Source organism: Lissotriton helveticus, chromosome 1_1, assembly GCF_964261635.1.
Source record: "Lissotriton helveticus chromosome 1_1, aLisHel1.1, whole genome shotgun sequence".
In the NCBI taxonomy this organism is placed as follows: Eukaryota; Metazoa; Chordata; class Amphibia; order Caudata; family Salamandridae; genus Lissotriton; species Lissotriton helveticus.
The window spans coordinates 50,050,468-50,194,646 of NC_136057.1; the positions used below are offsets into that span (position 1 = coordinate 50,050,468).

General features: G+C 46.2%; 1 protein-coding gene and 1 pseudogene across 1 annotated transcript; one reads left to right on the top strand and one right to left on the bottom strand.

Annotated features, from left to right (window-relative positions):
- Positions 1–2,454: 2,454 nt before the first annotated feature.
- Positions 2,455–2,911, bottom strand: LOC144767351 (mediator of RNA polymerase II transcription subunit 21 pseudogene; annotated as a pseudogene).
- Positions 2,912–15,436: 12,525 nt separating this feature from the next.
- Positions 15,437–98,159, top strand: LOC144758091 (uncharacterized). Its single transcript, XM_078646411.1, has 4 exons — positions 15,437–17,059; positions 80,787–80,875; positions 95,994–96,061; positions 96,727–98,159. Exons 1-4 carry the CDS (start codon positions 15,437–15,439, stop codon positions 98,157–98,159), a joined length of 3,213 nt encoding a protein of 1,070 aa, XP_078502537.1.
- The last annotated feature ends 46,020 nt before the right edge of the window (positions 98,160–144,179 follow it).

Consider the following 144,179-nt stretch of genomic DNA (forward strand, 5'->3'; position numbering starts at 1 on the left):
CTTGGCCCTTTTGGCAGGTTCCCCCCTAAAGTATTTGCCTTATGCTCTGACATGGTGGTATTGATTTTAGACCTCTGGGCACTTTAGCACTGTGGCCCAGTGTAGAGTGCCTGCGCTCTCTGAGTGCGTGTGGAGAGATTGGACTGTCCTCCCACAGGAATGCATGAGGGTTATGTGTGTCCATTGTAATTCCTGGTATGAGAGGAGTGCAGGGACGAGTTTAGCATGTGCGAACTCGTGAGAATAAATGCTGCGCAATGGTGTGCACAGATTTATGATGACTAGTGGAGAAATGGCACTTTTAGAATTTGGCTTTTCTGTGTACTGTGAGTCTGCCTGCCTGATGTGAATTGCTGTCTGGCTTGTGATTGAGAGATGCTTGAAGATGTGGGTGGCTCCAGGAGCCAGGATGGGTCTGCCCAGTGGTGGATAGGGAGATCTGCATGTAGATGGGAGGGAGGAGTTGCACCTGGGACCTGAAAAGGACTGTGCCTTACCTCCACAATGCAGGCTCCGCCCACTGTGATGTGTCTGTTGTCCCTTGCCTGTCCTGTGAAAAGAAGGAAGGAGTCATGTACACAAACTGCTCCTGAACCAGTTGTATCTGGTTCTCCCATGCCCTGCAGTATTAGACATAAGTAAATGTATAAATATAGGGGCTGTGACCCCATGTAAATGTTCACTCTTGGTGTGCTGTTCCTGCGGGGTGTGCTGCTGCTGGGGCCCGGGGGGAGGGCTGCCACGAGTGCTTGCCTCCCTGGGCCCTGCCTTGCCCCTGGACCTGGAAGACCTTCTTGGGACTCTTTTCCTCCCTTGTTTCTCCTCCAGGATCTTCAAGACTTTATACAGCCTTTCTGCGCACTGAGGCGCGCTTTGATTTACCTTCCACAGGAGAGGGAGAGCTTGGGGGCTGCGCAGCGCTGAGTTGCAGCCCCTTTGGGAGGGAACCCCCACCTTGGGGATTCCCCATGATGCCTGCAACGGCGGAGTCCCACCCCACATTTATTGTTATCTCGCGGGTGCCAACCCCACTTTTATGCTGCTTATTTTCTTTATTTTAATGCGGGTGCCACCCCGCTTATTTCCTTATTCACTGTGGGTGCCCACCCAGCGGTATTTGCCTCTTAGCGCGTGCCCACCCCGCTTTATATTTTTGAAGAAGAGGCAGCTTACCCCTCATTGTGCCCGGAGTGAAGTTGCTGCCGCGGCTTCCCAGCGGCGGCCGCCCGGAAGACAGGCAAGTCTGGCGGCCTACGCGAGGCTCCCATGAGCTGTGGGGAGCCCCGGCGCCGGACGAGGAATCTACCTGGAGCCCCGTGGGTTCCATATGTACAGCCCCGGTCTGGAGACGGGGGATCGGGTCAAGCTTGGCACCTGGTGAAACGGGGCTCCCATGAATAGAGAGAGCCCTGCAAGAGCCGCAGCATGTTTTCCACGCAGGGGGCGTGAGGCACATTGCCGGTGCCTGCCCTCGCTGCATCCAAAGAGAGGAGCCCCCCGCATAGCCCGGTGAGTGAGGGCTGAGAGAGGGACATGGCCGCATTTCGTTCCCGCTCTACGAGGGAGCAAATCCTGTTTTCAGTGCCAGTGCGAGGCACCAAGTCAGCTTGGCCCCGTCTGTCAGCAGGCCGCACCAACGTTTGGCATAGTTAATCCTAGAGCCTAGGTGGCTCCAACGATAAGGGGGCATAAATATTTTAGAGCCCCTTGCGCTCCACCAAGTGCCCTGTAGTTTAGGGGCCCCTGAGGGCCACAATGCTTGGGGGCATGTTTATTCTTAAAAACCTAGGTGGCTCCAACTACGGGGCATAAATGTTTTTAGAGCCTAGTTGGCTCAAACTTTTGGCTATTTGATTTCAGAGCCCCGTGTGGCTCCAACGAAGGGGCACGTTTGTTTTAAGGGCCACTGAGAGCCCATGCCTCATTTTTAGGTCTCGTAGAGAGACCTTTTGCCATCCATCCACAAAGCTGACTTTTTACGATGAGGATTTTCAACAGTTCACGTGAATCCCAATCACGTGACTTGCTCTCATGCACGAGCCTTCCCCCTGCCAGCAGCCTTTCTCCCTTCACAGCCATCTGTTCCTCTCACCCCGCCCCCCGCCGTCACTTATTCACGGCCGTAGGCCGTCCTAATTGCTTTTTTTTTTTAGCCTGGCTACTTCAAAGGGTCCGGTTTCGGCTACCCCGCCCCCTGCAATGCCGAGAGCTTCACACTCGAGCACAGAAGTATTCGTTCCCGTTCTACAGAATATACAAAACGTAGATCAAACCTGACCAAATGCAAGATGTACCAGTACACCGTACGCATTAGCTTGGATGAGTGACAATTGTCGATGTGGCACACCATTACTTTCTGCTGCAGGTACTTGAGTTTGTTTGACCTACAACCTAGAACGGTAAACAATTATCAGCGTTAGGTTGACTTGTATAGTCCGGTGCTGCCCCCTGCTGCTAGGACTCGGGAACAGGCTGAGTTTGTAGTCCACTTCGAGTTTTCAACTGTGACTGTGCTTATGTCGGCCAGGGCGCTCTGTTTCATTTCCAGCAGCATGTCACCGCGATAAACCACCTCTCCTCCTCGAGCTGGTACAAGCTTGCGGCCTGCAAAGCAGCTGTTGATTCTTCACTTGGCAGAGAATCGATCAAAACATTAATATCCTTGGCTGTTCGGGCAATCAGTGCTGCAAAAAGCTGTGCATACTCTTCCGTTAAATTAGGGGGTTGGTCTTTATTTATCGCTGTCTGAATGTTGGTGAATGAAGCAGGTGGTGCGCACTGCTGTAGCACTCCAATTGCATTACAAAACTGATCTGCAAGCGAGTTCACTGCATCCTGCAGCTGTGTCAGCCGGTCCGCCATGACCCGAGCTTCGCACTGTAATAATATTCACAATCGCAACCCGACTAGTGGCGCTCGCACCTTTCTCATTCCCACTTCAATTCTTTATCTTCCTCTCATTCGCTCTCTTTCCTTCTGTGTTTACATTCTCCAGTTCCCCTCACTGTGCTTGATTGTTTGTGTGCTGTATCTCGCGCTGCCTTATTTTGCGCCCATGTTTCTCTCCCTCTTTCCCTGATTCCTGGGTGTGCCTTCTCTCCTTTCTGTAGCCCATTACTTCTATCATGGTTTTGCTATGAGTTGTGTTACGTTGACAGCGTTTGTTTAGCATCCTCTTCTTGGGATTTGTATTCTTAGCGCTTCCTTGGTCTTGCGCCTTTTCACTAAATTACGGGATGACCGTTGATGGGTTATGAACAGTTGCTTGGGTCATAGAGATTGGATGAATTCCTAGTTTTCTAGTGGTTCATAATGGCCCATGTGAGCTGTGAAATCCATCCAATGGCGTTCCTTATTTTGTAGTGCGCTGTGTGTTTGTCTGGCTGTGCTGAAGACGTTTCCTCTCAGCGGAGTGGGTGGGTGTCCATCACCGGTCTGTATAGATGCATCACTTGGGGGGAATAGTTGTAGTGCAGTGATGTGCACGCGTGATGTGCACGCGTGTGGTGTGCTTGGGGTCACCTGTAACTTTATCAGAAGGCTTTCAAGATGTATGTCGATGTGGTGAGGGGAGAGTGCAGCTGCATTGGCCGTGCTGTGACAACTGGAGGGCTCTGGTGACGTGTGCACAAGAGTGCAGTGGGCCTTACGTGCAAAGCGCTCGATGGTTCTCTGTCTCTCTCTGACTCTCTCTCGCCCACATTCCCATACACACACATTCACTCTCTATCGCACCCGACATCTGTCACGTTGCTCTCTGCCTCTTGCTGTCCCTCTCACCCGTCTCCTTATCCTGTGTCTCTTTCCATCTGCCTGTCACTCCTCTAACAATCACACCATCTCCCTGTCTCTGTGCTCCTTGTCCCCTTCTTCCTCCACCTTCTCCCGCTCTCTCTTTCTTTTTTTTCCGATCACCTCCATTCTCTCTCTACCCGCTGTATTGCCCCTCTTTCCCTCCTCCCCCTCTCACACTCTGTCTCCTCATTTCAACCCACCACCCCACATGGGAGTTTCTCCCTCTTTGCTTTTATTCATCCACATTTTCGTCCGTGCATGTTTCTATCCCCCTTTTCAGTCATTGTCTCTTTCCTTCTCGGTCTGTGTCTCTCTCGGCCTCTCTCCTCCTCTCCATCTGTTCATCTGCCTGGTCGTGTACTCATTCTTGCCATCTCTCTCTCCTGCATGCATCTGTATGTGCACTGCTGTCCCACCCCCTCGCTCCTCCTATCTCTGCACCTCCTCTCTCTGCTCTTCTTCCCCCCTGTGTCTTTGCGTCACTTCAGCACATCTCTCTGCCTGTTTACTGCTTCATCTCTTCATCGCTCTTTCTCTGTCTTTACATGTCTCTGTTTCATGCGCGTGTGTGTGTTTTGTCTCTGTCCTTTTCTTCTCCCTCTGTGTTTGTTGGTCCATTCCCGATTTCCAGTCTGGCTGTTGCTGTCTCTCTTCAGTTACTGTGCCTTCCTTCACCTCACCCATTGGTCTCTCTGTCCCACATATGTCTGTGTTGTCTTGTATGCATTTATGTACCTCGTTCGACTTCCTCTGGGTGTCGCTGTCCTCCTTCTGATAGACCAGCCATCCTTCTCATATATTTCTGTCTTTGAAAATTAATTCCTCTCTAACCCTCTCGCAAACATAACTATGTGTGTCCATCTCTCTCACAAATGTGTGTGTGAAATGCTGCCTGCATTCCGCTCATTTATTTGTGTGTGTGTGTGTGTGTGTGTGCATATCTCTTATGTTGTGGGTATACGCAAAGAAGGGAAGTTCAACCCCGCCGAGACATGGTTCCAACTAAAGTCTTCGTTATTGTTTTAATAACTGCATATTCATTCATGATTTTCTAAAATCTGCATTTGGCTTCCTGAAGAGCAGGTGGGACAAGGTGGGACACAAAGGCATTCTTCTCCATCCTCTCCTGAAAGTTAAACACCCAAAACTAACTAGCTAGGTTTTATGCAGGCCTACGGCAGACAGCTCACTGGGTTGATGTGCTGGCTGTAGAGATCTGTATGTCAGTGTAGATCACGTATAGGACAACTCGGCAACAGGTGTGTGCGCTTGTGTGTAATCCACAGGTTACAGGTTACAAATCCAATGATAGCTCAGTGAATTTGCGCACCTGATGCACTTTGTGTGTTTGTGATAGTAATTATAGCTCATTTAGTTTGGCGCACCTTCTAAAAACATAACATTTGTTTCTTTCTGTACCTGTGCTATTGGCGCTTTTTCACTTTTATATTATCGGATGTATTAATGCTTATTAATAGCTCCATCAACAAATGCTAAATGGACTGCCTTATCAGAATTCGAACATGTAGGCAAAAGGTCATCCACTGATCCCTTCAAGTCATGGAGTTCATTCAGAAGTGAGCGAACCGTTAATGTTCATCTTATAGCGCCTGATATGGTGCACCAACACTAAGGCGCTTATATCACCTTTTTGGTAGGTCTCCCTAACTACTACCACCCTCACCACTGCCACCCTTTCAGTCAAAAGGCCTCTCTATTGCTCTTTTCAAATCCTTACTCTTTTGTTTTCATTGAAGTTTGTTTATTCTTGAGTAGCTTCCCCTTACATGAAACAAAGCATCTATGTATCCAGTAGACTTGTCTATAGCTATGTATTGACCCGTCGGCCTATTTCATGGAAATCCACATGTGAATGTTGAGAAGGATGCAGCTGTGAGAGCTCACTGGGAAGATTCATATTAGCATAACATTCATTTGTCTACAGATTGATTGCTGTGCAGTGGGAATATGAAAACGTAGTGTTCATTGCAGTACATGGTATGCTTTTAATGGAGCGACTGATGAAGAGTGTCAACCCTGCTCCGAAGACTGGTTGTGTGTCGTTTACTTCCTCTTCTTGTGTATCTCCCTCCTGAAGGCTGGCCTCTTTACGTGCGTCTTTCCAATGCTTACTTTTCAGGCAGTCTTTTTTTTTTAGGTTAAGTACTCCATGAGTGCATATACCTTCCTCGCCTCTCCTTCATGTACTTCACTCCGCCTCTCCACTGTGATCCAAGTTGCTCTTATGTGTGTGCTTCTCTCTTAACCAGGGACGTCTTAACAGCATTATAGGCCCCCAGGCAAAGTAGGGCACTGGGCCCTGCCTAAACAACCACACACACAGCAAAATGAGTGCATGGTGCCCTTATGCTCACCAGCCCCCCGGCCAACTGCCCAGAGTGCCCATGCGTTAAGATGGCACTGTCTCCACCCCTTCGGTGTTGTGCTTGTCCTTGTGTGTCTTTTCTATCCCCTACATTGCTTTCTTGCCGGTTTGCTTCTCCCCATTCCACGTTGTGCGCTCTCTTTTGTCCATGTGCGTGTTCACCCACAATCAATGTTGCTCCCTCACTCTATCTATCTATCGCCCTCCCTCCCTCTATCTATCTATCGCCCTCTATCTATCTATCGCCCTCCCTCTATCTATCTATCGCCCTCACTGTACTGCCCTCACCCTACCACTCTACCGCCCTCACTCACTCTACCACCCTCACTCACTCTACCGCCCTCACTCTACCGCCCTCACTCACTCTACCGCCCTCACTCACTCTACCGCCCTAACTCACTCTACCGCCATCACTCACTCTACCGCCCTCACTCTACTGCCCTGACTCACTCTACCGCCCTGACTCACTCTACCGCCCTGACTCACTCTACCGCCCTGACTCACTCTACCACCCTGACTCACTCTACCGCCCTGACTCGCTCTACCACCCTCACTCTACCGCCCTCACTCTACCGCCCTCACTCACTCTACCGCCCTCACTCACTCTACCGCCATTACTCACTCTACCACCCTCACTCACTCTACCACCCTCACTCACTCGACCGCCCTCACTCACTCTACCGCCCTCACTCACTCTACCACTCTACCACCCTCACTCACTCTACCGCCCTCACTCACTCTATCTATCGCCCTCCCTCCCTCTATCTTTCGCCCTCCCTCCCTCCCTCTATCTATCACCCTCCCTCACTCTATCTATCTATCGCCCTCCCTCTATCTATCACCCTCTATCTATCACCCTCCCTCTATCTATCGCCCTCTATCTATCACCCTCCCTCTATCTATCGCTATCTATCTATCTATCTATCTATCTATCTATCTATCTATCTATCTATCTATCTATCTATCTATCGCCCTCACTCTATCGCCCTCCCTCTATCTATCGCCCTCCCTCTATCACCCTCCCTCCCTCTATCTATTGGCCTCCTTCTCTTCCACCCACCTCCTTCTCAAACTCCCTGTTCTCTTCTCTTCTCCTGTGCTGATCTGCTGCTCTCTTCCACCCTGCTTCCTTTCTAACTCCCTGTTCTCTTCTCTTCTCCTGTGCTGATCTGCTGCTCTCTTCCACCCTGCTTCCTTTCTAACTCCCTGTTCTCTTCTCTTCTCCTGTGCTGATCTGCTGTTCTCTTCCAACCGCCTCCTTCTTGAACTCCCTGTTCTCTTCCCTTCTCCTGTGCTGATCTGCTGCTCTCTTCCAACCCGCCTCCTTCTTTCACTCCCTGTTTTCTTCTCCTGCGCTAATCTGCTGTTCTCTTCCTCTCACCTCTTTCTCTAACTCCCTGTTCTCTTCTCTTCTCCTGTGCTGGTCTGCTGCTCTCTTCCACCCGCCTCCTTCTTTAACTCCATGTTCTCTTCTGCTGTGCTGTTATGCTTCTCTCTTCCACCGCCTTCTTCTCTAACTCCCTGTTCACTTCTCTTCTCCCGAGCTGATCTGCTGCTCTCTTCCACCCGCCTTCTTCTCTAGCTCCCTGTTCTCTTCTCTTCTCCTGTGCTGATCTGCTTCTCTCTTCCACCGCCTCCTTCTTTAACTCCCTGTTCTCTTTTGCTGTGCTGCTCTGCTGCTCTCTTCCACGCTGCCTCCTTCTTTAACTCTCTGTTCTCTTCTCCTGTGCTAATCTGCTGCTCTCTTCCACCCGCCTCCTTCTTTAACTCCCTGTTCTCTTTTGCTGTACTGATCTGCTGCTCTCATCCACCCCACCTCCTTGTTTAACTCCCTGCTCTCTTCTCTTCTCTTGTGCTGAACTGCTGTTCTCTTCCACCCGCCTCCTTCTTTAACTCCATGTTCTCTTCTGCTGTGCTGTTATGCTGCTCTCTTCCACCCACTTCCTTCCTTAACTCCATGTTCTCTTCACCTGTGCTGATCTGCAGTTGACTTCCTCCCGCCTCATTCTCTAACTCCCAGGTTCTCTTCTCCTGTGATGATCTTTCTGCTATCTTCCATCCACCTCCTTCTCTAACTCCCTGTTCTCTTCTCCTGTGCTGATCTGCTGATCTCTTCCACCCCACCTCCTTCTTTAACTCCATGTTCTCTTCTCCTACGCTAATCTGCTGTTCTCTTCGATCCGCCTCTTTCTCTAACTCCCTGTTCTCTTCTCCTGCGCCAATCTGCTGCTCTCTTCCACCCCGCCTCCTTCTTTAACTCCATGTTCTCTTCTCCTATGCTAATCTGCTGTTCTCTTCGATCCGCCTCTTTCTCTAACTCCCTGTTCTCTTCTCCTGCGCCGATCTGCTGCTCTCTTCCACCCCGCCTCCTTCTTTAACTCCATGTTCTTTTCTCGTGTGCTGATCTGCTGCTCTCTTCCACCACCTTCTTCTTTAACTCCCTTGTCTCTTTCCTGTGCTGATCTGCTGCTCTCTTCCACCACACCACCTTCTTTAACTCCCTGTTCTCTTCTCTTATCCTGTGCTGATCTGCTGCTCTCTTCCACCCGCCTCCTTCTTTAACTCCCTGTTCTGTTCTCCCATGCTGATCTGCTGCTCTCTTCCACGCCGCCCCCTTCTCCAACTCCCTGTTCTCTTCTCCCGTGCTGATCCGCTGTTCCCTTCCACCGCCTCCTTCTCTAACTCCCTGTTCTCTTCTCCTGTGCTGATGTACTGCTCTCGTCCACATACATCCTTCTGTAACCGCACACACACAAACACACACACACAACCACACACATACAACCACACACATACAACCACACGCATACAACCACACGCATACAACCACACACACAACCACACAAACACACAGACAAACACACACACACAACCACAGACACAACCACACACACAACCCCACACACACAACCACACACACACACACATACAACCACACACACACAACCACACACACAACCGCACACAACTACACACTCAACCACACACTCAACCACAAACACAACCAAACACACACCCAACCACACCCAACCACACCCAACCACACATATACAACCACACATACAACCTCACACACAACCACACACACAACCACACACACAACTACACACACACATCTATCTATCGCCCTCACTTTATCTATCGCCCTCACTCTATCGCCCTCACGTTATCTATCGCCCTCACTCTATCTATCGCCCTCACTCTATCTATCTATCGCCCTCACTCTATTTATCGCCCTCACTCTATCTATCGCCCTCACTCTATCTATCGCCCTCACTCTATCTATCTATCGCCCTCACTCTATCTATCTATCGCCCTCACTCTATCTATCTATCGCCCTCACTCTATCTATCGCCCTCACTCTATCTATCTATCGCCCTCACTCTATCTATGGCACCACCACAGCATCACTCAGGGGCACACCACATCACTATGCGCTACCACAGCATCACTGAATGCCACAACATCACACCACAACATCACTCAGCGCTACCACAGTATCAATCTGTGAAACCATTCAACAACAACTGGTTCAAATATGTTCTCTCAATGTTTCAAGCTTTATTACAAATGTCACAAAAAGATGTTAATATTTCACTTCTGTTCTTGGATTTTCGTCACAATAAAATACACTGAACATAATCTTCACAAAAGTTATTGACAAAAGTTTAAGCTATTGCCATTATAAATTACGATAACTTTTCTTTAAGTATTAATTATTTTAAAAAATTAAAAGCCATTGTTATTTGTAATATCAATACATCTAAGTCACGTAAATACAAAACATGTTGCATTACAAATGCTATAGGCGTCACATTTGCAAAAGATAAAAGTATTGGCATTGTAAATGACAAAGCTATTCATTTTGCTATTTTCAAAACCAACACATAAATAAAAAAATGTGTCATTTACAAGACCAATAGCTCAAACTTTCCTGATGCAGTGTATGCTGGAGTGGTGATTAGTGCTATTTAAAAATACCTAGTTAGTGAGCTCAATTATTTATTCCTGCTTCTAGTTGGTATGTTAAAAAAGGGGGTTAGACAAAGGAAGTATAACTTATATGGTCATGGTCCCTAATGTCCTGTCGCTGTGTTTCAAGGTGTCCCCTACACCTCTTCTTCAGGACAACATGGGGGCCAGCCCTTTGTATGCCACTCCTGTAAATGAACCAAAAATTACTTTAAATAAGTACAAAACACACCTAGTGTGTGTGTCTATTAATTATACATACGGTTAACGTTGTACCCGCAGTATCTGTGATAGGGAGAGAAAAATAGTTTGTAGGTTAATACATTTTGCCTGCCCTACAGGGCAGGCCACGTTATTTTCGACAATAGTGAGGTTAGTGCCTATATAATATAAACAAAGCAATAGTGTGTGTTCCTTCTTGTGCTCCTAAAATAAAGAAAATATAATCGCAAACCGTGGATTGCATTCCGTCTGTGTCTGTTCCTGGTGTTCCTGTTCAAAGGATTCTGTTAAAAGCATATCTTCCATGCACTTGTTTTGACTGTACACTTACATTGACTGACATAACATGCAACATATAACATTTATTTTTATTCCCGGTTATTTTGGGAAAGAGACATACTTTTTTGTTAGCAATGATATGCCCCATGGTCCGCCAGGGTGGAGGGGCCAGTAGACTCTGTTGGAAACGACGACAGAGTTTGAACTATCACTCAAAGATACAAAATATCAAAAATAAAAAAAAGATGGGAAAAACTTCAGTCACGAGAAGGCCTACGCATACACCAGAGATGACTACCAGCTCACAGGGAGGAACCCAGGATATAACACGGACACAGATGGTTTAGAAACCAGCTCCAACGATTCGGATAACAGCACAGGGGGACGGAAGAACCCAAGGGGTCGCCCAAACTTCAGAGGTAGAATGCAGAATAGAGGCCATGGAGGATATGGCTGGCCAGCCTACCAACCCCCTTTTCATAACCCACCCTTCTTCTATGGACCTCCACCGTATCCTCAACAACAATACCCTGGGTGAGTGAGGGGACTCAAGAAAATACATTTTCTTTTCTGTTAAGGGAAACCCAAAGTTTGGGGATAACCTGTAATTTTTCTCACTGGCTAGGTTCCCACGATCCACCATATGTGGATTTCTGTACTATACTTTAAAACTTAGGAGGTTGAACCTAGATGTACCCTTCTTCTCCCCCCTTTTTTGGATAAGTTAGTGGAAAGATCAGTCAATCACATGCCTCCATATCTTCCAACAATGACTACCTATTTGACAGGGCAAGGGCATCAAAAGCCATCTGCGCAGGCTTATGACCAGTTCTCATTAAAGAAAGGCCCTGATTGAGTAAGGTCGAGCTATGTTCTGGTGCGGACCTATAAAAAAAGCCCAACAAGACTGCATACATCTGAGAATGGAGTGAAGGGGCAACAGGTAAACTCCCTGATAGGTCTCTCACAAGCTATTCATTATCAAAGTTTAAAACAACCAGCCATTATTGGTTAGTTTTACACCAGATCAAATTCACTGAATTCTTGTGGCCATTATCAAATGATTTTGGATGAGATGACCTTGATTAGAGTTTTGAGTCATCCAGTGTCGAGCCTTGGCCATCAGCTGAAGTGAAGATTTTCTAAGATTGGGACGCAGTAAAGGCACGTTAACTAAAACTTGAACATAGTGACAAGCTGCCGGACGGAAGTCCATGTATTGTTGATTTGGTCTGCTGTGGGCCTGAGTAGACAGGGGATTCACCTTAACCTGTGGTCTTGATAAGTCGTGTGATTGCCCCTTACCCATAGAGTCTTATATGGGCACCTGCGGTGGGCAACACCTAGGGACCAAATCTACATGGTCTGGACCTCTATGATCCCTGCTGGGGGCCACTGATTTTAAACACAAGGATGACCAATAGAAGTAGAGGGCGATTTAGCTAACTCACGACCAAGGATCATGTTTTCACAATTAAAACACAAATTATGACTTTCAGACATCAGAGGGGATGACCGTAGGTGCTATCTGTAGAATCGAAATGGGCAAAGATTGGTTGCAAAAGTTGTCTAAAGTTATCAGAAGATCACACCAATATGAGGGAAATGTAGTCTCTGAAAGTTGCTGGCTATTCATACATGTGGAACTCGCTGGCATAGAAACCTTTCTGATCTTCTTTGGCAGGACACTTGGAGGGCAGTGTCGCATGGCCTCGTTTTCATTTACCATTTAAGAAGGAAGCGTCAGTTGGTTTCCCAGTAAATGTAGAGGCAGGCTGGGAATGTTCGGGGGTTGGTACAGGGACTGCCGGTAATTCTGGAAGAAAAACCCCATACAGTTTTGTTACACCCTCCTTAGTTGGAGAAACAACTAGATTAGATGACTGCCCTGTCCCTAACCCTAACGTTAAGGTAGTTAATTCCATTGGAATCTCACCCGTGTTGGATGCAGATGACACTCAGCTAATTATTTCCCTGTCAGCGAGTTGACCAGCGGTTGTTTCAAATATAGAAACTGTCTAACCGCGGTGGCGGCGTGGATGCACAACAACTGTTTAAAACCTAACTCCTGCTGGGCAGACATACCCATCTTTGGAGTGATCAATGATGTCCAGAAATACTATGTACCCGTCGAACAGTGGTGGTAGAAAACCTTGGGGTACGGATGGATAGCTCTTCATCCTTTGAAACCGAAGTCAAGATTCTAGCAGGGGAACTGTTTTGGCACCCTAAGGAACCTCAAACCAATTATAGGATACTTTTCCTGGCAATCCCGCCAACTGATTGTACAGTGCCTTGTCATTTTGCTCCTGGACTATTGCAAATATCTCTATTTGGGCTCAAAGAAATCTGTTCTGAACCGATTCAGCTCTGCTTCCCAACTTTTGAGCAAGTTCTATTGGCTGCCTATTGGAAAGCTTTCAAAGTTCAAAGCCCTATCCATCTCCCACAAAATCCATGCAAGCAAGGAGAACCCAGCCTAGCTGCCTGGATGCAATTTTACATGCCCTCCAGAACACTACGCTCTGCCAATCTAAACAAGGCCCTCATCCCTCGTCACAGCAGAGTCAGAACTGGAGGTTGCTCCTTCCATGTCTTAGCTCCGACCCGATGGAATATTATGCCTCCTAACCTTTAAAAGAGTCAACATCACTTACTGATTCGGAAACAGTGGAAGACCCGGCTCTTCTCTATCTAGCCTGACGATTTCGCCTCTCTGCGGCTGTGTTTCATTGGATCCATTTATGTCCCTTGCTGATATTGTTCACACCGGACCCTCACCGTCCCCTCAAGGCAGGCAGTCTCCAGGTGTTGCGCTATCTAAGGCTCTGCTCTCTTCTTGGAAAGGGTCAAAGTGGTAACACCCATGCAGTAAGTGCCTCTATCAGCCGCAGGAATAAGATATAGTGCACACCAATACCCAGCCCAGTAAAGGTCTGAAACAGACCCAAAAAGGAGCATGTACCTACATGTTCACCTCCTCTGTTTGTACCTCATTAGTAGCTACCTGTGCACTTCCTCCGTTTGTATGTCCCTGGCGAGCCTCTTTAATGACGCTTGGGATCCTGGTACTGCCAAGCATGGCCGTTTGTCTATCAGATCATTACCTGATGTCTGCAGTGTGCATCGAGTCTCTCCTCTGCTTTAGCTGTGAGTGAACCCTGTGGAGCGAGTACGCAGACGTAAGAGAGTATGGAAGGTGATAAACAGGGAGTAAGGTGACGCTGATTTCAAGAAATGCCCAAAGGTGTAAATGCTGCACACACCTGGAACTGACATCTTATACCACTCTGCCAACGCTCCATCCACCCACAGAGTAGCATGCTGGCACCAAACAGAAGACATTAAGTCAGATGCCATGGTAAGGTAGAAAAAGACAAAAAGCAGACACGTATTGGCAGCAGAGATATCGCAGGTATATTACAGGTTGTGATGGAATCTCTATAATCAATGCTGCAATCTTCTCACAAATGCTTGAACAATCCCTAGGAATGTGGCAAAGATCACTTAACAAACAGAAAAGAAAATACAGGAGTTGGAACTTCAGCTGCTCCAGTCTAAACTGGAAAGTACTGTCAAGAAGAGTGTGAATGGAGCTGCATTTGTTATATACTTCCTGGAGCGTTACCTTTATTATATACTTCCTGAAGAGTTTTGTTTGTGATATGGTTCAAGAAAGGGTTACCGTTGTTATACACTTCCTGAGACTGAAGTGACAGCAGCACATCCTGATCCATCTCTTTTTCCACAATCCCTTCTTGTTTAAATAAAATCTTGCCCATGTTGCATCTTCCTAAAGCTGTACCTCTAGCGAGTGGGCACTCCATGTGTGCTCTTTCTGTACTAAGTTACTCTGTGAACACTGGAAAATCACCTACTTTTCTGTAGTAAGTAAGAGTGACATGTTCAATGAAAGATTTAGTTAAATATCTGTGTATGGTGAAATATCTCTTGGTAACTTTCATAAATGGTACAGAAGAGATATCGTATACAACTAGTTAAATATTGTGTATTCACATTCTCTTACATTTCCATTTAGTGATTTTAAATCTCTTTACATCCAATAGGAAACCAGCCTTGAATGCCCAAAGGATCGTGAATAATGACAGTAATCGTGCAATTCTGAAAAAAGTGGTAAAAAAAATGGGCTCCAATATTCAGGAAAAGATCTGCACAGTCCGAGACTGAGGACCCTGAACATAACCTGGTGGATCCTGGAAGAAGCAGTCAAGAGCATATCAGTGGATGCAAGAGTCTGAGCTGTGCACCTCCACGCAACAGGACTAAGAAATGACCTCTAGAAAATTAAGGCAACAACACTGACAAACCACCTCCTGTATAAACAGGCCTGCACCACCAGCTTTGATCATGTGTTTGGTATGAGGTGGATACAGCATTGCTCTGCTTCCTGTAATGATGGCAGACCACCATTCAGCGTGCTAAGAGTATTATAAACTCTTTCTGGCCAAACCACATGAGCACGAGAAAAGCACAAGGGAGTGGAGCCAGACAACTGAAGGGTAATAGAAAGAGAGGGTCTTTGATCTACAACAGACTGTGCTAATTTGCATCGACCAGAAGGAAGACTAATCTTTACCCGTAAACACACAAAACTATTTTGCAATCTAAAGACATAACAACCTACAAAGAAGCTTTACTTGCCAAGAAAATCATATATGTAGCTGGCAAGTCTTGTATTTTATTGTGAAATCGGAAATCAACCATCCCAAAATACCACACTCACACCGGGAATGTTAGAATAACACAAGTGCTTTATCAACCATGTTAGCTCCTCAGGAAACGCAGTCATGGGATACAGACAATTATAAACCCGACCCAGAGACACGAACCAAGAAAGAAAAATCATACACATGCAGCAAGAGCTTTAGTTTGTCATCGCTACTAAAGAACCATCAGCAGACACACACAGGAGAAGTAACATGCAATTGCAATGAATGTGTGAAGAACTTTAGTCCATTAGCACTCCTAAAAGATAATCAGCGAACACACACAGGGGAAAAATCATACCATTGCAATGAATGTGTGAAGAACTTCAGTCAGTTATTAGACCTCCAAGTACATAAACGAACACACACAGGGGAAAAACCATTCAAGTGCAGTGAATGTGGAAGTAGTTTTAGTGATTCTTCAACACTCAGGAGTCATCAGCGAACACACACAGGAGAAAAGCCATTCCAGTGCAGTGAATGTATAAAGAGATTCAGTCGGTTATCACACCTCAAATCACATCAGCGAACACACACTGGGGAAAAGCCATTCCAGTGCAGTGACTGTATAAAGAGATTCAGACTGTTATCACATCTCCAATCACATCAGCGAACACACACTGGGGAAAAGCCATTCCAGTGCAGTGAATGTATAAAGAGATTCAGTCTGTTATCACATCTCCAATCACATCAGCGAACACACACTGGGGAAAAGCCATTCCAGTGCAGTGAATGTGGAAGTAGTTTTAGTCATTCCTCAACTCTCAGGAGTCATCAGCGAACACACACAGGAGAAAAGCCATTCCAGTGCAGTGAATGTATAAAGAGATTCAGTCTGTTATCACATCTCCAATCACATCAGCGAACACACACTGGGGAAAAGCCATTCCAGTGCAGTGAATGTGGAAGTAGTTTTAGTAATTCCTCAAATCTAAGGAGTCATCAGCAAACACACATGGAGGAAAAACAATTCAAGTGCAGTGAATGTGGAAGTAGTTTTAGTGATTCCTCAACACTCAGGAGTCATCAGCGAACACACACAGGAGAAAAGCCATTCCAGTGCAGTGAATGTATAAAGAGATTCATTCGGTTATCACACCTCAAATCACATCAGCGAACACACACTGGGGAAAAGCCATTCCAGTGCAGTGAATGTATAAAGAGATTCAGACTGTTATCACATCTCCAATCACATCAGCGAACACACACTGGGGAAAAGCCATTCCAGTGCAGTGAATGTATAAAGAGATTCAGTCTGTTATCACATCTCCAATCACATCAGCGAACACACACTGGGGAAAAGCCATTCCAGTGCAGTGAATGTGGAAGTAGTTTTAGTCATTCCTCAAATCTAAGGAGTCATCAGCGAACACACACTGGGGAAAAGCCATTCCAGTGCAATGAATGTGTAAAGAGCTTTAGTCAGTTATCAACTCTCCAATCACATCAGCGAACACACACAGCGGAAAAACCATTCCAGTGCAGTGAATGTGTGAAGAGCTTCAGTCTGTTATCACATCTCCAATCACATCAGCGAACACACACAGGGGAAAAACCATTCCAGTGCAATAAATGTGGAAGTAATTTTAGTCATTCCGCAACCCTCCAGAGCCACCAGCAAACACACACGGGGGAAAAACCCTCACCCCCCAGCCAGGGAGGAACATCAAACAAGACTGCTCTTCAGCACACCCATCCTTATACATAACACACTACAGGGGTTTGCTCCAGGGTCAAACTCGCTTTAGTTTCACGTTAACAGCAACAAGTTCTAAACTGGAGAATTTATATTTAGGAACAAGGGGTTTATACTTCCATTAGTCGCATAATACATTTGAAACCCAATAATTTATAGATCTGTATTAATGATACATATCCAAACACCACCCATGTATGGACATCCAAGAGCCTTTAAAAACCACACTACAGAGGTGTGTACCAGGATTTACTTTAACATTAACATGAACTAAATTATGATACAGCAAGAACAATCATGATGCTATGAAATGTACACAATGATGACTAAATTTAACATGTTAATAAGACATTTATGTTTTTAGACGTAATAAAACAACAAATTTATTTGAATTCATTGTATTTGACTGCTGAGTGTATATAAGGCGATCTTAGATGTGATTTTATTCCCTAAACTATAAAGATAATTTGTGATGTCAGCAAGAAGCCTAGTTTATTTGGTAATAGAGGGGTCAAATCTTGATAGCATGACTGCTTTCAGCAGGGAGTCTGTCGCAGGTGGTATCAGAGGGGACTATTCTCACCAGTGTGCCTTCTCTCAGAGTGAGAAGCGGTTCTTTGCTTGAGATGGTAATTCGTCTCCTTCTTTGTTAATGAAGAGAGAAGTGCTACCTGTAATACTGAAATCTGGGATTCACAGCTGTTTTGGGAACTTAACACCATCATTGCTGCAGTAATTCCCCTCCTGTGCTGACATTTGATTTTCCCCATTATTCATGACAAGCTCAGCTCGTCACGAGCGTACAAGAGGTGTACCTCATGACGAGCTGAGCTCGTCATGAGCATCGAAGGGGTTAATTCAGTCTTTTTTACCCAATCAATACCTGATTTATTTAGGAAAGCTAAAATATGTCTGTATCTTGGCAGTCCTCTTGTTAATAATCCATAAAAATACCACAGGGATTTAAACATGAATTTGGCAAATACAAAATTGTCTTTTTTTTAAGGTTGTTATATAACACTGCTTTATCTAATAATGTCTGATGGGTTTTCTTCGAGCCCTTTCTTCATCGGAAGAAGTTTTCCATCGACAGACTCAATGGGATTTCCGATGAAAGGCTGACAATCTGTCCAACTCTAAACAAGGATGGTGGGTGGGCCGTTGGTTTGGCTGGTGTAACGCTTTCTTGCATTTTTGATAGAGTGCCCTAAATCCAACCCGCCTTTCTTTAGTGATTTTTCAATTTTGAGTTACATTTGAAGAATGTCCCGCTCATTTATAGTTTGACAGGGGTCCACGGTCTGCCAGAGGAACAGGCGTAACAACCTCCACTACCCCGTTGGCGTACCATGCACCATATTTAGCGATCTCCACCAACCTGGCTATCCCTGTGTCTTCATAGGAGCAACAGGAGCTCCTCTAAAAGCACCTAAAGTTTGGTGAGTGGCTGCCATTTTTCACACGGTTGCACAACAAACTTTTTGGTTTTACTCCTAAAGTGAGAGTTTTCTTTTTGTAAAACCAAAAAATCATGTACTTGATACACTGAGAGCTTTCTACAAGGGAGTCTAGGTCAATTCAATTCAAAAAGTCTTTATTTCGATTATTCATCATAAAAGACAGAAAATTAGATACAATAGTGTACAAGAGTCAAAACTCATCTTAAGACTGTCAGTTAAAAAACGATTAAAAATATAAATAGCAAAGATACTTTAAAACCACAGTAAGAATGGATTAAATCTGATATAATCACAAGATTTTTTATATAAGAACTAGAAAGGCAACGCCTATAAAAATACTCAGTCAAGCCAATTAATACAATAATGCATTTAGCTCAAGGAACCCACTCTTTTTTCCCGAATAGCCCAAGCCCAACTCAAGAATTAAGATACCCCAATAACAGTAGTCTCATTACAACCTGTTTTTAATAGCCTTTTAGCGGCCATTGCGAGACAGGTACCCAAGGATCAACATATAGGTTTTGAGCCACGTACTTCGGGGGAGCTGGTAGGTTGGGCAGACATAAAGAAGGTGGTTAATGTCTTCAGTATGCTCGGGACAAAACGGGCACGCAGCACTTGCTCCGGGGGACCATTTACTGGTAAATTTCCTTGTAGGAAGAGTCTCGACTCGGAACTGGTGGTAAAGCTTGCAATATCTAGGTTTAGTTATTAGATCCCAATAGCTTTCCATCGAAGATTCATCTTTAAAATCACAAAAAGCTTTGGTTAAAGATGAACCAGTCAGAGACGAGAACCTCTCAGTTTTAATGAGGTTCCAATATGCAGCTTTAAAGGCAGATTTGGTTGGAAATGACGCAGTTTCAGGGCAGTCCCATAAATCTCTCATCCCCATCCTGCTAAGCAGGGATTTGATACTGCTTAGCCATACAATTTTGTTTGCCTTGTCGAACCCCCTAACTTCGATCAAACCCCTGGCAAATAAGCAAAGTTCAGGAGTGATCCATAGCCTCCTCCAAAACGCCAACATCCTAAACCGGGCAATATCCTCAATTGGCTGGAAACCCAAGTCTAGCAAAAGGGGGATCCGAGGGGTTGATTTGGGGAGGCCTACAATCGATCTCAGGAATTTATTCTGGGCCTGTGCTAACTGGAACAAATTACACGCGCCCCATATCTCTGCCCCGTACAAAATGGCGGGAATGATTTTAGTGGTGTACATCTTGACAACAGGAACAATAGGTTTGGTAATTGATAAACTGTGTTCCTTAAGCAGGACACCGGCTAGTTGGGAGTGCTTCTTTATTTAGAAAAGACAAGGGGACCCGATAATTGGCTAGGGACCACGGGCAACAATTCTATTAAGAGGAACAATGGTCCTTAGCAGACTGAAGAATGAAAAACGAAAATACAATATAGGCCACAATAGGTTACTATATGAATCCACTGTCCAACCGGACGTGGAGTTTTATTCAACAATAGTTAAGAATATAGTCAACAATTTCTGAAACAACGGTTTCTATGATAGGGCACAAGCGTGTACCCTATATAGGGAAAGAAGTGTGTAGAACAATAAAGATTGATCAAACAAAATAAATAAACAAAAATACAGGCAAAAACTTTGAGCTGTAGCCCCTGCATGTATTATATTATGCAGCGAGTTTAACCAGAAATAGAAACCACAAAAGTTAGGCACAATGGAAAACTGTGGTGCTATTTACAAGTGTCGACGTTTCGATCCCATTGCTCATTAATTCTCGGATCATCATCAGGACCAAATCAATACATTTGCCTGGGAAAAGTAATAATGGCCCGAATTAATTGTGGGCACTTGTTACAGCCATGGGAAACGGCGCCGTAGCCGCAGGATAATTGCCGCTTTTTAGACCCAACCCCTAGTTCAGCAGGGGGGTAAATAAACTTCAGGTGGAGGGGATTGAATCTCCCGTGTTATCCAGGTAGTTGGGAGCTCCCGGGGATCAGGATTGCTGGTCTCTAAGTAGAGCCAGGTCAATTTTTGATTACCAAGCTGGAACTTAAGATCAGGTCTTAGACAATCGTGCTCAGCGCCACCTGCTTCCCTTTGTCTCAAATAGTTGTTCTGTTTGGAGGAAGGAAATTCGGGCCAATTCCGTGGGAGCAGAGGTATCCCTGTGGTAGATCGAGGATAGAAATAACTCAGGTGGAGCTTTTTAATCGTACCCTCCCTACAGTGTTCCCTTCCATCACAGATAAACCGCACAGCTCTGGGGTCTTTAACATTGACAATTATGCAGTCCCCTGCCTGATCCTTACGTCCACTACCCAGCCAGCTCACCCTCCTTACAAACAGTATTTCACCATTAACATGGGGAGGAAGAGGTCTAAAGTTACTAAGCCAGAAAATAACTTTATTCTTCAGCTCTCTGTGGCTTTCCATCTTATCATGTGGAATCTCGGGTATCCCTGTCAGAACCACAGTATAATAAGCTGATTCGGGGGGGAGATCAATACTAGGGTGTTTCTTCGTCCCCCATCTCCCTCTCTTTAGCGGGGTCCTCTTCCACCACTATGGATCTTTCCGCTACCTTCTTGTATTTTCCCCCCAGAACTTCACCTCTGTTGGCAGTTGGGAGGTTTAACTTGCTGGACTCAGCATTACCCCGGTTAACAAATTGGGGGGTGGGCAGGGGAGGAATAGGGGGCTTAGGATTTGAACTAAATGCAGGGGTTTCACCTGGAAGTTTCACTGGCCCTCCCTGAGCTGAATGATTGGGGCTATCCAACAGTCCAAACTTTTTTGTATAGCAACGGAGTTAGCCTCCACAATATTTTCTAATTTCCCCAAATTTTTGAGGACTAGTTTGATTCTTTCAAACAGGGGGAGCATTAATGACTTCATCAAGTGCTCAATCTGGCCAAATAAGTTTTCAGGGAGCTGTGCCATTGGCGGCAGATGCTGGGCCATTTCGGGGGGCTGAGTCTTTCGAACCTCGCTAGAGTGAAGCATGCCAGCTGTAGCGGGCTGGACAGATGTAGCAGCCGCCCTACTAGAGTTGGAGGTTTTAATTACTTTCGGACACCTGCCCCTTTGTACTCCCCGCTTCCTTTTTGCACGCTTGCTGGGGGCGGTGTAGATTTTTCTAGTACTAGCCTCATGTACAGTACTCATAGTTGGAGGAGCCACTGTGGAACAATCATCAGACAGGTCTATGGCCTCCACTGATCTACTGGAATCCATCCTTCTAGTACTAGCCCCATGTACAGGACTCATAGTCGGAGTAGCCACTGTGGAACAATCATCAGACAGGTCTATGGCCTCCACTGATCTGCTGGAATCCATCCTTCTAGTACTAGCCTCCTGTACAGGACTCATAGTCGGAGTAGCCACTGTGGAACAATCATCAGACAGGTCTATGGCCTCCACTGATCTACTGGAATCCATCCTTCTAGTACTAGCCCCATGTACAGGACTCATAGTCGGAGTAGCCACTGTGGAACAATCATCAGACAGGTCTATGGCCTCCACTGATCTACTGGAATCCATCCTTCTAGTACTAGCCTCATGTGCAGGACTCATAGTTGGAGTAGCCACTGTGGAACAATCATCAGACAGGTCTATGGCCTCCACTGATCTGCTGGAATCCATCCTTCTAGTACTAGCCTCCTGTACAGGACTCATAGTCGGAGAAGCCACTGTGGAACAATCATCAGACAGGTCTATGGCCTCCACTGATCTACTGGAATCCATCCTTCTAGTACTAGCCCCATGTACAGGACTCATAGTCGGAGTAGCCACTGTGGAACAATCATCAGACAGGTCTATGGCCTCCACTGATCTACTGGAATCCATCCTTCTAGTACTAGCCTCATGTGCAGGACTCATAGTTGGAGTAGCCACTGTGGAACAATCATCAGACAGGTCTATGGCCTCCACTGATCTGCTGGAATCCATCCTTCTAGTACTAGCCTCATGTGCAGGACTCATAGTTGGAGTAGCCACTGTGGAACAATCATCAGACAGGTCTATGGCCTCCACTGATCTACTGGAATCTCTCCTTCTAGTACTAGCCCCATGTACAGGACTCATAGTCGGAGGAGCCACTGTGGAACAATCATCAGACAGGTCTATGGCCTCCACTGATCTGCTGGAATCCATCCTTCTAGTACTAGCCTCATGTACAGGACTCATAGTCTGAGGAGCCACTGTGGAACAATCATCAGACAGGTCTATGGCCTCCACTGATCTACTGGAATCCATCCTTCTAGTACTAGCCTCATGTACAGGACTCATAGTTGGAGTAGCCACTGTGGAACAATCATCAGACAGGTCTATGGCCTCCACTGATCTACGGAAATCCATCCTTCTAGTACTAGCCTCCTGTACAGGACTCATAGTTGGAGTAGCCACTGTGGAACAATCATCAGACAGGTCTATGGCCTCCACTGATCTGCTGGAATCCATCCTTCTAGTACTAGCCTCATGTACAGGACTCATAGTTGGAGTAGCCACTGTGGAACAATCATCAGACAGGTCTATGGCCTCCACTGATCTACTGGAATCCATCCTTCTAGTACTAGCCTCCTGTACAGGACTCATAGTCTGAGGAGCCACTGTGGAACAATCATCAGACAGGTCTATGGCCTCCACTGATCTACTGGAATCCATCCTTCTAGTACTAGCCTCATGTACAGGACTCCTAGTTGGAGTAGCCACTGTGGAACAATCATCAGACAGGTCTATGGCCTCCACTGATCTGCTGGAGTCCATCCTTCTAGTACTAGCCTCCTGTACAGGACTCATAGTTGGAGTAGCCACTGTGGAACAATCATCAGACAGGTCTATGGCCTCCACTGATCTACGGGAATCCATCCTTCTAGTACTAGCCTCATGTACAGGACTCATAGTTGGAGTAGCCACTGTGGAACAATCATCAGACAGGTCTATGGCCTCCACTGATCTGCTGGAATCCATCCTTTGTTCTACCAGAAGGGTATTGGAGCGTGGCTGTTCGGGTGTGACTACATCCCTGATGGTGCCGAGAGAGGATCGCTTATAAAAAGAGGGATCGGTCGACAATCTCTTCTCAGTGTAAGCTATCTCGCGTTCCAACACATTTGCAGCCCTGATTATAAATTCGTCCATGGTCCTAGTCATAGACCCACCTGTGCAGCTTGTTGCACTTTTTTTCCCTTTCTCTACAGGCAACATCTTGGCAGTTACAACACAGTTATACCAGTCACAACGGACAAGGGATGTAGACAGAACAATATGTTACTCTTAGCGCTGGAAACTATGAACTATAGTCCACAACATACAATATTCATCACCGGCCCCTCCTAACTGTGTTCCAAGTCTTACGGGGGTGGCCCAGCCCGGCCCCCTCCGGCCTGTGACGACCTTGGACGGTCCCGCCCTTATCTCGGGCTTCTCCTGGGCTGCTCCAGCGCAGCGGCGGCCTAGATCCACAATATAGAGCGTATGACATCCTGTGGGCGGGGCAGACAGGGAGCGCGGACCAGGTGTTGACGGTCAGGTAGGGACTCCTGGGTGATTGAGTCCCTGCAACGCCGCTCTCCGACCTGTCAGGATGTTTGCTGGCCTCACAACGTCCACGGCACCTCCAGCCCCGGTAGGTTGCTGATCCCGCTGGTGAAAGACGACGAAGCGGCACCCGCGCAGCGGGTGCGGCGAGTTGCGTTGCAAATATACTACTCCCAGGCAAGGGCTCCACTCGGACAATGAGAGGCAGTGTCCCGCAGGTAGAGGACAAGCAGGGAGTTTTAAACCATGTAGCGTCCTGTGGGCGGGGCAGACAGGGAGCGCTGACCAGGTGTTGACGGTCAGGCAGGGACTCCTGGGTGATTGAGTCCCTGCAACGCCACTCTCCGACCTGTCAGGATGTTTGCTGGCCTCACAACGTCCACGGCACCTCCAGCCCCGGTAGGTTGCTGATCCCGCTGGTGAAAGACGACGAAGCGGCACCCGCGCAGCGGGTGCGGCGAGTTGTGTTGCAAATATACTACTCCCAGGCAAGGGCTCCACTCGGGCAATCAGAGGCAGTGTCCCGCAGGTCATTTTTCATAGATTTTTTCTGTTTGAGACAACCAGTCTTTTCATAGTGTTCCTGAAGAGAAACAAGTAGGTCAGAATGCCTACCATAAGTAGGGCGGACGGTCTGATGTACTTACACCAACGGCCCCAGGTATGTCAGTCATTGTTGTGAGGGTTCCTGAGGTTCAGACCTCTGCTCAAACAGAGGGGAACATTCATAGCTTCTTCTCACCAACCTCCAAAATTCTCCAATTTATTTTTATAATCCGTTTAATACAATTTGCTAATGGATTGTACATGAGAACCACGGCCATGCTTTCATCTCTTCTCATGCATACGGCTGCAGGAGGTTGTCTCTATGATTCTTGGCCTCCTCTTCGCCTGCTTTAGTCCTTCTGGGATAACCTCTTCCACCAATTTATCCTTCAAGGATTCCTGTTGTTTCATTAAAGAGCCTTATTTTAACAGTTTCTCCAAATTTGTAAAACAGTTGAAAGTGGAGATTCTTCCTTAGAGACCTTGGTTGGAAGTTTGAAACATTGTGTCTGGTGTTGTGTAAAACCAGTGTGACGTTCTCAAAGGCTGTGCTGTTGAACCAAATGATGTGTAAAAGAAGTGTGCAGCTCTCTTAGGTTGCAAAAGGACTTATGTAAAGCATTGCGTCTCCATACACTTGCTGCTTAAAGCGACATCATAGTGTCCACCTTCTACCTGGGATCCTATCTGTGTGTCGCCGTCATTATGAGACGCAGGAGCTGCAGAAAGAAGGGCCTGAGGATTCACCTATAATGTGTCGGTATTAAAATGTTACAGATCACAATGCCCATTCACAATTAGTCGAATTGACCCACTCGGTTAAATGGTGCGGCTCTGTCTGTTTTGGCAAATATCTTAAGCTACCTTTCGTCTTCATCGAAGTCTTTCAGAATGATGAACACACTTGGATCGACCATTGTGGACACCACACTTTATTGATGGGAAACCTGTGTGGGAGCATCCATTAATTTGACTATTTAAAGTGGAATAAGGATAAGCAGACCTCCTTTACTGACATATCAGATGTTATGATGTGGTAAGGTAGTCTTTATTGTGTTAAATGCCTGGCCTATCTCTCTCTGATAGGTCTATCAAGTCTAATTGACCATGCTTTTGCGTTTCAGACAGCAATCCTTTGGCTGTGTTGGCTTGGCAGTGTTCTCCTGGAATTCTGTTCTCAATTTCCAGCTGTACAAAACATTTTTAACACCAGTGAATTATCCTGCCTTTCCTGAGCGACCAAATATCTGTGTAGCTACATGTCTTTAAGACTACGAAGCTTGAACATCTGGTCTCAAAATGCTTATTAATGTTTAGGAAACTGCATTGTCCTATATCCTAAAGCACATATATTTCATTAGAATAATCTTCAATCACAAAAATACAAATACATATATTACCTAAACATTGTTTACATGATTATATGGTTATCACAGCAATATTATTTTCCCAAATAGATAACTAGACACACAACCGTTGTAAACTCCCAACACGTTATCCTGTCTGTGTTTGGCCGATATGCAGCATGTCATTATCTTTCTGAGAACTCATGAATGTTTCAATTTATCCAAACAATAACTTTGCCACCACAGAAGGCGACACAAGTCTGCTACCAGCTCCATGATATCTGCCTTACAAGGTCTGACAGTGAATGTGAAAAATATACATGTAGTCTCGCTTGACATATTTTTATCATGCTAGTTCGTAGCAGTTATGTCTCGGATTAATGGGAAGTCCCCCAATGTAGAGTAAAAGTCAGTTGTTAACACTATATGTACCTCATGAATTGACCACTGAATTAGAGAGGTCTTCATCCCAATTTATCACAAGAGCTCCTGCCAGGCGGCTGCCGCATCCATTCCTATGCTGAGAGTCGATCAGAGGGGAGCAGATCTAAGCGCAACTGCTGTGTGTTTTCCTTCCAAAGGAACACTCTTTCTTAACTTAAGTCTGATAGTCACAGCTTCACCGATGTGAGCAGGTATGCAGTGTACGAAGTCCCAAGAAACTCTATAGGCAAGTTAGCTACTCCAAACTCTCATAGTGTAGCACATAGCACTCTCAGTTGCTAAGCTCCACGGAACATTCCACTCTTGTTACAAATTTTAATATTATTCTTGCTGCTAGTAACATACGCGAGTGCTGTTCTAAATGTATTCTGTGTGGTTATTAATCAAGTACTAAGCAACAGGATTAGACGGTTGAAATAAACACTTTTAAACATATATAGTGTCTTTTCCTAGCACAGTGCATGTGAGTGCTAGGCTAAAGAACAACGTTGGGTTTGAATTACCACTGCCTCCCTGACCCCTTTACAGAACTGTTAGTAACCCAGAAAGCTTGGACACCACACCTGCACGTATGCCAGTTGGGTTGTGTGGGAGGAGGGTACATTAACTTTGAATTCTGTTTGAGAGATGGAGCACTGAACTTCGGCCAGGCACCCGTGGGTGGGAAAGCCAAAGCCGATTGAGCTTGGCCAGAACCCTAGTTAATGCAACACAACAATATTGTTTACAAGATTATTGGGTTATCATAAACAATATCTTCAAACTAAAACATTTTATAATCAAAACGTCAATTATCACTGATATTCTTTTAAACCTGTGCACATTTAATTTAATATTTTCTTAGTAAAATATGATACTAACAGTTATGTCACAGGATTTGTCTCTGTTAAATATATAGCCATTCATATTTAATATTTTTCCATGAAGCAATTGACTTAAAAAATAATATATTTTGCACTATCCCTAAATATCTTATAGATTAATTTAATTGACAATACTTGTGCTGAATCAATGTATGAGTCTCAAACATTTATTGTATATCAGTAATTATTGCATTATGTCTCAGCCTACGATTGGTGTAGATAAGTATACCTTTATTTAATGTACGCATTTATTGTCAGGATAACGTCCGCCGTCTTTTGACGAACACAGAATTATTATCAAGTCTTTTTTCTGAACAACAAGGACAGCATTATGACTATAAGTCAAGTTGGTGGAGGAGTAATGCTGTCTTTAATAAGATTGAGGCTTTCAGTGTCTGAAAAGACACTTGGTAGGGTATTGTTAGAAATGGGATCCCTGGTTGGCTAAGGCTTGCACCAAAGCCAGGCAGAGACCACCACTCTAGTCAGGGCAAGGGAGTTACACACCAAAGATAACCCCTGCTCACCCCCTTGGTAGCTTGGCACGAGCAGTCAGGCTTATCCCGGTGGCAATGTGTAAAGCATTTGTGCAACACACACAGCAACAACATACTAGGTACACCACAAAAGGAACTCCACACAAGGTTATATATAAAAATAGCCTCTGTATTAACATAAAACACATTAGGTGGTAATCAAACACGATATACACTGTGCCAACTGGCACTGGGCAATATTTACAGGGGATTATTTACACATGACCGGGCCATGTGGGCCACTGTCAGAATCATCACTTGATAAAAATAGTAAAAGTAAGAACATATCATAAACATAGACCACAACCAGTAAATACTGGTAAACACTATGCTCAGCATCATCCTGTAACATAAATCATATCATGTACAGTATCACAGTAGGCGCGAAATATATTCTGCGCCAACCTCATTAGCCTAAACATAGTAGACCATAACCTCCTAAACATAACTCGCATTAGGAAATAAACTTACTAACATAAACCGCACTAGGGAATCACTCACACCTAAACCACAGTAGGGAATAAAACAAAACATAACACAGTAGCTAAAACCTCATAATCATAAAATCACATCTAGAAGCATAAACCAGGGTGCATAAAACATACCGAATACATTACATTTCCTAGCACCTATAAATCACATCAAGGCCTGGCGCCCTATAAACCTAATAGTCCCCCTGGCCAACTGGCCATCTCTAAGGGGCTCAAATGCCCTCTGTCCAAAAGTCAGGGCGCTGCCAATGCAGCAAGAGTCGGGGGTACGCAATTGCGCAGACCTAAACGTGGCAGCTGGCACTAAGTGCTGCACAGCTGGGAATAGATGGGGGCGAAGGAGTGCGTCTCACTCCTAACTTAAACATATCCCCTTAAAGCAAAGAAAGACCTAAACGGTGCAGCTGCCCACTACTTACTGGGCAGCTGGAAATATAAAATGAGGCATGGGCTCTCAGTGGCCCTTAAAACAAATGTGCCGCCTTCTTTGGAGCCACACGGGGCTCTGAAATCAAATAGCCATACATTTGAGCCAATTAGGCTCTAAAAACAATTATGCCCTGTGGTTGGAGCCACCTAGGCTCTAAGAATAAACATGCCCCCAAGCATTGTGGCCCTCAGGGGCCCCTAAACTACGGGGCCCTCGGTGGAGAGCACGGGGCTCTAAAATATTTATGCCCCCTTATCGTTGGAGCCACCTAGGCTCTAGGATTAACTATGGCAAACGTTAGAGCGGCCTGCTGACAGACGGGCCGCGGTGACTCGGTGCCTCGCACTGGCACTGAAAACAAGATATTCTCCCTTATAGAATGGGAGCAAAATGCGGCCATGTCCCCCTCTCAGCCCTCACTCACCGAGCTATTCATGGGAGCCCTGTTTCACCAGGTGCCAAGCTTCACCCCATCCCCCATCTCCAGACCGGGATTTTACATATGGAACCCACGGGGCAGCAGGCTTATTCCTCGTCCAGCGCTAGGGCTCCCCACAGCTCATGGGAGCCCCGCGTAGGCCACCAGACTTGCCTGTCTTCCGGGCGGCCTCCGCTGGGAAGCCGCTGCAGCAACTTCACTCTGGGCACAATGAGGGGCATGCTCCCTCTTCTTTAAAAATATAAAGCAGGTGGGCACATGCTAAGAGGCAAATACCGCGGGGTGGGCACCCACAGTAAATAAGGAAATAAGCGGGGTGGCACCCGCATTAAAATAAAGAAAATAAGCAGGATAAAAGTGGGGTGGGCACCCGCAAGATAACAATAAATGTAGGGTGGGCATCCGCCGTTGCAGGCATCACGGGGAATCCCCAAGGTGGGGGTTACCTCCCAAAGGGACTGCCGCTCAGCGCTGCGCAGCCCCCAGGCTCTCCCTCTCCTGTGGAAGGTAAATCAAAGCGCGCCTCAGTGCGCAGAAAGGCTGTATAAAGTCTTGAAGATCCTGGAGGAGAAATAAGGGAGAAAAAGGGTTCCAAGAAGGTCTTCCAGGTCCAGGGGCAAAGCAGTGCCCAGGGAGGCGAGCCCTCGTGGCAGCCCCGCCCTGGGCCCCAGCAGCAGCACACCCCGCAGGAACAGCACACCAAGAGTGAACATTTACATGGGGTCACAGCCCCTATATTTATACATTTACCTATGTTTAAGACTGCAGGGCATGGGAGAACCAGATACAACTGGTTCAGGAGCAGTTTGTGTACATGACTCCTTCCTTCTTTTCACAGGACAGGCCAGGGACATCAGACGCACCACAGTGGGCGGAGCCGGCATTGTGGAGGTAAGGCACAGTCCTATTCAGGTCCCAGGTGCAACTCCTCCCTCCCATCTACATGCAGATCTCCCTATCCACCACTGGGCAGACCCATCCTGGCTCCTGGAGCCACCCACATCTTCAAGCATCTCTCAATCACAAGCCAGACAGCAATTCACATCAGGCAGGCAGACTCACAGTACACAGAAAAGCCAAATTCTAAAAGTGCCATTTCTCCACTAGTCATCATAAATCTGCGCACACCATTGCGCAGCATTTATTCTCACGAGTTCGCACATGCTAAACTCGTCCCTGCACTCCTCTCATACCAGGAATTACAATGGACACACATAACCCTCATGCATTCCTGTGGGAGGACAGTCCAATCTCTCCACACGCACTCAGAGAGCGCAGGCACTCTACACTGGGCCACAGTGCTAAAGTGCCCAGAGGTCTAAAATCAATACCACCATGTCAGAGCATAAGGCAAATACTTTAGGGGGGAACCTGCCAAAAGGGCCAAGTTCAACAGGTAGTATATATACCAACTCTGTATCCTTTGTTGTAGGTAGAGAGAGAACCAGCATGACAGGAAGGAGGCCTGGAGGCAGCTGTAGTACTAAAGGTGCTGGAAAAGGCAACTGAGTTTGATAGAGTGGACTGATAGCAAAGGAACCCTTGGACCCGTTGTGGGAACGCCCCCTGAAGCAAAGTGTTTCTTAGTAGCCATGTATGTCCTGTGCTTGACACCTTAGTGGTGTGGCTCACTGGTCAGAGGCGGCAGACCCGGAAGCAGAGAACGGCCCGGGACCAGGGTTCAATTTCCAACGCAACAGGGTCGTGGACCAGGGTCAGCGGACTCGATAATTCTCGCCTCGGTGCCTACTCTAACCAGGGATCACACCGGCAACTCTGGGCATTAGCTTGCCTCATCTCTACAACGGCCCCCCACATTCGCCGGGGATGCCTGGTTTCCCCTTGGAGATACCCAGTAGGGACCATCTCACAGGGATAGCCAGGACGGGTTCCCCAGCGGTCTACAGCGCCACGACGCCTCAGGGCAGCAGTGCGCTTTACAAGACACATACATACATTTACTTAGTCTGGCTATCGCCCTTAGGGATGGGCAGTCTCTAGGAACTATGCTTTCGGTGGCTCTGCTCTCCTATGGTAAAAGGCCAAAGTAGTAACAACCCAGTCAGTACATGTACATGCAAGAGTACGGAATCAGAGGAGACAGGAAAGCACAGGATCGGAGCTATGACTGACCACCCAAAAAGCCCCATTCGGACTGGTCTGGAGAGCACCCCATTGTGCCAAGCTTTAATTATCAACAAAGAGCTATGCGAACTGTCAACAGACTTACGCAAACAAATGATGGAAGGAATGCTGACAATGCAACCATTCTCCCCCAGTCAAAAGATCTGGGTTAAATGCATCGTTCTTTTGCCCACTACGCCACCTCAGTTTGGACCCAGTCAACAGGCTGGCTGCTACAGGGACTATTAGTACCAGGATAACTGTTTGTCTGCCGTTGGAGGAGGAGGGGCAACATCTTCTACGCGCTATATAGTGCCGGACTATCAAATGCAGCGCTGGATAACACACCACTGCAGCTGCCTGGTTAAGGGACTACAAATCTCATGAGACCTGTTGTCTGCTGGGGTAGGAGGAGGGACTGCATCTTCAGCCTGCTTTGTAGCCCATACTGTCTCCTGCAGCACAGGATGCCAGGCGCACGTCTTCATTCAGCCTGAAACTGTTAGTTTAGCTGAGAGGCTGCTCTGCATTTCCCTGTATGCAGGCAGCTGCACAAAGTAACTTCACAGCTGGGAGCCCCTAAAGCAATTGTGAAAGTGACACAGCTCGGAGCTCTGCAGTCATGGACTGTCTGCACAACAATTTGAGTTCTGGTCAGTTTCGTAAAGCTGGCTCAGGCCTGCTCACCGCACGGGCCTCTCACGAGTGCCCTTACTTATATTTCAGGTTCCTTGCAGCAGTAAGGTCAGTTAAGATAATGAAATGAAAAGAACAGATTGCAACACTTAGTGAGCTTTTGAAAATATATTTAGTTTATCAAATAAAAGTAAGTTAGCGTATAGCAGACAAAGAAACCGTATAGGTACAGTTAGGAAAAAAGTGAACTGACATGGCCAGCACTGGCTGCGTCACAGCTCTTTGTTTTCTCACGGCAGGTTGGTAGTACAGGTGCTAGGGTAAGATGTTGCTTTATAAGTCTAGGTAGCTGTGTAAGTACATATATTTAAAAATAGGTTAACCTGTTGCAATTCAAGTCTGTAAAAAAATATAATCAGGAAATTGGCTTTAAATGGTTGAAAGAAACATATGTATCCAGGATGTACATCTGTCAATTACATACAGTCAAAAGGAGAGCTGACCTCGCGGTACCTCTGCCAGTAGGTGTTCGAGGCCTCTGTCTGCCTCTCTGCTTGTGTCCGTTTTTGTGCTTTCCTTGTCTGTGTCTGTTATTACTGCGCCTTGTTATTGTGCTTTTTTGATTGGTGCCTCTTTGCCTGTTTTATTTTTTTTCTTTATCTGTCTTTCCTGTTGTTCTGTTGTGTCCTCTGTCCACGGTTTTTCCTGCCGCTGCTGCCCCTGTTGCCTTTCCCCCCTGCTGGTTTCCTGCTCCCACCTCCCAGCTGCGCTTCCATTCCGTACTTAATGATGGCCACTGCGAGGGAGCGTGATCAAGACCCCTGACCTCCTGACCAGGGACCTGCTCTCTCCCCCAGCAGTTCCGCTGTTGTGCTGCCACCGCTGACCCCAAGTCACCTCTGCCAGTAGGTGATCGAGGCCTCTGTCTGCCTCTCTGCTTGTGTCCGTTTTTTGTGCTTCCCTTGTCTGTGTCTGGTATTACTGTGCCCTGATGTCTTTTTATTGTGGTTTTTCTGATTTGTCCTCTTTGCCTGATTTTTCTTTTTCTTCATCTGTCTTTCTTGTTGTTCTGTTGTGTCCTCTGTGCCCGGTTTTTCCCACCGCTGCTGTCTCATGGCCCCTCCCCCCTGCTGGTTTCTTGCTCCCTCCTCCCAGCTGTGCTTCCCTCCCCCATCCCTATTTAATGGCATTCGCTGCATGCCAAAGGCATGCCCGCATGCACCCGTCCGCGACCCATCAGTATCCAGCGCCAGGGACCCTGGATCTCCGGCCACCCACCGCTACGACAGAACTGCCCTCCTTGCACTTGACCCTGGCAGGAACAACTGCCAGCTGTCCACACCAAACACCACCCACGGCCAGTTCTCCTGCCATCACTGCCGCCAGACCTTCACCTCCATCCGCACCACTATGGCCACCGCACCCACATCGGTCGCCAATACCTCTGAAGTCCTGAGATGCATCCTCCTTAGCATGCGCTCCATGTACAGCCACGCCATAGAGTTCTGGGACTTCATCGACACCCTCTCAACAGACATCACCTTCTTCACGAAACCTGGAACGCCTCAAAATCGCCTCCACCATCCCTGACGAATACAAGATGAAGAGGAAGGACCGCCCAGGAGGAGGACTTCGTACACAAGAGCTCCCTCTGACTCATGACCTTGAGTTCAAGCGACAAAACGTCCACCACAAAGCCCTCCATTTCAGGATCCAGACCAGCCCCAGAAGGACCCTAAGAAGTACCCTCAGCTACAGACCTCCTAGACCTTGAACTGTGTTCACCTCCACCTTCGCCAACCTCATAGCACCCCACGCCATCGTCTCCACAGACTACATACTCATCGGAGACCTCAACTTGCACGTCGACAATATCAGTGACCCCAACTCCCCCATCCTCCTGGACAACCTCACCAACCTCGGACTGAAACAACTTGTCACCACCCCCACCCACAAGGCAGGACACACCCTCGACCCCATCCTCATAGTAGGTAACAACATCCACTTCAGCCGAATGCACTTACTACTTTTGGCATTCGCAGATTGAACTTACTACGTTTGGTATTCACAGAAGTTAGGATTTTGTCTTAAGTCTAACTTAATACAGACTTAAGACAGATTTAAGACTGACTTAAGACAGACTTAAGACAAAATCCTAACTTCTGTGAATACCAAAAGTAGTAAATTCATTCTGTGAATGCCAAAAGTAGTAAGTGCATTCTGTGAATACCAAAATAGTATTAAGATTAGGATTGAGTCTTAAATTCATTCTGTGAATCGGGCCCTATATGATCTGGTGAATAAAACTGTAGGGTATTTTTCTCTATTTACTTTGCTATGTACCGTGAATGGCATTTGAAAAACCTGATAAATAAAGCCTTTCAAAAAATAAAATGAAAACATAAATAAGCTGCCCAGTTTAATTGCACCACTAACACATATTCTCATATATTGAATGAAATATAAACTGTCACTTCCAGTTGGCAACTTTCTGTAAATACTCATTCTTTTGAAGATGCTCATGTGCAATGAAGCTGTAAATACTTTTTTACATCAGCAACCAAGGGTGAGACCTTGTGTGTGGACTGTGTGTATATTAAAAACATCCACCTATGTGACATCTAAAAACCCAGAACCTGCCACAAAATGCTTGTTTGTTTATATTCACTCGAGCCTGGGTGTGATGGTTCTTTAAGTGTCCAGCAGAGGGCGGGCTTCGCCTGCCGATAAAATTCTCTGAGCACATTGGATGAAAGGAAGAAGGGTTTCCTGTTCCAGGTCAGCGGTGGCAGAGACAGCACCAGCATTGGATGCTGATATTACTTCCTGCTACTCTATCTGTATCCAGCCTGCTGCACAGGAGGAAGGATGCTGTGTCTGTGCAGTTATCTTCTTCCTCTCACAGACACCCTCCTCTCCAGACCCCAAATCTGCACCTACCCCACCCCAGCCCTAGGTGGAAGACAGAGCCTGGAAATGTCTGCACAGGTTTCTGCTCAGGTAGGAGATTGTCAGCACCTTGTGCTATGTTTGTAGAAATGGACTGAATAGTCTTGGAGTAAATCTCTGCCAGGAGCCAGGCTCTTCTATCCAGGGACCTCTGGGGGACTTTCCACCTGGCCCTGAATGTGTTCTATGGTCATCATTTGTGTTATAGATGGGATCTGTGCACACTGCCCTGTATCATATTACACTGTGAAGAATCTGTACTACTGCACTGCATCTTGCTGCACTATCAATCAATCAATCATTTGTAAAGCGCACTACATACCCGCGAGGGTCTCAAGGCGCTGGGGGAGGCAGTCCTGTCAAGTATCATGCATCAGTCGTGACACTAACGCATTTCAGTGCGGTGCTCTGCATCACCGCACTGAAATGCATTGTCACGCATAAAGCATAGTGGCTAAGTTGCCTGTTAAGTGCCGCCTACAATCTGTGTGTGTCAGCTGTCAGTGCAGTGCGCTGCATGTAACTTGCCTGTGAGCACTGCTGCCGCAGCCTTGGGGCACTCCCAGCTGAGTTAGCTAATGCTTGGAGGGCAGTGCTACAATGTATCTTCTTGGGAGTGTTCCTGCGGCGCTGCGCAGCTCTGAGTCACTGTGTTAGCCTGCCTGGCGCCCCTGCAGAGTTGCGCTCAATAGCTACTACCGCGAGAGCTGTGGCCCAGTCAGATTGTGGGACACAATTTGTGGACTTGGTGCCGTGGGACGTCACGTCCTGTTGCATTAGGCCAAGAAGTGTGAGAGAGGCAGTTTGCGTGTAGCTCTGGCCGTAAATTAGTCATGACGCGGTCCACAGTGCAACTGCTCCCACCGGCCGGGCCTGACCGCCCGCACTGTGTGGGCCAATTATAATTGCATATTGTGTACAATAACGGCCGTTGCCCGCCGCCGAATATTATAAATTAATTTCAGAGCCCGCCTGGCCGAGGGAGAGTGGAATGGACAGGGCGTTATGGAGTGAATCAGTGACTCACTAATCGTCACTGTTGGTAGCAGCGTCCGCCAGGACTCACTGAGGAATGAAATTATAATCATGGTGCCAGGCGGGGGCTCTTTCCAACTCCGTCCGCCGTGTGCTAGCTGCTGTTATTCCCACCCACCCACCCCCTGAGAATTCAATATTTTACTGCAGCTGACGGCGAGGAGTCGTGACATAGGAGCTGTCAGGACAGTCTGTTACCTGGCGGCCTCGCCCGGAACTCGCAAGAGTGACAGGACAGTGCCTAGGCCTGGGCGAGCGACTATCACTGGAGGCAGGCCAGGAGGGCAAACTCTAATTGCCACGTCCCCCGTGGTGGCTGGCGGCCCGAGCCTGCCTGTAATTTCAGGTGGGCCAAAAAGTTCAAGGGCAGAATTGGTTGAGTGTTATGGGAGCCAGGCAACCAATCTGCTACCTCTGAAGTAGATTATCGTCAGCATGCACTTGACATGTACACCTGCCTCACCTGAATGACGGTAAGAGTGGCAATGTTTTCATAAACAGAAGATATTGTGACGTGGATACTCACTACTGATTTCAATCAATCAATCAATCAAAGACATTTATAGAGCGCACTACATACCCGTAGGGTCTCAAGGCGCTGGGGGTGGGGGGGTGCCGCTACTGCTCGAACAGCCAGGTCTTCAGCTTCTTCCTGAAGGAGAGGTGGTCTTGGGTCAGGCGCAGGTCGGTCGGGAGGGAGTTCCAGGTCTTGGCGGCCAGGTAGGAGAAGGACCTTCCTCCTGTAGTCGCTCTTCGGATGCGGGGGACGGCGGCGAGGGCGTGGTTGGCTGATCGGAGGTGGCGTTTGGGAGCGTAGAAGTTGATTCGGCTGTTGAGGTAGCTCCGGCCTTGGTCGTGTAGGGCTTTGTGTGCGTGGGTGAGGAGGCGGAAGGTGATTCTTTTGTTGACGGGGAGCCAGTGTAGGTCTCTCAGATGTCCGGAGATGTGGCTGGTTCGTGGGATGTCGAGGATGAGTCTGGCTGAGGCGTTCTGGATCCGCTGGAGTCTCTTCTGGAGCTTGGCGGTGGTACCGGCGTAGAGGGCGTTGCCGTAGTCCAGTCGGCTAGTGACGAGGGCCTGGGTGACGGTCTTCCTGGTCTCGGTGGGGATCCACCAGAAGATCTTCCGTAGCATGCGTAGGATGTTTGTGCTAACCTCGAGCTTTGCGAGAGAAAAGTTGGTGTTTTTCCTGAATAGAGGTGGTCCCGAGTACAGTGACTGTTACCTAGATTTATTTAAAGCAATATTTGTATTATAGTTTATTAGCTTGTTGCGTGAGCCAAATACAAGATCCAAGCAAGGTAAGTGCAGGATAAATAATTAATTCACTTCGCAGGGTAGAGAGCACAACAGAGCTCTTCTGCTTTTGCATTCACAATCCTGAAGCACTGTAGCAATAAAAATCGCAACCTGCATTAGTGTCACTGAGCAATATAATTAGAAGAGTAATTGTTGCTAAATACGTGCGCAATAAACTATTTTAAACCGTGCACGTTATATTTTTATCGCCCAGGCAACAGCTGTAGCCCGGCACCAGTCCACAGAACTCACTGTCTTTCGAGTGCAGCTCTCTTTTATTCTCTCTCTGTCTTTGATAGTCTCGCTGACAGCTCTTACCTGTTTATATGCTGCTACAGTGCTTATATAAAGTTTACTTCATGCTTACGACTACTCTTCAACGTGGTTACTAATGGGGAATGTCATTCAGGAATGGCCATGACACTTTCTATATTGCTACCATTACTCTTTTTGACTGTAATGCTCCTTCCAGGCTTTTGTGTTTAGGATTATTGGGACATCATCCTGAGCTGGGAAACTGATAAATAAGTGCCCCTTCTCCCAAAATGTATGGTGTGTTAATAAAACAAATACAACTGCACACCCCTTTTGTTGCCTGTGTCAAACATTACCCGTTTCTCTTTTGGTGTGTGTCATCGTCTGCCATATATTTGGATTTTCCCGTAAGGGGACTTAAGCCCACATGCATCATTGTCAATTGCATTCGCAAACGGTGCGAATCGCAATTTTCGCCGTTTGCGAATGCAATTTACGAAATTGGGATGCATCATGTTTTTCGCAATTTTAGGAATCGCAATCATGTTGCGATTTCTAAAATTGCGATTGCATTTAAGAAATCGCAATTTTAGATTTCTTAAATGCAATGCATGAACATTTTCAATTTGCGAATTCGCAAATAGGGAGAGGTAAATTACCATGAAGTTGACCTTCATGGTAATTTGCGAAAAGTTACAAAAATGCACAAAAGTGCATTTTTTTGAAAGTTTAATTTTACACACACACATGCCCTTGGGGCATGTGTGTGTGAAAAATGCACTTAAAGTTATATTTCAGGGGTGTAGGGGGGGTCCTTTGGACCCCCCCTGCACTCTTGAAATTGCATTCTTAATTTGCAATTCGCAAATTGCTAATCGCAAATTGAGAATGACTTCCCATTGATTCCTATGGGCCTCCAGGCCCATAGGAATCAATGGGAAGGGATTCCTTAATTGCGATTCGCAAATTGTGAATCGCAATTAGGGAAATTTAAGAAATCGCAAAACAAAATTGCGATTTCTTAATGCATAGCCGTTTGCGATTTCTTAATTGCGATTCCTTAATTTTCGCAATTAAGAAATCGCAAATGGCAACAATGATGCATCTGGCCGATACTGTTTTACACACAACAGCACCCTGGCTGGCTGTAACCTATATGTACCCCTCGTCTTCATTGCTTGATTTTACTCGGGAGAAAGTGTCACTCCTAGTCGTTGAAATGTCACTCATATTTACACAGAAATTATGAAAATGTCACACATAGCAATCTCAAACCTTGGCAGCTATGGGGAGGGGGTTGCTACTGATCAAACAGGCAGGTCTTGAGCATCCTCCTGAAGGTCAGCAGGTCTTGGGTCTGTCATAGGCTCAGTGGGAGGGTGTTCCATGTCTTGGCAGCGAGGTGGGAGAAGGATCTCGGTGGTTGTTCTTCAGATGCACGGGACAGTGGCGAGTGAGAGGTCGGCGGAGCGTAGCTGGCGGTAGGGGATGTAGAAGGAGAGCCGTCTGTTGAGGTAGGCTGGGCCGGTCTTGTGGAGTGCCTTGTGTGCGTGGATGAGGAGCTTGAAGGATATCCTCCACTATGAGAAATCTGTGCACACTCTTTGCTCGGCTCTCGCTGTTAGTTTGTTGACTTGCCCACCTCTACCCCTCTGTCAGAAGCATGTCCCTCACGCAATTGAACATCAATCTTTCCCTGCTGCCATGTGCCCCTTTGCCCCTGTTTCCATATCTCAGTCTAGGTAAAACCTCAGTCATTGCAATAGTTTCCAGCCGCATAGGTTGGGTTATAGCAGTATCTGCTGCAGAGGTTGTGCGTCTGCTGCAGGGATTGTGTGTGTGCACTAACCTTGGGTCTGTCGGGTAGGAGGCCTTTCAAGCAGTGGAACGTACATGTCTGTGTTTTTGATGTACCTCTGCAAGTTGGATGTATGTGTATCTGAACAGGGTAGAGTTGTCTTCGCAGGCTGTGTCTGTATGTATGTACGTGTGTGTGTGTGAGTGTGTATGAGGCACATCTACAGTGTGTCTTTTTTGAAGTGTGTTTGTCTTAGCAGATGTTGGCGGGACTGTCAGTCACTCTTCTTGGCCTTTCCTCTCTGTAACGACATCTTTAGGATCATTTGCTGTAACAGGGACTGCTCTGTGCAGAATAGTCAGGTACTACTCGGCACAAAGCAGATGTCTGAGCAAAGTTGCGTGTGAAGTTTTACTTCTTCCAGACAGTTTGGAAGAATTTGGCAAGTTTGAGCACGACTTCCAAATATGTGAGTGCCCACAAGCACCTAGGGCTACTTGAATGTCAATGCTTCAAGGGGTTGCTGCACTCTCTCATCAACGGTGTGTTGATGAGGATTATGCTAAGATGTGAAGCCTACATGAAGGATTCCAAGAGACTCTTGAAGTCATTCTGCTCTATTTGTCACTTCAGCAGGAAGGGGAGAACAAGATGAGCGAGCAGAAAAAGCAAGAAGAGACCAGAGAAGAGAAATAAGAGTGATACAGAGAGAAAACACACGAAGGGTGGAGAAAGGTAATTAATAGATATCAGCCATAATATGAAAGAAAGAAATTTGTAGGGGAGGGAGCAAGAGTTCTAAAAGATGGCCAGGAAAAGAAATGAGCATTAATTATAACTTGCCAAAAGTTTAATTATATTTTCTGAGCTAAAAATGTGTTTTAAGTGTGATGTGAATGTGAGTCTTGAAGAGTTATAGGTGTAAAGTGCTGTTTAGTGGTATCAATATTTGAGCCAACGTTAGAGCTATGGATCTGAACTAAATGGAGGGATCAATGTATTTTCCTGCGGGTTACCAATTTCAGCTCTAGTGAGATAGTTAAGAGGTCCAAGGTTCCAACTTCCCTCCTTGATAAGTGGGTTTATGCACATACGGCAGAGATCTGTGTTACCTATGTAGCATACATATTAATCCTAATAAGTGCTGTTGGGAATGTCCCTTTCTAGTGTTCTTTCAATCAACAATTTTTCTGCTTTTTTCCCTCCTGGTTTTCCGCTGATCTATGTGCTAGCCTAAAAACTTTAATCTCTTTTTACACTGCCATTGAGTGCCAATATGCTGTGCTTGCCATATACATACTGGTGATTAGTGTATACATGATTGGCTAATTTGAATTTGCTGTAAGTCCATTGTCTAGAAGTCAGACATATACCTAGGGCATGTAACTCAACACCTTCTTCATGGGTCTGCAGAACTGGTTGTGCCACCCACGGAGGTAGTTGTTTAAATGTGCACAGATTTGCCATGACAGGGCCTGTATGTGCAGGTTACTGTTACTCGATTTGGGATTTCAGAAGCTTCTTGCCAATGTTTTGCATTTCTCTTGCTATATCTGAGTACTCCCTGGGGACAGGGGTCGGTGTCGGGAAGAGGTAGGGCATGTAGGTGTCTTCGCAACATACACTGGTAGTGAATGGAACCGAGTAATGTGTTTGGTACGGTAGGTCCTGCTTCTCGTATTGGATTGGCATGAGGGACCAGTGGAAAGGCTATTGAGCTGGATTTCCTGCATGCCGAAGATTGGCAGTATAGTGTTTGATATAGATGATTTCTTAAAGCAGCGATCCCTGTCCTTGCCTGGTGGGTTGCCCCCCCCCCCCCCGCTGCAGCTGCACCAGCCCTTGTGCCTGACCCTAGTTCCTGGTTCAGACATTCCTGCTGCCCATTGCTGGGTACTGTTTTTTTCCCTCCCCCCCTGCCCGCAGTCTGCTTTCCAGCTGTTGCGGCCCCGCCCCCGCGCCCATTCGCTTAAACCTGCCACCCACCTCCCAGCTACTCCGCCCCCCTGCTCCCTTTAATCTGGACACATTGCGCGGTGAGGAGAGCGACCCCCGACCTTGCCTGGTAGGTCGCTACCCCCCACCCCAGCTGCAGCTTCACCAGCCCTTGTGCCTGACCCTCGCTCCTGCCTCAGACATTCCTGCTGTCCAAGAATCTGCAGGGGCTTCTCTAAGAATTCAGACGCCCCTGCAGATGTCTCAAGAAGAACAGGAGAAACAGCAAATCCTCCGAGGACTGCATCACCTACAAGATTACCATGACAGGATACCACCAACACTTCCAGATCCACAAAATGGACGTTCATCCAGAACAAGACCCTTGCCAACTCCAGCAGCTCAAAGGAACTCTTCAGCATCATCCAGGAATTCACCAAACCCCCCAACAAAACCACAGATATCACCCCCTCCTAGGACCTCTGCAACAAGCTCGGCTCCTACTTCCATCAGAAAATCAAGGGCCTCTACGACAACTTCAGTGACCAGACACCCTACTCCAAAACCACTCCCCCTTCCAGCAATGCCAGCCAGACCACCATCTCCTCCTGGACCCCAGTCACCACCGAAGACACCACATCGACCATGAAAGCATCCACTCGGGAGTCCCGACTGACTCCTGTCCACGTACATTTTCCACAGAACCGCCACCACCATCGCTAAGGAACTATGACGCACAATCAACGCCACTTTCATCTTTCCGGATGACTGGAAACGCGCAGAAGTTAGACCCCTACTCAAGAAGACCTCAGCAGATCCATCAAACCTCAAGAACAGCAACCCATCTACCTCCTCCCCTTTGCAGCAAAGGTCACAGAAAAGATCGTCAAACTCCAACTAACGAAATTCATAGAAGAAAACTCCATCCTAGACCCTTCCCAATCCGGATTCCACAGCAACCACAGCACTGAGACCGCTCTACTCACCACCACAGTAGACATCGGCACCCTGCTCGACCAAGGACATACTGCAGCCCTGATCGTACTCGACCTCTTTGAAGCCTTCAATACCATCTCCCCCCGCACACTCACCGCCAGACTCCGCAAAGATGGCATACAGGGAACCACTCTCGACAGGCTCTGCTCCTTACTCACAGGCAGACGCCAAAGAATCAGACTTCCACACTTCTTCTCCCAACCCATGGAAATCAACTGCGGAGTACCCCAAGGATCATCGCTCAGCCCCACCCTTTAACATCTTCATAGCCACGCTCGCTGCCATCATCCAATAACACCGAGCTCATCCTCTCCCTCACCAAGGACCCAATCAACACCAGACTCAACTTCCAGTAAGGAATAAAGGATGTTGCATCCTGGATGAGCAGCAGCTGCCTGAAGCTCAACTCAGAGAAGACAGAGGTCCTCGACCCCTCCCCCTCTGCATGGGACAACACTTGGTGTTGGGCCATGCAGCCCCCTACCCCCACAGACCATGCCCCAAACCTCTGCATCAAACTCGACTCTTCCCTCTCTGTGACCTGCCAGGCCAACGCTAACGCATCCACCTGCTTTGATAACCTCTGCATCCTCTGAAAGACCTTCAAATGGATCCCCACCGAATCAAGGAAGATTGTCACCCATGGACTCATAACCAGCAGACTGGACTAAGGAAGCGCCATCTACGCCGGAGTCAACAAGTCTCTGCTCCTCAAACTCCAAACCATACAGAACACCGCACCCAGACTCGTCCTGGGCATCCCTCGACACAAACACATCACGCAGCACCTGCGTAACCTCCACTGGCTCCCACATCAAGAAAAGAGTAACTTTCAAGATACTCACCCACGCCTACAAATGCCGCCACAACACTGTCCCCGATATCTCAATGACATAATCTACTTCCGCGTACCCAAAAGGAACCTCCGATCTGCCGACCTCGCCCTTACCGAAACCCCGCGCATCCGCAGAGCAAGAACGGGGTGAAGAACCTTCTCCTACATCACGGCCAAGACTTAGAACGAGCTGCCGATCAACCTCAGACGCGCCCCCACCCTGCACATCTTCAGGAAGACCCTCAAGATCTGCCTCTTTGACTGACCGGAGCTGGTCCCTTCCTCCCCCAGAGCCTTGAGATCCTCAAGCGTGGGAAGCGCGCTTTAAACTTCCTGGCCTGACCTCGTCAGTGCAGGATCGCTCTACCCGCCTCGTGGCCCCTTCCAGGAAGTCACCCGGTCCCCTGCTGCCACCACTGCTCGACCCGCCGCCCTGACTGTGACCCGCTGCACGTTAGTATAGCCTCTGCTCTGCCGCCATTTTAGTGCTGCCCCCTGTTGCCATTGTGTTTCCCACCTGCATTTGTGCCTTGTACTGTCGCTGCCATTTTTCCCATCTAGTGCTGCCCCCTGTTGCCGTTGTGTCCCACCTGCATTTGTGCCTTGTACTGTCGCTGCTTGCCCCACTTGGATTGTTTCTGCTGTTGCTGCTGTTTTTCCTCACCTGATTGTTGCCCCATTGTTTGCTTGCTCTGCCCCCTGTTGCCTGCTGCCCTGCCCCCTGTGGCCCTAGCGCTTTGGACCCGCTGTCCACCCGCTCCCTGCCGCTGCTCCCCCGCGGCCCCGCCCTCACTCCTGCTGCTAGCCTCGACCCTCTCCCTTTCGCCACTCCGCTCCCACCTCCCAGCTGCTCCTCCCTCGCTCCGCCCCCCCCCCCCACTCTACATATATGGCAGAGTGCATGCGTACGCGCAGCGTTGATGCGCAGCGGGCGCGTCGATTGTGTGCCGAAGGCGCGCCAAAGGCCGTCTGCGCCCGTCTGCGCCTGGACCGCGCCCAGCGTCAGACCCCCTGGCCCCCGCAGATGCCAGCCCACCCGCCGGACCTACGACGCCGCCTCCCTCAATGCACTCAACACCGGCCGAATCCCCGGCTGCCACCGAGCCACCCCTGGACGCACCCACGGACCCTTCACCTGCCAATCCTGCAAGTTCTCCTGCATCCGGGCCTGCACCGCACCCGCCAAGCCGACCCCCAGCAGCAACCACCTGAAGTGCATCCTGCTCAACACTCGCTCCGTCCACAGGCACGCCGTAGAACTCTAGAACCTCCTCGACACCACATCTCCAGACGTCGCCTTCCTCACGGAAACCTGGATGAACGCCTCCTCAGCTCCCGACATCGCCATCGCCATCCCGGACGGATACAAGATCACCCGGAGGGACCGCGTCAACTAGACTGGAGGAGGCAAGAACACCATCCGCATCACGACCAACTCCGACGACACCCTCAAAGCCGCCGAACACCTGCACTTCCAGATCCACACCGGCCCCAAGACCACCCTCAGAGGCACCCTCATCTACAGACCCCCAGGACCACGCACACAATTCAGCGAAGACATCGCCGGCTTCATCAGCCCACACGCCCTCCCCTCCACAGACTATATCCTCCTCAGTGACCTCAACTTCCACCTGGAGAACAACAACGACCGCAACACCCCCACCCTGCTGAACAACCTCGCCAACCTCGGACTCAAGCAACTGGTGACCACCCCCACCCACTCCGCCGGCCACATGCTTGACCCCATCTTCTCCTCCAGCAAGGACATCTCCTTCAGCCACGCCACCGGACTGCACTGGACAGAACACAGCTGCGTCCACTTCAGCTTCAAAAGGACCACGACCCACCACCACCCGCAACAGGTTCCCCGCAGGAGCTGGAACAAGATCACAGCCGACCAGCTCGCCACATCCCTGAGCCAGAACCCTCCTGCCAGCTCAGCGAACCCCAACCAAGCCGCCAACGACCTCACGAGGTGGATCAGCAACAGCGCAGACGACCTCGCTCCACTTAAGCCCCCTCCCACCAGACCCGGCTCCAAGAAAGCATCCTGGTTCACCGACAAACTCAAGAGCTCCAAGAGGAACTGCCCAGCCCTCGAGAAAGCCTGGCGCAAAGACTCTACTACAGACAACATGACCACCCTCAAGCTTGCCACTCGAAAGCATCACCAGCTGATCCACGCCACCAAGAGAACCGCATTCAAGGAACGACTGGACAACAACGCCCACAACAGCAAGTAACTCTTCAACATCGTCAAAGAGCTCTCGAACCATAGCGCCGGAAACAACGACATCACTCCCTTGCAAGACCTCTGCAACTCGCTCACCTCGTACTTCCACAACAAGATCGCTGACATACACAACAGTTTCAGCACCCAGCTGACACGCCCTACGACCGCACCAACGCCCCCCACCACCACCCTCCACGCCTGGACCCCGGTCAACAAAGAAGACACCATCCGCACAATGAACTCCATCCACTCCAGCTCCCCAACCGACCCCTGCCCTCACCAAATCTTCAACAAGGCCGACTCCGTCATCGCACCCCACCTACGGGACATCATCAACGCCTCCTTCGCTACCGCCACCTTCCCAGAGAGCTGGAAGCACGCCGAACTCAGCGCCCTACTGAAGAAACCATCAGCGGACCCCACCGACCTCAAAAACTACCGACCCATCTCGCTCCTTCCTTTTCCTGCCAAAGTAATCGAGAAGACCGTCAACAGACAGTTGGCCGCCTTCCTCGAGACGAATGGATCCCTCGACCACTCGCAGTCCGGCTTCCGGGCCAACCACAGCACCGAGACCGCCCTCATCGCAGCCACCGACGACATCCGAACCCTGCTCGACAATGGGGAAACAGCGGCCCTCATTTTCCTGGACCTCTCAGCGGCGTTCGACATGGTCTGCCACCGCACCCTAGTGCAGCGCCTCAACAACATCGGAATCCAAGAGAAGGCACTGGAATGGATCATCTCCTTCCTCGCCGGGAGAACAAAAGAGGGTCCACCTTCCCCCGTTCAGATCCGAGGCCACCGAAGTCATCTGCGGCGTACCACAAGGATCATCACTCAGCCCCACGCTGTTCAACATCTACATGAGCCCCCTTGCGGCCATCGCACGCCAACACAACCTCAACATCATCTCCTACGCCGACGACACCCAGCTGATCCTCGCCCTCACCAACGACCCCGCCACCGCCAGGACCAACCTACACGAAGGGATGAAAGACGTCGCCGAGTGGATGATGACCAGCCGCCTGAAACTGAACTCAGATAAGACGGAAGTCCTCATCCTGGGATCTTCACCCTCCGCCTGGGACGACTCCTGGTGGCCCCCTGCCCTGGGCAACGCACCCAAACCAACAGACCACGCACGCAACCTGGGCTTCATCCTGGACTCCTCCCTCTCCATGACCAGACAAGTCAACGCCGTCTCCTCGTCATGCTTCAACATCCTACGCATGCTACGGAAGATCTTCCAGGGAATACCCACCGAAACCAGGAAGACGGTCACCCAGGCCCTCGTCTCCAGCCGGCTGGACTACTGCAACTCCCTCTACGCCGGAACCACAGCCAAACTCCAGAAAAGACTCCAGCGCAGTCAGAACGCCTCAGCACGCCTCATCCTGGACATTCCCCGACACAGCCACATCTCCGCACACCTGAGAAACCTGCACTGGCTCCCCGTCAGCAAAAGAATCACGTTATGACTCCTCACCCACGCACACAAAGCCCTCCACAAGCAAGGCCCAAGATACCTCAACGACCGCCTGACCTTCTACACTCCCACCCGCCAGCTACGATCGACCAGCCACGCCCTCGCAGCCGTCCCCCGCATCCGAAGAGCCACAACGGGAGGAGGATCCTTCTCCTACCTGGCTGCCAAGACGTGGAACTCCCTCCCCATCCACCTCCGCCTGACCTAAGACCACCTCTCCTTCAGGAAGCAACTGAAGACCTGGCTGTTCGAGCAGTAGCCCCTTCCCCTCCGGGTGAGTAGCGCGCTATACAAATGCTTTGATTGATTGATTTATTGACTGATTGATTGATAAAAGTATCTTGGACCACGCCGGTGACGGTCAGGTGACTCGTCAGTGGTGGTGGCGCTAGTGTCACACCTACTCGTTGAAATGTCACTCATAATTACCCTGAAAATATAAAAATGTCACACATAGCAATCTGAAACCTTGGCAGCTATGCCTAATTTGGGCCTAAATTCAGAGTTGGTTGAGGATATAAAACTTACTTAAATATAACGAATAACCCAAAAACACAGGAAGATTTAAAAAAATCTGTTCTTTTAATTTTCGCTTTGACATATAACTTATGCCACACTATATGATCTGGTGAATAAAATTGTATGGTATTTTTCTCTAGTTACTTTGCTATGTACCGTGAATGGCATTTGAAAAACCCGATGAATAAAGCCTTTCAAAAAATAAAATGAAAACATAAATAAGCTGCCCAGTTTAATTGCACCACTAACACATATTCTCCTATATTGAATGAAATATAAACCGTCACTTCCAGTTGTCAACTTTCTGTAAATACTCTTTAGTCCTCTGCATCATTCTTTTGAAGATGCTCATGTGCAGTGAAGCTGTAAATACTTTTTTACATCAGCAACTAAGGGTGAGACCTTGTGTGTGGACTGTGTGTATATTAAAAACATCCACCTATGTGACATCTAAAAACCCAGAACCTGCCACAAAATGCTGGTTTGTGTATATTCACTTGATCCTGGTTGTGATGGTTCTTTAAGTGCCCAGCAGAGGGCGGGCTTCGCCTGCCGATGAAATTCTCTGAGCGCATTGTATGAAAGGAAGAAGGGTTTCCTGTTCCAGGTCAGCTGTGGCAGAGACAGCGCCAGCATTGGATGCTGATATTACTTCCTGCTTCTCTATCAGTGTCCAGCCTGCTGCAGAGGAGGAAGGATGCTGTGTTTGTGCAGTTATCTTCGTCCTCTCACAGACACCCCGCTCCCCAGACCCCAAATCTGCACCTGCCCCCACCCCAGCCCTAGGGGGAAGAGAGAGCCTGGATATGTCTGCACAGGTTTCTGCTGAGGTAGGAGATTGTCAGCACCTTGTGCTATGTTTGTAGAAATGGACTGATTAGTCTTGGAGTAAATCTCTGCCAGGAGCCAGGCTCTTCTGTCCGGGGACCTCTGGGGGACTTTCCACCTAGCCCTGAGGGTGTTTTATGGTCATCATTTGTGTTAAAGATGGGATCTGTGCACACTGCCCTGTATCATATTACACTGTGAAGAATCTGTACCACTGCACTGCATCTTGCTGCACTATCAATCAATCAATCAATCAATCAATCATTTGTAAAGCGCACTACATACCCGCGAGGGTCTCAAGGCGCTGGGGGAGGGGGGCGCTACTGATCGAACAGGCGGGTCTTGAGTATACAAAAAACTAAACTTAACAGAGGGTCAAGAAGGGGAAAAATTATTTAGAGACCTGGTGGTATCCTATCCCCCAGTCCAACTATCTCAACACATACAAGGATACAACTGGTCTATTGACAAGTGGCTAGAAATGAAAAAGCAAAAGTGCAACGTATGTCAAAAAAGTTGAAGTGTTGTTTCGCAAAAGGAAAGAAAAGAAAACCCATCATCCCACCTAATGGTGGAGCATTATCATCTGGGATTTTGTGTGACAAAACTGGTATCTACTAGGTATCTCACTTGTTGTTATTGTGAGAGAAAACCTAGTGCTAGATCCACCAGTGATGAAAAGCCAAAAAGTGTGATATGGTGGTGCTGTAAGATATATTTGCAGTGCTAAAGTGGTGATATTAAATCATAAATGTGAAACTAAAATTGACTATTATGATGCCAAATACACAATTTATTATGGGGGGGGTCATCATAATGTCAAGATTATGAGAAATATTAACTATCATCTGATTGAAAAAGTGGTCGACATGTTTCAGCCATATGTGGTGGAAATGTATACCTATGGCTTTCTTCAGGACCAAATAGATAACACTACTGCAAAGTACGTGAAAGTATTAACAAAAACTCAATCAATCCTACCATGTAATGAATTCCAGGTGGAAGGAGAGTAATCTCTAGGAGTAGATTTCTTTCCCAAAATTGCTTGGGGAATGGCCTCACCTCTCCTGGCGAGGTGGGAGAAGGATCTCCCGCAGGTGGTTGTTCTTCAGATGCACGGGACGGTGGCGAGTGAGAGGTCGGCGGAGCGTAGCTGGCGGTAGGGGATGTAGAATGAGAGCCGTCTGTTGAGGTAGGCTGGGCCGGTCTTGTGGAGTGCCTTGTGTGCGTGGATGAGGAGCTTGAAGGATATCCTACACTATGAGAAATCTGTGCACACTCTTTGCTCGGCTCTTGCTGTTAGTTTGTTGACTTGCCCACCTCTACCCCTCTGTCAGAAGCATGTCCCTCAGGCAATTGAACATCAAGCTTTTTCTGCTGCCCCGTGCCCCTTTGCCCCTGTTTCCATATCTCAGTCTAGGTAAAACCTCAGTCATTGCAATAGTTTCCAGCCGCATAGGTTGGGTTATAGCAGTATCTGCTGCAGAGGTTGTGTGTCTGCTGCAGGGAATGTGTGTGTGCACTAACCTTGGGTCTGCCAGGTAGGAGGCCTTTCAAGCAGTGGAATGTACATGTCTGTGTTTTCTGATGTACCTCTGCAAGTTGGATGTATGTGTATCTGAACAGGGTAGAGTTGTCTTCGCAGGCTGTGTCTGTATGTATGTACGTTTGTGTGTGTGTGTGAGTGTGTATGAGGCACATCTACAGTGTGTCTTTTTCAAGTGTGTTTGTCTTAGCAGATGTTGGCGGGACTGTCAGTCACTCTTCTTGGCCTCTCCTCTCTGTACCAAAATCTTTATAATCACTTGCTGTAACAGGGTCTGCTCTGTGCAGAATAGTCAGGTGCTACTCGGCACACGGCAGATGTCTGAGCAAAGTCACGTGTGAAGTTCTACTTCTTCCAGACAGTTTGGAAGAATTTGGCAAGTTTGAGCACGACTTCCAAATATGTGAGTGCCCACAAGCACCTAGGGCTACTTGTATATCAATGCTTCAAGGGGTTGCTTCACTCTCTCATCAACGGTGTGTTGATGAGGATTATGCTATGATGTGAAGCCTACATGAAGGATTCCAAGAGACTCTTGAAGTCATTCTGCTCTAGTTGTCACTTCAGCAGGAAGGGGAGAACAAGATGAGCGAGCAGAAAAAGCAAGAAGAGGCCAGAGAAGAGAAATAAGAGTGATACAGAGAGAAAAAACACAAAGGGTGGAGAAGAGTAATTAATAGATATTAGCCAAAATATGTTATGTTATATGTTATAAAGGGATTTATATCGCGCACTGCTAATCAAGAGTGTCCTGGCGCGTGGGGAAACAGTAACATGGGAGGCGGCAAGGGCTAGATGGATTGTTTGAACAGATGAGTTTTTAGGCGTTTTTTGGAGATGGGCAGTTCCTTAGTGTGCCGAAGGTCATCTGGTAGAGCATTCCACCGAGTGGCAGCCTTAACCGCAAAGGACTGCCCCCCAAGACATGCTCTCTGAAATCTGGGGATCACCAGCCGTCTTTGCAGAGCCGAGCGAAGGGGCCGGCTGGGTAAATAGAAGGCAAACCTGGCACTTATATAAGCAGGGCCCGAGCTGTGTAGTGCCTTGTGAGTCATGGTAAGAGCTTTAAACTGCACACGCTGAGCAACGGGCAGCCAGTGTAGGTTGCTTAGCTGCTTGCGAACGCTTAGGCACCTCAGGATGTTGAATAAAAGCCTAACTGTAGCATTCTGAATAACCTGCAGCTTTCCCAGGAGATACCCTGGGATGCCGAGGTAGAGGGCATTGGCATAGTCTAGGCGAGACAAGATGAGCGCCCTGGCCACCGTCTCCCTGGCAGAGCGGGGTAGCAGCGGAAAAAACCTTCTCAGGGCTTTGAGTGTGCCAAAGCAAACCCCTGACAGTCTCTTGATCTGCTCATGAAAGCCTAGATCGCCCCCAAACCAAATTCCCAAATTCTTGGCAACTCCACAGTCTCCCAAAGGGCATGGAAACCCAGGAGGCCAGAGAGACTCTCTAAAAGTAGGGGGGGGAATGGCCATAGGGGAGCACCTCAGATTTCTCTTCATTGCACTTCAGGCTAGCCTGTGCTAACCATGAAAATACTGATGACAAACACTGATGAGCCACCTCAGTATGAAGATCATCACCCTTCCACGTGAAGAGAAGCTGGGTGTCATCGGCGTAAGCCATAATTTTGGCGCCCAACGTCTCCGCCAAGTAGATCAGGGGTGTAAGGTAAACATTGAACAAAAGAGGGCTCAATGTGGACCCCTGAGGAACACCGGTGTCCACTCTACTATCTGATGAGGAGAAGGGGGGCATCCACACCTGTTGGGAGCGGTTGTCCAAGAAGGACTTGACCCATTCACAAGCCATGCCTGTAATGCCGATGTCAGACAAGATGGAAAGGAGCTGGAGGTGGGGTTCCATATCGAAGGCGGCAGAGAGGTCGAGTAAAATCAGAGCCCCCCTGCCGCCCGCCTCTAGGCACTCCCTGATGGCCGCCGCAATCTCCACTAGAGCTGTCTTGGTGCTAAATAATGTCCTAAACCCGGATTGCGCCGGGTGAAGAGCTCCAGAGGATTCCACAGATCTCTCAGGGTGTTTAAAGGCCACTTTTTCACACACCTTAGCTAAGGCTGGAAGAAGGGAGATGGGTCGATAGTTGGCGAGAAGTGTGGAATCAGCTGACGGTTTCTTCAGGAGAGGGAGGAGTTTGGCATGTTTCCATTGCAGGGGCACTCTTCCAGATTGCAGTGAGTTATTAACCAGCACCATGACCTCCGGTGAGACTATCTCCGCCACCCCACTCAGGACCCTAGCCGGGCAGGGGTCTGCAGGAGAACCAGATTTTAATGATTTTAGGATGGCAAGGACGTCTCTCTCATCTGCAGAGATAAAATGCGAGAAGAGCTGGTTGGGTGCGGCGGAGCAAGGGGCGAGTGTTAGGGATGGTGAGTATTGCGCTAAGGGCGTGGTCCGTAGGCTATCTTGTATTTTCTGTATCTTAGCAATAAAAAAAGTAGATAGATCGTCGCACCATTTGGATGAGATAGGAGGGGTGGCGAGTTCAGCAGCAGGTGACAGGAAGCTGCGAACAATGGAAAAAATGTCCTTGCTGTTATTCTTGGCTTTAGAAATTCTATCAGCAAAAAAATTGCCTTTGGCTTCTTTAATGGCAGCGTAATACTCCTTTTGGGCGGCACGGAGTGCCATCTTAGCACGGGGGCAGTACTCCTGGCGCCATCCCTGCTCTAATTTTTTACATCCTAGTTTCAGTGATTTAAGGGAATCAGTGAACCATGGCTGAGAGGGAGAGCTCTGTGGAAGGCATCTCGAGGAGAACCGAGGGAGAGAGTTGATGGCCTGGCTAATCCAGTTCGAAAACACTTCCACTGCTCCATCAAGATGAGAAGCATCGTCCGGGCGCGTGAGGGACAGTGCTCTGTACAGGGCCGGGATGTTAATCTTCTTAGGATACTGTCCAGAAGCCATGCCAGCCGGCAAATGATAACTGCCAATGTTCCATGAAAAGCTAACCAAAAAGTGATCCGCCCAGGTGACGGGCCTGGGCGCTGACACATTAAGCTCGAAGTTGGAGCATACTGGATCTAATAGGTGACCGCATTTATGAGTGGCAGCCAGGACCCGCTGGGTCATATGGGTCAAATTACATAGATCCGACAGGTCCCTCGTCCCTCGGGCCAGCGGGTTCTCCAGATGAATATTAAGTCTCCTAACAATAGAAACCTGGAGAACCGAAGCACTCGCGAGGCAATAACCTCGTTGAGAGATTTAAAAAAGGTGCTCGGCGGGCCTGGGGGGCGGTAGGCCAGTAAACCACCCAAAGTAAAGTGCAGAGTTATCTTCAATGAGAACTCCAGCGCTTCGCCCTCCATAATCTCCCCCGTGAGTTCTTTGTTGAGCGTCCACGTTTCTCTGAACACTAATACAACACCACCCCCTCTACCTGACTGATGGTCAACCCTTACTATCTTATACCCCCGAGGGATAGCTAATTCAATCACTGGGGAGCAAGAATCATTCAACCAGGTCTCAGTGATAAAAAGGAGATCCAATTGTTCGTCCACAATCAGCTCATGCGCGTCCGCGGCGTGTTCCGTCATCGAGTGTGCATTGATGAGAGCTGCACGAATATTAGATTTCCTACTGTGGTGGGGGGGCGATCAGGCTGGTTCATGAGAAAGTGAAAGTGGCATGAGGGGCAGGTCCTCGACCTATCATTAAGGACCTCCCACTCACTGGCAGTGCAACAGGAAACATTGTCTAGCCTTAGTAATGTCTCCCGGTCATAGGAGATCCTTTCTGGCGCACCCCTTGCCGTGTCACGGCCAGCGTTCCTGGCCCTGTGCACTGCCGTGTCGCGGACGGGCGCAGACAGGCTTACCTAGGCGCACATTTGCGCGCTCTTGGCGCGCCCGCTGCGCTCGTCCGCTGCGCGCACGAGGACCCATGCACATTTTATGGCGTGCACCCCCGAGCAGCTGGACCGCTAACTTCGGTCCAACCGTGCTTCAGGACACACCCAAAATGGCGCCTGCCCTCCACACAATCGGCACCAACAGCCGCGGTAGACCGGGGCAGGGGAGGCCACAAACAAAGGTAGGAGATGCTCTGACAATAATAGATTTTAAAAAAACAAAGCTTCAAAGTGCAAAGTAACAGTGGTTAAAACATATTCAGCGCCTGCATCTAAATCATGCAAGAGCAGTCAGCGTGATTCCAGCACCAAATGTCATCAAGGTTTAAAATGCAAATGCTGTAAATGCTGCCCCTGGATGTCGCAGTACCCCCAGTGGGAAACAGGAGCTGTCACCACCTGATTAGCCCACCATATGAAAGAAAGACATTTGTAGGGGAGGGAGCGAGAGTTCTAAAAGATGGCCAGAAAAAGAAATGAACAGTATTTATAACTTGCCAAAAGTTTAATTCTATTTTCTGAGCTAAAAATGTGTTTTAGGTGTGATGTGAATGTGAGTCTTGAAGAGTTATAGGTGTAAAGTGCTGTTTAGTGGTACCAATATTTGAGCCACCGTTAGAGCTATGGATCTGAACTAAATGGAGGGATCAATGTATTTTCCTATGGGTTACCACTTTCAGCTCAAGTGAGATAGTTAAGAGGTCCCAGGTTCCAACCTCCCTCCTTGATAAGTGGGTTTATACACATACGGCACAGATCTGTGTTACCTATGTAGCATACATATTAATCCCAGTAAGTGCTGTTGGGAATGTCCCTTTCTAGTGTTCTTTCAATCAACAATTTTCAGCTTTTTCCCCTCCTGGTTTTCCGCTGATCTATGTGCTACCCTAAAAACTTTAATCTCTTTTTACACTGCCATTGAGTGCCAATATGCTGTGCTTGTCATATACATACTGGTGATTAGTGTAGAGATGATTGGCTAAATTGAATTTTCTGTAAGTCCATTTCTAGAAGTCAGACATATACCTAGGGCATGTAACTCAACACCTTCTTCATGGGCCTGCAGAACTGGTTGTACCACCCACGTAGGGAAGCTTCTTGCCAATGTCTTGCATTTCTCTTACTATATCTGAGTACTCCCTGGGGACAGGGGTCGGTGTCGGGAAGAGGTAGGGCATGTACATGTCTTCGCCACATACACTGGTAGTGAATGGAACCGAGTGGTGTGTTTGGTACGGTAGGTCCTGCTTCTCGTAATGGATTGGCATGAGGGACCAGTGGAAAGGCTATTGAGCTGGATTTCCTGCATGCCGAAGACTGGCAGTATAGTGTTTGATATAGATGATTTCTTAAAGCAGCGACCCCTGACCTTGCCTGGTAGGTCACCCCCCCCGATGCAGCTGCACCAGCCCTGGTGCCTGACCCTAGTTCCTGCCTCAGACATTTCTGCTGCCCATTCCTGGGCGCTGTTTTTTCCCTCGCCACCCCCTGCCCGCAGTCTGCTTTCCCGCAGCTGCTGCCCCTGCGGCCCCGCCCCCATTCGCTTAAACCTGCCTACCGCCTCCCAGCTACTCCGCCCCCTCCTGCTCCCTTTAATCTGGAGACATCGCGCAGTGAGGAGAGCGACCCCCGACCTTGCCTGGTAGGTCGCCACCCCCACCCCAGCTGAGGCTTCACAAGCCCTTGTGCCTGACCCTCGCTCCTGCCTCAGACATTCCTGCTGTCCATTCCTAGGTGCCTTTTTTTTCCTCACCTCCCCTGCCCACAGCCCGCTTTTCCGCCGCTGCTGCCCCTACGACCCCACCCCCCCGAGCCCATTCGCTTAACCCCTGCCTCCAGCCTCTCAGCTACTCTTAAAAACCCGGTACTTCAGTTGGCGTCCAATGTGGGGCGATTTCAGCGGTACCGGTCCAAGCCAGAGGTTCGTGAGGAGCTTCGTGTGAAAATTCTGGAGGACGAGACCCCTGTATTTCGACGTGGTCCGAAAGTCTTTGCTGCGAGGTGTCCCGTGTCCCGACTGCTACGAAGGACTGCTGCCCTGACTATCGCCCTGTTTTGGACCCTTCATGATTGGTAGAGGGAAACGATAGACGAGTCTTCTGGTGACATCATCGATACCTCAGTTAAGTATAAGTGGAGCGTCTCCCAGTCCTTAGTTTGATTCTTAGTTTTTGATATCCTTCAGGATTACTTTGCTTGGAACTTGCAAGCGCCAAAACCGAGGGACTCGTGTATTCACGAGACTATCGTATTCGATAATCCTTTGAAGTTTGAAGCTAGACTAGAGAGCGAAGATGCCTGGTCTTAGCAGACTTGGAAATTTGTTTTGTCTTGTTTGTAATAGGGATTCCCGATTGGAGGACTCGTATCCGGTTCCTCCGATTGGAACTCCGACCAATGAACTATATGTGAAACATGGCGTAGGTCCCATCGCATATAATGGAATATGGATCCAATACACCAGGAAAGATGGTGTTTTAAAATGGCCCCAAAATGGTAGCTTTGACACAGAAATTCTGGATAATTTAGAGGTTAAACTCTTTAAGAAGAAAGCCCACCCGGCAATGTTTGACTCTTTTCGCATATGGCACAAAGAAGCCAAACAAAGAGAAATGAAATTAGCAAAGAAAAATAAACGAAGTATGTCAATGGTACAAGCTGCTGTTGCGTTTAGGGATAATGAGGAAGAGCAGGAGAACGAACAGATGCTTAGGATTAGGAAATTAGCGGTAGATAAGTGCTACCCAGCTTTGCCTCCTAAAGAGCGGGAAGATAAGAAAGATCTTGAGAAAGATCCTTTAATGTCGCATCTCTTGAGTTCGCCACCCCCTTATGCACAAAATGCTACGGCACCACCGCCACCAATTGTGGCTGTGCAACCTCCAGTTGTTGTGCCCCCTGCAAATCCTCCACAGCCAGCGCCTTTTCTGTTGGCTCCTATTCCTCTCGTGCAGCCCCCTCAAGGGCCACTGACTTTGCCACCTGCTCCACCCTTACCTACTGCGACTTTTCCACCTGTGCTTGCTACCTACCCTACTACTGCTCCTACATTGACCTTTTCTCAATCCGCCTTTTCTCCCGTCTTGTTAATCTCTCCTTCTGTTCGGCAGAGAATGACAAACACTGTTACTGGTCTTCTTCTTTTTCTCTTTGGGTCGACCCCTGATGCGGAACGTACACAGTTGCGTAGCCAACTGCCTGATTCAAGGGAGAAAGAAATACTGGACCGCCTGGCGCGTAAATGGGTCGTTCGTCCTTTAGAGTATGATGTGGAATCTGTTATGGATGTCTTCCATCAATGGGAAGCGCCGAAGCAGAGATATGTTTTTGATAAGATGAGTGCTTTCCTTCATGAGGAATGGGAAGATGATGATGTGGGACAAGCTCCTTCTGAGTTGATCAATATACAGTCCAAATTTGCGAAGGGAACTATTGTGGGTTCCGACGTTGGAAAAGCGATCGCAACGTTGTTGTCATTCAGGAGTGAGTCTCCTTCTCAGCCCTTGTTTGAGCCTGCTGCTTCTGCTAGGACAAAAACACACCAATATCCGATGCGCGAGGTTCCTCCAGTTTGGAGACCTGCTGACCCAAATGCTAATCCAGCTGTCGAAGCACATTTTCAGCGTGTTTGGGTGCATGTTCCTTGGAAACGAGCTGAAGTTTTAACTATTAAGCAGTCTTTGCCTGATCCGCGCAAAAATCCAGCAGGGTACTATAAAGAGTTGACTCAGACTGTGAGTTCGTGTATTATGAATTTGGCGGACATCGACATGTTGTTTGGCAATGTTGTTCCTCAACCTATTTGGAGTAAGATTCGCCACATGGATCATGCCCAAGAATTGGGTGATAGATGGGTTCATCTTAGAGATGCCGACAATAGGCAAGTAGTTGGTGCTAAGCCTGAGGATTTGATTACTGAGTTGCCTGGTAGAATTATTACGTATATGAAGACCTTAATGCCCGAATTACGTGTTAATTGGGACAAGTTGCCTGCATGTAAGCAGAAGAAAGATGAGACTGTGTCCGACTTTTTCACACGGTTTGAAGAGACCTTTGTAGATCATAGTGGTCAGGATATGGCTACCGAGGGTGGCCAGAGATTGTTTGTCGACAAATTTGTACATAATTTGCTTCATGAATTGTGCAGTAAGTTGAAGGACTCTGAGAGTGCTTGGGCTGTTTCCACGTCGGCACAGATTCTAGCTACGGCCCAGTACTATGAAAATAGGCGCAAAGATGAGTTGGAGAAAGCAGATAAAAAGACTAAGGAATTAAAAACTAAGGTTCTTCTACAGCAAGCTTATCCACCCCGTACTAATAGCGCGATTATCAGCGGCCTCAGCAGTATTCGGGAAACTCGCAAAGAAACGAGTTCTCTCAACAACGTTTACCGTACGGTCCTAATCAGTGTGCGTATTGTAGAGAAGAGGGTAATTTTAAGAGTAGTTGTACGGTTTTATTGCAGCGCACAAATGGGTTTGGTGCGAGAGGCCGTGGTGCTCAACAAACGCCTAGAGGTAGGGGACGCAGTGCGTTCCCGCAAAATGCACGATCTTTTCCGCCTCAGAATTCAATGAATAGTTTTGATCAGCAGAATAACGCATCTGGTAGGACGACTCAGTACTATGCTGATGACTACTATGCAGAAAATGAGAATATGGAAGGTAATGATTGCTAGGACAGCCATGGACAATGAGAGGGAGTTGTTTCAGTTCCAGTAGATCAGAATGGACCTTATGTCGAGGTGATTACATCAGGTGTGTCAGAACCTTTTCTGTTGGATACTGGTGCTGCAAAGAGTTCTATTATGCACTCTAAACTCCCTGGCGCACCTTTGTCTGGCGAAATGAATGTTTCAGTAGGTTTTTCTGGCGCCCCGGTCAGGAGCCCAATTTCTAGTCCTATGTCTCTTTCTGTTGGACCTTGTGAATTGGAGGCACCCCTTATTCTTACAACAGGTTGTGGTGAGAACTTGTTGGGATTGGATCTGTTGAAAAGATTGTATGCAACATTGTACTGTTCTCCTTCGGGAGTACAACTTACACTGGGAAAGAGAGTGGTTTCTCCAATGTATTTGTCAAAGGATAAAATTCTGACAGAATTGTCTTCTCTTCCGGATTTTCTTTGGGCTACTGGTCCTAATGATGTGGGTCTTTTGGAAATACCGCCATATGTTGTGACATTGAAAGCCAATGTTAGAATGCCGCACATTCCCCAATACAAGATCTCTAGTGAAGGTGAAAAGGCGTTGTTAGCGATCATTTATGATTTGATTGAAAAAGATGTAATTGAAGAGACAAGAGGCAACGTTTGCAATAATCCTGTTCTGCCTGTGTTGAAGCGTACTGATCCTTCCCAGCCACCTGTTTACAGGTTTGTGATTGATCTTAGAGAGGTGAATAAGATCGTTGTGCCACTGTTTCCAGTTGTCCCTGATATCACTGCCCTATTGACAATGATTCCAGCTTCTGCCACTTGGTTCTCGGTGATTGAATGAAAGAATGCTTTCTTTAGCATCCCTATTGCCGAGGAGAGCAGGGATATTTTTGGCTTCAGTTTAGGAGGCCGAAGCTTCCGCTTCAAACGCGCTCCTCAAGGCTACTGTGAAAGCCCATCAATATATAGTCAGGCTCTGAAAACACAGCTTGATACGATTGTTTTACCTGATGGCGCTACACTTATTCAGTACGTCGATGATTTGCTTGTTGCCGCAGATACTGAGGAGATTTGTAAAGAAGCCACCTTGTTGTTGTTGCGTCATTTGTCTGATTTGCATCACAAAGTGTCTCTTTCGAAGTTGCAGTATTGTCGACAAGAAGTGACCTACTTAGGTCATCTCTTATCGAAGGAGGGAAGGAAACTGACCCCAGAAAGAATTCAGGCAATTGCAAGATTGAGTGTGCCGAGGACACAGAGAGAAGTGCGTGCTTTCTTGGGCATCACATCATATTGTAGGCAATGGATACCGAATTTTTCTCTATTGGCCAAACCTTTGGTGGCATTAACCTGTAAAGATACACCAAATCCCATTCCATGGTCTGAAGAGTGTCAGAAAAGTTTTTCCGAATTGCGTGATGCGTTGTGTTCGGCTCCTGTGTTGGGTACCCCCGACTACAGTAAGCCCTTTACATTGTATGTCCATGAGAAAGAAGGTTGTGCATTGTCAGTGTTGACACAATCTTTTGGGAACAAGCAGCGTACATGCGCGTACTTTTCGTCGACTTTAGATCCGGTAGCTAGGGCGTTGCTGAGTTGTTTGAGAGCCACAGCCGCAGCAGCTGTTTCTATTCGACAGTCGGCTGGATTAGTGATGAATAACATGTTGATCGTAATGGTTCCACATGCGGTGGACACTTTGCTAAACAGAACCAAGACACAGCACTTAACTAGTGCTCGATTTTCAGGTTATGAGTTGACACTCCTAGCGAGTCATGTGCACATAAAGAGGTGCAATACACTCAATCCAGCTACGTTATTGCCGATTTCAGTAGAGACAGGCGATGTCAAAAAGCATGATTGTTGTCTTAGAACTGAGGAAGAAACGAAAGGGAGGATTGACCTCAAGGACACTCCTCTTCCAGAATGTGATGGTACTTTATGGGTGGATGGTTCATGCTTCAAGTTGCCGAATGGTGATACGACTGCGGCATATGCTGTTACGACTTTACATACGATTGTTGAAACTGCACTTATCCCACACAACTCAGCGAAAGCAGCAGAATTTATTGCACTTACAAGAGCGTATGTGTTGGCGAAAGGAAAACGAGTAAATGTGTACACTGACAGTCAGTATGCCTTTGGTGTTGCTCATAGTTTTGGACGATTGTGGAAAGAGCGTGGGTTCCTGACTTTGCAGGGTGCTAAGATCCAGCATGGACAGTTGGTGAATGAGCTTCTCAAGTCACTGACCTTGCTGTTACAAGTTGCGATTGTGAAATGCAGTGCACACAAAAAGGTTACAGATGATGTTGGTCGCGGAAATGCGTTTGCGGATGAAGTTGCGAAAGAAACTGCAAGGAATGTGATGAGTCGAATGTATGTCGCAGGCCCTGCAAGATGGATTGGTGACGTCGGAATGTGCGAAGACACGATAGAAAGTGTAAAGTCTATCCAAGCTGAAGCTACAGAGAAAGAGTTGAGTGTGTGGAGAGAGAGTACGGGTAAATTGGATGCGAATGGTTGTTGGGTTGAATTGTCTGAGCATCAGCGATGGTTGTTACCCGATACGTATGTGCTTGCAGTGGTGACAATGGCCCGTGGAATGGCCCATATCAGCGTGAAAGGGATTTGTAAGTTATTAGCTACAGTATGGCAAAATGCTGGAATTCCTAAGAGTGCAGAGAATGTGGTCAAGAATTGTATGGTGTGTCTGAAATACAATCCTGGTAGGGGAACCCCAACTCCAGCTGGTCATTTTGCGCCTCCAACGTATCCGTTCGAGGTTTTGCAGCTAGATTTCATCCACATGGAAAGGTGCAACAATTTGAAATACATACTCATTGTTGTTTGTGCCTTTTCAAGATGGGTAGAAGCATATCCCTTAAAGGACAATACCGCCTTGTCCACAGCTAAAGCCCTTGTCAAGGAATTCTTCCCCAGATTTGGAATGCCGAGAATGGTCTGGAGTGATAATGGGAGTGAATTTGTGGGTCGAGTGATGAGGAAAGTATGTGAAGGGCTAGGCATTCAGCAAAACTTCCCCGCTGCAAATCACCCCCAATCAGCTGGACTAGTAGAGTGCTACAATGGCACTTTGAAGCTTAAATTGGCCAAAATCCAAGCGAGCTCTGGTCTTAAATGGCCTGACGCTCTGCCCTTAGCACTCCTATCAACCAGAATGACTGCGCATTCTCGAGTGGGACTTAGTCCCTATGAAATCGTGTTCGGCCGTCCGGCCAACATATGGGGAGTGCCAAGGCCAACCAAATTCAGCGAGATAGAACACCCTGTACTGCTTGATTATTTGTACGAATTGACAGCTAAATTGCGCGTTTTACACCAACAGGTCCACGACACCCTGCCTCAGGTCTCTGATACTCCAGGACATCCGATCGATCCTGGATCCTACGTGCTGATTAAGAATTTCCAGCGAACAAAGAATGATCAGCCCCGGTGGACCGGCCCTCATCTAGTCCTTCTCTCAACAAGATCAGCTGTTCGAGTAGAAGGGAAAAAACACTGGGTCCACGGCGTACACTGCAAGAGGGTTCCTTTGCCTCTACCGTACAACCGGTGGACCCAAGAGGGGATCGCTGACTCTGAGACTGAGACTGTGCCTCGTTTTCTGCCTTTTAGCGATGCACGTGTGAAAGGAACAACTTCTGAACAGGAAAGCGATAATATTTTGCAAGCAGCTGTGCCACCGTCAATTCGATTGAACACTACAGAGCCTGAACTCTTGTTCCGAGACCAGACAGCACCTGGGAGAACACATTATAATTTGAGGCCGAGAACTATGACTATGGACAAATACTTTTTTTTCTCTTCTATTCTTGAAAGTGCAGCTCTCTCATCTGAGAAACTTGCTTATTTTTTGTTTTTCGAACCACCATCCGGGTTCAGCTGCTAGGGTCGCGGCTGCCCAAGTCTTTGGGGTGCAGCCGAAGACGTTAGGTCGACGGTTCTGGTTGGTCTAAGGGAGTTGCCCTTGACTGACAGAAGCATTCCTTAGCAGAAACACCCTACCGCCGCGGGCAGCAATTATAGAGGATGGAGTTTTTCAAAATGGAGAGACCTGCCAAAGAGATGAACTTTAAAGCCAGAATGTGTATAATGATGACAAAGACACGATTTTTGATATTATGTATTTCCATGTTGCTTAGCGTTATGATGTTTTTAATAGGATATGTTTTATTCACTTTTCAAGTGACATTTGCACCCACTACACAGCCCTTACCTCCTTCTACTGTTTCCTCACATTCTTTTCACCCTCTGCCTAAACAGGAGTCCGCTAGGAGATCAGAATTTGCCAATAACTCATTCATTCAGCTTTTACACCAACACCAACTAGTGGTGAACACGACTAACTGTTGGGTGTGTGGTCTTATGCCACATACTACCGAGAAGGGTATTCCGTACTTAGTTCTACCATTCAGCTACAATGGTTCTTTGTGGGCGTTTCAGACAATGTTCATATATGCCATCGAACCATATCCCCCACGTTCTGCAAAAAGTAACTCGAGCAACAAAGCGTTAATAGTGGGAATCACAAATATGAGCAGAGACATCGACTTGTATAGAACCATTCCCAGAGATGAGTCGCAAGCATACACTAGATGGAACATAACAGGATATAGAGTTGCTCTGAGTGAGAACCAGCAAGCGAAGAGATCCTCCCTGATTTGGATTGTACCCCATCAGGGGCACCTATGTCTGCAAGGTAATGGTAAAAATCCCAGAGCTCAGTTAGGGAAAAGTGTCTGCACTGAAACATATGTTTTTACGTCCCGGACTTCTCCTTCGTTCCTAGCAGCTAAGGGTACCTATTTCATCTGCCATGATAGAGCCTATACATGGTTGCCCCCTGACTTCTCGGGCACATGTTTTGTTTCGTTCCTGTTGCCTCCCACCTACACGGCCGTAGCAGATTACCATAAGACAAGGATAGTTAGAGGTGTCATAAGTAAAGACAACATGCCAGACAGGAATTTGGAGATTTTGTAAAGGGGTTTCTGCCGTTTTGGGGGCCTATGGGGAACAGCAGGAACATAAGGCAATTGACAAGGGTGGTTGAATCCACTGTAATTGAAATAGCTGGTGCCCTTGGTAACTTGACTGCTGAGCTCCAATCGGAGCGCCTTATGACTCTTCAGAACAGAGTCGCGTTAGACGTCATACTTGCAGACCGAGGTGGGGTATGTAGAGTGATCCAATCAAGTTGCTACGTTTTCATCCCAGATAACGCTCCGACAGTATACCAGGCCATTTCCAAACTGCATAAAATCTCTGAATCTATTCACGTGGATGAAGGAGATTGGTCATTAATGGGGTGGTTCTGGGGACTGATATCAATCTGGGGATGGAAGATTCTGATAGTCATTGGGATGATCTTAGCCATTCTTTTCCTGTTTTGTCTGTGCGTACAGTGTGCTCCTGCAATATGTGGCCTCTGTGCTACATCGTGCGTAAGGAAACCTGTATCAAGAAACGAGCTAAGTAATAGGATGATGCTACAGCAACATCTCAATGACTTTATGAATATAGACCTGGACTCAGATTACTGTGAGTATAGGTTATTTGCCTATGTAAGGGCAAAAGGAGGGTCTGTGGGACTGAAAAATCTGTACCCGTGCTATAAACATCGTCGTACCATGACGATTTTGGTATCGGCAAACCGGTAATGATTTGAATACTGTGCGTAAGCATTTTCGTCACGATCGAGTGACGAAATCACCCTGAAATCGCAGTTCCCGTCCTGAACCCTCGGGTTATTGGGGGTCCGTCGATATCTGATGAAAATACTGGGCCTTGCCGGGTAATTGATTATGGGTTGGACAAACTGAAATGTGGCTTGTCATCATGACTCTGCTTTTTCTTTGTAGTGAAAATATGTGAATGGTCAAACTGTAAAATAAGGAATGTTTGCCTAAAGCATAATATTTTGTATAAAAGGAAAAGTCTGGTTTTGTAAGATTGAGCAGTCTCCTGAGAACATACATGCTGTTGTACTTCTAGGATACCTGTTACTGGCTGCAGCCAATAAATACGATCTTTGACTTCACCTAGAAGACTCTGTGTTTCTGTAGTCTGAAACAGGAAGGACTCGAAGTCTTCGGGTGTTGTTCCCTGGCACCGCCGGGTTCTTAAAAACCCGGTACTTCACTGCTTCCAGGCCGCCCCGAAACCGACCCACGGACCCTTCTCCTGCCGCACCTACAGCTACTTGTGTTTAGAAAACAAAAAGATTCACCTGTAAGAGTTTTTTTTTGTATGTCTAGAGGTGTAAGGCATACACAGTATTTGTTAAAATACCCCTCACACACCAAAAGGGCCCTTGGTGTCATGCTTCATCATCGCGGTCTTCCCGCCCCGCTGCGGAACGGGCGTGCTGCGACTGGCGACTACGCTGGAGCACTTTAAATTTGTAAGTGCTATGTGAGGTGTATTTGTTGTGAGTGAAGTAGCGTCAGGGGTGAATGAAAAGGTGATATTAAAAAATACCTGGCCTTATGGATTCAAAAAACGTTGTTGGTCATAGGCTGGTACTGTTAAAAGGGGTGTGTCGAAGGGACCATGCTAGTAATGTGCTGGTTCTCCTGGGGGTGTCAACATGTTTCGAAGCTGTAAGAGCTTCTTCGTCAGGACGGAGTAAGATCCCTCTGTCACTCACTATGTTGCTATCAATATGTGAAGAGAAATATATACAAGTGATTTCAAATACAATACCTATGTGGTACGAGTATATGTTTTAGCTCTGCCAGTATTTCTGAGAATAAGCTAGAAACGTAAGGAGTCAATGCCCCATGAGCCTTCGGGTCAAGAGGTAAATTAAACTATCACATGAAGTCGTGCAGGCCCCGCTTCCTCTCTAGCCATCCCGCGCACCTGCAGCTACACCAGCGACAGAACCACCAAACCAAGCTTACAGCATTGAATAAAAGTTATCATAAGCAAGTAAGCTTTACCAATTTTTAACGGTGAGGATGATCTGTGTGTATTCTCACAGGGTCCATAATTTTAGCATTTTTATAGCATGTATTGGAAGTACATTCACATTTAGGTTTCTTCCATTCTGTTTGTTTTAATTGGGTTTTGGTCTATTTCTCAAGAGCTCACAAATTTCTTCTCTGGAAAGAAAGCAACCTATGATGATAAGTGGGTTTGCTGGCGAGTACCAGTCAGCATCCCCCTTGGTGTTGCAACCGTGAGGTGCTTTCTTTCCTTCCCACACTTTTTTTAGTTTATGGGTGGGTCTTTGATGGTAGTTTATTCTTGAATTAGGATACACCGCAGCATAGCGACCAGTAGGTCCTTGAGAGAGTCATGGATGAGGTTATAATACCCCCCCTAGTGCTGCAATTATAATTTTTGTTGTATCTATCCAGGGACAGCCCTTTGATTGATCTCCTCTTTGGAGCCAGACCAGTGAGCGGACGGTTTATCTTCCAGTGCACTTGTGAAAGAACTTAACAAGGTGTGGCTGCAGGACTCCGACTTCAAGATTTTGGACATTTCCTCCCTTTGAGGCTAGCTCACAACACAGACCCCATGATATTTGGATGGATGCACCTAGTGACATCTGTGTCCCCTTCGAAAATGGGAATTCCTGCTATATTGAGTCAAACAGGGACCCATTACCCAAGTCAACACACTCACTATAATGGGTACTGCTGAGACACGTCTGTCACCTGACAGTTCTTTACTGAATGCCCCCTCAGTGTGAGCCTTGTGGCAAGTTATCCCTTTTAGCTTGAAAGAATATTCCTTTCCTTTTGTACTGACTTGAAATCCAGTTCCTTCTTTGACTGTGTCATACCCCTGGGAATGTTTTACTGTTTCTATGAATTAAGTAGGACTGTGTATTCTGTACAACGTAAAAGTCAGAATATGGTAATTCGGTTCACATGCATCATCAGGAATTGTTGGCCTGGTTCCTAACTAGCTCGCAGTGCCCCATCTGAACACCCTAAACTTACTAGGATACCAGATGGTTAAGAGTTTTTTGACCCTGACTGCCTGCACTCACTCCAAAGAGGCCTCGAGTAAATGATGTGAAGAACGGGCAGGTTTTTTCACATTCAAAGTATTCAGGCAAGCCTGGCAGTAGGCAGAATACTGGCTACTGATGTAGAAACTCCAAGTATGAAGTTATCTGTAAGTAACCCAAACCCGAGCTCCTTCAAATGCATCTCTTTAAACGCTCTTAAAACTTTAAAATCAGTCAGGCTCCTTGATCGACCCATGCCCCCCTAAACTGCTAGCCGCAAGGGCTGATATAATTAATCCACTGGTCAATAAGATTCTTAATTCATCTCTAGTAACAGCCACGGTTCCTAGAGTTTGGAGACCGGCAATGATTCTACCCCTTTTAAAAACACAACAGCAGATCCTGCCGCCCCATCTAACCACTGACCCATTTCCCTGCTGGCTGCTTTTTCCAAGATACTATAGAAGCAGGTAAATGGACAACTGTAGAAATATGCAGAGATTAATGGGCTTCTCCACCCGAGTCAATCAGGCTTCAGGGCCCAGTACAGCACAGAAACGGCTCTAGTAGAGTTATATGAATTATTGGATCTGTCGGCAGCGTTCAAAACAGTCCTGCATGCTCTTCTCTTACATCGTCGTCAGGAGATAGGAGTGAAAGAATTAGCCTAGAGATGGTTAAAATCCTTCTTAGAAAACAGAAGACAACAAATCTGGATTTCCCCCTGTTCTGTAAGTCGTCAAAAGGTGGATACAGGGGTCCCTCAGGGATCGGCGTTGAGCCCTACACTTTTTAATATTTATCTCACCCCGCTGATCCAGCTAGCATAAAAATTAGAAGAAAAGGTGATTTCCTACATGGATGATACACAGTTGCTCTTCTCCTGGAATAAGGGAACAGATTTGGAGAGCTCTCATGTTAAAACCTGTCTAACCACTGTCATATGGTTACTGCGTTTCTATATATTGTGTTAAGTTAGCATGAGTTTATTAAATGTTTAAACAACATATTTTCCTTCGGCTTCAGTTTGCACACGACACCTAATTGTTATTGTAGCTTTCAACCTAGACGAAAGATGTGATTTAGTTGAGAATAATATGTTATTGCTCTGATATCAGTTGTGCTTGGTACACTTGTTACAACTGTCTGCACACTGAGAACTGCACCCTCTAAGAATAACCTAACACAAGGTTGCTGGAGGCCTGATCCTCGCACCACATTAGACATAACACAAATAATGTTGCTGCCAACATTGGGCTCTACGCGGGTTTAAGATAGAGTTACAGGGAATGAATCAACACACTTGATGCTTCGCATGCAGAGAGCCGGTAGCTGTTGATGTGATCTTCTCCTACTGACATTTAGAGGTATGGGCCCGCCCTGCTAAAAACCCAAATGAGACCTTCTTAGATATAATCTAGTATGCTAAATAGGGTGCGCGAAATATAGGTGATACAGATTTCTATAGAATTTGTATTATAATGTGCTATCACCTTTTGCTTACTATGGATTAGTGACAATGCTGATAACTCGGATTTTAATATTATGTATTCTGGTATTATATAAGATACTGCGTTTGAGAACCTTGCATTGAAAAATAAATATTTCAAACTTGCACGTGTGTTCTTTGACTCCCAGTTTTGGTTTGAAATGATTATATAACGAAAGAGTGTTCATGTGTTCCACGATACCTGAGGTAACCTAAGATCATGTTCTGGTTTGTCTAAGTCATTGGGCAGCTTGTTATGACCAATGAGACACTGTAGCTAGCTCGGTAAGGGGATTTCTGACACTGAGGTGAGTTTTGGGTCATCCTAATTCACTGAGGTTCTAGATCTCTATGCACAGTTCTGTGGGAGAACGGAAACCCTGCTACATGGCGCCCAACGTTGATGGCCTTATATCATGACACTCGAGTAGTATATCATTCAAACCTTAACCCCTTCATTCCCGTTTCCGGAAAACGGTGGTGTCGGACAACCTGCCTATTTTTAAAATAGGTCTTTTCAAGCTTGAATTCATCTAAAACGGTTTCCTTGAATTACTACCCAGTTGTGCTACATAGTATTCTTTATTTATTTTTTTTCAATTTCCTGTGCTGACATGGCACAAGCCGTGGACATCCCGCAGCATAGTCGCATTGCGGTGCGTGACCACTTGCGGGCTTTTAATATCCCTGTGGAAGGCATGGCTGTGGTTCTGGTAGTGAGTGCGGATCATGCTTACCCGTACAAACTGTTTTATTCGTGGGTGACATTTCCGCCTGTGGACGCTAATTCTGGTATGTTCCATTCTTACACTGCCTCAGCTGTACCGGCTGCATATGCTCCGTACAGGGCACTGGAGGTTCCTATTGATGTTTGGCAGCATGGAGTTTGGTTTGGTGGCGCCCTACCACACGCTTTAACCGCTCCGAGGTTGGGTCCTTTGTCCATTCCGGGCACTAATTGGCCCGCTTTGGCTGGATTCACTCCTCACCCTAATTGCGCCACTTGTAACGTGGCTGATCTGCGGCGACTTCATGAGGTCGCTGTGTCAGTGATTAGAGCGCTTGTTCATTACACAAGCCGTAATGTTCAGGACGCGGCCCCTAGGGGTGTGCAGCTTTGAGCAGAACAGGCTGGTTTGAAAATCAGTCCTGTCATGGTGAATTCGGTAATGGGCAAGAAGCCCCAGGATAAGGATGATTTTCCTTTCTGGCTTGCCGAGAAATTCGACCAGCTGGAGGCTGTGTTTCCTAATACGAATCCTGGTGAAAAACACCGGATTCTTACACTTAGTTTACCGAAATGTTTGGCCCCTGAACTTGTTGACTGTGAGACCTGGGGTAAGACTTTTGCAACGGTCTATTCGAGGTGCTATGGCACCCCGTCTGTGACCAACCTGTCTGCGGTCCTTAAACGTGTTCAAGATGATCACGGACCGGAGTCGGCGGTTGAGTTGGGTATGCGCCTGTGTGGCACCTTTGATATAGTTTGCGATCTGACCCTTGCGAATGTCAAGGGGGATGCAGTGAACTTTCAGGTGGCTAACGCTTTGGCGTTAATTCCAGAGGCCGAGAAACCACGTCAGTTAGCAAGGATAATTGTGGTGGCTTATAAAACGGTTGGCCGCAATGCAAAGGGTCTTAAGACTTTTTCTGATAAAGAGAAAAAGCAGCCCCAGGGACAGTCTTCGGCAACTAGTGGTCAACCTAAGTCCAAGAAACAGAATTGGCCTAAAAAGCAGAATCAGGGTAAGCAACAACAACAACAAACACAGGTTTCTACTCCTGCATCTACGTTGCCTGCGCAGTCGGATCAAGTTTATGATTTGCGCGATCGCGCGATGATTAAATCACCTGAAAGGTTTCAGGCTTCTGACAAACGCTCTCCTCGTTCCTTTCAGGACTCATCGGCTCCGTCAACCGGTGGTGGAGGGGGCGGCAGGGGCCGGGGTGTCCAGCAAGGACGTGGTCAGCCCCGCCCGCGTAACGGTGGAGATCAGCAGGAAGGCACTACGCCCAAGAGACCACAGTTTGCCACGAAGAAAGTCGCCGCCTTGACAGCGCATCGATATGCCCCGGATAGTGAGAACGCGGCTTCGGAATCTGACTTGGGCTCTGACCTTGCTGGACAGCGCGGCGGAGATTACCATAGTGAGAGAGGCCCTCCGTCCACTGTTGAAGGTGACAGCGACTGACACTTATGTTGTAATTGAAACGGCTGATACGCATGTTGCTCCCCCTGAACGTCTTTTTGAAATTGTCCTGTTAATCGAAGGTGACATGCAGCGAACTGTTAAAGAGGTATTTTGGGAAAATCTTTCGTCTACGTATGACATTTTGCTTTCGGAGGCTGACTGGCCCCCGCCTTTTGTTCTCGCAGCTCCGCGAGGGGAGGAGGTGATCCTCCCCAGTTTCGCGCACACTGTATCGAGAGTGGAAGCGCTGCATTTTGCAGAAGAGTGGGCTCTGGCGCTTGCGCCGGCTGTGTACCGCAATCAGTGTGGCTGGGATAAATTGTCTCCAAGCCACGAGATTCCTTTACGGTCTCAGCCGCAGCCTCAACCTCAATATCCCATACGGCGTGAAGCCAAAGCTTCAGTTGCGGCTATCCTTGAACAATTGGAATATCAAGGTGTAATTGAAACGTGTGTGTCACCGATGAATAACCCCCTTTTTACTGTAAACAAGCCGGACGGCTCATATCGTTTGGTTTTGGATTATAGGCATTTAAACTCGCATTGCCGTAACTGTGCAGTTCAGAATACTCACGGCTCTGCTTTAGTGAATAGTCTTGAGCGTAAACGGTTCAAAACCACGCTTGACATTTCCAATGGTTTTTATGCCCATAGATTAGATGGTCTAAGTTCCCAATGGACCAGCTTTACTTGCGGTGGTGTGCAAAAAATGTTTCAACGTCTCCCGATGGGCTATAAGAATAGTCCTGGAGTTTTCTCCGCCCGCATAGTCTCTCTTTTGGAGGGAATCGACCCAGTTGCTTGTTCGTATGTGGATGACATTTATCTCACAGACGACGATCTTTGGGAGCATCTGTGTCGAGTTAATAGCATAATTTGTAACTTTGCAGACATAGGTTACAAGTTTAACTTTGCAAAATCGCACATTGCAGAATACACAGTGTTGTTTCTCAGCTACGAGCTTAACAACGAGGGAAAGGGGTTGGCACCTCAATTCCTGGAGAAATGCGCACAGTTGCGCTCTCCGACAACACTGAAAAAATTACAATCTTTACTGGGCTTTTTGAATTTTGGGAGGACTTACATTCCGGAATATGCCCAGCGTATCAAGCCTTTGTATGCTTTGATACAACCATCTTTTTCCAAATCATGCTGGCTGCCTGAGCATTCAGCCATTCTGCAGTCTTTGCAGGCTGATTTGCTCGCTTCTGAATACTTACAGACTCGTGATAACCAGACCAACCTGGTGATAAGAATTATCCCTGGGGCGGTGGGTTTCACGTACCTGACTTTTAATGAAGGGGATACAGTACCTATTGCTTACAAGTCACACTTGTACACTTCGGCTGAACTGCGTTTTTCCACTGTGGAGAAAGTTTTAACGGCTGTACAGATCTCAATTCTTAAAGAACGCGCCCTGTCACAAGGAAAACGCATGTTGGTTGTTACCCCGTGTCCTGCCTTGGAGGCAGTTACGAAAGCCAGTGTACCAAATTCCAAAGCTTTGCACCCTAGGTGGATTCAGTGGGCTGCATCCTTGACATCCCAGGATGTCACGTTTATTTTTGACGCCACTTTACGGTCGCAGGAGTATTTACAGTATGAATTTGTTCATCCTGCTCCTTTAGCAATGCGGCCGTTGGAGGATTTCCATTGCATCATTTACACTGATGGTTCGGCGCAGGTTGCGCATGGCTCTAAACATACCTACGTTTCCGCATGCGCCATTCTGGTCGGTGCCATGGTGAACGATGAGTTCAAGTCCAGTGTCGTGCACACGCAGATGCTTGGGGGCTGCACCGCACAATTAGCAGAGCTTCGTGCTCTGATGCTTGCATTGGCGTACGCAGATCCTAGTGTGACGACTTTGATCGTAAGTGACTCTTACTACTGTGTCCAGTCTTACAATGAAAACTTGTTCTTTTGGATTCAGAATGAATTTCGTGATTCCAAAGGTAGCACAATAAAACATAAAATGATCTGGGTCCGAGTGGCGGAACTTAAAGAGAAGTTGCCACTCGTGTTTGTGATTCATACTCTTGGCCATCAGCGCGTGGGGGTCCACGCTGTTGGTAATTCGCTTGCTGATGAAGCAGCGAAGTCAGCGGTATCGAAATACTTAGTTGCAGCAGTCACGAGGTCCAAAAGCAAGATAGATGATGACATATTGGCAGCTATTGCTACCACCGAGAAGGGGGGTAAATATCCTGCGGGGTTCCCTTCGAAGTACACATACCACTTATGTCCCGATAAGGTTCCTTATGTGAAAATTCCTGATGTTGGCGAACGTCTAGTTCCCAAATCGGATCGCAGGGCTGCTTTGATTACAGCGGCTCATGAAGGTGTGGCGTCTGCGCATGCGGGCGTCTCAGCCACTGTAACTCAGCTACAACAAAGGTTCTGGTGGCGGGGACTGTACATACAGACGCGCGATTATGTCCTTCAATGTGACATTTGCCAGCAGATTAAACCTTCAACTGCTGCGCGTCCGCCTCAGACACAGTTGTACATCTCTAATAAACCGCTTGGTTGCGTTTATTTGGATCACTGCGGTCCATTTTCTTCTGATACTGCATACAAGTACATCTTGGTAGCAGTTGATTCATGCACACGCTTTGTGTGGGTATGGCCACATCGGAGCGCTGATTCACGGACTGTCATCAAGGATTTGCGAGTCTTTATAGGGATTTTTGCCTGTGGTACCTTCCATTCGGATCAGGGTCCGGCTTTCGCCTCTAGGGGGTATAAGGATGCTATGGTTTCGTTGGGGGTCCAAGTCAAGTTTTCGAGTCCGTACAGGCCCGAGGGTAATAGTGTAGTGGAACAAATGAACCGTGACCTAAAGCAATCTTTGACAGCTCGAGTTATAGGCACTGGCAGAAACTGGTTGGCCCATTTCAATGGCGTGCAGCGTGCGCTTAATAATCTCCCTAGAAGGTCTCTGGGTGGGCGGACCCCGTACGAAATGCTCTTTGGTATCAAGATGTATGTACCTGACCTCGACGGGCTAGACTACAAGGCCCAGGCCGCGGCCTTTGACGTAGATGAACATTGCAATGTTTTACAGGATCTAAAAAAGACCAGAGACAGTCTAGCTAAGGAACATTTGCCCTCCACATCGGATGATGCGTTGCAGATCCCGGTAGTTGGCTGACTACCCCAAGTTGGAGAACTGGTTCGAGAGAAGATCGATAACAAGAAAGAGTTTGGTCCCTCATATTGTGCACCGGTTCGAGTTCTTGGAGTGAAGGGCACAAGAACAGTCATTTTACCACCACTTCCAGGTCGTAAGGAAAACAGATTTATCTCAATTGACAATGTCAAGGCACACAGGGTGGCCGATTCTTCATAGCATGACACCGGCTGTATCCTGTCCTTCCATGGTGAGGCACTCTGTGCTGGCTATTACTTCTGGTGCAGAACCGGAGGTGTCCCTCGAGATGCCTGCTATTTCCAGTCCTTTATTAAATACTATTCCTGTTACTAACATTGATGAGCTGAACTACACCTATCCTGCTGATTTATCAATGCCTGATTTGCAGACTCGTTTGGCCGACCAGTCCAGATTCTCTTTTGACTCTGTTTCGGAACTTTCAAAGAAACCCTCAACTGTTGCGAAATATGCCACTTTATTTAAAAAACATTTTGTAATTCCCCCTTGGACATACATTTGGTTGTTTCTATTTTCATTTTATCTTTTTATGTCAATTGGTTTTGTGTTTTATTTTTTCCGCCTGATCGATGGTCATTATGTCAAAGAAAGAACAGGAATTCGGTACCTTAATGGAACATTGGCCCCTCTTTCCTCCTCACATTCAGCACACAGACTGAAACGAGAATTGAATACAGTCAACATTACTGCTTGGCCTGTCCTTGATGGGATTGTGTGGGATGCGGTTAGATTTCAAATACATGGCCCCACTGAAGTGATTAATGTTCTGAATGTGCTTAGAGTAAACATGGGGGATGTGATTAAACAAAATATACGTTCTGATGATTGGGATATTCATGCCGTAGAAGCATTATTCTCTGATTTAAAATATTATGCAGCTTTTGATGCTGAAGACTTCTATTTAGATTCTGTTAATTATGGTGATTTGTTTTGCTTCCAACATTATGGTAATCATTTTCTCCATAAGACGAATTCCAGGAGGGTTGCTGTGAATTACACGCAGTGGTGACCCTGCCCAGCTCCATTAATAGGAAGCTCCAGTACATTTCTGAAAAAATACAGTTATTTTACAGATTTTAATCAATCGAATCCTGAGTCATTTTACTTCAGAATGACACAAAAGTCCATGTCCAAAGTTAGACTTACCGATACAAAGTTGCTGTATTCGAAGTCCTTTCTAGACAAATTGGCTGTAGATGGCTACGAGTTCTGGAAGGGAATAATTGACCTTAAATCGGTTTGGGGTACCAAAGATTGGCAGGTACAAGGTACTGAGGCTTTGCACCGTGCATGTCTCCTCCCGAATCACATGTTGTTTCTAAATTCTACTATTTCTCAAACAACATGCTTTGGATTGGCTACTTCTAAAAAATTAAATACACCAATTATCCCCGAATTAGAAGAATATTCAGGTTGGGGTAATTTTTCTGATTTGTCTATTCGTGAGATACAGTCTCTATTACACAGTTCGTCCTTTAATGTATCCAGTTTGGATCCAAAGGGTTGGCTGTTGTGGCAAAGAAGTGCTGATTCTTGCCAACGTCGCTTTCAGGGGTTGGCTGAAGGGTTCACACAAGTCAGACCAGATCCCCGTTTTGAAACTGATTATACTGTCAACACTTACTCTGTGGGGAAACTGTGTCAGAATTGGTTACAACATTCCACGTTAGCTGCAGTTAAACTACATCTGTCTCAGTTAACTGAAAATGTGGATTCAAATGATTTTATAAAAGGCCCGGCTAAGGGTAGATCTAAACGGTGGATTTATGCAGTTTACAATGAAATTTGGAAAGTTTCTCAAATTGAGGCTGCTAAGCGCCTAAGGGCAATTGACCAAGCAAATTTGGAAAAAGTACTTGCAGTTGTCGATAACAGTATTAACATGCTTTCTTCCCGAATTTACACGTTGAACAATATTGTCTCTTCTGTTGTTGACATTGTGCATGATGAAGTGTCCGTATTATATCATGGTCAAAATCAATTGAGTTCTGTTATGCAGTTTGCATGGACACTACAGACTCTGAAAGCTGGTCGAGTGCCTTGGAGTTACATGAACGTCTCATCACTATTTGCCCCATTTAATTTGACTGACAAGCAGCGCATGCTTTCCATGCGAGATGCATCATTTTCTATGTTGCACATTGAAAAATTAGAATCTTTGCCCTTTTCTGTAGCTGAGGCAGCTGGTGCTACATGGCTTATCCATGGTATTATTACTTTACCATTTGCTCTGTATAAATTTACAAATTGTATGCGATATATTGCTATAGGGCGATATGAACCACTAGGCAGTGCTTTCCTACATGAGACATGGTCTTTACCATACACATACAGATGTCTGAAGGAAGGGAAGGAAGTGAATCTGAATGGATTAAGAATGCACACAGTCGCCTGACCGTTCACTGATATGCAGACACATCCAGTTGCATGGTTCTTGTAATCAGGACCGGCCTAATTTAGCCTGTGTTTTAAAAGGCACACCGGTTCCCGCAATAGTTCCCACATTCACTTTATTGACTAACAGTAGTTATTTACTTTTGAATAACGAGGAGTGTTGTGGGTTAATGGTCGGTATCGCCTATGTGGTTACTGTATCAAGACGTGTGGTGTGTTGCAAGAACGTGTTATATCCACCCACGCATGGGAATTCAGATGTTTCCATCTGGCCGCGCATCCCAACCTTGAGAGCGGAGTTCAACGGTTTGAGCCGAATAAGAGCCCTTTTGTCTCAAAAGGAAGTGGCCCTGAGCTCGGCCTGTGAAACATATGTCCTTCACATAGCTAACACACGCACAGAGGTGCAGGCACTTTTAAATACTGACTTGCCGTTTCATTTCTGCGAGCTGGTTCATCAAATCTTTAATGCCTCCTCCACGTCTGGACTCGCACATTTTTTTAAATTGGTTAGCAGTGGTCTCGTGACTACGTTTGAAAAAGTATTTGGTATTATCCCTGCGTTCTTTCATTCTATATTCGCAAGTTTGTTTGGCGGATTCCCTGTTTTGCTGGCTTTGGCTGCAGGCGTTTTGGTGATATTTTGCTTTATAAAACATGGATGCCCATCCTGCGCAAGAAGCCGTCCAACAGCTCCTGATTCTGTTTCGTAATAGGATGCTTGATTACTATGACACCTTGCCACTTGCGACTTTAAGCACGGCTTTTGGATTATCTTTTTGATTTTCCTATTTCACATGTGTCCAGCCTGTGTTTCATTGCCTGAGCTGTGATTTTGACTGGGCCATTGATTTGTGTCTCTGCTTGACGACTTCTCCTGACGTTGATTTTGATCAGCTGATGAGCCCCGTAGTTGCTCACGAGTTGGTTTGTTCTGGCGAAAGGGTTATGGCCGTGGCAGCGATGCATGGACTAATGGGTCAGTGGGACATACCCGCAGCGGCGCATGACTTTCTGGCACATAGCGTTCTCGAGAACCCAGTGAGTTGTCCTCTGATGTTGCTAGAGGATTCGGTGCTGGAGGAGCACGTATGTTCTTTCCCATTGCTTAATTGGATGGCTGAACTGTTTTCGCATGATGACAGTGATTTCATGTTGGAAGCTGTGGCTGCCTATTTTGCATATTCTATCCACCCATGAGTGGCTTTGGAGACTTTCACTATTATGGCACGTGACTTTTTAGTAATTCTGAATGGTGCCTTTTCTTTTACGAACATTTGACTTTTATATGTTCTGGGCCTATGATTTTATAATTGGCTTCAAGTTCAAGATTTTTATATTTTTGTGTGGCCACTATAGGCATTCATACATATTTTGTAAATATTGATTTTTATAAACATCTACATACATTTAGCGTGGCTCAATATTGTTGAACTCTGCTTTCATGTTTTGCCTTTCTTATAGTATTGGCTTGTGTTTTTCCTTTTTGACCGTCCTCGGATCATTGGGGGGGTGTCATATGGTTACTGCGTTTCTATATATTGTGTTAAGTTAGCATGAGTTTATTAAATGTTTAAACAACATATTTTCCTTCGGCTTCAGTTTGCACACGACACCTAATTGTTATTGTAGCTTTCAACCTAGACGAAAGATGTGATTTAGTTGAGAATAATATGTTATTGCTCTGATATCAGTTGTGCTTGGTACACTTGGTACAACTGTCTGCACACTGAGAACTGCACCCTCTAAGAATAACCTAACACAAGGTTGCTGGAGGCCTGATCCTCGCACCACATTAGACATAACACAAATAATGTTGCTGCCAACATTGGGCTCTACGCGGGTTTAAGATAGAGTTACAGGGAATGAATCAACACACTTGATGCTTCGCATGCAGAGAGCCGGTAGCTGTTGATGTGATCTTCTCCTACTGACATTTAGAGGTATGGGCCCGCCCTGCTAAAAACCCAAATGAGACCTTCTTAGATATAATCTAGTATGCTAAATAGGGTGCGCGAAATATAGGTGATACAGATTTCTATAGAATTTGTATTATAATGTGCTATCACCTTTTGCTTACTATGGATTAGTGACAATGCTGATAACTCGGATTTTTATCATATGTATTCTGGTATTATATAAGATACTGCGTTTGAGAACCTTGCATTGAAAAATAAATATTTCAAACTTGCACGTGTGTTCTTTGACTCCCAGTTTTGGTTTGAAATGATTATATAACGAAAGAGTGTTCATGTGTTCCACGATACCTGAGGTAACCTACGATCATGTTCTGGTTTGTCTAAGTCATTGGTCAGCTTGTTGTGACCAATGAGACACTGTAGCTAGCTCGGTAAGGGGATTTCTGACACTGAGGTGAGTTTTGGGTCATCCTAATTCACTGAGGTTCTAGATCTCTATGCACAGTTCTGTGGGAGAACGGAAACCCTGCTACACCACAGTCTTTCATTCACTTGTGAAAATGCAATTGAAATGTAAAGAGCATAAAACTGAAATTTTCTTCTTTGGGAGGGGGAGGGGCAGACGATGCACCCCCGCTAGATCCCCAAAAGATCTGGTAAAAGATTTGGGGATTTGGTTTGATAATACGCTGTAATTTAGTCCCCAAATTGACAGGTTCGTTGAAACATGCTTTGGGATCATGAGATCTGAGAAGAAATTTCTGTCTCTCTAATCGTTCCATTCCTAGAAATTAGTCATTCAGGCATTGATCACGTCCCGTATTGACTATGGCAAAGCTGTTTATGTAGACCTTCTAGAATATCTCCAGGATGAACTTCAGGTGATTACGAATGCGGCAGTTTGACTCCTGCTCAATCTCCCAAGACAGTCGCGCATTAGGCTGCATCTTCGGGATCTCCTCTGGCTGCCCATTAGGGAGAGAGTGAAATGCAAGTCTATGGCACTGGTTCATGCAGCCCTGTATGGCAAAGGACCTACCTACTTAAGTATCAGATTTAGCATCTACAACGCGCTAAGACAGCTACTAACTACCAGTACATTTCTGACAAGGACCCCTAGGATCCACAGACAGAGAGCAGTAGGTAGATCAATCACTTAATTGGGTGTGGCAGCTTGGAATCAGCTCCCTCTGGAATTACCCGCTATAACGATCCAAGGCTGTTTAAAAAGAAGCTTAAAAGCTAGTTCTTCTAGGTCAACTGAGCTTGTTTTCTCTCAGGCCTTCAGCTTGTGCCACACTGGGACACTCCCTGGAGTAGCTGCACACTATATAAGTCTCGTGAAAACGGATCTACCCTTTTGTTGTTTACTTTTGCAAGCCCAAGGTAGACACAAGAAAGTTACAAATTGACTTTTTAAAAATGTATTGAAACAATTGTAATCTTGGATAAAAATAGTGCGCTGCAATTATTTAGCAAAAAACCCAAAGCGCTGTAACCAGCATTACAAGAATGGTGATAAAAATAAACAGTTTGTAGTGATTTCCCTTTTGTGCCCACTTTGGCTCTCCCTTAGTTTCGCGTTTTAGACTTTTTAGGCTGCCCCTGGTCGCTCTGCATAGCCACATAAAACACATTTGCGTTTGCGATATTATTTTGAGAATATGCTGTACATGTTTGTTATTCAGGGACTCTTCGTGGGATTACATCTACACATTTTGTTCAAGGTCATCTAGAATACATAACTTGGTATACTGTTTTCTTTGCTGGTTTAGCAACAGCGCCTAATATTTAGCCATAACATGGTGGCATATCCAGCACAATAGTTTTATCCTAAAAATGGTGTTCCGTACCGTTGGATGCAGAGAGGAGAATTCCGGCAAACAGGACTGTTCTGGAATGACAGCAGTGCCTTACATGCAACCCTGTGTTAACTAAGTTTACACTCATTATACCGACCACCTTACTACATCGACCACGTAATGGGGCTTGGACCAATTCCAGAGATCGCAAATATATCCCTATGCTCACAAAATAAGGGTAGAACTAGACAGATATATAATTTGCAATGGTTGGGATGTTTGTCCTATGCAGTCTGGTAGTAATTCAAATTACTTTGTTTAGTTGCATCTGCCTAATGATCGCAGCACATTTGCTTCATAATAGACTACGATAGTTTTAATAAATGTATTGTAAACTTTCTTTGTGTCCTTCTTATGTTCACTATTGGCATGCATGAGTGAGTAAGTGAGTAACAAATGGGGGATCTGTTTCCACAGTGTCCTTGGGGATAGAGGGTCATGTTTGAAGTTACTGAAATCACCTATTACTCTGGGAAGATTAGGAGTTCAGGTGAGGCACTGTGAGCTAGCAGGATTGGGCAGACAGGTACTGACGTTGTACAGAGTCTCAGTCCCTACACTCTGACGTCCTGTCATCCTAACACCCAGTTCTGCTTTACCAGCGCAATCAGTGCAACAGCTTCAACCATTATAACATTACTGTGTGGCTATATGATTATATTATTCTGCTCATATCTAACACTACCTATCCTATTGAGAGCATAGTGGGAGTACCCTTTGCCAGATACCTTGGGTTAGCCTAAACTCCCATACCTGACTGTCATGTATCACAAAGCCAGCCTGTGTAGAATGGTTAGCATCCATCTTTTTGAGACACTTGTCATTAAGTGTAACATAGAATGCATATGATACAATCTTTTTCAAAGAATATATGTGATTTGTCAATGCAGTCATGCCATTGTCTACAACAGCCAATGCATTTTCAAATTAATCCTGTCAATTTGTCTTAAGCGTTCAGCAGCGTCTTGCTGAGAAGTTTTCCACAGTTCATTGTAAGTGGCGTATATGAATCTACATGACCTAGGACCCAAGAAGAAATCTTGTAAATCCACGTCATCGGAAAGGAACTATTATATTTTCCTTAACTGCGGATAATGTGGAATGTTGTAACCATTGCTGTGTTGAAGCAGGTTCGGGTTATCAAAAAGAAGAACAGGGAGGCTTGGCAATCAGGAACAGTTTAAATTAATTAAACAATAATGGCCAGGAACAGCAGCCACTTCTACAGCTTCTTGCTGGAATTCACTTTGCATTAGGTAGATGGCATGCTTTATTCTGTACGCCCGGTGCAATAAAGTGAAGCTTGTCCACCTTTGGGCAGGAAATTCTGGTAGTGTGGGTCATAAATATTGTTTTTAGATACTTTATTCCACTCTTATAGAAGGGACCATAAATGCCAACAGGATGTCACATTCTAAGGTGGTCCAGGTGTGTTGTGTGTGTTATCTAGGATAACGCTTACTGCTATGCATTGTTTGGGCTTTATCTGATGAGTGAAACTGACTGGCTGCTCTGGCATCTTCCTTGGCCGGAGTGCATGCTCTCAGCTGTGCATTTATTTGAGTTTGAGTGAATGCATCTGACTTGTTTCTTTAGGTATTAGATCCTGGGACCACGTGTGATTTTTCTGTTGCAATCTTCCTGGTGTGTTTGAGGATTGTTCCAAGTCTGGTGTTTCCATCCAGGTAAGTGCTAGGGATGAACAAAGGACAACTGTGTTGTGTTGATTTGATAAAGGGTCACTCTGTAACCGTAACAAGTGTTTTATGGTGATTTAGGTAGTGCAGGCAACAGTTGTTCTCTGGTGTCCTGGACTCCTAAGAGTTGGCCCTTTCTATAAATTAATCCAAATCTAACGTATTCCCCCCCCCTAATTGAGTTATCTACTATCCTGGCTGTTTGTGTCCGTGTCTTGAGCATGGACGGTTCCTGTTTCTGGCTTGTGCTGTGAGTGTTTCCCTTGGCATTGTGTGTCCTAATCAGGTGCATTCCCCCTATTTTCAGGGTAGCCTTCTTCATGCAGGCTCATGTTAGTTGCATGGTGCTGCATAGCAAGAGCAAGATTGAAACCACTGGTAACGAGGCCTTGCATAGGCCTGCGATCCACTTTGGTACCCAGGTAAACAAACCTGTAAACCATGCTATGTTTGGGGCACCTTCTTTAATCATGATCTGCTGTACGTTGTACAGTAGTTGGAAGGTGATTGACACAGTGCTTAATTTGAGCCGGTGCTTTCCGGTGCTCAGCACCGGCACTTAATTGGTTTCCGGTGCTCGGCACCGGCACCTAATTGTCAGCACCATTCTTAGAACTGTCTAACACATGGTGGTATTGCTCATCAAATTTAGAGATGAACAGAACAACAGTTGTTTGGGAATACAATATACATTAAAATAATGCTAATACTTGCATTCCCGCAATTCCTTTAGCTTTGGGGAGCTGGAATAATCTGAGCTGTGGCATTTACATATGAGAGAGATGGTTAGTAGTTGCTTAGGCAGTGATGACAAGGGCGATGGGTGGTCCAAGCTGAAGTGGCCTTCAGGTTAGAGCCCTGGCACTTAATATTTTACAAATTAAGCACTGGATTGACAGTGTGTCATTGTCCAGGTCTTTCATGGGGATGAAGTTGCAGCACACTGTACCTATCTTGGTGCATACACCCCCTTGCATTGTGGTATTAAGTCCAAGACATTCCGGTGCTACATCACAATGAGGCAGATGGTACACATTTCTTCTTTGCGTTTAGGCAAGTTTAAGTGGTGTTCATCATTTTCAGCTGTTCCCACCTGATGATCTGCAGCCACCGACACACCACTATTCCGATATCCACGACTATGTCCTGGATCACAACCTCAGCATCTTATTCCTCACCGAAACATGTCTCATTCAATCTACATATGTTGAGCCTGTCTGGGCTCCCCCTCTAGGATATCTCATTCAAAGATGCGATAGACCCTGTGGCAGAGGAGTTGGTATCACAATCATTCACAGAACCTATATTAAGTGCATTCTGTCCCTTGGCCATATTTAGGATGGTGAAAACATGCCATTTAAACTGCATTTTAGCAAAACTTTTACATGTTCAGGCTTTCTGATTTATAGACCACCAGGCACCTCTAAACAGTACAGAGAATCTCTAATAGAGCACCCTATATTGTACTCAATTAATCAATCAATCAAATAACTTTATTTGCACTTGGTGAACGCATAAAAGTACAAAGAAATATCACAATACAAATTGATCGAAAAGCATTTAGAATCCGAAGTTAATTAATTATTTTTAAACTCACAACAATTCATTATGGATGTATAAAAGTAATAAGAACACATTATTACGACAAGCAATTTAAAATGATGCCACATGTATGTAAACACTTCCTAATCCTGTGTCGAATTCTAGTTAACATGTTTGAAACCATACAACAATTCATTATCAGTAATTGGGCAATTGACGACAGGCTAATGAAAATGATCAAATAAAACAACCCCCCTCACTAATGAACTTCTCCTAGTCCGAATGACTGAGTATAGCAAATTTGCAGTCATAAAACAGATGAAAGGGCTTTCCAGGGAATTAATTACTGTAAGGGCTGAAGAGTAAGAAAATAGACTCAGTTTTGTTAACATTGCGAGAATGATTTATTTTCTTTCCTTTTTTATAAAAAAACAACAGAAGAATAAAATATGAGACATTGTTTGAGTAGACAAGCCATCACAAGGACATGGCAATAGATTATTTAGTTAATGTTCTTAAAATTCAATCTCATCCTTGTTAAAAGATATTGATGCATGTTGTTAGAGACAAAGGAGCGATATAAATCATGTTGTGTGGGCACCCTGGGCAGTGTCTGGTAGAATATAAACATGACTTTACTTTGCCATCTTTCTAACTCACAATTATTAACAAAAGCCTCTCTTAAATGAGTTTTGGAGAAAGATAAGCATTTAAAGAGTGATGTGTACTGAAAAGCTAGGCCCAAATATGTGAAAGACTACTTAACAAATGCTAGTCAAGGAATACTAATGTTTTGGTCTGGGTTGATTATATCTTTTATTATTGCTTGATTCAACATACCCAAGTCCATTTTCCAAATACACAATCATAAGAGGAGTGGGGCCAGTTTTTAAATGAACTTATCCTCCACTTTCTGCAGAGCACCCAATTCAGGTGTGCCCCATATTTCTGCTCCGTAAGAAGCTATGGATTTTGCCAATTAAACTTCTACCATTTCTTTAATTGTTTTTCTACCCAGTTCAGAGGCAAATTTCCACAGAGCAGCTATGCTTCTTGGAAACAAATTAATTCTGTTTTCTACCATAGCAGACCGATTAAGTTTAGAATCGAAAAAGAGGGCTAGAAAAACAAGCATGTGCAATGCAAAAGGTTTTGCATTCAGTCAAGTCTGAGCTATTGGCACTGTAAAATGACAATGCCTTTTATTTATGTTTTGGATTTTAAAACTGAAATAAAAGGCATTGTCATTTACAATACAAATAGCTAAAGCTCTACCAAATACAAGACCCATTGCATTGCAATATAGGGCCTTGTCAACAGCTTGTTAGATTGTAAATATCGGAGGATGAGACCGGCCTTCAACGTCTTCAAAGTAGCGATAAATAGTGCAGTGAAGAAGATGTGTAAGTATTGTAAATTACCCAGACATGAATTGTGAAGTGAGAGTTGCATATGATCCGAGTTATAAACACTAACACGGCGCTCCAACACCTTTCGCTCTGTGATTACACTTCTGTGGCTCAGGAGGAAGAGTAGGGGGCTATTTCTTGCCCTCTCCATGATTTGAGTGTGCAGTGTGGTATTGCGTAATGTCATTGCTATCTTTGTCCCAATACAAAGCTTGCGCATTGCAGATGTCGAGACATTTAGAGGTGGATCAGGAAAGCTGATCAAGAGGCTTTGGCAGGCGGATTACGCAGAGTGCCTGTGCCCGTGCACGTGCTTGCCATTTGCTCCCCGAGCCGCCTCGCATCATCGCATCAGACCCGCCACAACAATGCTGAGAGCTTCACACTTCAAAGGAATGCTCTCCCCCGCCTCTCTGCACAATGCCTCGCTCCCATTTGCTCCCCGTCTCTCAGTGTTTACTGCAATGTGTCCCCCCCATAGCGCTGTTTTTGACGCTTCCGACTTCAAAGGCTAACGCTCCCCCGCCCCCCCCTAATCCCCCATCCTTTCCGAGTGCATCAAGTTAGGCAGCAAAATGCCCGGGCACCCACGCCGCCTCAGATCACTTTCACGGTGCTCAGTCGCCCGCTGGGATGCTTACTGGCGGATGTGGGCTCTAATCTCCTACAGCACAGACATCGCCTAGGGGCATCAGGGAGCGTATGTAAAAAAATGTTATAACGGTTGCAAGTACAAATAGTACAAACACAACATTTCCCTTCCGTCGCTGTTTCTTTTTAATTTTGTCTTTTCCGCTCCACGTTAGGAGCCCTCCTCCCACCCTCCAAGCACAAACACAGCTTTGGTTTCTCTGCACACATGTACATGCTGATGTGGCACTGCTACAGCTGTATTACACCACCTTCTCCTCACCCTCCACTCTTGGTAAAGCTGCACCTCGTGTGTAGCAAGTGGTGTGTGTGCATCACAGGCAGAGCGAACCCAAGGGACAGCGACTTTAATTAAAGACCTCCCGTAAACAATCTCATCCGTAGCCAAGCTTCTCCAGTCTTGGTGTCTGTGCGTATCGCTGTTAGTCACTGTGTCTGTTTAAATTTGTCTGTCAGTGCGCACTGGCTTTTACTTGTATTGTCTGCTGTGTGCTCAATGTACATCTCTGTGTCTCTTGGTCCATTTGCAGCGGCATTTCTCTGTCACTCACACTTACACATAGCTGTTTGCCCATGTGTTGTGCGTGCCTCCATGTGCCTCTTTGTTTCCTTTTCACGTCTAGAAAATTGTCTGTTTATTGTGTCTGCTTTCGTGAGTCGCACCTTCACACTGATTACCTGTCTTCATCTGTGTGTGTGTTAATCTCTTTGAGGATCTAGCTTGTGCCGGCAGTGTGACTGTCAACCCATGGGCTCATCTGTTCAATCATGTGTGCATCTTGGCGCGATCAACAAATCCAGACTGCTCTGCCGCAGCCTCAGGCTCACAGAATGAGCCGTGTTTACAGAATGTTGATCATTGTAACCACCCGCTGAATTACACACAGCAGGAATTAGCACATCTCTGCAAGGATGCGCAACATCCTGTGATTTTGGGCAAATCTCTTAATCTCCCTGTGTCTAATAAACATGTATGTGCCTCATTTAACGTTGCTTGTGCTTGTGTTAAGAGCTCTGATACCCTTGGGTCAAGTTTGCGCTATATAAAACTCTTTAAAAAAAAAAGGAATTCCATGAGACCTGTCCTGGTGTGTGCATTATCATACAGTTAAAGTATAGAAGATACATGCACTTGTCCGTCTTCCCGTCTTGATTTCCGTACACCTTCTTCATTGCGCTTCATACCCCTTTTATATCTATTCTTCAGTCTCTCTATTCCCCTGACCTCTCTGTATGCCCTTCTGTTTGCACCCCGTCTATGTACCCACAAATATTACGCCTTTTCTCCCATATCACTAGTCCAATCTGAAGGAACTACAAATACTAGAATTCAGGTGTCCACCTGCACACAGGCAGGTAACAGCCCGAGGTGTTGAGAGAGGGCTGAGGTGTGGCTGTCCCCAGGCTGCTGACAGTGGACCCTGGTGTGGCTGGTTTTCAACAACCTTTATTGAAAACGGTAGCGTTCTAATTAGGCTTTTATGTCCAACTTGGAAGCGTTTTAGTAAAGAAAAAAATCGTATGTCCTAATCCTCTGTTCCATAGTAACACTTTCAGCATGTAGGGAGCATTTCGATGAACTAACATGTACACGCAGTGTAGACGACATAAGTGTACCATTTGCGTGTCTATGTAAGTAAGTGAGCAAGCTGATATTTTAAATTTCACAAAATCAGTACTCGCATGCATCTGGTTCCTGGCAGTCACATGGGCTGCTTGTCCGCTGTTGCAGGGTAGTAGCGGGTGCGGGTCAGTCGGAGCCCAGCTCAGCGGCTGATCACTATGGCCGGAACAGGCTTTTGTTGCTGATAAAGATGTGGGTGGGGCTGGAGGAGAGCAGATGCAGCTTTGAAGCGGCAAATAAAATTAAAGTGCAGTGCTTGGAAAATCGGCGGCGCCATTGTCCCAGGTGGGCACGTCATGTTACCTGCATTAAGAAAAACTCATTACAGAAAATAGAGCATGCACCATGTAACAACCAAGTAAAGGTGCTAGTAGCCATGGGAGTATACAAATGGCGACATGCCCATACTAAGGAGGGACTAATAAGCCTCATAATGAATCAGACACCAGCATTTACGAAGGACAAAGACACAAGCCAATCAAAAATAAGGGCGGGGTTGGGAGCGAAGCTTCTCTCCGAACCGTATGGAACTACCACAGATCACCGCAGAGCAGCGCCTGCACGCTGGATCAGGATCGACCTAATAAAGGACTCTAGCCGTTCCAGAGAACACCCATCTAGATAGAAAGAAAAATACTTTTTCCTTCCCAGTCCCACTATCATAACAAAGGTTTTTGATTTGTTAACAAGCAGACCCAGCTCAGTTATGAAAGTTGAATAAGAGCCAATCAAGTGCTGTAGGGCCAGGGGTATCCTGGCCATCAAAACTTCATCATCTGCATAGAAGAGAGCAAGCAGCGATAAGCCACATGCTGATGGAGCATCTCTGCACTGTGGGGTCAAAACGTCATTACATTTATTGGTGTACAAGGAAAAAAGAAAGAGGGCAAGGACACACCCTTGTGGCACACCCTGTTTACCAAACCTGACTGCTGCCCCTGCCTCTCTATACGTCTCCCTAATAAAAAGAATTATGGAGTTGTCCACGCCCATCCACTCCAAAAGAACCCACAATTTTGAGTAGTTTACACAGTTGAAGGCCGCGGACAAGTCCATAAAAGCCATATAAAACTGGCCCTTTTTAGCACAAACATATTTTGCTGCAAGTAAGGGTGAATTTTGTCCGTGGTCCATCGTACCCCTCCCCTTTCTGAACCCGTATTGTGTCTCAGCTAAAATATTATTAACGAATGCCCACTCCTCCAGTCTATTTAGGAGCAATCTCCCCATTAGTTTGGCAGCGCTATGCAGGATGGAAATTTGGCGGTAATTTGCCAGATTCGAGGGATCCCCCTTCTTATATATGGGGATAATTACGGATTGTTTCCAATATACCGGGGGTCTCACTTTGGAATCATTATTAAAAACTTGGGTCAAGAGTGGGGCCCATGAATTTTTATGTACAAGGAGATATCCAGAGGAACCCCATCTGACCCTGCTGCCTTTAGGGCAGGCGATTGAGAGAGTGCAAGCTCAATTTCCTCTAATGAGAATTCCATCCCCAGATGGGCAGTCATCAAGTCCTAAGTTTTTTTTGTAGCGCTATCCATCTCTACATAAAAAATCCTCTGGAAGTGAGACACCCAGGTCGATTGATCTATATCAATATCAAGAGAGGGGCCGCCCTGATCCTACAGAAAAGGGGCAATTACCACCCTCCAAAATGCCTTGCAAATTCTTTACCCTTCGAAGCCTCACTGCCATGCTTCATTCCGTAACTCCTTTTTTCTCACCGCCCTAGCTGTCTTATATTCAGCTCGTAGCTTCCCTATCAAATCTTTGTTTCTGGAACTTCTTTTAAGAGCAGTGTGAAGATCTTTGGAGTCCTTTGAGCAACTTGTCTCAAACCCCCTTATCGTCACTGGAGTGTTTCTTGTAGTTGGATGTAAAAGATTAGAATTTATTGATGTTAAAACTTTACTAAATGCTATTCAGCAGGATTCAGTGTCTGGTAACACCTCCTTTACAACCTTTGGGAGGAAGGAAATAGTTTTAATTTTCTCCCATTTAAGAGTAGATCAGTTTTTCCTACTCCTAATCGGTTCTGGGGTAAATATAGAGCTTGAATTAGCAGAAAGAGGCCAAACAAAACAAAAAAAGAAGGAAAGTATGATCACTGAACTCTGTCAACTCGGCTATGGAGGACTTAATACATCTCTTCAAATTTGTCTGAATAATTGTAAAATCAGATGTCGAGGTAACTCCAGTATGTTGAAAAGTGGGGAGGGGTTGACCAGTCATGGGGTGACACAGGTTTATTACAACTAGGTCCTAAGTTAATGAAAAACTGTTTGGAATGTTTGCGTAGTTATGAAAATCGACTAGCAATGAATCATTAGTGTCTGTTACCCCACAAATACATTGGCCCAAATTGGGCTACAGTACACATGAAAATCCCCAGCTCAAATAGAAAAAATTGAACGGGTGTGGTATGTTAACAGAGATTCCAATATTCCCGCCAACTCATCTGTCACCTGTGTAGGATTCTTACCATTTTTATTATAAAAATTAATCTGTAACACATCAATTTTCCCAGAAGCTTCAGCCACGATAACATGAAAAAGGGGCGAGTAATTGATAAAGGTCTCCTTACCTAGGGTGATCGTGTTTGCTATAATTCTGCGTAAGCCCTCCTTAGAGCTACCTGCTGCTGATGGAACTACTGGCGTATCAAAGGAGCTGAAGCCATTTACTTAGACAGACGGCTCTGCCCAATTTTCCTGAAAGCAGATATCAGAATTCGTAAACTCTTTGTGCTAATTTTGATTATCTTTTTTGTTTTCATAATCCGCTATGGTCCTAGAGAGAAACTTTATATCACTTAGCGACTCCTGCGACCGAATCGCTGTCGGTACTGGTGAGGAGGATGATGTAGGGTCAATTGGTAAGGATGTAATACTGCTTAGTGAACTTAAAACAACCAACTGAACTCTCTCCACGGGTACCAAACAAGAAACCATTTGATATTCATTTTAAAGAACAGACTGAGGAGGCAAATGATTTAGTGGAGAGATCAGTCAATCACATGCCTCCATATCTTCCAACAATGAGTACCTATTTGATAGAGCAAGTGCGCCAAATCCACCTGGGCAAGCTTATGACCAATTCTCACTAAAGAGAGGACCTGAATGAGTACGGTGGAACTACGTACTGGTGCGGACCTATAAAAAAGCCCAACGAGACTGCATAAATCTGAGAATGGAGTGAAGGGGCAACCAGTAAACTCCCTAATGGGTCTCTCACTAGCCATTCATCATCAAAGTTTAAAATAACCAGTCATTATTGGTTGTTTTTACATCAGACCCAATTCACTGCATTCTTCTGGCCAATATCAAATGATTTTGGATGAGATGACCTTTATTAGAGTTTTGAGTCATCCAGTGTCGAGCCTTGGCCATCAGCTGAAGTGAAGATTTTATAAGATTTAATAAAGGCACGTTGACTAAAATTTGAATATAGTGACAGGCTGCAGGAGGGACGTCCATGAATTGCTGATTTGGTCTGCTGTGGGCCCGAGTAGACAGGGATTTACCTTAACCTGTGGTCTTGATAAGTCACGTGATTGCCCCTTACCCATAGAATCTTGCATGTGCACCTGCGGTGGGCAACACCTAGGGACCAAATCTACATGGTCTGGACCTACAGGATCCCTGTTTTCAACACAAGGATGACCAATAGAAGTTAAGGGCAATTTAACTAACTCATGACCAAGGATCATGTTTTCACAATTAAAACACAAATTATGACTTTCACAGTTATAGTTTTTAAAAGTTTTACAGACATCAGAGGGGATGACCTTATGTGCGATCTAAAGCATCTAAACGGGCATAGATCGGTTGCAAAAGTTGTTTAAAGTTATCATGAAGATCATACCAATATGAGGGAAATGTAGTCTCTGAATGTTGGTGCCCATTCATACATGTGGAACTCGCTGGCATAGCGACCTTTCTGATCTTCTTGGCAGGTCAGTTGGAGGGCAGTATCTCATAACCTCTTTTTCATTTACCATTTACAGATGTAGAGACAGTAGGTTTCCCACTCAATGCAGAGGCAGGCTGTGAATGTTCAGAGGTTGGTGCAGAGACTGCCGGCAATTCTGGAAGAGAAGCCCCATATAGTTTTGTTACAACCCCCTTATTTGGAGAAACAACTAGATTAGATGACTGCCCTGCCCCTGACCCCTACAAAAGTCTTTTTTCTGTAACTGCGATTTATTTTTCTAATGCCGATGTTGCCTTGGCCAGAAAGGTATCTAAAGAGGTAACAGTAACCTCCTCTGTTGCTCTCAGCTTTTTCTTGCCCGTGGTGGGCATGTAACGGGGGAGTATAGAAGTAAGAGTGAGGGCCCAGCCTCCTCTGGGCTCCGACGTGTGTGGTTGAGCCCGCCCTTAGCCCGGGCGAGTCTCGTGCAGAGGTACCACGCTGCTGCCTTTAAGCACCTCCGGGTGCCGGAAGAGTGATGCTTTGTGCAGTGGAGCCTGGGGGCTGTAGTCCATGCCCTGGCTCTGCTCCGATGCACCCCCCACAGCGGGACCTCACTGCTGCCTTTAAGCACCTCAGGGTGCAGGAAGAGTGATGTGGTGTGTGGTGGAGCCTGGGGGCTGTAGTCCGTGCCCTGGCTCTGCTCCGATGCACCCCCCACAGCGGGACCTCACTGCTGCCTTTAAGCACCTCCGGGTGCCGGAAGAGTGATGCTTTGTGCAGTGGAGCCTGGGGGCTGTAGTCCGTGCCCCGGCTCTGCTCCGATGCACCCCCCACAGCGGGACCTCACTGCTGCCTTTAAGCACCTCCGGGTGCCGGAAGAGTGATGCTTTGTGCAGTGGAGCCTGGGGGCTGTAGTCCGTGCCCTGGCTCTGCTCCGATGCACCCCCCACAGCGGGACCTCGCTGCTGCCTTTAAGCACCTCAAAGGGTGCAGGAAGAGTGATGCATGTACTGTGGAGCCTGGGGGCTGTAGTCCGTGCCCTGGCTCTGCTCCGATGCACCCCCCCACAACCGGACCTCACTGCTACCTTTAAGCACCTCTGGGCGTGGGAAGAGTGATGCTTTGTGCAGTGGAGCCTGGGGGCTGTAGTCAGTGCCCAGGCTCTGCTCCGATGCACCCCCCACAGCGGGACCTCGCTGCTGCCTTTAAGCACCTCAAAGGGTTCAGGAAGAGTGATGCATGTACTGTGGGGCCTGGGGGCTGTAGTCAGTGCCCCGGCTCTGCTTCGATGCTTCCCCAGGGAATCTCTAATAGAGTGCTCTACCTTGCACTCACTTCAATTGTCCAACTTGAGCATATTTGGAGACTTGAATCTTTATCTTGATGTAATCAACAATAAAAAAGTCCATGACTTTACTAATGACTCGGCCACTTTCCAATTAGCTCAGTTAGTAAAACATTCAGCTGTGAGGACGGCCATCTGCCGGACCCTGTTTTTTCCTACCTGGCCGCCCTTCAAACTGCTCCCCCAATTCCAGTGGCCTGGTCAAACCAATATTTGGTGGCAATGACCATTGATACACCTAGCATTGAAAAAAACATTACTGGTAACCCCACAATGAGAAAGTAGTGGCGTAAACTGGAACCATTCACCTTTTCAAGGTTCATCGAAAGGAGTGTGCCCCTTATTAGACTCCAATATAGAACGGGCGGAGACTTCCACCAAAGCATGGCTCAATACTGCCTTGGATCATTTTATTCCTGCCAAGCTCTATAGAAGTAGGAAGCAGCCCCCCAGTTGTTTGGTTCAATGAAGCATTGCTCATAAAAGAAACAATTCAAAAAACTAGATTGCGCTTGGCACAAATCCTATGATGCTGCAGTATGAATGCAATACTTGAGAGCGATTAAATGCTACAAGACACTGAATAAAACAGCCTGTGTCGAATTATTTACAGACAAATCAAAAACAGAAGCAAGCTTTCAAAGGAAATCTTCTCTATTGTGAACAACCTGATTAAACCCACCTCCACTCCTGGATTAGCGGAAGCTTCTAACAGCCACTGCAGCAAGATTGGTCAGTTATCTTTATCTTTACTTTAACAGGGGTGAGAAAACAGTCAAACCTGTCTCTCTTGACACAGGGACCTACCACTCTCAATGGGCTCCCTTGGACCAATTGGCTCTACTTGACACAGATTCTATTTCCACCTTTATGCTTCAAGTGAAATCTGGATCTCCGGATGACCCATTTAAACCTGATTATATTTTAGAATTTCAAGAGAGCGTCACACCCATATTTCTAGAATTGTCCGTCTTCTAAAAAAGCCTTTGCTAAATGCCACTTAGCCAAAAACTATCAACCCATTTCTCTTCTGTCGTTTCAGTCCAAGGATGGGGAGAAACATATGAACAACCTCCTAACCAAAATATTTGAACAATATAAAATATTAGATTATTCCCAAAATAGATTTAGATTATACAGCACCGAAGCTGTTCTTTTAACAGTTGCTGAATCCCTTTGCAGTACTGCAGATGCCGGCAAATCCCAGGCTCTGATACTCCTAGATTTAAGTGTGGCCTTTGTGACTGTCTCACATGCAATAATAGTAACCCGCCTCAATGACCTGGGGGTACAGGGCAAAGTTCTGGCCTGGTTTACCTTCTTTTTAAAGGAGTGGTCTTTTAAAGTTATACCCCCCTTTTGCCTCATCACAAAGAGGACTGACTCCTGACATCCCTCTGGGTTCGGAGCTCAGTTCTACCCTTATTAATATTCACATCAGACCTCTGGCGGAGGTAGTGAAACATTTTGGAATATCTCAATAGTGTTGTATGCTGATGACACTCACCTAATTATTTCCCTGTCGGCAGAGTCAACTGGCTTTTGTGGCAAATCTAAAAAATGTGTATCAGCGTTGGCCAAATGGATACACGACAACTATTTAAGGACTTAACTAATAAAAAACAGAGATCCAAGGAGTACCCAGTCTCAGCCTAGCTGCCGGGATGCGATTTTACATGCCCTCCAGAACACTACACTCCACCAATCTAAACCTGGCCCACATCCCATGTCACAGCAGAGCCAGACCGGGAGGTTTCTCCTTCCATGTCTTAGCTCCTACCCGATGGAATTCTATGCCTCCTAACCTTAGAAAGGTTCAATACCACTTACTGATCCAGAAACAGTGGAATACCCGGCTCTTCTCCATCTGGGTTGACGATTTCGCCTCTCTGCCGCTGTGTTTCAAGGGATCATTTTATGTCCCCTGATGATATTGTCTGACATCTGGACCCTCACCTTCCCCTCAGGGCAGGCAGCCTTCAGGTGTTGTGCTTTCTAAGGCTCTGCTTCCCTCTTGTAAAGGGTCAAAGTGGTAACACCCTTGCAGCAAGTGCCTTTATCAGCCGCAGGATTAAGGTACAGCAAAACACACAAGATGATGGACGGAATGTTGCACAATGGCAAAACATTCACCACCGTTCACAGATCTGGGTTTAATCTATCGTTATTTTGCTTACCAAGCCACCCCAGTTCAGACATGGCCATATGCAAATCAGTCTTGACCCTGTGCCTCACGGTAACAGTCCAGCCCGAACTGCCAAGCCAAGTCTTCCCTGGACGGAATCAAGCCTTCTAGGACCGGTTTCTGGCTATCAGCCGTCTATAGCCAGGATAACTTGACTCCAGTGGCTTAGTGAGCACGGAACCCACGTCTGGACATACCCTTCCCACATAGGGTGAACAGCAAAACACACAAGGTGATGGACGGAATGTTGTACAATGGCAAAACATTCACCCCCAGTCACAGATCTGGGTTTAATCCATCGTTGTTTTGCTCACCAAGCCACCCCAGTTCAGACATGGAATCAAGCATCCTAGGACCAGTTTCTGGCTATCAGCCGTCTTCAGCCAGGATAGCTTGACTCCAGTGGCTTATTGAGCATACTGTTCCCATGAGGCACAAGGTCAAGACTGATTTGCAGATGGCCATGTCTGAACTGGGGTGGCTTGGTGAGCAAAATAACGATGGATTAAACCCAGATCTGTGACTGGGGGTGAATGTTTTGCCATTGTGCAACATTCCGTCCGTCATCTTGTGTGTTTTGCTGTTAACCCTATGTGGGAAGGGTATGCCCAGACGTGGGTCCCATTCGCACTTCTCCACTGGAGTCAAGCGATCCTGGCTGAAGACTGCTGATAGCCAGAAACCGGCCCTAGGATGCTTGATTCCGGTCCAGGGAAGACATGGCTTGGTAGTTCGGGCTGGACTATTTCCATGAGGCACAGGGTCAAGACTGATTTGCATGTGGCCATGTCTGAACTGGGGTGGCTTGGTGAGCAAAATAACGATGAATCAAACCCAGATCTGTGACTGGGGGTGAATGTTTTGCCATTTTGCAACCTTCCGTCCATCATCTTGTGTGTTTTGCAGGATTAAGATACAGTGCACACCAATTCCCAGCCCAGTAAAAGCCTGAAATAGACCCAAAATGGAGCATCTATCTACATGTTCGCCTCCTCTGTAGCTACCTGTGCACTTCCTCCGTTTTTATGTCCCGGCGAGCTTCTCTAAAGACGCTTTTGATCCTTCTACTGCCAACTATGGCGTTTGTCTATCATATGTGTTTATCGAGTCACACCCCTGCTTTAGCTGTCAATGAACCCTGCAGAGCGAGCACACAGACATAAGGGAGTATTGAAGGAGATGAACAGTGATATGGTAAAGCTAGTAAGTAATACTTTATTGTACAGTTAATAAAAACCATTACAAAAACAATCAGCAGTAAAAAAGGAAAGTATTAAAAATATATGTAGCAGCATAGATGATGGAGTTATTCAATTTGAGCTATGTTACAAAGTGCAGTTTAAAAAAAAAAAAAAAGTTAAAAAGAACGGAGTGTCCGTCTGCCGTTAGATGCTTGTGTCCTTCTACAGAGAGGGTTTCTTTTGTCAGTCCTGACCCTCATTTCTATACATAGTTAAGTATTGCAGTGCCTATTCCTTTTTGGAAGAAGACTGGCTGGCATTTGCCCTAAATGTTCGTAACTTTTAGTTATAGTATGCCAGTGTGATATGGTAAAGCTGATTTTAAGAAATTCCCAACAGTGTAATGCTGCACTCACCTGAAAGCAATGGACATCTTGTCCCACTCTGCCAATGCTCCATCCCCTGACTGAGAAGCATGCTGGCACCAAACGGAAGACATTAAGTCCGATACCCTGGTAAGGTAGAAAAAGACAAAAAGCAGACACGTATTGGCAGCCGAGATATCACATGTATATTACTGGTTGTGATGGAATCTCTACAATAAATGCTTCAATATTCCAACAAATGCTTGAACCATCCCTAGGAATGTGGCAAAGATAACTTAAAAAACAGAAAAGTAAAGACAGGAGTTAGAACTTCAGCTGCTCCAGTGTGAACTGGAAAGTACTGTCAAGAAGAGTGTGAATGGAGCTACATTTGTTATATACTTCCTGGAGCTTTGCCATTATTATATAGTTCCTGGAGCGTTACCTTCATTATATACTTCCTGAAGAGTTTTCTTTGTCATGTAGTCTTGAAAGGGTTGCTGCTGTTATACAATTTCTAAAACTGAAGTGACAGCAACACATTCTGATCCATCTCTTCTTACACAATCCCTTCTTATTTAAATGAAATCTTAGCATGTGCGTCTTGTAAAGCTGTACCTCTAGTAAGTGGCCATCCTTGTGTGCTCTTTCTGTACTAAGTTACTGTGTGAACACCAGAAAATCACCTCCTTTTCTGAAATAAGTAAAATGTGACATGTTCTATAGAACATTTAGTTAAATATCTGTGTATGGTGAAATGTCTCTTGGTAACTTTCATAAATGGTAATGACCAGATGTCTTTTACAACTAGTTAAATATTGTGTATTCACATTCTCTTACATTTCCATTTAGTGATTTTAAATCTCTTTACATCCAACAGGAAACCAGCCTTGAATGCACAAATGATCGTGAATAATGTCAATAATCGTTCAAATCTGAAAAAAATTGGTTAGAAATAATGAGCTCCAATATTTAGAAAAAGATCTGCAGAGAGACTGAGCAACCTGAAGATAAACTGATATATCCTGGAAGAGGCAGTCCAGAGCAGTTCAGTGGATGCAAGAGTCTGAGCTGTGCACCTCCACACAACAGGACTAAGAAATGACCTCTCGAAAATTAAGGCAACAACAATGACAAACCACTTCCTGTACAAACAAGCGTCCACCACCAGCTTTGATATAGGTGTTCGGTATGAGGTAGATACAGCATTGCTCTGCTTCCTGTAATGATGGCAGACCACCATTCAGAACGCTAGGTGTATTGTAAACTCTTTCTGGCCAAACCACTGGAACAAGAGAAAACCACAAGGGAGTGGAGCCTGACAACTGAACGGTAAAGGAAAGAGAGGTTCTCTGATCTACAACAGACTGCCCCAATTTGCTTCGACCAGAAGGAAGACTGATCTTCACTCATAAATATGCAAAACCATTCCGCAATCTAAAGACATTTGATAAATAAAGAAATAAATAAACGACCTACAAAGAAGCTTTACTTGCAACAATTATAATATATGTAGTTAGAGAGTCTTGTATTTCATTGTGAAATCTGAAATCAACAATCCAAAATACCACACACATACATGGAATGTGAAAATAACACAAGTGCTCTATCAGCCATGTTAGCTCCTCAGGAAGCGCAGTCATGGGATGCAGACAAATATAAACCTGACCCAGAGACACTAACCAAGAAAGAAAAATCATTCAAAAGCAGCAAGAGCTTTAGTTTGTCATCGCTACTAAAGAACCATCAGCAAACTCACAAAGGAAAAGCAACGTGCAATTGCAATGAATGTGTGAAGAACTTTAATCAGTTAACACTCCTAAAAGATAATCAGCGAACTCACACAGGGGAAAAACCATACCATTGCAGTGAATGTGTGAAGAGCTTCAGTCGGTTATCACACCTCAACATACATCAGCGAACGCACACTGGGGAAAAACCATACCATTGCAATGAATGTGGAAGTAGTTTTAGTGATTCCTCAAATCTCAGGATTCATCAGCGAACACACACAGGGGAAAAATCATACCATTGCAGTGAATGTGTGAAGAGCTTCAGTCGGTTATCACACCTCAACATACATCAGCGAACGCACACTGGGGAAAAACCATACCATTGCAATGAATGTGGAAGTAGTTTTAGTGATTCCTCAAATCTCAGGATTCATCAGCGAACACACACAGGGGAAAAACCATACCATTGCAATGAATGTGGGAAGGCATTCAGTCAGTTATCAAATCTTCAAAGACATCAGCAAACACACACAGGAGAAAAACCATACCATTGCACTGAATGTGTGAAGAACTTCTGTCGGTTATCACACCTACAAAGCCATCAGCGAACACACACTGGGGAAAAACCATACCATTGCAATGAATGTGTGAAGAGCTTCAGTTATTTATCACAACTCCAAGTTCATCAGCGAACACACACTGGGGAAAAACCATACCATTGCAATGAATGTGTGAAGAGCTTCTGTCGGTTATCACACCTACAAAGCAATCAGCAAACACATACTGGGGAAAAACCATACCATTGCTATGAATGTCTGAAGATATTCAGTCAGTTATCAATTCTTCAAAGTCATCAGCAAACACACACAGGGGAAAAACCATACCATTGCACTGAATGTGTGAAGAGCTTCTGGCGGTTATCACACCTACAAAGCCATCAGCGAACACATACTGGGGAAAAACCATACCATTGCACTGAATGTGTGAAGAGCTTCTGTCGGTTATCACACCTACAAAGACATCAGCGAACACATACTGGGGAAAAACCATACCATTGCAGTGAATGTGGAAGTAGTTTTAGTGATTCCTCAAATCTCAGGATTCATCAGCGAACACATACTGGGGAAAAACCATACCATTGCACTGAATGTGTGAAGAGCTTCAGTCGGTTATCAGAACTCCAAACACATCAGCGAACACACACTGGGGAAAAACCATACCATTGCAATAAATGTGTAAAGAGATTCATTGATGTATCAAATCTTCGAAGACATCAACGAACACACAGGAAAAATACCATAGCATTGCAGTAAATGTTTGAAGAGCTTCAGTCAGTTATTTGCCTACAAAAACATAAACGAACACACACTGGGGAAAAAACATACCATTGCAATGAATGTGGAAGTAGTTTTAGGGATTCCTCAAATCTCAGAAGTCATCAGCGAACACAGGCAGGGGAAAAGCCATTACAGTGCCGTGAATGTATGAAGAGCATTAGTCTGTTATCAATTCTGCAGAGACATCAGCGAACACACACAGGGTATAAACCATCTGATTGCAATGAATGTGGAAATAGTTTAGTCGTTCCTCAAAATTTGAGAATAATCAGCGAACACTCACTGGGGAAAAAACTTTCAAGTGTAGTGAGTGTGTTAAGTGCTTTAGTCAATTATCAGAAATACAAAGACATCAACAAACACACACAGGTGATAAACCCCTACCACTGCAGTGAATGTGGAAGTATTTTTAGTTTTTACTCAGCATTAAGGAACCCTCAGCATACAAACACAGGTGAAAACTCTACCACTGCAGTGAATGAGGAAGTTGTTTTAGTGCCCCTTCAACATTTGGAAATCTCCAGCGAACCCAGTTATGGGAAATGCCATTCAAGTGCACTACACAAACACAAACAGGAGAGTAACCATTCCATTGTAGTGGATGTGGAAGTGTTTGACGGAAGGGTTTTCAGCTAACTACAGGGATTAGTGATAAAACCTATAAACACAACACACATGAATAAGTTTACCAAGCACAGACTGGAGAATATTTCTAGCTGATTTTGGTGTTTGGACATTTTGTGCAATAACTGGTTCAATGACAGGTGCAAGAGAAGAACGCCCAAGGGCACAAGAAGTCAAAGTAGGAAATTGTGACCTGTAACTCTGAGAGTTAATGCTTGCAGCGCACAACATTTACCTCCGAAGCACTGAGTTGGGATACATGATGCTAATTTCACTCATCACATGCATCTGTTAATGCACCCACCATAGTGGCACTTCCCCAGAGATGTCCAATATCAAGCTGGACCCTTGAGAAATTTGCTGGCTCACCACTGACTGTAAGTGATTCACGGCCAGATACATTTGATATGAATATATTTTAGACCTTTCATATTTACAGAGAATCAACCAAGCAACTCCTAACTGGTCAAAGGACAGAATCCGTGCATGATGACGAAGTAATGATCCCAGAGAGAGCTGACGAAAAGTTTAGTTCTTAATAAGTTTCTAAAAGCTTGACAGTTAAGTAAAGAATCTTGAGCAGTAAAGAATTCCAGCTCTTACAGTCCAGAACTATCGACTCCCTACTTTACATTTCTGAACCTTGTCTCTGGAAAAAAAATGGATTTAGAAGTAAAGGAACACAAAAGATACAGATTTTTGACACAAATGATATTCAGGTTTGTTTTTACAAGTAAAAAGAAACTCTTGTTATATAAACTGCAAATGAATGAATGGACATAAAAAGTATGTGGTGACTCGTGCGCAAGCAGTGAAACTTTGTAATGCAGTTGGGACGTCCTCCGACCACAAATAAGATAGACCGTAGCGTTCTGAATCATCTGTAATGTGCTTCTGTGTTGCTGGAGCTGCCAAATAAACAGTGTTCTCATGGCCCAGCCTTGCTTAGAGGAAGGAGTTCACTGATATAATATGCACATCAGAAGAAAGGATACATCTTCAGTAGCCAAAGATAGTAGAAATAAGTGCTTTGCACTGAGTTCATTTTAACAAATGGTAGAGTCTAAGATGTTCTTCCTGCTGCCGACCATCATCATCATCACCACACAGCCACTCGGGAACAGGAAGGAGACTGCTCTTCAGCACACCCATCCTTATACATAACACACTACAGGGGTTTGCTCCAGGGCCAAACACACTTTACTTTCACGTTATCAGCAACACGTTCTAAACTGAACAAGTGGTTTGTATGGCCATTAGTGGAATAAGAAATTTGAAACCCAATACTTTAGAAATCTGTATTAATGATACATAACCAAACATTCAAACACCACCTATGTATGGACATCCAAAAGCCTTTAAAATCCACACTACAGACGTGTGTACCAGGATCAAACTCACTTTACTTTGAAATTAACATGAACGAAATTATGATACAGCAAGAACAATCATGAGGCTATGAAATGTACACAATGATAACTAGATTTTACATATTAATATGAAATGTATGTAATAAAACATCAAATGTATTTGAATTCATGGTATTAGACTGCTGATTGTATAGGAGATCTTAAATGTGATTTATTCCCTAAATTATAAAAGCACCTAAAGTTTGCTGAGTGACTGCCATGTTTATTACGGGTGTCCAGCAGACTTTTTTGTTTTACTCCTAAAGTGAGAGTTTGCTTTTGCTTTTTGTAAAATCAATAAATTCTGTACTTGATACACTGAGAGGTTTTACAAGGGAGTCTGGGTCATTTTTTCCTAGTTTTTTTCTGTTTCAGACAGCCACTCTTTACATAATGTTCCTGAGGAGAAGCAAGTAGGGCAGAATGTCTACCATAAGTAGGACAAATGGTCTAATGTACGTACACCAACGGCCCCAGCTGTGTCGGTCATTGTTGTGAGGGTTCCTGAGGTTCTGACCTCAATTCAAACAGAGGGGAATAACCAACTTCCAAAATTCTCCAATTTATTTTTATAATTCATTCTTCCTTAGACACCTTTGTTGGAAGTTTGCAACATTGTGTCCAATGTTGTGCAAAACCAGTGTGCCGTCCGCCAAGGCTGTACTGTTGCATTAAATGTTGTATAAAAGCAGACATGGCTTAGTAGTTCGGACTGGACTGTTCCCATGATGCACTGGGTCAGAGCTGATTGGCATATAGCCAGTGTCTAACCCAGGGTGGTGTGGAGTGCAAAAAAATGATGGATTTAGGCCCAGATCATTGTACTGGGGTGAATGTATGACATTGTTCTTTATTCTGTCCATCAACTGTGTTTTTTGCGTATAAAAGCAGTGTGCCATCCTCCGTGGCTGTGCTGTTGAATCAGATTATGTGTAGAAGTAGTGTCCTGCCTCCTTCGTCTGCATAAAGACGTATGTAAACTATAAGGTTGCTGCCGACTGCGGCATCATAGTGACCACCTTCTACCTGAGATCCTATTGGTTTGCTGCTGGCTGCGGTGTTATAGTGTCCACCTTCTACCTGAGATCCTATCTGTTTACTGCCGACTGCAGAGCCACCTGGGATCCTATCTATTTTCTGCTGGCTGCTGTCACTATTGTAGCAAATATATTAAGCTACCTAGCGTCTTCTTGTAAGTCGTACAGAATGGTGAACACACATGGATCGACCATTGTATACACCACACTTTGTTGATGGGAAAACTGTGGAGGAGCATCTAGTAATTTGCCTATTAAAAAATTAGACCTCCTTTGCCGAAATATCAAATGTTATGATATGGTAACATTCCCTAAATACACTCAGTTGACTATCTTTAAATTTGTGGATAGTGGTTTGCCTCCCTTTTATATGTATTGTGCCTCACTAATTAGTTCTGTGATGCAGTGGTTCACAACCTGTGATCCTAGGGACCTACACAGTGGGTCTGCAAACGTTTTTACAAAATTAAATATTATTAAAATTAATGAATACAAATTAATCAAGTAGGTTTGAATGAAGAAGCAAAACTGAAAATTGTGAACCTTTTTCAATATTTGATTGTGAATTAAACAAAAGATTTCAATATTTGAGATCGTGTTTCATGTATTCCTGTGTCTATATTTTTGAGTATTGTCAAAAAATAGCTTAGGCCGAAGGTCCCGGCATCCAATAATTACTGGATTACAGTAATGAATCAGTGGGGGGCTTCAGAATTGAAAAGATTAAGAACCGCTGCTCGAATGTATTGTGTCTTTAACATTTGAATCTTAAAACAGGCTATTTAGGGAAATGAAAGAAACAGACTGCGAGAGCCAGTGACCCTGCATGTACTTCAACCAGCCCAGCCAGTATGACCCTACCGTCTTGTTTCAAACAGTAATACATCTACTGTTAGAGCCTTAAAAGAGGTTATAAAGTATTTTTCTGGAGTGCATTTTGTTTTATTTGCATGCTTCACAATGTAAGGTCCAGTTTTCAGAGAACATTTAATCTATAACATTCTGAAAGCACATATATATTCATTACAACAATCTTCAATCACAAAACTACAAATATATATATTACCTAAACATTGTTTACATGTTTATATGGTTATTACAGACAATATTAGTTTTCCAAATAGATAACTAGACACACAACTGTTGTAAACTCCCAACACGTTATCCTGTCTGTGTTTGGTCGGTATGCGGCATGTCATTATCTTTCGGGGAACTCATGACTGTTTCAATTTATCCAAACAATAACTTTGCTACCATACAAGGCGACACAAGTATGCTACCAGCTCTATGATATCTGCCTTACAAGGTCTGACAGTGAATGTGAAAAATATATATGTTGTCTTGTTTTACATATTTTTATCATGCTGGTTCATAGCAGTTACGTCTCGGATTAATGGGAAGTCCCCCAATGTAGAGTAAAATTCAGTGGTTAACACTCATGAATTGAGCACTAAATTAAAGAGATCGTCATCCTGGGTTATGGCAAGAGCTCCTGCCAGACGACTGCAGCCTCTGGTCCTATGCTGAGAGCCAATCAGAGAGGAGCAGAGCTAAGCCCAGCTGATGTGTGTTTTCCTTCCTAGGGAACACTCTTTCTCAACTTCAATCTTATAGTCACAGCTTCTCCAATGTGAGCAGGTATGCAGTTCACTGAGTCCCAAGAAACTCTACTGGCAAGTTAGCTATGCCAAACTCTCGTAGTGTAGCACATAGAAGTAGTCTTCCAGTTGCTAAGCTCCTATGAACATTCTACTCTTGTTACAAATGTTCATATTATTCATGCTGCTAGTAACATACATGAGTGCTGTTCTAATTATATTCTGTGTGGTTATTACTCATGTACTAAGCAACAGGCTAAGACAGTCGAAATAAACACTTTAAAACATATATAGTGTCTTTTCTTAGTACAGTACTTGTGAGTGCTATGCTAAGGAACAAAATTGGGTTCGAATTACCACTGCCTCCCTGAACTCTTCACAGAACTGTTAGTAACCAAGAAAGCACAGACACCACACCGGCACGTATGCCCAATGAGGTTGCATGGGGGTTCTATAACTTGAAATTCTGTTTAAGTTTAAGCAATGTAGCACTGAACTTCGGCCAGGCACCCATGGGTGGGAAAGCCAAAGCCTATTCAGCTTGGCCAGAGCGCTAGTTTATGCAACACAACAATATTGTTTACATGATTATTGGGTTATCATAAACAATATTTTCTATCCAAAAAAAGACAGATAGACGAACAGTTATCATATGTTTTACTTTGCTTCACATAACATTTTATAATTAAGATGTCAATTATCACTCAAAAAGAGAACATGAAAACCATTCAAGATATCAAAACAATTGTAAATGAGAATAACATCGCAAATATATAGTATACATTCATAGTACATTTCCACACGATTATATTGATCACTTAAATGATATTCTTTTAAACCTGTGCACATTTCATTTAATTATTTTCTCAGTACAATATGACACTAAAGGTTATTTCACAGGATTTGTCTCTGGTAAATAAATAACCATTCATATTTAATATTTCTCCATAAAGCAATTGACTTAAACAATAATATATTTTGCTCGATCCCTAAACATCCACTAACTCTGTAGAGTAGAGATACTAGTTCTATTAAACGGAACAGTTTCCTTTTGTTAATTTATCTCATTAAAAAAAGAGGTCTTTGAATCTTAAAAATGGTTTCCTTCTCCTAACTTCTAGTAAAAAAATATTAACTCTGCTAAAAGAGAAATCCTAACAAGGGGATATTTCCTATACCTGTTTCTTATAGGTTAATTTAATTGACAATACTTGTGCTGAATCAATGTAAGAGTCTCAAACTTATATTGTGTATCATTAATCATTGCAAAATGTCTCAACCTACGATTAGTGTAGATAAGTATACCTTTAATTAATGTACACATATATTGTCAGGATAACGTCCTCGGTCTTCCGACAAACACATAATTATTATCAAGTCTTTATTTCTGAACAACAAGGACCGCATTATGACTATAAATCACAGGGGTGGAGGAGTAATGCTGTATTTAATAAGGTTGAGGCTTTCAGTGTCTGAAAAGACACTTGGTAGGGTATTATGTATACCAACTCTGTATCCTACATTGTAGGAAGAGAGAAAACCAGCGTGACAGGGAGGAGGCCTGGAAGCAGCTGTAGTACTAAAGGTGCTGCAAAAGGCAACTGAGTTTGAGAGAGTGGACTGATAGCAAAGGAACCCTTGGACCCGAAGCCAAGTGTTTCTTAGTAGGCATGTATTTCCTGTGCTTGACACCTTAGCTTGGCTTTCGCCCCTAAGGAAGGGCAGTCTCTAAGGACTGTGCTTTCTGTGGCTCTGCTCTCCTATGGTAAAAGGCCAAAGTAGTAACAGCTCAGTCAGTACGTGTCCATGCAAGAGTACGGAATCAGAGGAGACAGGAAAGCACAGGTTTGGAGCTATGACTGACCACCCGAAAAGCCCCATTCGGCCTGGTCTGGAGAGCACCCCATTGTGGCAACCATTAATTGTCAATAAAGAGCCATGCGCACTGTCAACAGACTGCCTGCTAAAGGGACTATTAGTCCCAGGAGAACTGTTTGTCTGCTGATGGAGGAGGAGGGGCCACATCTTCTACACGCTATATAGTGCCAGACTAACAAATGCAGTCCTGGACGCCACACCACTGCAGCTGCCTGGTAAAGGGACTACAAATCCCAGGAGACCTGTTGTCTGCTGGGGCAGGAGGAGGGACTGCATCTTCAACGTGCTATGTAACCAGTACTGGCTCCTGCAGCACAGGACGCCAAGCGCTCGTCTTCATTCAACCCGTAACTGTTAGGTTAGCTGAGAGGCTGCTCTGCATCTCCCTGTATGCAGCCAGCTGCACAAAGTAACTTCACAGCTGGGAGCCCCTAAAGCAATTGTGAAAGTGACACAGCTCAGAGCTCAGCAGTCATGGACTGTCTGCACAACTAGTTGAGTTCTTTTCAGTTTCATAAAGGTGGCTCAGGCCCGCTCACCGTAGGAGCCTCTAACTAATGCTTTTACTTATATTTCAGGTTCTTTACAGCAGTAAGGTCACTTAAAATGATGAAAGGAAAAGATAATGAAAGAACATATTGCAATACTTTGTGAGCTTTTGAAAATATATTGAGTCCGTCAAACAAACGTAAGTTATCGTATAGCAGCCAATGAAACCATATATCAGTTTATGAAAACCACTTTTGTTACGCAACACTGTTGTCTCGAAAGTGTGCAAACATCAACCGATTTCACGAAAAACTAAACCAAATAGTACAGTTAGGAAAAAAGAGCTCTGACGTGTCAAGCACTGGCTGCGTTATAGCTCTTTATTTTCTTACGTCAGGTTGGTAGTATGGGTGTGGGGGTAAGATGTATCTTTATAAGTCTAGTTAGCTGTGTATGTATATATATTTAAAAGTAAAAATCTGTTGCAATTCAAGTCTATAAAAATATATTATATGAAAATTGTTTTTAAATGGTTGACAGAACTGTATGCGTCCAGGATGTGCATCTGTTAGTGACATACAGTCACAGGGAGAGTTTATAGTGTAAGTGTGATTGAAATTAAGAAATAAACAAAGCATGCTGACCTGGTGTAAACCGCCTCCTACCCCAGCGAAGAAGCCTCGGACCCTGTTGCAGCCGCCACTTCTCGCCGGACCCGCTGCGCGGGTCCCGCTTCGCGGCGTGCAGCACCTCTCTGCTTCGTGAAGGGGCATTGTTGTTGTGGACCGACCGGCAGGGCTGCGAGCATAGCGGTGCACTCCTAGGACCAGGAGTACCCACGCGCTCTTACTCCAGCTGGGCTGCTCTCCCTGCCGGCCCCGCCCTCACCTTGTCCACTGCTCAAATCACTGCCTCACCTGGACCTCAGTGGATTCTGTTGCTGACGCTGACCTGGTGTAAACCGCCTCCTACCCCAGCGAGGAAGCCTCGGACCCTGTTGCAGCCGCCACTTCTCGCCGGACCCGCTGCGCGGGTCCCGCTTCGCGGCGTGCAGCACCTCTCTGCTTCGTGAAGGGGCATTGTTGTTGTGGACCGACCGGCAGGGCTGCGAGCATAGCGGTGCACTCCTAGGACCAGGAGTACCCGCGCGCCCTTACTCCAGCTGGGCTGCTCTCCCTGCCGGCCCCGCCCTCACCTTGTCCACTGCTCAAATCACTGCCTCACCTGGACCTCAGTGGATTCTGTTGCTGACGCTGACCTGGTGTAAACCGTCTCCTACCCCAGCGAGGAAGCCTCGGACCCTGTTGCAGCCGCCACTTCTCGCCGGACCCGCTGCGCGGGTCCCGCTTCGCGGCGTGCAGCACCTCTCTGCTTCGTGAAGGGGCATTGTTGTTGTGGACCGACCGGCAGGGCTGCGAGCATAGCGGTGCACTCCTAGGACCAGGAGTACCCGCGCGCCCTTACTCCAGCTGGGCTGCTCTCCCTGCCGGCCCCGCCCTCACCTTGTCCACTGCTCAAATCACTGCCTCACCTGGACCTCAGTGGATTCTGTTGCTGACCTGGTGTAAACCGCCTCCTACCCCAGCGAGGAAGCCTCGGACCCTGTTGCAGCCGCCACTTCACGCCGGACCCGCTGCGCGGGTCCCGCTTCGCGGCGTGCAGCACCTCTCTGCTTCGTGAAGGGGCATTGTTGTTGTGGACCGACCGGCAGGGCTGCGAGCATAGCGGTGCACTCCTAGGACCAGGAGTACCCACGCGCTCTTACTCCAGCTGGGCTGCTCTCCCTGCCGGCCCCGCCCTCACCTTGTCCACTGCTCAAATCACTGCCTCACCTGGACCTCAGTGGATTCTGTTGCTGACGCTGACCTGGTGTAAACCGCCTCCTACCCCAGCGAGGAAGCCTCGGACCCTGTTGCAGCCGCCACTTCTCGCCGGACCCGCTGCGCGGGTCCCGCTTCGCGGCGTGCAGCACCTCTCTGCTTCGTGAAGGGGCATTGTTGTTGTGGACCGACCGGCAGGGCTGCGAGCATAGCGGTGCACTCCTAGGACCAGGAGTACCCACGCGCTCTTACTCCAGCTGGGCTGCTCTCCCTGCCGGCCCCGCCCTCACCTTGTCCACTGCTCAAATCACTGCCTCACCTGGACCTCAGTGGATTCTGTTGCTGACGCTGACCTGGTGTAAACCGCCTCCTACCCCAGCGAGGAAGCCTCGGACCCTGTTGCAGCCGCCACTTCTCGCCGGACCCGCTGCGCGGGTCCCGCTTCGCGGCGTGCAGCACCTCTCTGCTTCGTGAAGGGGCATTGTTGTTGTGGACCGACCGGCAGGGCTGCGAGCATAGCGGTGCACTCCTAGGACCAGGAGTACCCGCGCGCCCTTACTCCAGCTGGGCTGCTCTCCCTGCCGGCCCCGCCCTCACCTTGTCCACTGCTCAAATCACTGCCTCACCTGGACCTCAGTGGATTCTGTTGCTGACGCTGACCTGGTGTAAACCGTCTCCTACCCCAGCGAGGAAGCCTCGGACCCTGTTGCAGCCGCCACTTCTCGCCGGACCCGCTGCGCGGGTCCCGCTTCGCGGCGTGCAGCACCTCTCTGCTTCGTGAAGGGGCATTGTTGTTGTGGACCGACCGGCAGGGCTGCGAGCATAGCGGTGCACTCCTAGGACCAGGAGTACCCGCGCGCCCTTACTCCAGCTGGGCTGCTCTCCCTGCCGGCCCCGCCCTCACCTTGTCCACTGCTCAAATCACTGCCTCACCTGGACCTCAGTGGATTCTGTTGCTGACCTGGTGTAAACCGCCTCCTACCCCAGCGAGGAAGCCTCGGACCCTGTTGCAGCCGCCACTTCACGCCGGACCCGCTGCGCGGGTCCCGCTTCGCGGCGTGCAGCACCTCTCTGCTTCGTGAAGGGGCATTGTTGTTGTGGACCGACCGGCAGGGCTGCGAGCATAGCGGTGCACTCCTAGGACCAGGAGTACCCACGCGCTCTTACTCCAGCTGGGCTGCTCTCCCTGCCGGCCCCGCCCTCACCTTGTCCACTGCTCAAATCACTGCCTCACCTGGACCTCAGTGGATTCTGTTGCTGACGCTGACCTGGTGTAAACCGCCTCCTACCCCAGCGAGGAAGCCTCGGACCCTGTTGCAGCCGCCACTTCTCGCCGGACCCGCTGCGCGGGTCCCGCTTCGCGGCGTGCAGCACCTCTCTGCTTCGTGAAGGGGCATTGTTGTTGTGGACCGACCGGCAGGGCTGCGAGCATAGCGGTGCACTCCTAGGACCAGGAGTACCCGCGCGCCCTTACTCCAGCTGGGCTGCTCTCCCTGCCGGCCCCGCCCTCACCTTGTCCACTGCTCAAATCACTGCCTCACCTGGACCTCAGTGGATTCTGTTGCTGACGCTGACCTGGTGTAAACCGTCTCCTACCCCAGCGAGGAAGCCTCGGACCCTGTTGCAGCCGCCACTTCTCGCCGGACCCGCTGCGCGGGTCCCGCTTCGCGGCGTGCAGCACCTCTCTGCTTCGTGAAGGGGCATTGTTGTTGTGGACCGACCGGCAGGGCTGCGAGCATAGCGGTGCACTCCTAGGACCAGGAGTACCCGCGCGCCCTTACTCCAGCTGGGCTGCTCTCCCTGCCGACCCCGCCCTCCTGGTAATTAGTTGGATAACTATATTAAGGACCCCTCACTCCTGCGGCGCGGGAGCGTGCGGGAGGGCGCCGGGAGAAGCCCGGGACAAGGGCGGGACCGTCTGTGGCCGTCCGGGGCCGCAGGAGGCCGGGCTGGGCTAGGTTATTTACATCTTGCTAGTTGTATGCTGTGTCCTAGTATCTTTGCACTGTGTATAGCTAGCTGTGGTTTATAGTCACTACACCAAGCGCCTTTAATCTGGACAATCCTCCTTTAACATGAGTCACTCTGCTCCGCCCGGTGTGAGTGTCTCTGTTCTGGGCCCCCTAGATAAATTCTTTAAGAAATCCGCCAAGGAGGTAGATATGGACTTACTTCTTGCTGAAAGAAGAGCTGAGCGTCGACGCTCAATTGAGCAGTTAAAGAAAAATCCACTGCCAGTTTTAAATAATACTCAAGAACTTGCCGCCCAAGGTTTGAGCGTTATTGAGGCCGATGCCACTGATCTTAACCTTACCCCTAGTATATTTAGGTTTCCTGCTATCTCCCCGCCCTGTAGTAGTGCCACATGCGGAGGTCACCTTGTTTGTCCCCCTATTGATCACTCAAGCATTATTGAAACAAACATCCCGAGACCCTTATCAGGGAAGTAGAACCAACCCCTATGCTGTCCAACATGTCTCAGGTTTGTATCGACCCAGGCGAGATCATTCCTGAAATGAGTGGATTAAAGTCAAGAACCACGTCTGACAAGGCTATAGGGGTTGTTCACTCCCCACCAAGGAAGAAAAGGAGAAAGGGAGGGGTAAAAAGGAAAGGGCGTAGCTGCCAGACCCCATCACCACCCCTACCCAACCCAAATAGTGAGCCAGGGCCGCCACACATAGTAGAGCCTCTACCTTCAGATACACGTGAACATGCATCCCCAGAGCTAGTAACCGTAGGGGTAAATGAGGTGTCCCTTGGTATTTTGGAGAAGCTTATTAAATCATACATGCTTCCCCTGCTAGAACGTGTGAGGACTATGGGAGAAAAATTGGACCGCCTTGTGGCGACCATTGAGTCTACACATAGCACTGGCTCGGATAAGAACAAGGGTCCATCTAATAAACCAGCCGGACCATCCTTTGCCGCTGGCAAACCACCTAGCACTACCAGCCAACACACTACCAATGCTACTAAAGCAGTCACTATTTCAAACAAAGCACCGACTGTGGTTGCGAAACCCACTCCAACATTACCCCCTGTGAAAGCAAACCCCAGTGTGGTAGTCAGCAAACCACTGGCTAAGGGAGCAGCACCGCAGACAAAGAAAGGGATGGGCAAACCCGCTGGCTCAAATGGTAAAAACAACAAACCCTTACCATTGAAGAGAAATGTAGATTTGCCCCCAGACTCACTAAACTTTGTTATTGTTATGACAGGTGTGCCACCAGTTCAGGAAGGGGATAGAGAAAATGACGACAGTTTAAAAAATAAAGTCATCTTTTGGCTGAAAACAAATAGACCCCTTCCTCCCAACCTTAATGGGGATATCAGAGTAATACAGCAATGTTGGTGGTAGCGTTTCTCAATGAGAGAAAACGTCCGCACCTTCTGTTGACGACTATTTTCACTGTGCAGGTTGCGTGTGAAGTATCAAGGAAAGAGGTGCACTGAGAACCTGGTAGGACACCCACCACCAGGGGTGTTAAACAAAGCAACTTAATGCCCGTATCAATACTCAGGAAAAAACCAAGTTACAACACTGGCCCAGCAGTGGAGATCCTGACCATATGCGTACGAATAACAAGACTTATCAAGGTCTCCAGGATTCTATACTACATGAACATAAGAACTGATCTCCACAAAGTGACTTACGCTACTCTATTAATTATCAAGTTGGAATCTATACCTATATCAGCGCAACTGTCAGCATCCTAATAAATAGGATCCTTAATATTATCACACCATACCTGCTTCGCCTTACTGATAAGAACATCTCGACAACAAGACCTGCCCATCCTTATCGAGATTGCCTTGAAAAAGCCCCTGAGTGGGCGAAACACGTGTCGGCAGTGCAAAGCTGGAAAACTTTTAATGTGCTCAAAATAAAGATTTTTTGAAGAACAACGTACGGTTTTGGATCCATACTTTGAAGTTTCTTTACTACTTATGAACTCATGGTTGAAACTGGTGAAAAAAATTATGAAATAACCAATGTGTTATGAAAATTTTCTTGACATCGGACTTCTTAGAGGGTGCTTGTTGTAACTTGGTTTTTTCCTGATTAATGGGGATATCGTTACGGTCAGAAGATGTCAGTGGGTTGGGGTGCGCCCTAAGGACATAGAGGGGGACATAGTGATCATCAACTTCAGGGACCACAGAGTTGTATCTCACCTTATAGATTGGTATGTGGGAAACAACGAGGGAGGGATCTCCACAAGGAATCTAAGTTATTTCTACCCCGAGACCTTGATCAATCCAAATGACCAACCCCTTGGTAGAAATAACAAAAACACCAAAAGCCTCCTTAAATGGTCCAATTTCACGCCAAGTTTCCATGTACCCCATTTCAACCCAGAGGCGCTGTATCGCTCCTATATCCAATCTACCTACAACTGCCCAGTACAAACGCCGGGCTGGGCTAAGTCATACACCCAGCCCACTGGTCCTCCAGCCCTATTGGATCTGCCATTCTCAAATAAGCCCCCGTATCCTATGGCTCCCTCAACACCAGCCTTTACACAGTTTCTGCAGCCTCCTAGCTTTTTTCCAGCAAATCTTTATGCCAACAGGCCCACCCACCCCAAAGACCTTTGGAACATTCCCCTGAGAAACTTTATTGACCCACTCTCAGGATTGTCGTCTAATGATTGACAAGCACTAGAGAAAAGTGATGACGACCCATACACTCCGTGTGTGGGAGATGACATGAGCATCCTCCCATGTAATGTTGTAAGTTCTAAAGACTCACACCACTGCTGTGAGGAGGGAAGTTTAGTTTACCCAAGAGAGCTAGTCATATCAACACCGTCTCTTGCCACACTGCAATCTAAGGATGTTTCTCCCACGGGTACATCTCCTGTGCAAGCAGCTCAGGCTGGGTTAATAAGCTTGACAAGGGAAGGGTTGTTCACAGAGGCACTTCCATCTGAAGAATCTTCCTTTCAACCCTGTGAACCCCTCCCTATAGACATAATAGTCCCGTGTGTACAGGCTTGTGTTAAGGGTACTACTTTGGGATGTTGGAATGTGGCTGGTATAGAATCCTGTATATGTATACCTGACTGGGCTGACTTCATCCGACAATGTGATGTTTGGTCCTTTCAGGAGACATGGTCAACCCTTCCAGTTTTTCTCCCAGGTTTCCTGAGCTTTAATAAACCCGCAGTTAGAGGCCAAAGAGGTAGGGCCATGGGGGGCCTCACTATTTGGGTTTGTCAAACTGTAGGGGTCTCTGTGAAGGAAATTCATATTGACTGCCCTGATATTTTAATAGTTAGCATGAAATCTAATAGTGGGCTGGACATTTTGTTGTTTAATGTATATGCCAGAGGTACTCCGGGTGGTCGTGTATCATCCACCTTAACATGCTTAGATGAATTCCTTAACTCTACCCAACCAGTGGGTCATGTGGTTGTAATGGGTGATTTTAATACTTGTTTTGAACCTCTGAGCAGGGAGGATGGGTTGCTAACTGAGGCAGAGGACATGATATGGGGTATTCCACAACTCGAGCTACCTCCGATCACTAAGTGGTCCCAATGCGCCACTTTCATTAAAGGTTTATGTCTGAATTGGGGGCTGCGTGCCCTAAACGGTCGTACAGATCGGATAGGTTGGGCAACCCAACATTCTTCAATGGCAGGCATAGTAGTCGCATTGATTATATTTTAGTCGACACAACCCTGTGGCCCATAGTATCGGATATGACAATTAAACCACGACCAGAAAGTGATCACAAACCACTCATAGCAGAACTGAAGGACTTTAGTTTTGCCGGGCCGACTGTGCGACATTCCAATCCCGTTCAAGAGGCCATGGTATTAACTAATGATATGAGGAGGGTTCGTTGGCCAAAGGTAGCTGTAGATGTGAATGCACGTAGTAAAATAAGAACTCTGGTTTCTAATTCTCTAAGGGAACTTGATAAGTGTGACAACCTGAATCGGACAACCCCTAAAATTTCAGACATTCATGCCAGCCTGTTTTTGTCCCTAAAGACATTATTTGTTAAATATGTAGCCAACAAGGGCTTAGGAAAGGCGAGGAAACCTGCTAACTGGTTCAACGAAGAGTGCGGCAAGTCCCATTCAATCTTGTTCAAAGCTTTAAAATCTAAGAACCCAGCCCTAATCAAAACCAGCAGGAAGGCTTATAATGAAGTTAAACGGCGGGCTAAAGCCGCATGGGATGATGAGCGCTGGGCTCTTTTAGCTGAGGCCTGCGGCTCTAGGAACCTCCAGCAATTTTGGCATCTCCTCAGATGGGGAAAGTCCCAGGATGATCGTCCCAGCCCCGCTTCTGTTGATCAACTAAAATGGGTGTCCCACTTTGAGGAACAGTTTAGGTGTCTTAGGGATGGGGAAGCCCCCATTAGTTGGCCATTAACCTTTGATACCCTTGTGTTTTCAGCCAAAGAGGTTGAAAATGTCTTGAATGCTATCCCTAGGGGCAAAGCGCCCGGTCCGGACTGTATCCCAGCAGATATTTTCCAGCAGGACCAAGACTTATGGGTACCGTATCTATTGCATTTGGCAAACACGCTGGCTAGGGGCGCCAAGGTACTGATTCATGGGCTGGTGCCGAGATCTTGCCCATCTTTAAAAAGGGTGATCGGTCGGTTCCATCGAACTACCGGCCGATCAGTCTTATTGATGCGGTACAGAAGATAGTATCTCGACTTGTTCTTTCTAGGGTCCAGGCATGGATCGAGGAATTTAACGTTCTCACCCCCCTCCAAGCAGGGTTCAGACCTCATGTAAGCACCCTGGATCAGGCTTTTCGTTTAATGCTCCTCCACTGGAAGACGGTTACCCTGGGTAAAGGAAACTTATTTGCGGCATTCGTAGACCATAGGTCTGCGTTTGACCTTGTCCCGAGGGCTGGGCTTTGGAATTGCCTACTAGAGATGGGTATGCCTCCCACTCTGGTCCGCCTTATAGTTAACCTCCACACAGAGACTTATGCTTTTGTAAGATGGGGCAAACCCGGAGAGGTGACTAAGAACTTCCCTGTGTCGAAAGGTGTCAGACAGGGATGTGTTTTGGCACCCACCCTGTTTTCTCTATATATTAATAGAGTTACCAAGTACTTTGACGGCTTTCCCACTGATGCTCCAAGCTTGGCTGGCATGAAAATCCCCCTGCTCATGTTCGCTGACGACACTCTCTTGATTTCACAAACTAGACAGGGCCTACAGCTCGCACTGTCGAGGTTTGAGAGTTTCTGCAGCGAACATGAGCTGGAGGTAAACGTGGCCAAAACTACATTTATGGTTTTGAGGGGGCATAAACAGGTTAAGGCTAAGGTTACCATGGGGGATACCCCCCTGGAGCAGACAAAGCACTTCACCTACCTGGGAGTCACCTTCAGTGACACCTTGAGCTGGACCCACCAGATCGAGCTCATGACCCTGAAACATCAACAGCTGGGCGGAGCCTTGATCAAGGAACACAAAGGGTCATTTACGAAGCCTATGTCACCGCTGATGAAGATATATGGAGGAAAGGTTTTATCAGCGGTGTTATATGGTGCAGAGCTATGGGGTGGAAGCAATCTGGAGTCCTTGAAATATGCCCAAAACAAGTTCTTAAGGATGGCAACAGGTCTGCCTCAGTCAACACCATTAACCCCCCTATTATATGATCTGGGGTGCCACTCGGTGGTCGACCATGCAAAATTTCGACCTTTATCATTCTGGCGACGCCTGTGGACGACGCCAGAACTGCACCATTACGCAGAAGCTTGTCTGGAGGTAAAAAATAGACCTGGAGCCACTAAAATCGGATGGTTGAGAGATCTTAGGGCCATATTACTATCTCTGGGCCTTAGTGAGTTGTGGTCTTCGCCCGAGACAGCCAAATTCCCATAAAAAACGAGCTCAAAAAATGTTACTGGGAATGGGTGACGCACAACATTTTCTTAAAAACGAGTTCGAGCAGTCTTTCGGGACTGTTTATGGTACATAAAGATTCTCCCATGTTAGAAGGGTACTGGGAAATTATTACTAAACCACTGGACCGCAAACTTTTTTTTCAATTTAGATGTGGTTCACTTCCCATATGGGACTTTACCAAAAAGTGGGGAACTGATAGATCGGGGTTCTGTGCTAACTGTCACGGCACCGGAGAAAGTCTGACTCATTTCTTGTATGTGTGCCCACTATACTCAGCCCCCAGAACCAAGTGGCTCAAACCAGTATGTAGACAACTAGGCACCAGATCGGCTGTTGAAGCCTTGAGACTGTTAAAAACGAATCTGTATCCGCTTATTGTTGTGGGGGTTGCTAAGTTTCTTGGGTGGGCTTGGGTGATCAGATGTAGGTTTATTAAAAACAATTTAGTGGAGAATGTCTAAATTTTTGTATACACTGTGGTAGTATGGTCGTACTCGACACCTTTTTAAACTTTTGTATAGTTCTGTATGAAGTCAACTCGATGTCGATGATTTAATACTGGTTTTATATGTTTTATGTGTATTGTGTATTTATGTCTTTTATGATGAATTAATCGAATAAAGACTTCTTGAACTGAACTGAACTGAAAAGTATTTAGAGAATGTGGTCTGGATGTGCATCTGTTAAGGGCATAGTTACAAGGCAAGTTTAAAATATATATGTGAATGTCATTAAAAGAAAACTATTAAATGAAGTTTTAAAAAGAGAAAAAAAAGCCTCTGCTAACGAAATACATTCACACCGAGTATCCCTGTGAGGCTAAAAGTGTTTATAAGCAGACATCAAGGTAGCAGGGAAAAGTAGATCCCACAACCCAAACAGTGGAAGGACACACAAGTACCATGGCATGCTTCAAGGAAGGTCGAAATTAACGGAAGTCAACATGACAGAATGCGCTGACCAATGAACAGAAACATACATATCAACAGACCTGATTTTGGTGGGATACTCATGATTTTTCTAAGTAAAAAATGCCTTTATTTTATGTGTCACAAATACCCTACTAAAAGCCCACCAGTAAGCCCACCTATAGGTTCGTCACTGGATGTAAGGCTGTGACTGAATTATACCAGGTGATACAAATGTAGAACATGGGAGGAAACATAGAGCAAACATTTCACTGAGGATAAATGGGACAATGTGGTGTCTTGCGTAATGCATCCTTCTAGTTGCCTGGTTCCATGGTAACGGGATGATGCAATGCTGCGAGATTCTAGAATCGGTGGTTGGAAGTTAGTTGAAGGGAGAAACTGACATGGAGAAGATGTACCTGCTTGTTATCCAATAAAGACTACTTTTATTCATACACCTTGATTACGACATCTTTACATTTTGGCGACTTAGGATGGGATACGAAGATAACAAGCAGATGAATTAAGAACCCACGTGGACTGGCAATTTTTTTTTTTTTTTAAAAATTTTTAAAACCTTTATTGTATCAAAGCACACAGCTATTCAGCCTAACATCCCGGAGGCAAGGCAGCATAGTATCAGGAGGACGAAAGTGTAAAACGAATTACAGCAGGACATTGCAGGTTGTTTTTATTATTTTTATAGAATAACCAAAACCAAGAAAGAAACGCCAAAGGGCGCATTAGAAAGGCAATGGAGTAAAAGAAATGCGGATGAGTCAGTTGGAGGCATCGGAGGTCAGGTAGGAGTCTAGAAAAGAACGAAAAGTAGGATGTAGGGGGGGGGGGAAGGAAAGCAGGAGAATTACAGTAGGTGTGAAACAGCTGGTGTCATTGGTTACGGTGACAGGTGTTCCTCGCGGGGAATAGGCTCCGGTGGTAAGCACAAATCACCCCTGTAAGCATTCCACGCCCCCCACACCTTGTTCCACGTCTGAGGCCTCCCCCTGGCAGCATACACCGTCTTTTCCCGAAGCATACACCAATCCATATTGGCCTTCCATTGCACCACCAGGGGGGCCGTGTTAGAGCCCCATTTCTGCGCTATATCTCGCTTAGCAATCATGTTGCCTAGTGTAGCCCAACGAGTCTGCGCTGTGTTATAGTCATTCGGCTCCCAAATGTTGAGGAGGCACCTCCGCGCCTCTGCTGCCAACTCAACTCCAGTCACTTCCCTCATTACACGATGTACTCTCTCCCAGTAGGGGGCAATGACAGGGCACTCCCACAAAATATGCATGAAGGTAGCAAGGGCTCCACAGCCACGACGACAAAAGCCATCAGGCGAGAAGCCCATGTGCACAAGCCGGGGGCCGGTGACATACACCCGGTGAAGGATCTTGAATTGCACTAGGCGCAGACGCGAGGAAATGGCGACCTCCTTAGGGGAAGACACAGCACTCTGCCAGTCCTCGTCGTCCAGTTCCAGGCCGTCAGCCACCCATTGTTCTCGCAGGCGCTGGAGGAGGTCAATTCTAACATTGATCAGTTTCTTGTAGGACAAAGAAATGGCACTATCAGGCATATGGCCGTCCAAAATCCTGTCCTCCAAGGGGGAGCTTTCAGGGATTTCACCCTCCGCTGGCCTAGCGGCATTTAACGCGTGCTTCAGTTGGGCGTAACGGAAAAACTCCGATCCGCCCAAGTGATACTCGGCCTGCAGTTGTGGGAAGGTCTTGACCTCTCCTTTAGCAACCATGTCTTCCACCCTGGAGATACCTATAAGGTCCCATTTATCAAAACCCTTGGTGTGCCAGAGCTTGCCTAGGATATCAGAATCATACAAAGGGGTGAATCTCGTCAGTCTGCCCTGCCAGCCCTGTATCTTAGTAATCGTCCGCCACGTGTGAACCGCTGCCTTGGTCGGGCCCGTGAGGCGTCGATCAAAGGACCTGGAATACAGGGCGCGGTAGTAATTGCCTCCACGCAAAAGCCATCTGTCCATAGCGTATCCCGGACTATCCGCAGGGCCATAAAGGCCATGGTTGATGGCAGTGAGCTGAGAGGACCAATAGTACCGCCGCACGTCTGGCAAAGCGATACCCCCATCGTACCATGGTAATGTGAGCTTCTGGATGGCAACACGAGGACGACCCTCCCAGAGCAGGGCACGCTGCAGGCTCTCAACCTCTCTGAAGTAGCGAGCCGGAACCAGGTCCTGGGTATTTTGTAGGGCATACAGGAACCTGGGCAAGGACATCATTTTAAACAATGCCGCCCGACCCAGGAGAGAAAGCGGAAGCTTGCGCCAACTATCCACATCCCTCCGTAGACGTTGAAGAGGAGGAAGGAGGTTGTGATCATATCGCGCCTTAGGACTACCCGATATGTAGATTCCCAGGTACTTAAAACCTTGCACGGCCAGTTGTATATTGCAGCCCCTAGGGAGGCGCGGCGTGTCTCCTTTAAGGATGTAAAGGGAGGACTTGGCCCAGTTAATGACCAGGCCCGAGTAGCGCCCAAACAGCCGGAGTACGTCACACGCCACAATAAGCGACTTACAGGGAGAGGTAAGGTAAAGCAGGATGTAGTCCGCATATAAGGAGACCCTGTCTTCAAAACCCGGGGCCCAGGTGATACCATGCAGGTCAGGGTGCGAGCGTAGCATGGCCGCAAGTGGCTCCAGGGCCAGTGCAAACAGGAGAGGTGACAGGGGGCAGCCCTGTCTAGTGCCTCGATGAAGCGCGAAGGACGCTGACATGCGGCCATTGACTGTGACAGCAGCCAATGGGCACGCATAAAGAAGTTGCACCCAGCCCAGGAAGCCCGGTCCAAACCCAAGCTTTGCTAACACCGCCCAAAGGTAACTCCACTCCAGGGAGTCACAGGCCATTGTGGCATCAAGGGAAGCAAGTACCGCCGGTTCCTCCAGGGCATGAGCTCTGGCCATGACGCCATGCAGCCGTCGCAGGTTGAGGGCAGTGTTACGGCGGGGAATAAAGCCCGATTGATCCGGGTGCACCAAGTCACTAATGACTCCGACCAGCCGATTTGCAAGCAGTTTAGCTAGGATCTTGGGCTCAGCGTTGAGGAGAGAGATATGACGGTAGGATCTACAAACGTCTCTCGGTTTTCCTTCCTTGTGAATAACCACAATGGTGGCCAGTCGTTGATCCAAAGGGAGGATACCCTCCTCCCGAGCCCGCAGGAACATAGTTCTCAGATGGGGAGAAACCACGTCCGGTCGAATCTTGTATAACTCGACCGGTATACCATTGGGGCCGGTCGCTTTACCCGACCGCAAGGCGCGGATCGCTAAGGCAATCTCGTCCGCGGTTATATCTCGATCCATGTCAGCACGTTCCTCGTCAGAAAGACAGGGGAGGTCAATCGTCGAGAGGAACTCGGCCGAGTCAGCCTCGGAGCAGTCCGTACTAGAAGTATAGACCCCCCGGAAGTAGTCAGCAAAAGACTCGGCAATAGCACTTGGGTCCGTGACCGTCACTCCGTCCTCGCCCAGGATCTCCGGCACCACCCGGCTAGCCATCTCGTGCCTGTCCAACCAGGCCAGCAGCTTACCGGCCTTGTCCCCAACGTCATAAATGCGGCCCTGCTGTTCCTTGGCCAGAACTAGGGCGGCATTCGTAGCGAGATCATGGTACTCCGACAGTTTAAGGGAGAGGTCGTGTAAAAGAGAAGGGTCGGGCTCAGGCCCCAAGTGGGACTCGAGGTCCAGGACCTCTTCTTCAATATGCGCAAGGTCGGCATCACGAACTCGCCTAGCCTCCGCGATGAGAGCTAGGGCCTCACCCCGCAACACAGTCTTGAACGCCTCCCACAGTGTGACCGCCGAGCCAACCGAGCCAGCATTTTCGGAGAAATACAAGTCGATGGCTTTGGCTAGGAGTGCGCGCGTCTTGTGGTTGCGAAAATACCAAGGGTTCACCGCCACCGGACGGCTGGACAGGACGATGCCAAAGTCAAACGAGACCCACAACGGGGAGTGATCAGAAATACCCCGTGCCAGAAAACGGGCCTCAGACACGGCAGGTGAATGTGCCGCCAGGGTAAGGACATAATCTATACGGGACAGACTCCCGTGGGCACTCGAGAGGAAGGAAAATTGGCGGAGCGCGGGATGCAGCAATCGCCAGCTATCCACCAACCCCATGGAGTCGAGGAAGGCCGGCAGCCACATTTGGGAACTTCGGAGGTCCCTCGGCGGTTGGCGATCAAGGGTGCCAGAGCAGACTGAGTTGAGATCACCCCCCAGTATCAATAAGCCCGCAGGCAGGGACAAGATGGCGCCACCAAGGTCTTGAAAGGTGCTGGATTGGAGGCCCGGGGGAACATAAACCGAAAGTAGCGCTAAGGAACGCCCCTCCCATCTTCCCGCCACTGCGGCGTAGCGTCCCCTGTCATCAAGCACTGTGACGTCTATTTCAAGGGGAAGGGACGCACGCACCAGGATGCCCGCCCCCCGGGAACCCGAGGAGAACCCAGAGTGGGCAACCATTGTGTAGCCTTTGCGGTTCAGGGCCTTGCAGGAGTTCCCTACCAAATGCGTCTCTTGCAGAAGCACAATATCGGGCATATGTCTCTTTATCAATTGGATTACCACCCCTCTCTTAACTCGGTCACCCAACCCATTAACATTCCAGCTGAGCACTTTTAAATTCCTACCCCCCATCGTCCAGCAACCCGCCCCACCCGACCCCAGCCAACTCAGTCATCAAGTATACAGTAAAAAACACAATCCATTGCCTCAAGAAAAAGGAAGAAAAAGAACGAACAAACAAATAAACTTGCATAGTTGCACCCCCCACCCTGCACCCCTGCATATGACTAAAAAGCCCCCCCAACCAGCAGTGTGCCTGTCGCCCCATAACTACTCTACAAGAAGAGACCCAGAGGAGTAAGGAATCTCCGCGAACACCCCCCGCCACCCTCCATGTACCAACAGGAAAGTCAACAGGGTCAAATAAGGCAATACCCGATAGTCACACGAGGCAGAAATAACAAGCGATGGTTCACCCACTATAGAGCCAAGTCTCATAGGTCCGGCCCACCAGCAGCACCTCCATCATGTTCATCTTGAGCGTCTCGGCGCGGCGACAAAGTGTCCAGCCAGTCACTCACATTCTCAGCAAAGTCAAAGAAGAGGGCACGGCCCTCGTGCTCTATCCGGAGCTTGGCAGGGAACATCATGGAGTATTTGTATCCCAAGTCCCGTAGTCTCCGCTTCACCCCGGCGTAGCTCTGGCGCTGTCGCTGTACCGTCCTAGTAAAGTCCGGATAGAAATGGATGTCGGCGTTCTGATATTTAAGTGGTCCATGCCGTCTGGATGCCTGCAGGACCGCGTCTCTGTCTCGGAAATTGAGCAACCGAGCCACGATGGGTCTAGGCGCCACGCCCGACTTCGGCGGGCCACCCGGCACTCGGTGAGCTCGCTCCACCGAGAAAAAGTTGCTAAGGCCAGGCGGTGCCAGATGGGTCTTGATCAGTTCTTCAACGAGGAGGTCCGTCGCCGCCTCCTCCGAACCCTCCGGGACACCGACAATGCGGACGTTCTGCCGCCTGGCACGGCTCTCAAAGTCCTCCAGCCGCCTTGAGAATTGTTCCGCGGTCCTCTGCAGGTTCCGGACCTCTGTTTGTAGGTCCGAGACGTCGACCGTCAGGCTGGAGGTCTTAATGTCCAGATTCTTGACTCGATCATTAGTCTTGCCCAAATCGGCTCTAATGAGAGTCAGGTCGACGGCCATAGTGTCCACTTTATGTGTAAGGACTTCGTGTTGTTGCTGCATGTCCGCCCGGAAACTAGTAATGGCTCCCATGATGTCGCTCAGGGTAGGCTCCGAGCCGTCCGGCGAGCCCGAGGGCGGAAGGTTCTTGGCAGAGGGTCTGGTAACAGGTGGCGTCTTTGGCTGGGTATAGCGCTCAATCCTGTTCTGCTGCGACTGTGCTTTGCCGCGGACGCCTTTGCCTGATGTCTTGTCGGGGTCCCCTCTGCCCGCCATGTTAGGTCCGATGGGGACAAAGGGCTATGCCAGGCAAACCCGAGCCCAGTGAGCCGGAGATCTTGTCCGGACCGGACAGTAAGAGGCCGTCTCAGGAACGCACTGCGGGCACTAGTACTCCACCGGTGACGACGACAAGCAGGCACTTCGCAGGTCGGTCGTGCGTAGTGACGGAGTCCGGAGAGACAATGGCACTACACTGGCACGGAGTCCCACTCGACGTAGCTCAGCGTAGGAGACACCGATTCGTAGTCTGAAAACGGTTCTCGCCTCAGTGGACCATCAGCAACAAAAATCCATCCTCGTGGATCAGGATTTCAGACAGGATAGTTGCGGAGGATCGGAAGGTCCGCGGAGCTCCGAGCTTACGCGGCCATCTTGGTTGCCCGCGAAGCTCCTCCGGACTGGCAATTTTTAATCATAATTATTTTACATGGACACATTTACCTTCATTCGTTCATTTGTCTTCTCTAGTCAAGGAATTTAAGAAACCTTCTCTTCAAATTTTAAACCGCGTTGAAGTCAGAACGCCTAGCATTGATTTCCTCAAGTAAGTAGGAACGTTTAAATTGTGCGTGGGAGTGCTTAAAACATAACAGACTTACAAGCGAAGCGTTTAATATGAGAAGCGCATGGAATTTGGATTGCGTCTGATTTTTAATGAATATATCTGACATAATATACAGTGAACCTCGTGTAGCTTTTGATTTTTAAACGGAAATTTCTGTGGATAAGTCGGATATTTGAGCAATAATCTGTTGAACATTCTTGAATGAAACGTGGAGAGCAAAAAGAGCTGGTTGGTGCTTCATTACGAACCTTATGAAAAAGGATTAAGTGGTTCTTTTCATTTCTTCCGATATATCCGGAATAGTGTGCAGTATTTAATTTAAAGTGTCACTTTTAACATCCTTGAATGAAACTTGGAGCATGGTAAATGAAGTGGATGCTGCTTTAATTAAAACCTGGTGATCGAGATAAGGATCCAACGGGTCATTTGCAACTGTACCTGTACAGTGTTCGTTTACTTGGTGCATTCTTTAAATGGACCGAGTGTTCTCTTGCTGGGCTCCGCGCTGAGAACGCCGTGGACCCAACTCCATCCCCGAACTGTGACGTCTCTGACATGGAGAAGATGTACCTGCTTGTTATCCAATAAAGACTACTTTTATTCATACACCTTGATTACGACATTTTTACAGACAAGCTACGGGGCTATTCACAACTGGTCTCAAGAAATGCCACGTTCAAATGCTAATTTTTTATCTGTCTGCATCAGAAGTGTCTTTGGCCGTGCCAGTGACGTCGGGTGACTCTGGTCAGTGGTGAAAGAGATAGTGTCACTCGTAGTCATTGAAATGTCTCTTATAATTACACTGATATTATGAAAATGTCACACATAGCAATCTGAAACCTTGGTAGCTATGTATGGATAGTCTTTTAAAAGTAAATAACAGATGTGGCACAAGGTTATATGAAGACGGATGAATGCTGGCTCACTCTCAGGTACTTACTTCTACAACGGAACACTGGCGCTGCTGCAACAGGCGGACCCCTGCATGGCCAGCCTGCAACAACTCGTCCTGGACTCCCGGGCCTGTGGTGCATCCAACACCACCCCTGCATGATTCATGGTCATGTGCCACTGTACACACACTGATGGTGACAGCACTCACTTTAACACAACCGGAAGGGGGAGAGGTGACATCCCTACTCCGACCTCCCCAATTTATGACTGCAACACACACAAAGGAGAGGGAAAGTGGATAATAAAAGGTGGCTCGTGCTCAGGGGGAGAAAAAACTGCCCTCACTCACAAAATTGTAACATGCTTCATCATTGGGCTTGCTTACTGACACCCCTGCACAGACCAACGCCTGGGGTGGAGCAAAGAGGAGGGGAAAGCAATACAAACAATGAGAATTTGAGATCACGAAGAAAAGAGCAGCTAGTGAAGGTTAAAAGCAGCTTGCATGTGTACCCACTCGAAACTTTATTCCTGGGTCGTATGGCTTGTTTTTAAAACATGAAATATGGTGATGACAGGAGAAGATTAAGATTCCTTCACCCCTCCTTACTGCCAAAGCGTCAACATGTTTCTGGCATTTAAATCGTGCCCACAGTGTCGGGTCACTCCGGCATTCATCAGGACCCTCCAGTTCCCAAAATGTAGTACCCTCTGATCCTGCCTTAGGTATCTATTGAATGCATTACTTCCAACATGGGGTTCCCTATTTCACACACACTTCGTAATCTGTGGGAAAAGCACACAGAGGGGAGAGAATTATTACTAGATTTCATTTGATCCTCCGCAAAGTATCAGGGAGTGGAAAATCCAAACCCCTGGGTGCTTCGTCCCTCTTTGCACCACATCCACGCACCACCACAAAGCTCACAGTACCCTACTGGAATAATATTTCAAGCATCGCGTCCAAATCGGTCTAAACATTCATCATGGAACAGTGTCCACACAACATAACACTCAGGACAACACTTTTACCATCACCAAAATCCATTTCAATCAAATGCACCCACTAAGGCTGAGCAAGAAAATCTTACTCACTGAGTTTCACCAAGTGAATCGCTAGAATTAGCGAGGGGTTGGGAGGGACCCTCTATAGTCAAACTCTATAAGGAGATAAAACATATAAATAATGGTGTTATAAATAGGCGTGATTATTTGATATGTATAAATGGGGGAAATCAATAAATCTGGAAGCAACTCGTAGTGCCATTTGACACAGTTCTAAGGGTCATGACTCAGGAAAAAATGCCTAAATTAGAGTGGAAATGCTCCATTTCACAATATAAATGTGTATACCACCACACATAAATTAAAGTAAGCGATCACTTGTAAACTTGTCGGTATAACTGCACACCCAGTATAAATGTGGAAAATAAATCAATTCGGAAGCAACTCATAGTGTAATTTCACACAGTCGTAAGGGTCATGACGCTGAAAAAAGACCTAGATTACATTGGAAATGCTCCAGTTCACGATACACATGCGTATACCACCACATATAGTCATAATTAAAGTAAGCGATCACGTATTTACTTTGTCAGGGTATCTGCACACCCAGTACCGTAATCTTTGTGAATGTTGTTCTATCCCACAGAACCCCACCCCTAGCTCCTTACTTCGTCAAGGTGGGTACACTTCCTGGAAATTCTCCAACTCTTGCCATGTAGGTGGCGAGTTTCTGTCCTCCTCCTACCCTAAGACGGGAGAAGTTCCAGTCACGTGTGGGACGTAGGCGTCACATGATCTCAACGTTTATGGCGTCATGCATCCGATCTTCAGATCTATACTGTGATTATTTTTTTTACAGGTTATTTGAAAGATAACTTTATTGAATGCTTATCTATTCCTCAAGGTTGCATGGTGATATATAAACATATATGCACCCCAGCTCATTGTCCATAAATTATGATCAGCTGGAAGCGTGCATGTAATATACAGATTCCCTTTGGGAGGAATGTTGTTTCTGGCTGGGGGTGCCCCATCGTAGTGTTATAAATTATAAGAACAGTACCTGATGTGTAATTAAGTCTATTAGTCAAACTAACAAGGGGATATTTCCTATTCATGTTTAAACCAATACAATATATAGATAATGTTAAATGTAGGGAACCTTACACCTAAGGTTCGCATTAACGGGTATCTCTACTATGTTTTCCTTCATCAAGTTTTTTCTATGGCCGCCTAGCATGTTCAGTTGTTTGTATTTCGCATATTTTTTTTCAATTCAAATAGGTTTTTATTGGGTGTTTCAGTATTAAATAAATACAAAAAATACAGACTTAAAAAGCATACATTAATACAAATGAACAGTACAGTACAATAAAGCGAAAAGGGGTAAAAAGCAACACACAATAGGTTACACGATAATACATACTTCCGTAGGCGGTGTGTCCGGGCAGTTGCATGTAAATTAGAGCGCCAAAGATATGTAGGTGGGGCTCAGGAATTCAGGGTGAATTGAAGTAACAGATTAGCTCCACACTGTTGGATTGTGATGGCGTCAAGTGGAACGGAGGGGGGGGAGATAATGACTAAGGTGGTTTATGGGTGGTAAAATAACTGTCAAGGGTAGACCACATCTTTCTCATAGGGGGGCACCATGGTGATTGTTGGAGAGCTATGTTATCCGCTCCCCTGAGGTTAATTATCCAGTTAAGCCAGCCAGCAAATGTAGCCTTGCTAGAATCCTTCCAATTACTGAGGACAATTTTAACAGCTGCAGTGAGCATGAGATCAAGTAATGCCCTGTCGTCGGCGTGGAGGGAGGGCTCTAGGGTGAAGCCAAAAGCTAGGTATGGAAGTTCTCTGGACGGGGAGATGGGGAAAATTTTCCTAATGAAGTCGAATATCTTGTCCCAGAATTGGGTAGCACAGTCGCAATGTAGAATAATGTGTGCGAGGTCGCCCTCCGCCCGTTTACAGTTCCAGCAGAAGGCGTCTTGGCTGATGTTATGGGCATAAAGACGCGCAGGAGTCCAGAAGGTTTTGTGGAGGAACCAATATTTGGTCTGGGATAAAGTCGGGCTAATTTTATGTCGCATGCAAGATTCCCAGGTATTGGCCCAGTCCTCCTCTGAAATTGGTCTAGATGACATTTCAGACCAAAACTGAGTGAGTGGAGCGGTGAGATTGGTATGTTGGGGCGAATAAGTTTGTAAAGATGTGATACCTGATGTCCAAGTCTGTTTAATCTACTGAGGTAAGATGGGAGGGAGGGAGGTATTAGGGAGAGTTTTGCCTTAGAGAGTGCGGCTTTTATGTTTAGGAAGGTATAGAACTCTAGAGGCGCCAGGCCATAGGTAGTTTGCAAGACTCTGAACGGGATAGAGTATGACCCCTCGAATAATTGGTGCGGGAAGAAGATACCTTTCTTTACCCACTGAGAATTATGCAGATGTTTGCCTTTGTGCAGTATGTGTTGATTGTTCCATAAAGGTTCCCAACCTGAGTGGCATATGCTATGATCTAGAAATTTATCGATTTTAAGAAGAGCCGTTTTCGTGTTGCGAAAGATCGATTTCGAGTGGGCTAGTTCATTTAAATTGAGTGAGAGGGCCGCAGCCGGAGTAATTCCGTTTAGGATCGCTTGTTCGACTTCCAGCCAAACTGGGGTGTAGTTTACCGTGGGGGCTAGCCAGTGGGCACCTTGTTTCGCTAGGAAAGCGGTCTCATAGTGTCTAAAGTTCGGTAGGTTGACCCCTCCTAAAGATTTGTCCAATCGTAATTTTTTAATGCTGATTCTCGCTTTTTTCCCTTTCCACAGGAAGTTGGCTATAGATTGGTCCAATTTATGGAAGAAGTCTTGGGTGAGTGTTAGAGGAAGCATTGAAATAAGGTAGTTTACCAGGGGGGATATCATCATTTTGATGGTTTCTACTCTACCCCACCACGTGATGAAACGAGGGGACCATCCATCCAGTTGTTTTTTTATTTTATTTAGGGTGGTCTTCTCATTTTGTAGAAGGGTTTCCATAAGGGAGTCCCCAAACTCTATCCCCAGGTATTTTATAAACCCTGATTGCCAACAGAGTCCAGAGTTCCCCAACGTGTCTTTAGTGGCTAGTATGTTTAATGGTTTGACCTCCGATTTCTCCCGATTAAGTTTATACCCTGAATGGGTGGAGTATAATTCAATGGTTGACATCAAGGCGGTGATGGAAGGCTCTGGAGATTCAGTCACTATCAGGATATCATCCGCATATGCGGCTAGTTTAACACAAGTATCCCCAAAGCTTACGCCCTTGATGTTGTCGTTCCTTTTAATGCTGGCGATGAGGGGCTCCATTGCCAGGAGGAAGAGTGATGGGGAGAGGGGACAACCCTGTCTGGTCCCCTGTTCCAGGCCAAAGGGATCTGACAATGAGCCATTTATGGCAATGCGAGCGGATGGGGAGAGATACATAGCCATGACCATATCTATAAAGGTGTTACCCAAGTTGAAGGTGGACATACAATGTTTAAGGAAGAGCCAAGATACTCTGTCGAAAGCCTTCTCCGCGTCTAAGGTAATCGCCACGGAGGGTGCATCAAACGCCTTGGCCTTTTCTATAACATGGCAGAGAAGTCTCGTATTGTCATTAGACATGCGATGCTTTAGGAACCCAACCTGTGATGTACTAATTAATTTAGGTAAGATCAAGTCCAGTCTGGACGCGAGGACTTTGGCATAGATCTTGCAGTCTAGGTTTATCAAGGATATCGGTCTATAATTTTTTGTTAGTAGCGGATCCTTCCCCTCTTTGGGTATGATAATAATGGTGGCCTCACTCATTGATTTCGTTACTCCTTTTTTTGAGGAAAAGGACTGGAACAATTTTAGAAGGGTTGGGCTTAATGTGGGCCCAAGTTCCTTATAGAAACTGGCAGAGAAGCCGTTGGGGCCTGGTGCTTTATTGCTTTTGAGGGTTTTAATGGAGTCCGAGACTTCTTGTAGGGAAAACGGGGAATTCAGTTTCAGGTTATCCGCGTCGTTGAGTTTTGGGAGTCCTAGGGAGTTCAGGTATGTAGAGCACGCATGAGGATCAAAGTCTAATTTATTCTTGTACAGATCCTCGCAAAAGGACTTGAAGGTGTGTAGGATGTGGTTATGTTTAGTTTGGATAATATTGTTTTGATCCTTGATTGAGGCAATGTTAAATTGTCTCTTTTTATGTTTTAGATAGGATGCTAATAGTTTCCCTGCTTTGTTGCCCTCACACAGCCTCAAGGATTTAAATTTATTAACCCACACCCCCGCTCTTCTGCTTAGGATCGCGTTGTATTCGTATTTCTTTTTAGTGAGGTCATTTAGAACCGAAGTATTTATGGAGGTCCGCCGCATGGGATAATTCCAGGATCTTAATGTCCCTTTCTAAAGTAACAAGGTCTAGATTCAGTGCCTTGTTAGTTTGTGCTCTAATACCAATAATCACCCCTCTTATAGTGGCTTTAAGTGGGTCCCAGACATTCGCTATGTCTGAGCCCGGGGTATCGTTTAATTCAAGGTAGTCTCTTATGGCAGATTCAATTTTTTCCTTGTTTTCTGGCTTTGTGAAAATGTTGTCGTTGAAGCGCCATCTCTTTGGGGGAAGAATAGATCTGGAGCCTACTAGTTTAGCTTGGATGCTGGAGTGGTCTGATACGAGTTTGGGGGCAATGTTGGTTTCTTCAATAAGGTGAGTGAAGGGACTATTGATGAGGATATAATCGATCCTGGAGTTGGAGTCATGGGGAGTCGAGTAGAACGTGTAATCACGGCCATCTGGGTGCTGTAGTCGCCAGGAGTCTTGTAGGTCAAATTTTGAGCAGAGGCGTTTCAAACTATCGTGTGAGCGAGTGGGGTGGTAGGTACAATGAGACTGGCGGTCTATTACCGGGTCAAGAGGCAGATTGAAATCCCCCCCAACCACAAGCAGTTCGTCTTGGGGTACTGTTTCAAGTATGGGGGAGATGGAGTCCCAAAAGATTGGATCATCTCCATTTGGGCCATAAATATTCAGGACATGGATGTGATCATCGTTCTTCAGGAGGTGAGCCATGACTAACCTACCATAATTATCTTGAGTATGTGAAACAACGGAGATATTGGAATTCTTTGCAATAAGTGTAATGACCCCTCTCTTTTTGTGTATAGCTGAGGAGCATAGGGTGTGTGAAATCCAGTATTGGTTGATAAATTCAGCGTCTTCGTTGGATAATTTGGTTTCCTGGAGTAGGAAAATATCACCCTTGGTTTTGGCAAGATATTCTAAGATCTTCCTCCTTTTAATCGGGTGATTGAGCCCTTTGACGTTTAGGGAGACAATGTTAAGGCCTTCCGATATAGATTTGGTGTGGGTCATGAAGCTGCTGGGTATCGCCTATGGATTAATAAAGCTACTGTCGTGAGAGTTACTGTATGGGTGGTTTCTGGGTCCAGAACTGGCCTAGCTTGGCGGTAAGTTCTGAATATGTCAGAAAAGGGCTGGAAGAACGTGTGGCAAACAATCAGCCGGTCTATTTCTGTTTGTTAGATAACTGTACTGTTGAGCATGTAAAGATAACACAAAAGGCAAAACAAGAGTACATAAGGCATACTGAAACATTCCCAAAGTTCCCCCCCTCCTCCCCCTCCCACACCCTTTACCCGCACCCACAATACCCCAACCCTCCCCACACCCATCCCCCCCACAACTAGAACATAGGAGCAGCGACGGCAGTACCGTCCAAGCACAACATAGGAGGAGTCAAAAATGACATCATAACAGGAGAGATCTTATAACTAGCTAGTATTTACTAATAGGGTATAACTAGGTTAACCCAAGCCATTAGAGAAAGTGACTGTAAATGAAGAAAATGGTCAGGGCTACCAGTTTTAATACTATACGGGGCTATATAACAATAGGAAATACAGTAGATCATGATGACTACACAGGGGATACTGGTGTGGCCATTACGTTTCAGAGCAAAGATAACAGAGTCAAAAAGTAAAAACATGACTCATGAAAAACTAACTAGTATTATGTATTTTCGTAGCAGTGTATAACTTAGGCTAGACTAAAAGATTAGTTTCATAAAACCATTACAGATAACAAATAACCATAGTGACAGTAGCCAAGTCTTTGGAACATAGGTCTTTCAGTATCAGTGCGAATAGACTAGTGACATAACGGTGGGCCCAAAAGTAGGTAAAAGAAGGGCCTACCTTTTGGCGAGGGTCAACTTGGGGACTGGAAACCAGCTAAATTAGCACGAGCATAAGTTAGCACGAGCATAAGCACGGACTTACAGCTGTTAGGAATGTAAGCTGGCATATGTCGGCATATGCAGGCAGAATAGAGAAAACGGGCATGTACAAAATTACTGTAGGTCACAGAGAGTCAGAGGGCAGCTCAGCCATGTCCTGTGCTCGATTGATCAAATTCATGGCCGTCCATCTTCCTTTTATTAGATGCGAAGACAGATGAGTCCATTGCCTGCGTAGGTGAATCTTCCAGAAACATCGCTATATCATTAGGGTTGGAGAAGAAGCGAGGTTTGTCATTGATGATGATTTTGAATTTCGCCGGACCTGCAAAGGAGAACTGCAAACCTTTTGACCTCAGTTTTTCCCTTAGGGCTAGGAAGCCTTTTCTGACTTCCATCGTGTCGTTCGAGTAGTCCTGAGTGAAGGTGATTTTGTGGCCTCCCCAGGTGACGGAGTGATTACGTCTGGAGAATTGTAGGATAGCCTCAGTGTGCTGGAATCGCAGCGGTTTGCAGATCAGCGGGCGCAGGCCCTTGTATCCATGAGGGATGAAGGTTGGGACTCTGTGAGCTCGGTCAAGCTCGAATTCATGGGTAAATGAGATGCCCGTCACTGAGGGAATCCAAGCTTCCAAGAAGGCTACGCAGGATTCAGCATCCTTCTCCGCATTCTCAGGAACACCAAAGATGCGTATGTTGCCCCTCCTATTTCTGTCTTCCAATTCCGCATTCTGGCGTCTGAGGGAGTCAGTCGATCTTTGAAGCTGGGAGATATTTTTGGCCGAGAGGTTGGATTTGTCTTCAACATTGCTTATCCTTTGCTCTGCTTCGTCTAAGCTCTTGTGGACCGAGTTCATGTCTGCCCTTATTGCAGTAAGTTCAAGCTGCATAGTATCTGTGTTGGTTTTCGTCGATTTTGCGAGATCATGTACCTCCGCTAGCTTTTTTAGGATCATATCCAGGGTACTATTAAGATCTGCTTTTGCCTTGATGGGCGAGTCAGATACGGACGATTCCTGTTTCACTTTCTTGGTGTTCTTCTTATCAATCCCTTCCGCCATTTTGTTGGTTTTCCGTAGCGGGCTAGCGATGAGGCGGGAATTATCCAGTTTGGCTTAAGAGTTAGGTTCAAGAAGATGTTTGGGCCAAGGCCGTGGAGGTGTTTAATCACTGACCTGAGTGATATATCAGAAGTGACGTGTGTCGTATTTTTGAAGTGTCACGTGGCACCTGAGAGAGTAGTATGGTTGCGGGTAGGGGCTCTTTTAACTCTCCGTAACTCTGCAGAAGTGGTGATGGTGCCTGTCGCGGCGTTGCCACTTGACCTCAGGAACCCCCTCTGGTAATCTTGTGGTGGCAGAGTAGTTGCTGGGCGGAGAGGTGAAGGGCACACAAGAAGGCGATTACAGAAAGTATGGGCTCATTAATGATCCTTCTTTTGACTTCTGTGATCCGAGTGGCAATGGGATCAACAGTGACGACCCTGGTGGCTGTTTTAGGGTTTTCCCGGTGTATCTGGGCATGAATGGCGCCCTCAGCTACGAATAGCGCTTTTCGCGCTAAAAATGAGTCTTTTCCGCCGCCATTTTGGGGTCAGGCAAGTTCCCCTGGGAGGTCCGGTCGCCGTAGGTCGAAGGTGCACACAGGGACAGCTTCTGTTTCAAGGATGCAGGGTTGTAAGCGCATATCAGAGTGGCACTAGAGCGGTGTGGCCGGGGGAGTAGATCTGCGCTGGTAGAAGCCCCCAGGGCGCAGTTATCGCGCACAGACAAGAAAGCAGGCCGCCATTTTGGGGACAGGCATTTCGGCGAGGGAACGCTGGAGCCGATCAAAGTTACGAAAACTGTTCCTGTGTGTGGCCAGGCACTTGCGATGCACTGAAACACAGGCGGCTCACCTCAGAGGCTTCATTGGCAGGTAGGTGACGACCGCCGTGAAAGGGTAGAGCAGGTGGAGCATATCTCGGGATCCCCATGCAATTGACCAGGCGCTGGCCGGCGCAGAGGCACGGGTGCTGAAAGGGGCATTAATCCGCGGATTTCAACTCGGATCTTGTCACCGAGTGTGCTCCATGATGTCAGGAGCTAGGATCCAGTGCCCAATAGATCGGTGGTTCGAAGATTCTCTCCTAGGGTGAAGAAGTCGCTCTCCTACGCATGCAGGGATAGGGTCAGGCGGCCATTACCACCGCCGTCCAAGCCACGCCCCCCGTATTTCGCATATTTTATTTAGTTTTATTCACAGATAGATGCTCAAGGGACAAGGGGCCACTAATCAAAACTGAAGTCTATATAGTGGTCAACTTTATATATTCAGGGTGTTCCATGGGATATCATCATTCAATCCCACCACGTGGCTTTTTAGTCTGTACACCCACTTCTGTTCCCTCATCAGGAGTCATCGCTATTTATCTCCTGTAGGTGGTCTGATTCTGGGTTAGTCCTGAACCGTCCAGGATAGGTCATTTACTGTGTGGTGTTCCTCTCGGTAGTATGTAGTAAACTTTGTGTTGGATTTCTGGCATCTAATGATACTTCAGTGTTCTTACTCTTCACTCGTGTCTCTCCTACGGGTATGATTTCTATTACTTAAACAAAGAGAATCCACACAGCAGGAGAATCCCTGTCTTTGACTGTCCTTGACTGCTCCGGCAGTCAAGGACAGGGATTCTCCTGCTGTTTGTTGCTATTTAAGCACCACACACCCCTACTGTCTTGGAGGCTCATGGTGCTAACAATTTGTTTGGCAGCAAGTATACATTGCATATATCTATGAAATACAAATTTAGGCACATATTAGCCTCGGAATGCCGAATTAAACTTAATTAAGTTTAACAGTGATGTTAAGGGACATCTTGATGTGAGTAAGGTGGGGATCTGTGCAACCCTGTCCTGAAGAAGAAGCCTAGCTTCGAAACATGTCGACGCACTCATGAGGTTTTGTACATTAACATACAAATACACCTCGACATCCCCCTTTTAATAGTGCCAGCAGGGAGGCCATTAAAATTTATTAGACCTCACGTGCCAGGCCCTTTTTAATTTTTACTTTTTTGAACCCACCACTCCCTTAATGACATAACCCCTCCTCACACCACACATAGTCAAAACCTTAGTGCTCCCACATATTTCATCGGTTAGTAGCACGCCACATCCCGCATATGGGTGCGAAGACCCCAATGATGAAGCATGACACCAAGGGTCCTTGTGGTGTGTGAGGGGTATTTAAAGAACACTGCGTGCTCCCCACCATTGTAGGGACCACTCCAGCAACATCCCTGTGTGGATTCTCTTTGTTTAAGTAATTGTACCTGGGGAGACCAAATCCACTATATCTCTCCTCTCCCTTTTTGTTGTATTTAGTGTATGATTTCTAGCCTGTGCCAGAGCATTCCTTGACTGCTTGACCTTACTACTTCGAGATTCAATTACTCACAGAAAGTAACCTGGTTATTTAGTTGAAGTGCTGTAGCATTGGTGTCTCTGAAAGCTCTGTGCCTTCTTGTAATACTGCCACGTCACCACTGACTGATCGCGAGACCCCAAGAAAATGCTTCTCCATCTCCTGCACCTGATAGCGCCTGCCTTAGAGTACTCAGGTGGAGTGTTCTGCTGGGTGTGTTCAGCTGTTCTGCTCAGGACGTCTTCCTGCTCAGGACTTCTTCCCGCTCCTGTTCATTGCACTGCACTTGGTTCCTTTGCAGGTTTATTTTCACAAAGATGAGCTCTCTGATTCCAGCAGGTCACAGGACCGGCCTTTCTTGCCATGCTGTAGCCTCTTGTCTCTTCGCCCTTCTTCTACTGTCCTTACCAGAGGTTTTTTGTAGTTTGTAACTTTTCAAGGCTCAAGTCTCACTGACTCTGTTATACTTTTCATGTGGCCGTAAGTGTCCAGAGTTCGCCTGTTCTCCACACACACAGGTTTCTTGATCATTTCCAGAAGTTTCAGTATTTCAACTCTCACCAAATGTCTCAACACCTCAAATGACACAATAATGGAAATATTTCATTGCTGCCATTATTTACACCAGCTCTTGACCCGAAGTCTCTGCAGGGACATTATTTAAACTCTAGAAAAGGATACAGTGTCATCAGGATTTACTACTAGAACTGAAATCTGCCAAACTACACAGTGTAAAGTCATATCTAAGTGTACACACTTGACTTTTATAGCTATTGCTGTGAAATGGGTACCACAAAGCGAGGTTGATCTTCATAAGAGAACTCGAATCTGTGAGAACATTATCCCTATTGATGTGCTCTGTCTCAGAAGTCTATATGTTGCTGCATGTGCTCTCTATCAGGAATCCAGCTGTTCCTCCTTGTGTCTTGAGCTGTTTCTTCACTGTTGTGGTTGTTGATCTCCTTTTTGGAGCCAGACTAGTGAGCGGAAGGTTTATCTTCCAGTGCACTTGTGAAAGAACTTAAAAAGGTGTGGCTGCAGGACTCGTACTTCAAGATTTTGGACATTTGCAGAGATTCTGTCACAAAGACAATCTCAGTCTAATTTAATTACAAAAACAGTAAGCTTGATCTGTCTGTCCAAGCAACCGTAGATGTATCCATGAGAAGGCTTCTGGTCATGGTACTTAACCAGAGTCAATCACATCATTACACCTTGCTTCTCGCTCAACCTTTCATTGGCCATGGTAGACGTGACATTAATGTCTCCCTCATCTCGAGCAATCAGGCACTTCATATCATCCCCACTGGAAAGGCAGCCTATGCTAACTGGCACTATCGAGAATCTCCTCATGCTCGGGAAAGTTCCTCCCAACTATAGTCCTGTCAGCACCTGTGTCAGGGTAATGACCTTCCTCCCTTGGAGGCTAGCTAAGAACAGAGACCGAATGATATTTGAACGGATGCACCTAGGAACGTCTGTGTCCCCTTTGAAAATGGTGATTGCTGCTAGATTGAGTCTAACAGGGGGCCATTACCCAAGTCAACACACAGTATATTGGGTGCTGCTGAGACTCGTCTGTCACCTGATAGTTCTATACTGAATGCCCCCTCAGTGTGACCCCTGTAGCAAGTTATCCCTTGTAGCTTGAAAGAATGTTCTTTCATTTTTGTACTGACTTGAAATCGAATTCCGTCTTTGACTGTGTCATACCCCTGGGAATGTTATACTGTTCATACGAATAAAGTAGGACTGAGTATTCTGGGCAACATAAATGTCAGAATATGGTAATTCGGTTCACACGTATCATCAGGATAATTCACTGTCATGTAGTCCCCAGAATTTTTCCCAACTAGCTCACAGTGCCCCATCTGAACCCCCTAAACTTACTAGGATACCAGATGGTTAAGAGTTTTATGACCCCGACTGCCTGCACGCACTCCAAAGAGGCAACCAGGTAAATGGTGAGAAGAACGGGCAGGCTATTTTGCATCCAAAGTATTCAGGCAAGCCTAGGAGGAGGCAGAATACCGGATACTGATGTAGAAACTCCAAATATGAAGTTATCTGTACCCAAAACCCAAAACTGAGCTCCTTCAATGCCACCTCTTTGGAGGGATCTCTTACGGCAGTTACAACTTTAAAGTCAGGCTCCCTGATTGACCCATGCCCACATAAACTACTAACCGCAGGGGCTGACATCATTATTCCATTGGTCAATAAGATTCTTAATTCATCTCTAGGAACAGCCACGGTTTCTAAAGTTTGGAAACATGCAATGATTCTACCCCTCTTAAAAACAGCCGATCCTGCCACCCCCATCTAACTACAGACCCTTTTCCCTGCTGGCTGCAGGTAAACGGACAACTGTAGAAATATGTGGAGATTAATGGGCTTCTCCACCTGAGTCCATCAGTCTATATGGCCCAGTACAGGACAGAAACGGCTCTAGTAGAGGTATCTGAATTTATTAGGTGTACCCTGGACACCGGGGGTATAACTGCACTGATATTATTTGATCTTTCGGCAGCGTTCAACACAGTCCTGCATGCTCTTCTCTTTCTTCGTCGTCAGGAGATAGGAGTGCAGGGTTAGCCTGAAGCTTGTTAAAATCCTCCTTAGAAAACAGAAGCCAACAAATCTGGATTCTCCCCTGCTCTGCAAGTTCTCAAAAGGTGGATACAGGGGTCCCTCAGGGTTCGGCGTTCAGCCCTATACTTTTTAATATGTATCTCATCCTGTTGATCCAGCTAGCAGAAAAATTAGGAGCAAAGGTGATCTCCTACACGGTGACACACTGTTCCTCTTCTCCTGTAATAAGGGAACAGATTTGGAGAGCTCTCATGTTAAAACCTGTCTTACCGCAGTCTTTCAATTGCATCTAAAAGTGCAGTTGAAATGTAATGAGTATGAAACGGAAATTCTTCTCTTCGGGGGGTCAGACGATGCAACCCTGCGTGATTTAGGGATTTGGTTTGATAATTCACTGTCATGTAGTCCCCAAATTAACAGGTTGGTTGGACCCTGCTTTGGGATCATGAGATCTGTGAAGAAATTTCTGACTCTCTCATCGTTCCATTCCTAGAAAACAGTCATTCAGGCATTGATCACGTCCCGTATTGACTAGGGCAATGCCCTTTATGTAGACCTTCCTGAATATGTCCAGGACGAACTTCAGGTGATCCAGAATGCAGCAGTCCGACTCCTGCTCAATCTCCCAAGACAGTCGCGCATTAGGCTGCATCTTCGGGATCTCCACTGGCTGCCCATTAGGGAGAGAGTGAAATGCAAGTCTATGGCACTGGTTCATGCAGCCCTGTATGGCAAAGGACCTAATTACTTATGTACCAGATTTAGCATCTACAACCCGCCAAGACAGCTTCTAACTACCAGTACATTTCTGACAAGGACCTCTAGGATCCACAGACAGAGAACAGGAGGTAGATCACTCACTTTTTGGGGTGTGGCAGCTTGGAATCAGCTCCCTCTGGAATTATGCGCTATAAGCGGTCCAGGGCTGTTTAAAAAGAAGCTTAAAACCTAGTTCCTCTTGGTAAACTGAGCTTTTATTCTCTCTGGCCTCCAGCTTGTGCCACACCGGGACACTCCCTGGAGTAGCTGCACACAATATAAGTCTCCTATCATATCATATCATGATATCAGTAACTACGAACATTACCATTCGTTTACTCCCTAAGGGAAACGTGAAAACAGATCTACCCTTTTGTTGTTTACTTTTGCATGCCCAAGGTAGACACAAGAAAGTTACAAATTGTATTTTTAAACATTTATTGAAACAATTGTAATCTTGGATAAAAATAGTGTGCTGCAATTATTTAGCAAAAAAACCCAAAGCACTGTAACCAGCAGTAAAAGAATGGTGAAAAAGATAAACAGTTTGTAGTGATTTCCCTTTTGTGCCCACTTTGGCTCTCCCTTAGTTTTGCGTTTTAGAATTTTTAGGCTGCCCCTGGTTACTCTGCATAGCCACATATAACACATTTGTGTTTGCGATTTTATTTTGAGAATATGCTGTACATGTTTGTTATTCAGGGACTCTTAGTGGGATTTCATCTACACATTTTGTTCAAGGTTGTCTAGAATACATAACTTGGTATACTGTTTTCTTTGCTCGTTTTCCACCAGCGCCTGATATTTAGCCATAACATGGTGGCATCTCCAGCACAATAGTTTTATCCTATAAATGGTGTTCCGTCCCCTTGGATGCAGAGAGGAGAAATCCAGCAGAAAGGACTGTTCTGGAATGACAGCAGTGCCTGACATGCCACCCTGCGTTAACTAAGTTTACACTCATTATGCCGACCACCTTACTACATACACCACATAATGGGGCTTAGACCAATTCCAGAGATCGCAAATATATCCCTATGCTCACAAAATAAGGGTAGAGCTAGACAGATATATAATTTGCAATGGGTGGGATGTTTGTTCTATGCAGTCTGGTAGTAATTCAAATAACTTTGCTTAGTTGCATTTGCCTAATGATCGTAGCACATTTGCTTCATAATAGACTACAATAGTTTTAATAAATGTATTGTAAACTTTCTTTGTGTATTTCTTATGTTCACTATTGGAATGCATGAGTGAGTAAGTGAGTAACAAAAGGGGGGGGGGATCCGTTTCCACAGTGCCCTTGGGGATAGAGGGTCATGTTTGAAGTTGCCGAAATCACCTGTTACTCTGGGAAGATTAGGTATTCAGGTGAGGCACTGTGAGCTAGCAGGATTGGGCCGACAGGTACTGACGTTGTAGAGAGACTCAGTTCTTACACTCTGACGTTCTGTCATCCTAACACACAGTTCTGCTTTACCAGCGCAATCCATACAACAGGTTCAACCATTATAACATTACTGTGTGGTTATATGATTATATTATTCTACTTCAACCTAACACTACCTATCCTACTGAGAGCATAGTGGGAGTACACTTTTCCAGATACCTTGGGATAGCCTAAACTCCCATACCTGACTGTCATGTATCACAAAGCCAGCCTGTGTAGAATGGTTAGCATTAAGTTAAAGAAAAGTTTTTCCTTTGGTCAGGATCTGTATGAAGGCCAATCACATCTCAAGGTGAATCCCCATGCATCACACCTCAAACACCATTCAGAACGTATTAAAGCACTTATAAAGAAGAAAACAAATTATACAAAACGTTGTATTTATTGCTAAATAAAAACATCTACCATTTCACAATATTTCATTACAATTTCTAAAACAATTTAATAAAAACACATTCATGAAGGAAGATCATATCATATTGCTACAACAATCCTCAAGGAGAATAGACATAGACAACAACCTTTGTCTTGTAAATGCTCATTTGGATCCTATTTTGACAACAGAGGGCATAGATCTTAATTCCCTGTCACCATTACACTGTTGAACTTTCCAAATTTAACAGAAAATTAGAGCGCCAACGCGTTTCAGTGGTATGTTCTCAATAAAACTACCTTCATCAGGACAAAAGTAATTTGTTTCTCCTTAACACGGTTTTTGTCTCACCTAGTATGAGATAAAGACAGGACATTGTTTTTAGTCACTCGCATCTCAGGAGGGTGCTTTTAAACATAGCTGAATGCTAATTTAAATTCATAAAACAATAAGCAGCAACATAATCAAGGTGAACAATAGGCAATAACATAATCCATTCAGAGTCCATACATCTTAATATTTAAAACAAAACCACTTTATAGTCATAAATAGGTATTCAACTCTATGTGTATAGACCCTATCAAAACCATATACTATTACCATTTATAAGTGCTCCAATCATTCACCACATCAGCAAGAGATCACTAATTTTCCCATTCAACTGTCACATACCATACACTGATATATCATTAAAACTCACCCGAACAACCCCACTTCTGTGAGAATACTCCCAATCTATTGTCTTGTCTTGTCTTAAGCGTTCAGCAGCGTCCTGCAGAGAAGTTTTCCACAGTTCATTGTAATTGGCGTATATGAATCTGTTAGAATGTGGTGACCTAGGACCCAAGAAGAAATCTTGTAAATCCATATCATCGGAAAGGAAATATTAGATGTTCCTTAACTGCAGATAATGTGTAATGTTGTAACCATTGCTGTGTTGAAGCAGACGTGGTTATCAAAAAATAGAACAGCGAGGATTGGAAATCAGGAACAGTTTAAATTAATTAAACAATAATGCCCAGGAGTAGCTGCCACATCTCCGACAGCTTCGTGCTGGAATTTACTTTGCATTAGGTACATGGTATGCTTTATTCTGTACGCCCCGTGCAATAAAGTGAAGCTTGTCCCCCTTTGGGCAGGAAATTCTGGTACAGTGGGTCATAAATATTGTGTTTAGATACTTTATCCCACTCTCATAGAAGGGACCATAAATACCAACTGGATGTCACATTCTGAGATGGTCCAGGTGTGTTGTGTGTGTTATCTAGGATAACGCTTACTGCTATGCATTGTTTGGGCTTTATCTGATGTGTGCAACTGACTGGCTGCTCTGGCATCGTCCTTGGCTGTAGTGCATGCTCTCAGCTGTGCATTTATTTGTGTTTGAATGTGTGCATCTGACTTGTTTCTTTAGGTATTAGATCCTGGGACCACATGTGATTATTCTGTTGCAATCTTCCTGGTGTGTTTGAAGCTTGTACAATGTCTGATGTTTCTATCACGGTAAGTGCTAGGGATGAACAGAGGACAACTGTGTTATGTTGTTCTGATAAAGGGTCACTCTGCAACCAAAACAAGTTTTTTAAGGGGATTTAGGTAGTGCAGGCAACAGTTGTTCTCTGGTGTCCTGGACTCCTAAGAGTTGGCCCTTTCTATAAATTAATCCAAATCTAACGTATCCCCCCCTAATTGAGTTATCTACTACCCTGTCTGTTTGTGTCCGTGTGGTTTGAGCATGGACGGCTTGTGGTGTGAGTGTTTCCCTTGGCATTGTGTGTCCTAATCAGGTGTATTCCCCCTATTTTCAGGTTAGCCTTCTTCACACAGGCCCATATTAGTTGCAGGGTGCTGCACAGCAAGAGCAAGATTGCAACCACTGGTGACGAGGCCTTGCATAGGCCTGCGATCCACTTTGGTACCCAGGTAAGCAAACCTGTACACCATTCTATGTGTGGGGCACCTCCTTCTTTAATCATGATCTGCTGAAGGTTGTATAGTATTTGGAAGGTGATTGACAGTGTGTCATTGTCCAGGTCTTTCATGGGGATGTAGTTACAGCACACTGTACCTATCTTGGCGCATACACCCCCTTCCATTGTAGTATTAAGTCCAAGAGATACCGGTGCTACATCACAATGAAGCAGATGGTACACATTTCTTCTTTGCGTTTAGGTCAGTTTAAGTGGTGTTCATCATTTTCAGCTGTTCCCACTTGATGATCTGCAGCCACCAACCCACCACTATTCTGGTATCCACGACCGTGTACTGTATCAAAAGCTCAGCGTCTTATTCCTCACTGAAACATGTCTCACTCAATCTACATGTGTTGAACCTGTTGGGCTCCTCATCTAGGATATCTCATTCAAAGATGCGATAGACCCTGTGGCAGAGGGGTTGGTATCACAATCATGCACAGAACCTATATTAAGTGCATTCTGTCCCCTGGCCATATTTAGGACTGTGAAAGCATGCCATTTAAACTGCATTTTAGTAAAACTTTTACATTTTCAGGCTGTATGATTTATAGACCATCAGACACCTCTAAATAGTACAGGGAATCTCTAATAGAGCGCCCTATATTGTACTCAATTAATCAATCAATCAAATAACTTTATTTGCATTTGGTGAACGCATAAAAGTACAAAGAAATATCACAATACAAATTGATCGAAAAGCATTTAGAATCAGTAGTTAATAATATTTACAAGAATTCTTGCCACTAAATCTAACAACAATTCATTATGGATGTAGAAAAGTAATAAGAATAAATTATTACGAGAAGCAATTTAAAATGATGCCACACGTACGTAAACACTTCCTAATGCTGTGTCGAATTCTAGTTAACATGTTTAAAACCATACAATTCATTATCAGTAATTGGGCAATTGACGAAAGGCTAATGAAAAAGATCAAATAAAACAACCCCCCTCTCTAATGAACTTTTCCTAGTCCGAATGACTGAGTATAGCAAATTTGCAGTCATAAACAGATGAAAGGGGTTTCCAGGAAATTAATTACTGTAAGGGCTGAAGAGTAAGAAAATAGACTCAGTTTTGTTAACATTGGGAGAATTAATGTATTTCTTTCCATTTTTATAAAAACAACAGAAGAATAAAATATGAGACATTGTTTGAGTGGACAAGCCATCACATGGACATGGCAATAGATTATTTATTTAATGTTCTTAAAATTCAATCTCATCCTTGTTAAAAGATATCGATACATGTTGTTAGAGACAAAGGAGAGATATAAATCATGTCCTGTGGGCATCCTAGGCAGTGTCTGGTAGAATATAACCGTGACTTTACTTTGATCACATTGCCATCTTTCTAACTCACATTTATTAACAAAAGCCTCTCTTAAATGAGTTTTGGAGAAAGATAAGCATTTAGAGAGTGATGTGTACAGAAAAGCCAGGCCCAAATCTGTGAAAGACTTCTTGACATGGCTCGGTCAAGGTTGATTATATATTTTATTACCGCTTGATTCAACATAACTGAGTCCCTTTTCCAAATACGCACCCATAAGAGGAGCGGGCCAGTTTGATCGAGTCAGTAATAAAAGGGAGTTTGAGTTCTTTGTGAGCAATCAGATTCAAGCAAGCCAGAGTAACTGAAAGCACCTATCCTCCACTTTCTGCAGAGTCCCCACTGCAGCTGTGCCCCATATTTCTGCTCCGTTAGGGGCTATGGATTTTGCCAATTAAACTTCTACCATTTCTCTAATTGATTTTTTACCCAGTTTAGAGGCGAATTTCCACAGAGCAGCTATGCTTCTGGCAACACATTAATTGTGTTTTCTACCATAGCAGACCAGTTAAGTTTAGAATCGAAGAAGAGGGTTAGATACACAAGCATTTGCAATGCATAAGGTTTTGCATTCACATGAGTCTGAGCTATTGGCACTGTAAAATGACAATGCCTTTTATTTATGTTTTGGGTTTTAAAACCGAAATAAAAGGCATTGTCATTTACAATACAAATAGCTAATGCTCTATCAAACGCAAGACCTATTTCATTGCAATATAGGGCATTTTCAACTGCTTGTTAGATTGTAAATATCAGAGGATGAGACCGGCCTGCGACGTCTTCAAAGTAGTGATAAATAGTGCAGTGAAGAAGATGTGTAAGTATTGGAAATTACACAGACACGAAGTGTGAAGGGAAAGTTATATATGATCCGAGCTATAAACACTAACAAGGCGCTCCAACACCTTTCGCGCTGTGATTACACTTCCGTGGCTCAGGAGGAAGAGCAGGGGGCTATTTCCTGCCCTCTCCATGATTTGAGTGTGCACTGTTGTAATGCGTAATGTCATTGCTATCTTTGGCTTAATATAAAACACTCCTGCTGTCGTAGGGCCCTGGCTTCACCTTCTGGTGCAGGGGGGGCTGTGCTTTATGGTAGGCATGGAAGGAGGGAGGGATGGTCTCGGCTGCAGCTCTGGCCTCGTACAGTGCCCCTGCTATTACTAGTGAGTGAGCGGTGCTAAAGTGGTGGTATTGGTACTGGTGGTGGTAGTGGTATTATTGGTGGTGGTGTTGCTAATAAAACAGGCTTTTGAAAACAATTGGTCAGGTGGCTTTAATCCAGATGATATGTAACACAGATGTGCTTTTGTCAGCTTCCCGTACTCAGTATGGAGGGTGGGGCACTTTTTCAAGGTTAAGAAACAGAAAAAGTATATTGTTACATTAATGGAACAGCTCTTGGACCTACTGGGAAAGGCACTGCCGACTCCACATTATTTGAGGTCAATAGCACATTTCTATCCTAAAGTTGAACCAAATGCAGGAGATTAGTAGTCTATGCTTATATATGAGCTCAATGCATGTCCAGGCCCAGTACTCAGTTTACATCCAAACCAATCACGTTGAAAGTTACCAAATTTCTGAACTGAATGCAAATGTAATCATTATTATTTAATTTTTTTATTTTTAGTGCCTTTCTCTTGAAAATATACAGTGAATTAACGCGTTATTAAACCGTTAAACAAAGTAAAGACATT

Bases quoted from the DNA above. Each gene is read 5' to 3' on its own strand.
- LOC144758091 (XM_078646411.1), top strand. From the start codon at position 15,437: ATGTTAGCTCCTCAGGAAACGCAGTCATGGGATACAGACAATTATAAA. The intron at 17,060-80,786 runs GCTCTTCAGCAC...TTGTTTCTTTAG, and splicing joins GAGGAACATCAAACAAGACT to GTATTAGATCCTGGGACCAC. The intron at 80,876-95,993 runs GTAAGTGCTAGG...TACATCCAACAG, and splicing joins AGTCTGGTGTTTCCATCCAG to GAAACCAGCCTTGAATGCAC.